The 144,179-nt window shown below is 50.4% G+C and overlaps 2 protein-coding genes across 2 annotated transcripts; one reads left to right on the top strand and one right to left on the bottom strand.

Annotated features, from left to right (window-relative positions):
• Positions 1 to 50,232: 50,232 nt before the first annotated feature.
• LOC141242580 (olfactory receptor 4B13-like) lies at positions 50,233 to 52,240 on the top strand. Its single transcript, XM_073668850.1, has 2 exons — positions 50,233 to 50,247; positions 51,299 to 52,240. Exons 1-2 carry the CDS (start codon positions 50,233 to 50,235, stop codon positions 52,238 to 52,240), a joined length of 957 nt encoding a protein of 318 aa, XP_073524951.1.
• Positions 52,241 to 71,706: 19,466 nt separating this feature from the next.
• Positions 71,707 to 112,328, bottom strand: PGM2L1 (phosphoglucomutase 2 like 1). Its single transcript, XM_073661071.1, has 14 exons — positions 112,083 to 112,328; positions 95,839 to 96,006; positions 94,469 to 94,575; positions 94,057 to 94,141; positions 93,881 to 93,964; positions 79,107 to 79,300; positions 78,840 to 79,029; positions 78,630 to 78,727; positions 78,347 to 78,524; positions 77,830 to 77,923; positions 76,584 to 76,713; positions 74,666 to 74,855; positions 74,443 to 74,576; positions 71,707 to 74,113 (listed from the first exon to the last, which is right to left on the bottom strand). Exons 1-14 carry the CDS (start codon positions 112,185 to 112,187, stop codon positions 74,011 to 74,013), a joined length of 1,860 nt encoding a protein of 619 aa, XP_073517172.1. The 5' UTR covers positions 112,188 to 112,328; the 3' UTR covers positions 71,707 to 74,010.
• Between the last annotated feature and the right edge of the window lie 31,851 nt (positions 112,329 to 144,179).

The raw sequence follows: 144,179 nt of genomic DNA, 5'->3' as shown, positions 1-144,179 counted from the left end.
CACGCAGTACCCGGTGGTTGCGGGCACGAGATCCTGCCGACTACGCCAAAAGTTGACGCGCCCCTGGGCCTGTGTCGCGCAGCGTTGCGCACGCGGGAGCTTACCCGGAGCCGGATCTGTTGAGGGTTGTAGTCTCGTGGCGGTGATCCGGTCCGTGCCCAGGGAGTCAGACTAAGTGGCGCTGTATCAGCAGTAGATGTTGGATGACTACGCCACCCGTTGAATGCAGCTTTGGAGCTGCCGCTGCAGAGCAGACCGCTGAGGCCGGTGGAAGGATGGTGCAGCGGGGATGGTATAACGCCCAACGGGAGGGGTATGGCCTCAGGGCAGCCGACGTGGATGATGGGGGTAGCAGGAACCACTCGGAGACGGTACGGTCTAGTTCAGGGTCTTTACTGGTGACAAAGATAGACCCTCCCGGAGTACTGGCTAGCGATTGGGGCCTGGTCAGTCCTTGAGCAGATGGGATCTCCCCTGGCCAGGTGGAGTTGTAGGCCTCCCAAACTAACTGTACTCTTCTGGCTACCTTGCTAGAGGCGGGTATAAGTAGCCCACGTCCCTGAGTGTACCGTGTGGTGCTCACCCGTATGGCCGGTGACTCGGGGCCTTCTAGTAGCTTCCGCTCCACGACGGCGGTGCTGGTCCCATGCGTGTGACCGTGCCTTCGGGTTTCTTGGCCAGAGGACCTGAAATCCCCTGCCTGACGGATTCTGCTGCTGGGTAGGAGTTAATCCCCACAGCCTCGGACTCCGGGTCCGGTAAGAAATCTTCTCAGTCAGGGCGAGCTCTGCAGCTGCCAGCCCCTGACTCCTTGTAACACTGCTCCCACAGAGCTCCTGTTGTTTCTTCCCATAGCTGCTTCTCTTCTCTGTCTCTACTTCTGGCATGGCCCAGGAGCTGGGCCCAGCCGGAGCCACAGCTCCCTGTCAGCCCTCCTGGCTGAACTCTCCCTCTGAACTCTCTAACCCTGCCTCAGCCCCAGCTTTATATAGGGGAAGTTCTTCCCCTCCCAGGACTGGGCAGGAGGTGTGGCATGCATAGGATTCCTGACCAAGAGACCTCCCACCTGCTCTCAGACATAACATTGCATTACTGTGGAAACCAGACCCCTGGGGTGCCACAGTAACAGCTGTGGTAAACTGCCAGCATCCAACTGCTGCGATGGGAGTTTGCATGAGTTGCAGCAATTTAACTCCCTAAGTGCCACAGTCAAGCGTGATGGCAGCATCTAGGGGGTTTGACTGTAATGAGATCATGGGATCTCATGGGATGCCGATGGTGTTACAGCACCCGAGGACCAAGTGTTTGCCATGTTACTACCTTCATGAAGCTGACACAGTAGATAAACTGCTGCAAACCAAGTGGAGGGCAGAGATAGGCGGAAAATGGAGCTGAAAGCCGAAAAAGTCGAAGTTTTGCATCCCGCCCAGAGCACTTCCAGCCTCATTTGCATATCACTTGTAAAGTGGATTTCTCTGCAGTAGAGCAGCACTTCTGGTTAACCGGTTCAGGACCGCCCACTGTACATAAACGTCGGCGCTGCCCGGGCTCTGTGCAGCGCCGACGTTTAAAAACGGTGGGTGGTCCCGCAGCGCTCAGGACCCCCAGGGTCCTGCTAGCGCTGCGGTACCGGTTCAGAGCGATAGCTCTGACATGTGGCATCATGGGGACCTGAATGGATCAGGTCCCCATGATGTTAACCTGTTCCTATCTTCTAGATGCCGCGATCCATAGCGATCGCGGCATTTAAAAGATAGCAACAGCTGGTGGTCGGCGATCGGGACCCCCCACATACCTCAGGAGCGGCGGGGATCCCGGTGCTGTGACCTCTGACATCATTGAGACCTGATTGGCTCAGGTCTCGATGATGTCAGCGTCACACCAGCCAATCAGAGAGATCACCAGGGAAGTTTGTTTTAGCAACAAACTTTCCCGGGCGATCTGCCTGATAAATACACTGTTTCTCCTCCGATCTCAGTGAGAGAGCAGAGGAGAAACAGTGTGACAAGAGCTGTGTCAGCCTTGCCACTGTGAAAGTAAAAAAAATAAAATAAAAAAGAAAGTAAGAGTTAGGGTTAGTGAGTCTGTCAGATCAGTCAGTCCTGTCAGATCAGTCCAGTCAGATCTGTCAGTCAGTCAGTCCTGTCAGATCAGTCAGTCAGTCCTGTCAGATCAGTTAGTCAGTCCTGTCAGATCAGTCAGTCAGTCCTGTCAGATCTATCAGTCAGTCAGTCCTGTCAGATCAGTCAGTCAGTCCTGTCAGATCAGTCAGTCCTGTCAGATCTGTCAGTCAGTCAGTCCTGTCAGATCTGTCAGTCAGTCAGTCCTGTCAGATCTGTCAGTCAGATCTGTCAGTCAGTCAGTCCTGTCAGATCTGTCAGTCAGTCAGTCCTGTCAGTCAGTCCTGTCAGATCTGTCAGTCAGTCAGTCCTGTCAGATCAGTCAGTCAGTCCTGTCAGATCAGTCAGTCCTGTCAGGTCAGTCAGTCCTGTCAGATCAGTCAGTCAGTCCTGTCAGATCAGTCAGTCAGTCCTGTCAGGTCAGTCAGTCCTGTCAGATCAGTCCCGTCCTTTCAGTCCGGTCCGTTCAGTCCAGTCAAAAAATCTAAAAATAAAATGGCCCGTCAGACTTATACCGCAGAGGAGGTGTATGCCCTGCTGTGTTCTGACACTGATGACAGCGCAATCTCAGATGGAGATATGGATTTTGAGGGCTTTAGTAGCGGTGACACTGAGAGCTCAGAAATGAGCAGTGATTCTGGTCCATCCTCAAGCCCAAGGACCAGTACAGCAATAGGGGCAAATAGCGCTACTGGAGAAACGTCTCCAAATCAGGGAACACTGCCCAGTACAAGCGCTGTCCCTGCTACTAGTGAATTGGCGCACGCCAGTGTACAAGGGGCGTTGCCACATGATCTAGCATTTCCCAGATGGGAGGCTTCAGATTCGGCTGCTCCATTCAGCCCTGATTTCAACGCCATTCCTGGTATAAATGTGGAGGTGGAAGATTTTGGACCAATTCATTTTTTTAATTTGTTTTTTACAGACAGCTTGCTAGAGCATATTGTCGTGCAAACAAATTTATATGCATCCCAATTCATAAGCCAGAATCCCCGATCTTACTATGCTAGGGCAAATTTATGGACACCAACTAATGTCCCGGAAATAAAAAAATTTTTAGGACTTACATTTGCCATGGGGCTTGTTAAAAAACCGAGCATTCGATCCTACTGGTCCAACCACCCTGTTCAAGCCACCCCTATGTTCTCAGTCATTCTGCCTAGGACCAGTTATGAAATGCTCATGCGGTTTTGGCATTTTAACGACAATAGTCAATGCCTGCCCAGAAATGCCCCAGAACATGACAGGTTATATAAAATTAGACCCATCATTGAAAATTTGTCAGAAAAATTCTTAAGGCTCTACACCCCAACACAAAATATTTCTATAGATGAGTCCCTTGTAAAATTCAAAGGAAGACGGCACCTCAAGCAATTTATCCCATCTAAAAGGGCAAGGTTTGGAATAAAGCTCTATAAAATGTGCGAAAGTTCAACCGGATACACATCCGCTTTCCGCATATATGAGGGGAAAGATAGCCAACTAAACCCACCAGGATGCCCTACTTATCTGGGGACATCTGCAAAAATTGTTTGGGAGCTGATAAGTCCATTTTTTCAAAAAGGCTACAATCTGTATGTGGACAATTATTACACCAGCATGCCCCTATTTAAAAGTCTGGTTGAACACAACATCGGGGCTTGTGGGACCATCCGTAAAAACCGTCAGGGGTTTCCACAACCATTGGTCAACCAAAAGTTCCAAAAGGGGCAGTCAGGGGCTGTACGCAACGGAGAGCTGCTTGCCCTGAAATATAGGGATAAGAGGGATATTTTTGTCCTCAGCTCGATCCACACAGATGCCACAAGGGCCACTGTAGAACTAGAATCCACCACTCCGAAGCAAAAACCTGTGTCAGTCATTGACTACAACAAACACATGGGGGGTGTGGACCTTGCAGACCAGGTTCTACAGCCATACCAGGTATCAAGAAAGTCCTATACCTGGTATAAAAAGTTGGTTATTTATTTGTTTCAGGTGGCCACATACAATTCTTTTGAGTTGTACAAAAAAGCAGGAAATTCAGATCCTTTTCTTGATTATCAAGAAAAGGTCATTGAAAATCTTGTCTTTCAAAGTGTTAGCCCCGCTCATCCATTAGAATCTGAGGATGTGAAAAGACTCACTGAGAGACATTTTATTGCACTTATTCCAGCAACGGAAACAAGAAGGAACCCCCAGAAAAGATGTCGTGTATGTACTAAGAGAGGAATGAGGCGTGATACCCGCTACTATTGCCCACAATGCCCATCATTGCCAGCCTTATGCGTCACTGACTGCTTTAAAATCTTCCACACAGAACCACGTTTTTAAACTGTAAAAATGTATCCCAATTTGTCATTCAAACATTTGGTTCATTTAGTGAATGACACATTCGAGTAGAGCTCACTTAATTTCCAGGGGGGGTTCTCCAGAATCTAAACCTTCCATTACGTGCTTGTTCCTGGAAATCATCCATCGAGTTAAAATGGTCACTAAACCCATAGATGAATTCCCAGAGGGGTGTCATTTCCAAAATGGGGTCACTTCAGGGGGGATTCTTTAGCTCTGGTACTCTGAAAAGTGCCAGAACAGCATAATCCCCCCTGAAGTGACCCCATTATGGAAATGACACCTCTGTGGGAATTCATCTATGGGTTTAGTGACCATTTACCTACTTATTTTCCCACCACTAGATTAATTTATACAGAGGAGTAGATTGTAAAATTCGGTCACTTGTTGTGGGTTTCCTCTGTTTAGGCACCTCAGGGGCTCTCCAAATGCAACATGGCGTCCGCTGTCCATTCCAGTCAAATTTCCATTCCAAAAGTCAAATGGCGCTCCTTACCTTCCAAGCCATGCCGTGCGCCCAAACAGTGGCTTTGCACCACATATGGGGTATCAGCGTGCTCAGGAGAAATTGCACAACACATTTTGGGGTCCATTTTTTCTGGCTGCCCTTGTGAAAATTAAAAATTTGAGGCTAAAGTAGCATTTTTGTGAAAAAAAGTTAAATGTTCATTGTTTTCTTCCACATTCCAAAAATTCCTGTGAAGCACCTGAAGGGTTAATAAACTTCTTGAATGTGGTTTTGAGCACCTTGAGGGGTGCAGTTTTTAGAATGGTATCACTTTTGGGTATTTTCTGTCATAAAGGCTCCTCAAAGTGACTTCAAATGTGATGTGGTCCCTAAAAAAATGTTTTTGTAAATTTTGTTGTAAAAATTAGAAATCGCTGGTCAACTTTTAACCCTTATAGCTCCCTAACAAAAAAAAATTTTGGTTCCAAAATTGTGCTGATGTGAAGTAGACATGTGGGAAATGTTATTTATTAACTATTTTGTGTGATATATCTCTCTGATTAAAGGGCATGAAAATTCAAACGCATGTGATATCAAAGAAATTTTACCACTATCATGAAGTACAATATGTCACATAAAAACAATCTCAGAATCAGGGGGATCCGTTGAAGCGTTCCAGAGTAATTACCTCATAAAGTGACAGTGGTCAGAATTGAAAAAATTGGCCCGGTCACGAAGGCAAAACCAGGCTCTGGTGCGAAGTGGTTAATAAAGTCCAGAACCTCATACTACACCTCAGCTGCTGCGGAACCTCATAATACACCTCAGTCTCTGCACAACCTCATACTACACCTCAGCTGCTGCAGAACCTCATACTACACCTCAGTCTCTGCACAACCTCATACTACACCTCAGCCGCTGCAGAACCTCATACTACACCTCAGCTGCTGCGGAACCTCATACTACACCTCAGTCTCTGCACAACCTCATACTACACCTCAGCCGCTGCAGAACCTCATACTACACCTCAGCTGCTGCGGAACCTCATACTACACCTCAGCCGCTGCAGAACCTCATACTACACCTCAGCTGCTGCAGAACCTCATACTACACCTCAGCTGCTGCAGAACCTCATAATACACCTCAGCTGCTCCAGAACTTCAAACTACACCTCAGCTGCTGCGGAACCTCATAATACACCTCAGCTGCTGCAGAACCTCATAACACACCTCAGCTACTGCAGAACCTCATAATACACTTCAGCCGCTGCAGAACCTCATACTACACCTCAGCTGCTGCGGAACCTCATAATACACCTCAGCCGCTGCAGAACCTCATACTACACCTCAGCTGCTGCAGAACCTCATAATACACCTCAGCTGCTCCAGAACTTCATACTACACCTCAGCTGCTCCAGAACTTCAAACTACACCTCAGCTGCTGCGGAACCTCATAATACACCTCAGCTGCTGCAGAACCTCATAACACACCTCAGCTACTGCAGAACCTCATAATAAACTTCAGCCGCTGCAGAACCTCATACTACACCTCAGCTGCTGCGGAACCTCATAATACACCTCAGCTGCTGCAGAACCTCATAATACACCCCAGCTGCTGCAGAGCCTTATAATACACCTCAGTTGGTTCAGAACCTCATACTACACCTGAGCTGCTGCAGAACCTCACAATTCACCTCAGTTGGTGCAGAACCTCATGCTACACCTCAGTTGCTGCAGAACCTCATACTACACCTCAGCTGCTGCAGAACCTCATACTACACCTCAGCTGCTGCACAAAATCATAATACACTTCAGCCGCTGCAGAACCTCATACTACACCTCAGCCGCTGCAGAACCTCATACTACACCTCAGCTGCTGCAGAACCTCATACTACACCTCAGCTGCTGCACAACCTCATAATACACCTCAGCTGCTGAAGAACCTCATACTACACCTGAGCTGCTGCAGAACCGCATACTGCACCTCAGCCGCTGCGGAACCTCATAATATACCTCAGCTGCTGCAGAACCTCATAATACACCTCAGCTGCTGCAGAACCTCATAATACACTTCAGACGCTGCAGAACCTCATGCTACACCTCAGCTGCTGCAGAACCTCATAATACACTTCAGACGCTGCAGAACCTCATGCTACACCTCAGCTACTGCAGAACCTCATAATACACTTCAGCAGCTGCAGAACCTCATAATACACCTCAGCTGCTGCAGAACCTCATACTACACCTCAGCTGCTGCAGAACCTCATAATACACTTCAGACGCTGCAGAACCTCATGCTACACCTCAGCTGCTGCAGAACCTCATAACACACCACAGCTGCTGCTGAACCTCATACTACACCTCAGCTGCTGCAGAACCTCACAATACACTTCAGCCGCTGCAGAACCTCATACTACACCTCAGCTGCTGCACAACCTCATAATACACCTCAGCTGCTGCAGAACCTCATACTACAGCTCAGCCGCTGCAGAACCTCATAATACACCTCAGCTGCTGCAGAACCTCATAATATACCTCAGCTGCTGCAGAACTTCATAACACACCTCAGCTACTGCAGAACCTCATAATACACTTCAGCCGCTGCAGAACCTCATACTATACCTCAGCTGCTGCAGTACCTCACAATACACTTCAGCCGCTGCAGAACCTCATACTACACCTCAGCTGCTGCACAACCTCATAATACACCTCAGTTGCTGCAGAACCTCATACTACAGCTCAGCCGCTGCAGAACCTCATAATACACCTCAGCTGCTGCAGAACCTCATAATACACCTCAGCTGCTGCGCAACCTCATAATGCACCTCAGCTGCTGCAGAACCTCATAATACACCTCAGCTGCTGCAGAACCTCATACTACACCTCAGCTGCTGCAGAACCTCATACTACACCTCAGCTGCTGCAGAACCTCACAATACACTTCAGCAGCAGCAGAACCTCATACTACACCTCAGCTGCTGCAGAACCTCATACTACACTTCAGCTGCTGCACAACCTCATAATACACCTCAGCTGCTGCAGAACCTCATACTACACCTCAGCTGCTGCGGAACCGCAAAATGCACCTCAGCCGCTGCGGAACCTCATAATACACCTCAGCTGCTGCAGAACCTCATACTACACCTGAGCTGCTGCAGAACCGCATAATGCACCTCAGCTGCTGCGGAACCTCATAATATACCTCAGCCGCTGCACAACCTCATAATACACCTCAGCTGCTACAGAACCTCATACTACACCTGAGCTGCTGCAGAACCTCATACTACACCTCAGCCGCTGCACAACCTCATACTACACCTCAGCTGCTGCAGAACCTCATAATACACCTCAGCCACTACAGAACCTCATACTACACCTCAGCCGCTGCAGAACCTCATACTACACCTCAGCCGCTGCAGAACCTCATACTACACCTCAGCCGCTGCAGAATCTCATACACCTCAGCTTCTGCAGAACCTCATACAACACCTCAGCTGCTGCAGAACCTCATAATACACCTCAGCTGCTGCAGAACCTCATACTACATCTCAGCTGCTGCAGAACCTCATAATACACCTCAGCTGCTGCAGAACCTCATAATACACCTCAGCTGCTGCAGAACCTCATATTACACCTCAGTCACTGCAGAACTTCATAATACACCTCAGCTGCTGCAGAACCTCATAATATACCTCAGCTGGTGCACAACCTCATAATACACCTCAGCTGCTGCAGAACCGCAAAATGCACCTCAACCCCTGCGGAACCTCATAATACACCTCAGCTAGTGCAGAACCTCATAATACACCTCAGCTGCTGCAGAACCTCATAATATACCTCAGCTGGTGCACAACCTCATAATACACCTCAGCTGCTGCAGAACCTCATAATACACCTCAGCCACTGCAGAACCTCATAATACACCTCAGCTGCTGTAGTACCGCATAATGCACCTCAGCCGCTGCGGAACCTCATAATATACCTCAGCCGCTGCACAACCTCATAATACACCTCAGCTGCTGCAGAACCTCATACTACACCTGAGCTGCTGCAGAACCGCATAATGCACCTCAGCCCCTGCGGAGCCTCATAATATACCTCAGCCGCTGCACAACCTCATAATACACCTCAGCTGCTGCAGAACTTCATAATACAACTCAGCTGCTGTAGAACCGAATAATACACCTGAGCTGCTGCAGAACCTCATAACACCCCTCAGCTGCTGCAGAACCTCATAATACACCTCAGCTGCTGCAGAGCCTCATAATACACCTCAGCTGCTGCAGAACCTCATACTACACCTCAGCTGCTGCAGAACCTCATAACACACCTCAGCTGCTGCAGAACCTCATACTACAACTCAGCTGCAGCAGAACCTCATACTACACCTCAGCTGCTGCAGAACCTTATAATACACTTCAGCCACTGCAGAACCTCATACTACACCTCAGCTGCTGCAGAACCTCATAATACACCTCAGCTGCTGCAGAGCCTCATAATACACCTCAGCTGCTACAGAACCTCATAATACACCTCAGTTACTGCAGAACCTCATACTACACCTGAGCTGCTGCAGAACCTCATACTACACCTCAGCTGCTGCAGAACCTCATAATACACCTCAGCTGCTGCAGAGCCTCATAATACACCTCAGCTGCTGCAGAACCTCATAATAAACCTCAGCTGCTGCAGAACCTCATAATACACCTTAGCTGCTGCAGAACCTCATAATACACCTCAGCTGCTGCAGAACCTCATACTACACCTCAGCTGCTGCAGAACCTCATACTACACCTCAGCCGCGGCAGAACCTCATACTAAACCGCAGCCGCGGCAGAACCTCATACTACACCTCAGCTGCTGCAGAACCTCATAATACACCTCAGCTGCTGCAGAACCTCATAATACACCTCAGCTGCTGCAGAATCTCATACTACACCTCAGCTGCTGCAGAACCTCATAATACACCTCAGCCGCTGCAGAACCTCATACTACACCTGAGCTGCTGCAGAACCGCATAATGCACCTCAGCCGCTGCGGAACCTCATAATATACTTCAGCTGCTGCAGAACCTCATAATACACCTCAGCTGCTGCAGAACCTCATAATACACCTCAGCTGCTGCAGAACCTCATAATACACCTCAGCTGCTGCAGAACCTCATAATACACTTCAGCTGCTGCAGAACCTCATAATACACTTCAGCCGCTACAGAACCTCATAGTACACCTCAGCCGCTGCAGAACCTCATAATACACCTCAGCTGCTGCAGAACCTCATAATACACTTCAGCCGCTACAGAACCTCATAGTACACCTCAGCCGCTGCAGAACCTCATAATACACTTCAGCTGCTGCAGAACCTCATAATACACTTCAGCCGCTACAGAACCTCATACTACACCTCAGCCGCTGCAGAACCTCATAATACACCTCAGCTGCTGCAGAACCTCATACTACACCTCAGCCGCGGCAGAACCTCATACTACACCTCAGCCGCTGCAGAACCTCATAATACACCTCAGCTGCTGCAGAACCTCATACTACACCTCAGCCGCTGCAGAACCTCATAATACACCTCAGCTGCTGCAGAACCTCATAATACACCAGCTGCTGCAGAACCTCATAATACACTTCAGCCGCTGCAGAACCTCATAATACACCTCAGCTGCTGCAGAACCTCATAATACACTTCAGTCGCTGCAGAACCTCATACTACACCTCAGCTGCTGCGGAACCTCATAATACACCTCAGCTGCTGCAGAACCTCATAATACACCTCAGCTGCTGCAGAGCCTCATAATACACTTCAGTCGCTGCAGAACCTCATACTACACCTCAGCTGCTGCCGAACCTCATACTACACCTCAGCTGCTGCAGAACCTCATACTACACCTCAGCTGCTGCAGAGCCTCATACTACACACCTCAGCTGCAGCAGAACCTCATACTACACCTCAGCTGCTGCAGAACCTCATAATACACCTCAGCTGCTGCAGAACCTCATAATACACCTCAGCTGCTGCAGAACCTCATACTACACCTCAGCTGCTACAGAACCTCATAATACACCTCAGCTGCTGCAGAACCTCATAATACACTTCAGCCGCTGCAGAACCTCATAATACACCTCAGCTGCTGCGGACCCTCATAATACACCTCAGCTGCTGCAGAACCTCATAATACACCTCAGCTGCTGCAGAACCTCATAATACACTTCAGCCGCTGCAGAACCTCATACTACACCTCAGCTGCTGCGGAACCTCATAATACACCTCAGCTGCTGCAGAACCTCATAATACACCTCAGCTGCTGCAGAGCCTCAGAATACACCTCAGCTGCTGCAGAACCTCATAATACACCTCAGTTGCTGTAGAACCTCATACTACACCTCAGCTGCTGCAGAACCTCATAATACACCTCAGCTGCTGCAGAGCCTCATAATACACCTCAGCTGCTGCAGAACCTCATAATACACCTCAGTTGCTGCAGAACCTCATAATACACCTCAGCTGCTGCAGAGCCTCATAATACACCTCAGCTGCTGCAGAACCTCATAATACACCTCAGCTGCTGCAGAACCTCATAATACACCTCAGCTGCTGCAGAGCCTCATAACACACTTCAGCTGCTGCAGAACCTCATAATACACCTCAGCTGCTGCAGAACCTCATACTACTCCTCAGCCGCGGCAGAACCTCATACTACACCTCAGGCGCGGCAGAACCTCATACTACACCTCAGCTGCTGCACAACCTCATAATACACCTCAACTGCTGCAGAACCTCATACTACACCTCAGCTGCTGCGGAACCTCATAATACACCTCAGCTGCTGCAGAACCTCATAATACACCTCAGCTGCTGCAGAGCCTCATAATATACCTCAGCTGCTGCAGAACCTCATAATACACCTGAGTTCCTGAAGAACCTCATACTACACCTCAGCCGCGGCAGAACCTCATAATACACTTCCGCCGCTGCAGAACCTCATACTACACCTCAGCCGCTGCAGAACCTCATACTACACCTCAGCTGCTGCAGAACCTCATACTACACCTCAGCTGCTGCACAACCTCATAATACACCTCAGCTGCTGCAGAACCTCATAATACACCTCAGCTGCTGCAGAACCTCATACTACACCTCAGCTGCTGCGGAACCTCATAATACACCTCAGCTGCTGCAGAACCTCATACTACACCTCAGCTGCTGCACAACCTCATAATACACCTCAGCTGCTGCAGAACTTCATACTACACCTGAGCTGCTGCAGAACCGCATAATGCACCTCAGCCGCTGCGGAACCTCATAAAATACCTCAGCTGCTACAGAACCTCATAATACACCTCAGCTGCTGCAGAACCTCATACTACACCTCAGCTGCTGCAGAACCTCATAATACACTTCAGCCGCTGCAGAACCACATACTACACCTCAGCTGCTGCACAACCTCATAATACACCTCAGCTGCTGCAGAATCTCATAATACACCTCAGCTGCTGCAGAACCTCATACTACACCTCAGCTGCTGCAGAACCTCATACTACACCTCAGCTGCTGCAGAATCTCATAATACACCTCAGCTGCTGCAGAACCTCATACTACACCTCAGCTGCTGCAGAACCTCATAATACACTTCAGCCGCTGCAGAACCACATACTACACCTCAGCTGCTGCACAACCTCATAATACACCTCAGCTGCTGCAGAATCTCATAATACACCTCAGCTGCTGCAGAACCTCATACTACACCTCAGCTGCTGCAGAACCTCATACTACACCTCAGCTGCTGCAGAACCGCAAAATGCACCTCAGCCGCTGCGGAACCTCATAATACACCTCAGCTGCTGCTGAACCTCATACTACACCTCAGCTGGTGCAGAACCTCATAATACACCTGAGCTGCTGCAGAAACTCATACTACACCTGAGCTGTTGCAGAACCGCATAATGCACCTCAGCTGCTGCGGAACCTCATAATATACCTCAGCCGCTGCACAACCTCATAATACACCTCAGCTGCTGCAGAACCTCATACTACACCTGAGCTGCTACAGAACCTCATACTACACCTCAGCCGCTGCAGAACCTCATACTACACCTCAGCTGCTGCAGAACCTCATAATACACCTCAGCCGCTGCAGAACCTCATACTACACCTCAGCCGCTGCAGAACCTCATACTACACCTCAGCCGCTGCAGAACCTCATACAACACCTTAGCTGCTGCAGAATCTCACACAACACCTCAGCTGTTGCAGAACCTCATACTACACCTCAGCTGCTGCAGAACCTCATAATACACCTCAGCTGCTGCAGAACCTCATAATACACCTCAGCTGCTGCAAAACCTCATATTACACCTCAGTCACTGCAGAACCTCATACTACACGTCAGCTGCTGCAGAACCTCATAATACACCTCAGCTGCTGCACAACCTCATAATACACCTCAGCTGCTGCAGAACCTCATACTACATCTGAGCTGCTGCAGAACAGCAAAATGCACCTCAGCTGCTGTAGAACCGCATAATACACCTCAGCTGCTGCAGAACCTCATCATATACCTCAGCTGGTGCAGAACCTCATAATACACCTCAGCCACTGCACAACCTCATACTACACCTGAGCTGCTGCAGAACCGCATAATACACCTCAGCCGCTGCACAACCTCATAATACACCTCAGCTGCTGCAGAACCTCATAATACACCTCAGCCACTGCAGAACCTCATAATACACCTCAGCCACTGCAGAACCTCATAATACACCTCAGCTGCTGTAGAACCGCATAATACACCTGAGCTGCTGCAGAACCTCATAACACCCCTCAGCTGCTGCAGAACCTCATAATACACCTCAGCTGCTGCAGAACCTCATAATACACCTCAGCTGCTGCAGAACCTCATACTACACACCTCAGCTGCAGCAGAACCTTATACTACACCTCAGCCGCTGCAGAACCTCATACTACATCTCAGCTGCTGCTGAACCTCATAATGCACTGCAGCTGCTGCAGAACCTCATAATACACTTCAGCCGCTGCAGAACCTCATAATACACCTCAGCTGCTGCAGAACCTCATACTACACCTCAGCTGCTACAGAACCTCATAATACACCTCAGCTGCTGCAGAACCTCATAATACACCTCAGTTCCTGCAGAACCTCATACTACACCTCAGCTGCTGCAGAACCTCATAATACACCTCAGCTGCTGCAGAACCTCATACTACACCTCAGCTGCTGCGTAACCGCAAAATGCACCTCAGACGCTACGGAACCTCATAATACACCTCAGATGCTGCAGAACCTCATAATACATCTCAGCTGCTGCAGAACCTCATACTACACCTCAGCTGCTGCGTAACCGCAAAATGCACCTCAGCCGCTGCGGAACCTCATAATACACCTCAGCTGCTGCAGAAACTCATAGTACACCTCAGCTGCTGCAGAACCTCATACTACACCTCAGCTGCTGCAGAACCTCATACAACACCTCAGCTGCTGCTGCAGAACCTCATACTACACTTCAGCCGCTACAGAACCTCATACTACACCTCAGCTGCTGCAGAACCTCATACTACACCTGAGCTGCTGCAGAACCGCATAATGCACCTCAGCCTCTGCGGAACCTCATAAAATACCTCAGCTGCTGCAGAACCTCATAATACACCTCAGCTGCTGCAGAACCTCATACTACACCTCAGCTGCTGCAGAACCTCATAATACACCTCAGCTGCTGCAGAACCTCATACTACACCTCAGCTGCTGCAGAATCTCATAATACACCTCAGCTGCTGCAGAACCTCATACTACACCTCAGCTGCTGCACAACCTCATAATACACCTCAGCTACTTCAGAACCTCATAATACACTTCAGCAGCTGCAGAACCTCATACTACACCTCAGCTGCTGCGCAACCTCATAATGCACCTCAGCTGCTGCAGAACCTCATACTACACCTCAGCTGCTGCAGAGCCTCACAATACACTTCAGCCGTGGCAGAACCTCATACTACACCTCAGCTGCTGCAGAACCTCTTACTACACCTCAGCTGCTGCACAACCTCATAATACACCTCAGCTGCTGCAGAACCTCATAATACACCTGAGCTGCTGCAGAACCTCATACTACACCTCAGCTGCTGCACAACCTCATAATACACCTCAGCTGCTGCAGAACCTCATAATACACCTCAGCTGCTGCAGAACCTCATAATACACTTCAGCCGCTGCAGAACCTCATACTACACCTCAGCTGCTGCAGAACCTCATAATACACCTCAGCTGCTGCAGAACCTCATACTACACCTCAGCTGCTGCAGAACCTCATACTACACCTCAGCTGCTGCAGAGCCTCAAAATACACTTCAGCCGCGGCAGAACCTCATACTACACCTCAGCTGCTGCAGAACCTCTTACTACACCTCAGCTGCTGCACAACCTCATAATACACCTCAGCTGCTGCACAGCCTCATAATACACCTCAGTTGCTGCAGAACCTCACACTACACCTGAGCTGCTGCAGAACCTCATAATGCACCTCAGCCGCTGCGGAACCTCATAATATACCTCAGCCGCTGCACAACCTCATAATACACCTCAGCTGCTGCAGAACCTCATACTACACCTGAGCTGCTGCAGAACCGCATAATGCACCTCAGCCGCTGCGGAACTGCATAATACACTTCAGCCGCTACAGAACCTCATACTACACCTCAGCCGCTGCAGAACCTCATACTACACCTCAGCTGCTGCAGAACCTCATAATACACCTCAGCCGCTACAGAACCTCATACTATACCTCAGCTGCTGCAGAACCTCATACTACACCTCAGCCGCTGCAGAACCTCATAAAACACCTCAGCTGCTGCAGAACCTCATACAACACCTCAGCTGCTGCAGAACCTCATACTACACCTCAGCCGCTGCAGAACCTCATAAAACACCTCAGCTGCTGCAGAACCTCATACAACACCTCAGCTGCTGCAGAACCTCATACTACACCTCAGCCGCTGCAGAACCTCATACTACACCTCAGCTGCTGCAGAACCTCATAATACACCTCAGCTGCTGCAGAACCTCATAATACACCTCAGCTGCTGCAGAACCTCTTATTACACCTCAGTCACTGCAGAACTTCATAATACACCTCAGCTGCTGCAGAACCTCATACTACACCTGAGCTGCTGCAGAACCGCAAAATGCACCTCAGCCGCTGCGGAACCTCATAATATACCTCAGCTGGTGCAGAACCTCATAATACACCTCAGCTGCTGCAGAAACTCATACTACACCTGAGCTGCTGCAGAACCGCATAATGCACCTCAGCTGCTGCGGAACCTCATAATATACCTCAGCCGCTGCACAACCTCATAATACACCTCAGCCGCTGCAGAACCTCATACTACACCTCAGCTGCTGCAGAACCTCATAATACACCTCAGCCGCTGCAGAACCTCATACTACACCTCAGCCGCTGCAGAACCTCATACTACACCTCAGCCGCTGCAGAACCTCATACAACACCTCAGCTGCTGCAGAATCTCACACAACACCTCAGCTGCTGCAGAACCTCATACTACACCTCAGCTGCTGCAGAATCTCATAATACACCTCAGCTGCTGCAGAACCTCATAATACACCTCAGCTGCTGCAGAACCTCATACTACACCTCAGCTGCTGCACAACCTCATAATACACCTCAGCTGCTGCAGAACCTCATACTACATCTGAGCTGCTGCAGAACCGCAAAATGCACCTCAGCTGCTGTAGAACCGCATAATACACCTGAGCTGCTGCAGAACCTCATCATATACCTCAGCTGGTGCAGAACCTCATAATACACCTCAGCTGCTGCAGAAACTCATACTACATCTGAGCTGCTGCAGAACCGCATAATACACCTCAGCCGCTGCACAACCTCATAATACACCTCAGCTGCTGCAGAACCTCATAACACCCCTCAGCTGCTGCAGAACCTCATAATACACCTCAGCTGCTGCAGAACCTCATAATACACCTCAGCTGCTGCAGAACCTCATACTACACACCTCAGCTGCAGCAGAACCTTATACTACACCTCAGCTGCTGCAGAACCTCATAATGCACTGCAGCTGCTGCAGAACCTCATAATACACTTCAGCCGCTGCAGAACCTCATAATACACCTCAGCTGCTGCAGAACCTCATACTACACCTCAGCTGCTACAGAACCTCATAATACACCTCAGCTGCTGCAGAACCTCATACTACACCTCAGCTGTTGCAGAGTATCATACTACACCTCAGCTGCTGCAGAATCTCATAATACACTTCAGCCGCTGCAGCACCTCATTATACATCTCAGCTGCTGCAGAACCTCATACTACACCTCAGCTGCTACAGAACCTCATAATACACCTCAGCTGCTGCAGAGCATCATAATACACCTCAGCTGCTGCAGAACCTCATACTACACCTCAGCTGCTGCAGAATCTCATAATACACTTCAGCCGCTGCAGAACCTAATAATACACCTCAGCTGCTGCAGAACCTCATAATACACTTCAGCCGCTGCAGAACCTCATACTACATCTCAGCTGCTGCGGATCCTCATAATACACCTCAGCTGCTGCAGAACCTCATAATACTCCTCAGCTGCTGCAGAGCCTCATAATACACCTTAGCTGCTGCAGAACCTCATAATACACCTCAGTTGCTGCAGAACCTCATACTACACCTCAGCTGCTCCAGAACCTCATAATACACCTAACTTGCTGCAGAACCTCATACTACACCTCAGCTGCTGCAGAACCTCATACTACACCTCAGCTGCTGCACAACCTCATAATACACCTCAGCTGCTGCAGAACCTCATACTACACCTGAGCTGCTGCAGAACCGCATACTGCACCTCAGCCGCTGCGGAACCTCATAATATACCTCAGCTGCTGCAGAACCTCATAATACACCTCAGCTGCTGCAGAACCTCATACTACACCTCAGCTGCTGCAGAACCTCATAATACACTTCAGCCGCTGCAGAACCACATACTACACCTCAGCTGCTGCAGAACCTCATACTACACCTCAGCTGCTGCAGAACCTCATACTACACCTCAGCTGCTGCAGAATCTCTTAATACACTTCAGCTGCTGAAGAACCTCATAATACACCTCAGCTGCTGCAGAACCTCATAACACACCTCAGCTACTGCAGAACCTCATAATACACTTCAGCCGCTGCAGAACCTCATAATGCACCTCAGCTGCTGCAGAACCTCATACTACACCTCAGCTGCTGCAGAACCTCATAATGCACCTCAGCTGCTGCGCAACCTCATATTGCACCTCAGCTGCTGCAGAACCTCATATTACACCTCAGCTGCTGCAGAACCTCATAATACACCTCAGCTGCTGCGCAACCTCATAATGCACCTCAGCTGCTGCAGAACCTCATACTACACCTCAGCTGCTGCAGAACTTCATACTACACCTCAGCTGCTGCAGAGCCTCACAATAAACTTCAGCCGCGGCAGCACCTCATAATACACCTCAGCTGCTGCAGAACCTCTTACTACACCTCAGCTGCTGCAGAACCTCATAATACACCTCAGCTGCTGCACAACCTCATATTGCACCTCAGCTGCTGCAGAACCTCATACTACACCTCAGCTGCTGCAGAACCTCATAATACACCTCAGCTGCTGCACAACCTCATAATAAACCTCAGCTGCTGCACAACCTCATAATACACCCCAGCTGCTGCAGAACCTCATACTACACCTCAGCCACTGCGGAACTTCATAATATACCTCAGTCGCTGCAGAACCTCATACTACACCTCAGCTGCTGCGGAACCTCATAATACACCTCAGCTGCTGCAGAACCTCATAATACACCTCAGCTGCTGCAGAACCTCATACTACACCTGAGCTGCTGCAGAACCGCATAATGCACCTCAGCCGCTGCGGAACTGCATAATACACTTCAGCCGCTACAGAACCTCATGCTACACCTCAGCTGCTGCAGAACCTCATAATACACCTCAGCTGGTGCAGAACCTCATACTACACCTCAGCCGCTGCAGAACCTCATACTACACCTCAGCTGCTGCAGAACCTCATAATACACCTCAGCCGCTGCAGAACCTCATACTACACCTCAGCCGCTGCAGAACCTCATACTACACCTCAGCCGCTGCAGAACCTCATACTACACCTCAGCCGCTGCAGAACCTCATACTACACCTCAGCTGCTACAGAACCTCATACAACACCTCAGCTGCTGCAGAACCTCATACAACACCTCAGCTGCTGCAGAACCTCATACTACACCTCAGCCGCTGCAGAACCTCATACTACACCTCAGCTGCTGCAGAACCTCATAATACACCTCAGCTGCTGCAGAACCTCTTATTACACCTCAGTCACTGCAGAACTTCATAATACACCTCAGCTGCTGCAGAACCTCATACTACACTTGAGCTGCTGCAGAACCGCATAATGCACCTCAGCCGCTGCGGAACCTCATAATATACCTCAGCCGCTGCACAACCTCATAATACACCTCAGCTGCTGCAGAACCTCATACTACACCTCAGCTGCTGTGGAACCTCATAATACACCTCAACCGCGGCAGAACCTCATAATACACTTCAGCCGCTGCAGAACCTCATACTACACCTCAGCCGCTGCAGAACCTCATACTACACCTCAGCTGCTGCAGAACCTCATAATACACCTCAGCTGCTGCAGAACCTCTTATTACACCTCAGTCACTGCAGAACTCCATAATACACCTCAGCTGCTGCAGAACCTCATACTACACTTGAGCTGCTGCAGAACCTCATAATACACCTCAGCTGCTGCAGAACCTCATAATACACCTCAGCTGCTGCAGAACCTCATACTACACCTCAGCTGCTGCAGAACCTCATAATACACTTCAGCCGCTGCAGAACCACATACTACACCTCAGCTGCTGCAGAACCTCATACTACACCTCAGCTGCTGCAGAACCTCATACTACACCTCAGCTGCTGCAGAATCTCTTAATACACTTCAGCTGCTGAAGAACCTCATAATACACCTCAGCTGCTGCAGAACCTCATAACACACCTCAGCTACTGCAGAACCTCATAATACACTTCAGCCGCTGCAGAACCTCATAATGCACCTCAGCTGCTGCAGAACCTCATACTACACCTCAGCTGCTGCAGAACCTCATAATGCACCTCAGCTGCTGCGCAACCTCATATTGCACCTCAGCTGCTGCAGAACCTCATACTACACCTCAGCTGCTGCAGAACCTCATAATACACCTCAGCTGCTGCAGAACCTCATACTACACCTCAGCTGCTGCAGAACCTCATACTACACCTCAGCTGCTGCAGAACCTCATAATACACCTCAGCTGCTGCAGAACCTCATACCACACCTCAGCTGCTGCAGAACCTCATAATACACCTCAGCTGCTGCAGAACCTCATACTACACACCTCAGCTGCAGCAGAACCTTATACTACACCTCAGCCGCTGCAGAACCTCATACTACACCTCAGCTGCTGCTGAACCTTTTAATACACTTCAGCCGCTGCAGAACCTCATACTACACCTCAGCTGCTGCAGAACCTCATAATGCACTGCAGCTGCTGCAGAACCTCATAATACACTTCAGCCGCTGCAGAACCTCATAATACACCTCAGCTGCTGCAGAACCTCATACTACACCTCAGCTGCTACAGAACCTCATAATACACCTCAGCTGCTGCAGAACCTCATACTACACCTCAGCTGCTGCAGAGCATCATACTACACCTCAGCTGCAGCAGAATCTCATAATACACTTCAGCCGCTGCAGAACCTCATTATACATCTCAGCTGCTGCAGAACCTCATACTACACCTCAGCTGCTACAGAACCTCATAATACACCTCAGCTGCTGCAGAGCATCATAATACACCTCAGCTGCTGCAGAACCTCATACTACACCTCAGCTGCTGCAGAATCTCATAATACACTTCAGCCGCTGCAGAACCTAATAATACACCTCAGCTGCTGCAGAACCTCATAATACACTTCAGCCGCTGCAGAACCTCATACTACATCTCAGCTGCTGCGGAACCTCATAATACACCTCAGCTGCTGCAGAACCTCATAATACTCCTCAGCTGCTGCAGAGCCTCATAATACACCTCAGCTGCTGCAGAACCTCATAATACACCTCAGCTGCTGCAGAACCTCATAATACACCTGAGTTGCTGCAGAACCTCATACTACACCTCAGCTGCTGCAGAACCTCATACTACACCTCAGCTGCTGCGGAACCTCATAATACACCTCAACCGCGGCAGAACCTCATAATACACTTCAGCCGCTGCAGAACCTCATACTACACCTCAGCCGCTGCAGAACCTCATACTACACCTCAGCTGCTGCAGAACCTCATACTACACCTCAGCTGCTGCACAACCTCATAATACACCTCAGCTGCTGCAGAACCTCATACTACACCTGAGCTGCTGCAGAACCGCATAATGCACCTCAGCCGCTGCGGAACCTCATAATACACCTCAGCTGCTGCAGAACCTCATAATACACCTCAGCTGCTGCAGAACCTCATAATACACTTCAGCCGCTGCAGAACCACATAATACACCTCAGCTGCTGCAGAACCTCATACTACACCTCAGCTGCTGCAGAACCTCATACTACACCTCAGCTGCTGCAGAATCTCTTAATACACTTCAGCTGCTGAAGAACCTCATAATACACCTCAGCTGCTGCAGAACCTCATAATACAATTCAGCCGCTGCAGAACCTCATAATGCACCTCAGCTGCTGCAGAACCTCATACTACACCTCAGCTGCTGCAGAACCTCATAATGCACCTCAGCTGCTGCGAAACCTCATATTGCACCTCAGCTGCTGCAGAACCTCATAATACACCTCAGCTGCTGCGCAACCTCATAATGCACGTCAGCTGCTGCAGAACCTCATACTACACCTCAGCTGCTGCAGAACTTCATACTACACCTCAGCTGCTGCAGAGCCTCACAATAAACTTCAGCCGCGGCAGCAACTCATAATACACCTCAGCTGCTGCAGAACCTCTTACTACACCTCAGCTGCTGCACAACCTCATAATACACCTCAGCTGCTGCACAACCTCATAATACACCTCAGCCACTGCGGAACCTCATAATACACCTCAGCTGCTGCAGAACCTCATAATACACCTCAGCTGCTGCAGAACCTCATACTACACCTGAGCTGCTGCAGAACCGCATAATTCACCTCAGCCGCTGCGGAACTGCATAATATACCTCAGTCGCTGCAGAACCTCACACTACACCTCAGCTGCTGCGGAACCTCATAATACACCTCAGCTGCTGCAGAACCTCATAATACACCTCAGCTGCTGCAGAACCTCATACTACACCTGAGCTGCTGCAGAACCTCATACTACACCTCAGCTGGTGCAGAACCTCATACTACACCTCAGCTGGTGCAGAACCTCATACTACACCTCAGCTGCTGCAGTACCTCATAATACACCTCAGCCGCTGCAGAACCTCATACTACACCTCAGCCGCTGCAGAACCTCATACTACACCTCAGCTGCTGCAGTACCTCATAATACACCTCAGCCGCTGCAGAACCTCATACTACACCTCAGCCGCTGCAGAACCTCATACTACACCTCAGCCGCTGCAGAACCTCATACTACACCTCAGCCGCTGCAGAACCTCATACTACACCTCAGCTGCTGCAGAACCTCATACAACACCTCAGCTGCTGCAGAACCTCATACAACACCTCAGCTGCTGCAGAACCTCATACTACACCTCAGCCGCTGTAGAACCTCATACTACACCTCAGCTGCTGCAGAACCTCATAATACACCTCAGCTGCTGCAGAACCTCATAATACACCTCAGCTGCTGCAGAACCTCTTATTACACCTCAGTCACTGCAGAACTTCATAATACACCTCAGCTGCTGCAGAACCTCATACTACACTTGAGCTGCTGCAGAACCGCATAATTCACCTCAGCCGCTGCGGAACCTCATAATATACCTCAGCCGCTGCACAAACTCATAATACACCTCAGCTGCTGCAGAACCTCATACTACACCTCAGCTGCTGCGGAACCTCATAATACACCTCAACCGCGGCAGAACCTCATACTACACCTCAGCTGCTGCAGAACCTCATACTACACCTCAGCTGCTGCACAACCTCATAATACACCTCAGCTGCTGCAGAACCTCATACTACACCTGAGCTGCTGCAGAACCGCATAATGCACCTCAGCCGCTGCGGAACCTCATAATATACCTCAGCTGCTGCAGAACCTCATAATACACCTCAGCTGCTGCAGAACCTCATACTACACCTCAGCTGCTGCAGAACCTCATAATACACTTCAGCCGCTGCAGAACCACATACTACACCTCAGCTGCTGCAGTACCTCATACTACACCTCAGCTGCTGCAGAACCTCATAATACACCTCAGCTGCTGCAGAATCTCTTAATACACTTCAGCTGCTGAAGAACCTCATAATACACCTCAGCTGCTGCAGAACCTCATAATGCACCTCAGCTGCTGCAGAACCTCATACTACACCTCAGCTGCTGCAGAACCTCATAATGCACCTCAGCTGCTGCGCAACCTCATATTGCACCTCAGCTGCTGCAGAACCTCATACTACACCTCAGCTGCTGCAGAACCTCATAATACACCTCAGCTGCTGCAGAACCTCATACTACACCTCAGCTGCTGCAGAACCTCATACTACACCTCAGCTGCTGCAGAACCTCATAATACACCTCAGCTGCTGCAGAACCTCATACCACACCTCAGCTGCTGCAGAACCTCATAATACACCTCAGCTGCTGCAGAACCTCATACTACACACCTCAGCTGCAGCAGAACCTTATACTACACCTCAGCCGCTGCAGAACCTCATACTACACCTCAGCTGCTGCTGAACCTTTTAATACACTTCAGCCGCTGCAGAGCCTCATACTACACCTCAGCTGCTGCAGAACCTCATAATGCACTGCAGCTGCTGCAGAACCTCATAATACACTTTAGCCGCTGCAGAACCTCATAATACACCTCAGCTGCTGCAGAACCTCATACTACACCTCAGCTGCTACAGAACCTCATAATACACCTCAGCTGCTGCAGAACCTCATACTACACCTCAGCTGCTGCAGAGCATCATACTACACCTCAGCTGCTGCAGAATCTCATAATACACTTCAGCCGCTGCAGAACCTCATTATACATCTCAGCTGCTGCAGAACCTCATACTACACCTCAGCTGCTACAGAACCTCATAATACACCTCAGCTGCTGCAGAGCATCATAATACACCTCAGCTGCTGCAGAACCTCATACTACACCTCAGCTGCTGCAGAATCTCATAATACACTTCAGCCGCTGCAGAACCTAATAATACACCTCAGCTGCTGCAGAACCTCATAATACACTTCAGCCGCTGCAGAACCTCATACTACATCTCAGCTGCTGCGGAACCTCATAATACACCTCAGCTGCTGCAGAACCTCATAATACTCCTCAGCTGCTGCAGAGCCTCATAATACACCTCAGCTGCTGCAGAACCTCATAATACACCTCAGCTGCTGCAGAACCTCATAATACACCTGAGTTGCTGCAGAACCTCATACTACACCTCAGCTGCTGCAGAACCTCATACTACACCTCAGCTGCTGCGGAACCTCATAATACACCTCAACCGCGGCAGAACCTCATAATACACTTCAGCCGCTGCAGAACCTCATACTACACCTCAGCCGCTGCAGAACCTCATACTACACCTCAGCTGCTGCAGAACCTCATACTACACCTCAGCTGCTGCACAACCTCATAATACACCTCAGCTGCTGCAGAACCTCATACTACACTTGAGCTGCTGCAGAACCGCATAAGGCACCTCAGCCGCTGCGGAACCTCATAATATACCTCAGCTGCTGCAGAACCTCATAATACACCTCAGCTGCTGCAGAACCTCATAATACACCTCAGCTGCTGCAGAACCTCATAATACACTTCAGCCGCTGCAGAACCACATAATACACCTCAGCTGCTGCAGAACCTCATACTACACCTCAGCTGCTGCAGAACCTCATACTACACCTCAGCTGCTGCAGAATCTCTTAATACACTTCAGCTGCTGAAGAACCTCATAATACACCTCAGCTGCTGCAGAACCTCATAATACACTTCAGCCGCTGCAGAACCTCATAATGCACCTCAGCTGCTGCAGAACCTCATACTACACCTCAGCTGCTGCAGAACCTCATAATGCACCTCAGCTGCTGCGCAACCTCATATTGCACCTCAGCTGCTGCAGAACCTCATACTACACCTCAGCTGCTGCAGAACCTCATAATACACCTCAGCTGCTGCGCAACCTCATAATGCACGTCAGCTGCTGCAGAACCTCATACTACACCTCAGCTGCTGCAGAACTTCATACTACACCTCAGCTGCTGCAGAGCCTCACAATAAACTTCAGCCGCGGCAGCAACTCATAATACACCTCAGCTGCTGCAGAACCTCTTACTACACCTCAGCTGCTGCACAACCTCATAATACACCTCAGCTGCTGCACAACCTCATAATACACCCCAGCTGCTGCAGAACCTCATACTACACCTCAGCCACTGCGGAACCTCATAATACACCTCAGCTGCTGCAGAACCTCATAATACACCTCAGCTGCTGCAGAACCTCATACTACACCTGAGCTGCTGCAGAACCGCATAATTCACCTCAGCCGCTGCGGAACTGCATAATATACCTCAGTCGCTGCAGAACCTCACACTACACCTCAGCTGCTGCGGAACCTCATAATACACCTCAGCTGCTGCAGAACCTCATAATACACCTCAGCTGCTGCAGAACCTCATACTACACCTGAGCTGCTGCAGAACCGCATAATTCACCTCAGCCGCTGCGGAACTGCATAATACACTTCAGCCGCTACAGAACCTCATGCTACACCTCAGCTGCTGCAGAACCTCATACTACACCTCAGCTGGTGCAGAACCTCATACTACACCTCAGCCGCTGCAGAACCTCATACTACACCTCAGCTGCTGCAGTACCTCATAATACACCTCAGCCGCTGCAGAACCTCATACTACACCTCAGCCGCTGCAGAACCTCATACTACACCTCAGCCGCTGCAGAACCTCATACTACACCTCAGCCGCTGCAGAACCTCATACTACACCTCAGCTGCTGCAGAACCTCATACAACACCTCAGCTGCTGCAGAACCTCATACAACACCTCAGCTGCTGCAGAACCTCATACTACACCTCAGCCGCTGCAGAACCTCATACTACACCTCAGCTGCTGCAGAACCTCATAATACACCTCAGCTGCTGCAGAACCTCATAATACACCTCAGCTGCTGCAGAACCTCTTATTACACCTCAGTCACTGCAGAACTTCATAATACACCTCAGCTGCTGCAGAACCTCATACTACACTTGAGCTGCTGCAGAACCGCATAATTCACCTCAGCCGCTGCGGAACCTCATAATATACCTCAGCCGCTGCACAAACTCATAATACACCTCAGCTGCTGCAGAACCTCATACTACACCTCAGCTGCTGCGGAACCTCATAATACACCTCAACCGCGGCAGAACCTCATACTACACCTCAGCCGCTGCAGAACCTCATACTACACCTCAGCTGCTGCAGAACCTCATACTACACCTCAGCTGCTGCACAACCTCATAATACACCTCAGCTGCTGCAGAACCTCATACTACACCTGAGCTGCTGCAGAACCGCATAATGCACCTCAGCCGCTGCGGAACCTCATAATATACCTCAGCTGCTGCAGAACCTCATAATACACCTCAGCTGCTGCAGAACCTCATACTACACCTCAGCTGCTGCAGAACCTCATAATACACTTCAGCCGCTGCAGAACCACATACTACACCTCAGCTGCTGCAGTACCTCATACTACACCTCAGCTGCTGCAGAACCTCATACTACACCTCAGCTGCTGCAGAATCTCTTAATACACTTCAGCTGCTGAAGAACCTCATAATACACCTCAGCTGCTGCAGAACCTCATAATGCACCTCAGCTGCTGCAGAACCTCATACTACACCTCAGCTGCTGCAGAACCTCATAATGCACCTCAGCTGCTGCGCAACCTCATATTGCACCTCAGCTGCTGCAGAACCTCATACTACACCTCAGCTGCTGCAGAACCTCATAATACACCTCAGCTGCTGCGCAACCTCATAATGCACCTCAGCTGCTGCAGAACCTCATACTACACCTCAGCTGCTGCAGAACTTCATACTACACCTCAGCTGCTGCAGAGCCTCACAATAAACTTCAGCCGCGGCAGCACCTCATAATACACCTCAGCTGCTGCAGAACCTCTTACTACACCTCAGCTGCTGCACAACCTCATAATACACCTCAGCTGCTGCACAACCTCATAATACACCCCAGCTGCTGCAGAACCTCATACTACACCTCAGCCACTGCGGAACTTCATAATATACCTCAGTCGCTGCAGAACCTCATACTACACCTCAGCTGCTGCGGAACCTCATAATACACCTCAGCTGCTGCAGAACCTCATAATACACCTCAGCTGCTGCAGAACCTCATACTACACCTGAGCTGCTGCAGAACCGCATAATACACCTCAGCCGCTGCAGAACCTCATACTACACATTAGCCGCTGCAGAACCTCATACTACACCTCAGCCGCTGCAGAACCTCATACTACACCTCAGCCGCTGCAGAACCTCATACTACACCTCAGCTGCTGCAGAACCTCATACAACACCTCAGCTGCTGCAGAACCTCATACAACACCTCAGCTGCTGCAGAACCTCATACTACACCTCAGCCGCTGCAGAACCTCATACTACACCTCAGCTGCTGCAGAACCTCATAATACACCTCAGCTGCTGCAGAACCTCATAATACACCTCAGCTGCTGCAGAACCTCTTATTACACCTCAGTCACTGCAGAACTTCATAATACACCTCAGCTGCTGCAGAACCTCATACTACACTTGAGCTGCTGCAGAACCGCATAATGCACCTCAGCCGCTGCGGAACCTCATAATATACCTCAGCCGCTGCACAACCTCATAATACACCTCAGCTGCTGCAGAACCTCATACTACACCTGAGCTGCTGCAGAACCGCATAATGCACCTCAGCCGCTGCGATACTGCATAATACACTTCAGCCGCTACAGAACCTCATAATACACCTCAGCTGCTGCAGAACCTCATAATACACCTCAGCTGCTGCAGAACCTCATAATATACCTCAGCCGCTGCGGAACTGCATAATACACTTCAGCCGCTACAGAACCTCATACTACACCTCAGCCGCTGCAGAACCTCATACTACACCTCAGCTGCTGCAGAACCTCATAATACACCTCAGCCGCTGCAGAACCTCATACTACACCTCAGCTGCTGCAGAACCTCATAATACACCTCAGCTGCTGCAGAACCTCATAATACACCTCAGCCGCTGCAGAACCTCATACTACACCTCAGCCGGTGCAGAACCTCATACTACACCTCAGCCGCTGCAGAACCTCATACAACACCTCAGCTGCTGCAGAACCTCATACAACACCTCAGCTGCTGCAGAACCTCATACTACACCTCAGCCGCGGCAGAACCTCATACTACACCTCAGCTGCTGCGGAACCTCATAATACACCTCAGCCGCTTCAGAACCTCATACTACACCTCAGCCGCTGCAGAACCTTATGCTACACCTCAGCCGCTGCAGAACCTCATACAGCACCTCAGCTGCTGTAGAACCTCATACTACACCTCAGCTGCTGCAGAACCTCATATTACACCTCAGCTGCTGCAGAACCTCATACTACACCTCAGCTGCTGCAGAACCTCATAATACACCTCAGCTGCTGCAGAACCTCATAATACACCTTAGCTGCTTCAGAACCTCATATTACACCTCAGTCACTGCAGAACTTCATAATACACCTCAGCTGCTGCAGAACCTCATACAACACCTCAGCTGCTGCAGAACCGCATAATGCACCTCAGCCGCTGCGGAACCTAATAATATACCTCAGCCGCTGCACAACCTCATAATATACCTCAGCTGCTGCAGAACCTCATACTACACCTGAGCTGCTGCAGAACCGCATAATGTACCTCAGCCGCTGCGGAACTGCATAATACACTTCAGCCGCTACAGAACCTCATACTACACCTCAGCCGGTGCAGAACCTCATACTACACCTCAGCTGCTGCAGAACCTCATAATACACCTCAGCCGCTGCAGAACCTCATACTACACCTCAGCCGCTGCAGAACCTCATACTACACCTCAGCCGCTGCAGAACCTCTTACAACACCTCAGCTGCTGCAGAACCTCATACAACACCTCAGCTGCTACAGAACCTCATATTACACCTCAGCCGCTGCAGAACCTCATACTACACCTCAGCCGCTGCAGAACCTCATACTACACCTCAGCTGCTGCAGAACCTCATACTACACCTCAGCCGCTGCAGAACCTCATACTACACCTCAGCCGCTGCAGAACCTCATACTACACCTCAGCTGCTGCAGAACCTCATACTACACCTCAGCCGCTGCAGAACCTCATACAACACCTCAGCTGCTGCAGAACCTCATACTACACCTCAGCCGCTGCAGAACCTCATACTACACCTCAGTCGCTGCAGAACCTCATACTACACCTCAGCCGCTGCAGAACCTCTTACAACACCTCAGCCACAGCAGAACCTCATACTACACCTCAGCTGCTGCAGAACCTCATAATACACCTCAGCTGCTGCGGAACCTCATATTACACCTCAGCCACTGAAGAACTTCATAATACACCTCAGCTGCTGCAGAACCTCATAATACACCTCAGCTGCTGCAGAACCTCATACTACACCTGAGCTGCTGAAGAACCTCATCATACACAGCTTAGCTGCTGCAGAACCTCACATTAAATTACTAGCATGGCCCTAATATACACATCAAACCCTTACTCGGTTATTCAATCTGAATATGAAAGCGATGCAAACACTGTACAGTACTGCTCCAGGCCGTCCTGCTATTTTAGAGGCCACAGATTTCTTTTCTTATATATTCATTGGATTTGGAGATTTATCCTTCTAGTCTTGTACAATGTGCCTCATATGATGATCTTGCTGGGATTCTCCTAGATTACAATGTGCCTCATATGATGCTCTTGCTGGGATTCTCCTAGTCTACAATGTGCCTCATATGATGCTCTTGCTGGGATTCTCCTAGTCTACAATGTGCCTCATATGATGCTCCTGCTGGGATTCTCCTAGTCTACAATGTGCCTCATATGATGCTCTTGCTGGGATTCTCCTAGTCTACAATGTGTCTCATATGATGCTCCTGCTGGGATTCTCCTAGTCTACAATGTGCCTCATATGATGCTCTTGATGGGATTCTCCTTGTCTACAATGTGCCTCATATGATGCTCTTGCTGGGATTCTACTAGCCTACAATGCGCCTCATATGATGCTCTTGCTGCTATTCTCCTAGTCTACAATGTGCCTCATATGATTCTCTTGCTGGGATTCTCCTAGTCTACAATGTTTCTCATATGATGATCTTGCTGGGATTCTCCTAGTCTACAATGTGCCTCATATGGTGATCTTGCTGGGATTCTCCTAGTCTACAATGTGCCTCATATGATGCTCTTGCTGGGATTCTCCTTGTCTACAATGTGCCTCATATGATGCTCTTGCTGGGATTCTACTAGTCTACAATGTGCCTCATATGATGCTCTTGCTGGGATTCTCCTAGTCTACAATGTGCCTCATATGATGCTCTTGCTGGGATTCTCCTTGTCTACAATGCGCCTCATATGATGCTCTTGCTGCTATTCTCCTAGTCTACAATGTGCCTCATATGATTCTCTTGCTGGGATTCTCCTAGTCTACAATGTTTCTCATATGATGATCTTGCTGGGATTCTCCTAGTCTACAATGTGCCTCATATGGTGATCTTGCTGGGATTCTCCTAGTCTACAATGTGCCTCATATGATGCTCTTGCTGGGATTCTCCTTGTCTACAATGTGCCTCATATGATGCTCTTGCTGGGATTCTACTAGTCTACAATGTGCCTCATATGATGCTCCTGCTGGGATTCTCCTAGTCTACAATGCACCTCATATGATGCTCCTGCTGGGATTCTCCTAGTCTACAATGCACCTCATATGATGCTCTTGCTGGGATTCTCCTAGTCTACAATGTGCCTCATATGATGCTCTTGCTGGGATTCTCCTAGTCTACAATGTGCCTCATATGATGCTCTTGCTGGGATTCTCCTAGTCTACAATGCGCCTCATATGATGCTCTTGCTGGGATTCTCCTTGTTAGAACCCTCCTGTTAGTCTTTTTTCTTTTTGGTCACATGACTTTCTGCCTATCCGAGGACTTAGGTGGGTCTGTTCACAAGGAACAGGTCCCCCGCTGCATCATAGGGAATCAGCTTAGTCCTATTGTAGGGACAGTTTTCCTATCTTTCCTTAGTGTTTGTAGCAGTTCATAACAGTAAGTCCAGCCCAAAAATAAAACACTCTAAGGAAAGAAATCCAGATATCAGCATGGTGTCTGTTCAGGAGTTGGCTCAACGCCTGCAGGGACTGTCTTTGGAGGTGGCCGAGCTCCAGCAACACGTGAGTAGCTGTCCTGGAGCGTATTTTGTGGAGCCGAAGGTAGGACTGCCAGATTTTTTTTATGGTAAACAGCAAGATTTTTTTTCCTTTAAAAACGCTTGTTTATTATATTTTCGTTTAAGACCCAGATCCTCTGGGAATGAATCACAGCGCATTGGGTTTATAATGTCACTTTTGCGCAAAGAACCTCAGGGATGGGCCTTTTCTCTCCAACCTAATGATCCGTGTTTTAGATCAGTGGAAGATTTTTTTTCTGCTATGGGGTTGTTGTATGATGATCCTGATCGAGTCTCATCTGCTGAAACTGAATTAAGACGTTTGAAGCAGGGATCAGGTTATGTGGAAAATTATTGTACATACTTCAGAAGATGGTCGGCTGAAGTGGAATGGAATGACTCAGCATTAAAATGTCAGTTTCTTGCTGGTCTAGGTGAAAGGGTTAAGGATCTGCTTATTGCCTTCCCTACACCTGGAACCTTGCAGGAGGCAATGCAATTAGCTATACATGTGGACAGGAGACTGCGTGCTAGGATTAAGGAAGAGAAATCTACTGCAATGGCAGCTCCTAGTTTTCAGAAGGTCTGCTCGGAAGGTGGAGAACCGATGGAGATTGTGGCGATGTCACCCCACTCTCAGGAAAAAGACCGCAGGTTTGCTAAGGGATTATGTTTTTATTGCGGTAAATCTGGTCACTTTATTAAGAACTGTGTGCTTCGTTTGAGCAAAGAAAAAAAAAAGGTCAGTTACGCCCGTATAGCTTGTTTAAATTCAAAGGGAGTATTTCTTTCTGGGAGCACCTCATTCCAGGAGGAGTTGATTGAATTTCGGGTATTTGTGGATTGTGGTTCTACACTCAATGTGATTGATAAGGGATTTTTGGAAAAATTAAAATTAGAATCCAAACTTTTGTCATCTCCTATTTCTGTGGTTGCTGTTGATGGCTCTCCCTTGAAATGTATTACTCACAAGGTTTTTGAATTTCCCCTCACCATTAATGGTATTCACCAAGAGAATTTGGATTTGGCGGTATTAAATAGTTTGCCTGCTCCAGTGGTTTTGGGGTTACCTTGGTTAAAACTGCACAATCCTGTACTGGACTGGTCTACCAATGAAATTAAGTCTTGGAGTCCTACGTGTTATGATAAATGCTGTAACGGTCGCATTGCTGCTGTGGGAAAAGGAGAATTACCTGTACCTATTCAGGATTTTTGGAAGGTTTTTTCTGAGGAGGAGTCGCAAGTTTTGCCCCCTCATAGGGACTATGATTGTACTATTGAGTTTGTCCCTGGAGCTACTCTTCCCAAGAGTCGCTTATTTAATCTGACTATCCCTGAGAGAAAGGCCTTGGAGGAATACATACAGACTAGCTTGGCCGCCGGTCACATTAGACCTTCTAAGTCACCTGTGGCTGTTGGATTTTTTTTTGTAAAAAAATAGTACGGGGGTTTACGTCCATGTCTGGACTTTCGCAAAATTAATAAAATTACCGTACGCAATTCCTACCCATTGCCATTAATTCCTGACTTGTTCAACCAGTTAGTGGGGGCCAAGTGGTTCTCTAAGATTGATCTCCGGGGGGCATACAATTTGTTACAAATGAAGTAGGGTGATGAATGGAAAACTGCTTTTAACACTCCGGTGGGTCATTTTGAGAATCTGGTTATGCCTTTTGGTTTTACCAATGCACCAGCGTTTTTTCAGAACCTTATTAATGACATCCTAAGGCCGCTGATCGGTAAGAATGTGGTGGTATATTTGGATGACATTTTGATTTATTCGCCGGATCTGAAGTCTCATTGGCAGAGCGTACGTGAAGTGTTGCAGTTGTTAAGTGACAATTCACTTTTTGCTAAGCTGGAGAAATGTGAGTTCGCTGTGCAGAAAATTCGTTTTTTGGGCTACATTATCTCCAGCGAGGGCTTTGAGATGGACCCGGTGAAGGTTCAGGCTGTGCAGGAATGGCCTAGGCCTATTGGTTTGAAATCGATACAGTGATTTTTGGGTTTCGCCAATTATTACAGAAAATTCATTAAGAATTTTTCTATAATTGTTAAGCCGCTGACTGATCTCACCAGGAAAGGTGCGAATACGGTTCAGTGGACTAGTCTACTAGTCTACAATGTGCCTCATATGATGCTCCTGCTGGGATTCTCCTAGTCTACAATGTGCCTCATATGATGATCTTGCTGGGATTATCCTAGTCTACAATGTGCCTCATATGATGATCTTGCTGGGATTCTCCTAGTCTACAATGTGCCTCATATGATGCTCTTGCTGGGATTCTCCTAGTCTACAATGTGCCTCATATGATGCTCTTGCTGGGATTCTCCTAGTCTACAATGTGCCTCATATGATGCTCTTGCTGGGATTCTCCTAATCTACAATGTGCCTCATATAATGCTCTTGCTGGGATTCTCTTAGTCTACAATGTGCCTCATATGATGCTCTTGCTGGGATTCTCCTAGTCTACAATGTGCCTCATATGATGCTCTTGCTGGGATTCTCCTAGTTTACAATGTGCCTCATATGATGCTCTTGCTGGGATTCTCCTAGTCTACAATGTGCCTCATATGATGATCTTGCTGGGATTCTCCTAGTCTACAATGTGCCTCATATGATGCTCTTGCTGGGATTCTCCTAGTCTACAATGTGCCTCATATGATGATCTTGCTGGGATTCTCCTAGTCTACAATGTGCCTCATATGATGATCTTGCTGGGATTCTCCTAGTCTACAATGTGCCTCATATGGTGCTCTTGCTGGGATTCTCCTAGTCTACAATGTGCCTCATATGATGCTCTTGCTGGGATTCTCCTAGTCTACAATGTGCCTCATATGATGCTCTTGCTGGGATTCTCCTAGTCTACAATGTGCCTCATATGATGCTCCTGCTGGGATTCTCCTAGTCTACAATGTGCCTCATATCATGCTCTTGCTGGGATTCTCCTAGTCTACAATGTGCCTCATATGATGCTCCTGCTGGGATTCTCCTACTCTATAATGTGCCTCATATGATGATCTTGCTGTGATTCTCCTAGTCTACAATGTGCCTCATATGATGCTCTTGCTGGGATTCTCCTAGTCTACAATGTGCCTCATATGATGATCTTGCTGGGATTCTCCTAGTCTACAATGTGCCTCATATGATGCTCTTGCTGGGATTCTCCTAGTCTACAATGTGCCTCATATGGTGATCTTGCTGGGATTCTCCTAGTCTACAATGTGCCTCATATGATGATCTTGCTGGGATTCTCCTAGTCTACAATGTGCCTCATATGGTGCTCTTGCTGGGATTCTCCTAGTCTACAATGTGCCTCATATGATGCTCTTGCTGGGATTCTAATAGTCTATAATGTGCCTCATATGATGCTCTTGCTGGGATTCTCCTAGTCTACAATGTGCCTCATATGATGCTCTTGCTGGGATTCTCCTAGTCTACAATGTGCCTCATATCATGCTCCTGCTGGGATTCTCCTAGTCTACAATGTGCCTCATATCATGCTCTTGCTGGGATTCTCCTAGTCTACAATGTGCCTCATATGATGCTCCTGCTGGGATTCTCCTAGTCTACAATGTGCCTCATATGATGCTCTTGCTGGGATTCTCCTAGTCTACAATGTGCCTCATATGATGCTCTTGCTGGGATTCTCCTAGTCTACAATGTGCCTCATATGATGCTCTTGCTGGCATTCTACTAGTCTACAATGTGCCTTATATGATGCTCTTGCTGGGATTCTCCTAGTCTACAATGTGCCTCACATGATGCTCTTGCTGGGATTCTCCTACTCTACAATGTGCCTCATATCATGCTCTTGCTGGGATTCTCCTAGTCTACAATGTGCCTCACATGATGCTCTTGCTGGGATTCTCCTAGTCTACAATGTGCCTCACATGATGCTCTTGCTGGGATTCTCCTACTCTACAATGTGCCTCATATCATGCTCTTGCTGGGATTCTCCTAGTCTACAATGTGCCTCACATGATGCTCTTGCTGGGATTCTCCTAGTCTACAATGTGCCTCACATGATGCTCTTGCTGGGATTCTCCTAGTCTACAATGTGCCTCATATGATGCTCTTGCTGGGATTCTCCTAGTCTACAATGTGCCTCATATGATGCTCTTGCTGGGATTCTCCTAGTCTACAATGTGCCTCACATGATGCTCTTGCTGGGATTCTCCTACTCTACAATGTGCCTCATATCATGCTCTTGCTGGGATTATCCTAGTCTATAATGTGCCTCATATGGTGATCTAAAATGGGATTCTCCTAGTCTACAATGTGCAGCTGGAGAACACTTCCTGACAGGGAGATGACGTCAGCATCAGATTAGATGGGAGGTGACGACTTCAGGGCTCCGGAGGGAAGGGAGGTCATGCGCAGTAGGAACAGAGACCTCTAGTGTCTGAATCGCGACTAACACATGCACAGTGGAGATAAGAGATTAAGGATATAAATTGACTACAAACGGGACTTTCAGACATGCGCAGTAGACATTGGGAACCTCTAGTGTCTGAATCACCACTAGAGCATGCGTAGTAGAGAGAGGAGACAGAGGAGTACAATGATTATGAATGAGGCTCTGTCTCTGGATTGTGGAAGTGGATTCAATCAGATTTCACGTGGTGAACACATATAAGGAAGGGGATAGAGTGGTACAATGTAGCTCTCTGCAGGATTATCTTCTCCTGATGAACCACTAAACAACGGGGAACGCGTCGAGGAGTTTGGAGGAATGATGGGGGCAACCTAAATACATATTTCAGATAAGTCCTATTTTTGATCATGTTATTGTCATGAAAAAATATTTGGAATGGAGTATCAGATTATCATATAAACTCAAACTGTAAGTGGGATTAGCACTGTTAACCTTGGGAATATCATACTGTAATACAGTCATATGAAAAAGTTTGGGCACCCCTATTAATCTTAAGCTTAATGTTTTATAAAAATTGGTGTTTTTGCAGCAGCTATTTCAGTTTGATATATGTAATAACTGTTGGACACAGTAATGTTTCTGCCTTGAAATTAGGTTTATTGTACTAACAGAAAATGTGCAATCTGCATTCAAACAAAATTTGACAGGTGCATAAGTATGGGCACCTCACCAGAAAAGTGACATTAATATTTAGTAGATCCTCCTTTTGCAAAAATAACAGCCTCTAGTCGCTTCCTGTAGCTTTTAATGAGTTCCTGGATCCTGGATGAAGGTATTTTTGACCATTCCTCTTTACAAAACAATTCCAGTTCAGTTAAGTTTGCTGGTCTCCGAGCATGGACAGCCCTCTTCAAATGATCCCACAGATGTTCAATGATTTTCAGGTCTGGGGACTGGGATGGCCATTCCAGAACATTGTAATTGTTCCTCTGCATGAATGCCTGAGTAGATTTGGAGCGGTGTTTTGGATCATTGTCTTGCTGAAAGATCCATCCCCTGCGTAACTTCAACTTTGTCACTGATTCTTGAACATTATTGTCAAGAATCTGCTGATACTGAGTGGAAACCATGCATCCCTCAACTTTAACAAGATTCCCGGTGCTGGCATTGGCCACACAGCCCAAAAGCATGATGGAACCTCCACCAAATTTTACTGTGGGTAGCAAGTGTTTTTCTTGGAATGTTGTGTTTTTTTGCCGCCATGCATAATGCCTTTTTGTATGACCAAACAACTCAATCTTGGTTTCATCAGTCCACAGGACCTTCTTCCAAATAGAAATTGGCTTCTCCAAATGTGCTTTTGCATACCTCAGTCGACTCTGTTTGTGGCGTGCTTGCAGAAACGGCTTCTTTCGCATCACTCTCCCATACAGCTTCTCCTTGTGCAAAGTGTGTTGTATAGTTGACCGATGCACAGTGACACCATCTGCAGCAAGTTGATACTGCAGCTCTCTGGAGGTGGTCTGAGGATTGTCCTTGACTGATCTCACCATTCTTCTTCTCTACCTTTCTGATGTTTTTCTTGGCCTGACACTTCTGGCCTTAACAAGAACTGTCCCTGTGTTCTTCCATTTCCTTACTATGTTCCTCACAGTGGAAACTGACAGGTTAAATCTCTGAGACAACTTTTTGTATCCTTCCCCTGAACAACTATGTTGAATAATCTTTGTTTTCAGATCATTTGACAGTTGTTTTGAGGAGCCCATGATGCCACTCTTCAGAGGAGATTCAAACAGGAGAACAACTTGCAAGTGGCCACTTTAAGTAGTTTTTCTCATGATTGCATACACCTGGCTATGAAGTTCAAAGCTCAATGAGGTTACAAAACCCAAAAAAGGGCTTTAGTAAGTCAGTAAAAAGTAGGTAGGAGTATTTAAAACAAGAAAATGATAAGGGTGCCCATACTTATGCACCTGTCAAATTTTGTTTGAATGCAGATTGCACATTTTCTGTTAGTACAATAAACCTCATTTCAAGGCAGAAACATTACTGTGTCCAACAGTTATTACATATATCAAACTGAAAAAGCTGTTGCAAAAACACCAATTTTTATAAAACATTAAGCTTAAGATTAATAGGGGTGCCCAAACTTTTTCATATAACTGTATGTGTAAAGCATCTGATTAAGGACTCCATATATAGGGTTGAGCCCTTGACATGTATGTGGTATATTGATGCAGCTTGGGAAATAATAGATATGTATTCATAAGTCCCACCTACAATAACCTTCTCCTGCTGTTTTTAAGATCAGTGACCTATTATGTATAGGCTGTTTTTGTTCAAGTTCACACCTATATATTATATATCAAGTAGTGAAAGATTATCGTCTTCAGTAAGAAGGTGTGAAAATAGGAAAAATTAATCATGATGAATGTATATTTCTGCCTGCACTAGGTCACTTTTTATGGGGACTTTACGGGCACTTTATGTATGTTATATTTGTCAAATATGACTATTAAAGATTATCTTTCATAATAAATAGATAAAAGCGTTTTTTGTGTTAGTTGGTAATAGTCTACAAAGTGCCTCATATGATGCTCTTGCTGGGATTCTCCTAGTCTACAATGTGCCTCATATGATGCTCTTGCTGGGATTCTCCTAGTCTACGATGTGCCTCATATGATGCTCTTGCTGGGATTCTCCTAGTCTACGATGTGCCTCATATGATGCTCTTGCTGGGATTCTCCTAGTCTACAATGTGCCTCATATGATGCTCTTGCTGGGATTCTCCTAGTCTACAATATGCCTCATATGATGATCCTGCTGGGATTCTCCTAGTCTACAATGTGCCTCATATGATGCTCTTGCTGGGATTCTCCTAGTCTACAATGTGCCTCATATGATGCTCTTGCTGGGATTCTCCTAGTCTACAATGTGCCTCATATGAGGCTCTTGCTGGGATACTCCTAGTCTACAATGTGCCTCATATGATGCTCTTGCTGGGATTCTCCTAGTCTACAATGTGCCTCATATGATGCTCTTGCTGGGATTCTCCTAGTCTACAATGTGCCTCATATGATGCTCTTGCTGGGATTCTCCTAGTCTACAATGTGCCTCATATGATGCTCTTGCTGGGATTCTCCTAGTCTACAATGTGCCTCATATGATGCTCTTGCTGGGATTCTCTTAGTCTACAATGTGCCTCATATGATGCTCTTGCTGGGATTCTCCTAGTCTACAATGTGCCTCTTATGATGCTCCTGCTGGGATTCTCCTACTCTACAATGTGTCTCATATGATGCTCCTGCTGGGATTCTCCTAGTCTACAATGTGCCTCATATGATGCTCTTGCTGGGATTCTCCTAGTCTACAATGTGCCTCATATGATGCTCCTGCTGGGATTCTCCTAGTCTACAATGTGCCTCATATCATGCTCCTGCTGGGATTCTTCTAGTCTATATTGTGCCTCATATGATGCTCTTGCTGGGATTCTCCTAGTCTACAATGTGCCTCATATGATGATCTTGCTGGGATTCTCCTAGTCTATAATGTGCCTCATGTGATGCTCTTGCTGGGATTCTCCTAGTCTATAATGTGCCTCATATGATGCTCCTGCTGGGATTCTCCTAGTCTACAATGTGCCTCATATGATGCTCCTGCTGGGATTCTCCTAGTAAACAATGTGCCTCATATGATGATCTTGCTGGGATTCTCCTAGTCTTCAATGTGCCTCATATGATGCTCCTGCTGGGATTCTCCTAGTCTACAATGTGCCTCATATGATGCTCTTGCTGGGATTCTCCTAGTCTACAATGTGCCTCATATGATGCTCCTGCTGGGATTCTCCTAGTCTATAATGTGCCTCATATGATGCTCTTGATGGGATTCTCCTAGTCTACAATGTGCCTCATATGATGATCTTGCTGGGATTCTCCTAGTCTATAATGTGCCTCAAGTGATGCTCTTGCTGGGATTCTCCTAGTCTATAATGTGCTTCATATGATGCTCCTGCTGGGATTCTCCTAGTCTACAATGTGCCTCATATGATGCTCTTGCTGGGATTCTCCTAGTCTACAATGTGCCTCATATGATTCTCTTGCTGGGATTCTCCTAGTCTACAATGCGCCTCATATGGTGATCTTGCTGGGATTCTCCTAGTCTACAATGCGCCTCATATGATGCTCTTGCTGGGATTCTCCTAGTCTACAATGCGCCTCATATGATGCTCTTGCTGGGATTCTCCTAGTCTACAATGCGCCTCATATGATGCTGTTGCTGGCATTCTCCTAGTCTACAATGCGCCTCACATGATGCTCTTGCTGGGATTCTCCTAGTCTACAATGTGCCTCATATGATGCTCTAGCTGGAATTCTCCTAGTCTACAATGTGCCTCATATGATGCTCTTGCTGGGATTCTCCTAGTCTACAATGTGCCTCATATGATGCTCTTACTGGGATTCTACTAGTCTACAATGTGCCTTATATGATGCTCTTGCTGGGATTCTCCTAGTCTACAATGTGCCTCATATGATGCTCTTGCTGGGATTCTCCTAGTCTACAATGTGCCTCATATGATGCTCTTGCTGGGATTCTCTTAGTCTACAATGCGCCTCATATGATGCTCTTACTGGGAATCTCCTAGTCTACAATGCGCCTCATATGATGCTCTTGCTGGGATTCTCCTAGTCTACAATGTGCCTCATATGATGATCTTGCTGGTATTCTCCTAGTCTACAATGTGCCTCATATGATGCTCTTGCTGGTATTCTCCTAGTCTACAATGTGCCTCATATGATGCTCTTGCTGGGATTCTCCTAGTCTACAATGTGCCTCATATGATGCTCTTGCTGGGATTCTCCTAGTCTACAATGTGCCTCATATGATGCTCTTACTGGGATTCTCCTAGTCTACAATGTGCCTTATATGATGCTCTTGCTGGGATTCTCCTAGTCTACAATGTGCCTCATATGATGCTCTTGCTGGGATTCTCCTAGTCTACAATGTGCATCATATGATGCTCTTGCTGGGATTCTCTTAGTCTACAATGCGCCTCATATGATGCTCTTACTGGGATCCTCCTAGTCTACAATGCGCCTCATATGATGCTCTTGCTGGGATTCTCCTAGTCTACAATGTGCCTCATATGATGATCTTGCTGGTATTCTCCTAGTCTACAATGTGCCTCATATGATGCTCTTGCTGGTATTCTCCTAGTCTACAATGTGCCTCATATGATGCTCTTGCTGGGATTCTCCTAGTCTACAATGTGCATCATATGATGATCTTGCTGGGATTCTCCTAGTCTACAATGTGCCTCATATGATGCTCTTGCTGGGATTCTCCTAGTCTACAATGTGCCTCATATGATGCTCTTGCTGGGATTCTCCTAGTCTACAATGTGCCTCATATGATGCTCTTGCTGGGATTCTCCTAGTCTACAATGTGCCTCATATGATGCTCTTGCTGGGATTCTCCTAGTCTACAATATGCCTCATATGATGATCCTGCTGGGATTCTCCTAGTCTACAATGTGCCTCATATGATGCTCTTGCTGGGATTCTCCTAGTCTACAATGTGCCTCATATGATGCTCTTGCTGGGATTCTCCTAGTCTACAATGTGCCTCATATGAGGCTCTTGCTGGGATACTCCTAGTCTACAATGTGCCTCATATGATGCTCTTGCTGGGATTCTCCTAGTCTACAATGTGCCTCATATGATGCTCTTGCTGGGATTCTCCTAGTCTACAATGTGCCTCATATGATGCTCTTGCTGGGATTCTCCTAGTCTACAATGTGCCTCATATGATGCTCTTGCTGGGATTCTCCTAGTCTACAATGTGCCTCATATGATGCTCTTGCTGGGATTCTCTTAGTCTACAATGTGCCTCATATGATGCTCTTGCTGGGATTCTCCTAGTCTACAATGTGCCTCTTATGATGCTCCTGCTGGGATTCTCCTACTCTACAATGTGTCTCATATGATGCTCCTGCTGGGATTCTCCTAGTCTACAATGTGCCTCATATGATGCTCTTGCTGGGATTCTCCTAGTCTACCATGTGCCTCATATGATGCTCCTGCTGGGATTCTCCTAGTCTACAATGTGCCTCATATCATGCTCCTGCTGGGATTCTTCTAGTCTATATTGTGCCTCATATGATGCTCTTGCTGGGATTCTCCTAGTCTACAATGTGCCTCATATGATGATCTTGCTGGGATTCTCCTAGTCTATAATGTGCCTCATGTGATGCTCTTGCTGGGATTCTCCTAGTCTATAATGTGCCTCATATGATGCTCCTGCTGGGATTCTCCTAGTCTACAATGTGCCTCATATGATGCTCCTGCTGGGATTCTCCTAGTAAACAATGTGCCTCATATGATGATCTTGCTGGGATTCTCCTAGTCTTCAATGTGCCTCATATGATGCTCCTGCTGGGATTCTCCTAGTCTACAATGTGCCTCATATGATGCTCTTGCTGGGATTCTCCTAGTCTACAATGTGCCTCATATGATGCTCCTGCTGGGATTCTCCTAGTCTATAATGTGCCTCATATGATGCTCTTGATGGGATTCTCCTAGTCTACAATGTGCCTCATATGATGATCTTGCTGGGATTCTCCTAGTCTATAATGTGCCTCAAGTGATGCTCTTGCTGGGATTCTCCTAGTCTATAATGTGCTTCATATGATGCTCCTGCTGGGATTCTCCTAGTCTACAATGTGCCTCATATGATGCTCTTGCTGGGATTCTCCTAGTCTACAATGTGCCTCATATGATTCTCTTGCTGGGATTCTCCTAGTCTACAATGCGCCTCATATGGTGATCTTGCTGGGATTCTCCTAGTCTACAATGCGCCTCATATGATGCTCTTGCTGGGATTCTCCTAGTCTACAATGCGCCTCATATGATGCTCTTGCTGGGATTCTCCTAGTCTACAATGCGCCTCATATGATGCTGTTGCTGGCATTCTCCTAGTCTACAATGCGCCTCACATGATGCTCTTGCTGGGATTCTCCTAGTCTACAATGTGCCTCATATGATGCTCTAGCTGGAATTCTCCTAGTCTACAATGTGCCTCATATGATGCTCTTGCTGGGATTCTCCTAGTCTACAATGTGCCTCATATGATGCTCTTACTGGGATTCTACTAGTCTACAATGTGCCTTATATGATGCTCTTGCTGGGATTCTCCTAGTCTACAATGTGCCTCATATGATGCTCTTGCTGGGATTCTCCTAGTCTACAATGTGCCTCATATGATGCTCTTGCTGGGATTCTCTTAGTCTACAATGCGCCTCATATGATGCTCTTACTGGGAATCTCCTAGTCTACAATGCGCCTCATATGATGCTCTTGCTGGGATTCTCCTAGTCTACAATGTGCCTCATATGATGATCTTGCTGGTATTCTCCTAGTCTACAATGTGCCTCATATGATGCTCTTGCTGGTATTCTCCTAGTCTACAATGTGCCTCATATGATGCTCTTGCTGGGATTCTCCTAGTCTACAATGTGCCTCATATGATGCTCTTGCTGGGATTCTCCTAGTCTACAATGTGCCTCATATGATGCTCTTACTGGGATTCTCCTAGTCTACAATGTGCCTTATATGATGCTCTTGCTGGGATTCTCCTAGTCTACAATGTGCCTCATATGATGCTCTTGCTGGGATTCTCCTAGTCTACAATGTGCATCATATGATGCTCTTGCTGGGATTCTCTTAGTCTACAATGCGCCTCATATGATGCTCTTACTGGGATCCTCCTAGTCTACAATGCGCCTCATATGATGCTCTTGCTGGGATTCTCCTAGTCTACAATGTGCCTCATATGATGATCTTGCTGGTATTCTCCTAGTCTACAATGTGCCTCATATGATGCTCTTGCTGGTATTCTCCTAGTCTACAATGTGCCTCATATGATGCTCTTGCTGGGATTCTCCTAGTCTACAATGTGCATCATATGATGATCTTGCTGGGATTCTCCTAGTCTACAATGTGCCTCATATGATGCTCTTGCTGGGATTCTCCTAGTCTACAATGTGCCTCATATGATGCTCTTGCTGGGATTCTCCTAGTCTACAATGTGCCTCATATGATGCTCTTACTGGGATTCTCCTAGTCTACAATGTGCCTTATATGATGCTCTTGCTGGGATTCTCCTAGTCTACAATGTGCCTCATATGATGCTCTTGCTGGGATTCTCCTAGTCTACAATGTGCCTCATATGATGCTCTTGCTGGGATTCTCCTAGTCTACAATGTGCATCATATGATGATCTTGCTGGGATTCTCCTAGTCTACAATGTGCCTCATATGATGCTCTAGCTGGGATTCTCCTAGTCTACAATGTGCCTCATATGATGCTCTTGCTGGGATTCTCCTAGTCTACAATGTGCCTCATATGATGCTCTTACTGGGATTCTCCTAGTCTACAATGTGCATCATATGATGCTCTTGCTGGGATTCTCCTAGTCTACAATGTGCCTCATATGATGCTCTTGCTGGGATTCTCCTAGTCTACAATGTGCCTCATATGATTCTCTTGCTGGGATTCTCCTAGTCTACAATGCGCCTCATATGGTGATCTTGCTGGGATTCTCCTAGTCTACAATGCGCCTCATATGATGCTCTTGCTGGGATTCTCCTAGTCTACAATGCGCCTCATATGATGCTCTTGCTGGGATTCTCCTAGTCTACAATGCGCCTCATATGATGCTGTTGCTGGCATTCTCCTAGTCTACAATGCGCCTCACATGATGCTCTTGCTGGGATTCTCCTAGTCTACAATGTGCCTCATATGATGCTCTAGCTGGAATTCTCCTAGTCTACAATGTGCCTCATATGATGCTCTTGCTGGGATTCTCCTAGTCTACAATGTGCCTCATATGATGCTCTTACTGGGATTCTACTAGTCTACAATGTGCCTTATATGATGCTCTTGCTGGGATTCTCCTAGTCTACAATGTGCCTCATATGATGCTCTTGCTGGGATTCTCCTAGTCTACAATGTGCCTCATATGATGCTCTTGCTGGGATTCTCTTAGTCTACAATGCGCCTCATATGATGCTCTTACTGGGAATCTCCTAGTCTACAATGCGCCTCATATGATGCTCTTGCTGGGATTCTCCTAGTCTACAATGTGCCTCATATGATGATCTTGCTGGTATTCTCCTAGTCTACAATGTGCCTCATATGATGCTCTTGCTGGTATTCTCCTAGTCTACAATGTGCCTCATATGATGCTCTTGCTGGGATTCTCCTAGTCTACAATGTGCCTCATATGATGCTCTTGCTGGGATTCTCCTAGTCTACAATGTGCCTCATATGATGCTCTTACTGGGATTCTCCTAGTCTACAATGTGCCTTATATGATGCTCTTGCTGGGATTCTCCTAGTCTACAATGTGCCTCATATGATGCTCTTGCTGGGATTCTCCTAGTCTACAATGTGCATCATATGATGCTCTTGCTGGGATTCTCTTAGTCTACAATGCGCCTCATATGATGCTCTTACTGGGATCCTCCTAGTCTACAATGCGCCTCATATGATGCTCTTGCTGGGATTCTCCTAGTCTACAATGTGCCTCATATGATGATCTTGCTGGTATTCTCCTAGTCTACAATGTGCCTCATATGATGCTCTTGCTGGTATTCTCCTAGTCTACAATGTGCCTCATATGATGCTCTTGCTGGGATTCTCCTAGTCTACAATGTGCATCATATGATGATCTTGCTGGGATTCTCCTAGTCTACAATGTGCCTCATATGATGCTCTTGCTGGGATTCTCCTAGTCTACAATGTGCCTCATATGATGCTCTTGCTGGGATTCTCCTAGTCTACAATGTGCCTCATATGATGCTCTTACTGGGATTCTCCTAGTCTACAATGTGCCTTATATGATGCTCTTGCTGGGATTCTCCTAGTCTACAATGTGCCTCATATGATGCTCTTGCTGGGATTCTCCTAGTCTACAATGTGCCTCATATGATGCTCTTGCTGGGATTCTCCTAGTCAACAATGTGCATCATATGATGATCTTGCTGGGATTCTCCTAGTCTACAATGTGCCTCATATGATGCTCTAGCTGGGATTCTCCTAGTCTACAATGTGCCTCATATGATGCTCTTGCTGGGATTCTCCTAGTCTACAATGTGCCTCATATGATGCTCTTACTGGGATTCTCCTAGTCTACAATGTGCATCATATGATGCTCTTGCTGGGATTCTCCTAGTCTACAATGTGCCTCATATGATGCTCTTGCTGGGATTCTCCTAGTCTACAATGTGCCTCATATGATGCTCTTACTGGGATTCTCCTAGTCTACAATGTGCCTCATATGATGCTCTTGCTGGGATTCTCCTAGTCTACAATGTGCCTCATATGATGCTCTTGCTGGGATTCTCCTACTCTACAATGTGCATCATATGATGATCTTGCTGGGATTCTCCTAGTCTACAATGTGCATCATATGATGATCTTGCTGGGATTCTCCTAGTCTACAATGTGCCTCATATGATGCTCTTGCTGGGATTCTCCTAGTCTACAATGTGCCTCATATGATGCTCTTGCTGGGATTCTCCTAGTCTACAATGTGCCTCATATGATGCTCTTACTGGGATTCTCCTAGTCTACAATGCGCCTCATATGATGCTCTTGCTGGTATTCTCCTAGTCTACAATGTGCCTCATATGATGCTCTTGCTGGTATTCTCCTAGTCTACAATGTGCCTCATATGATGCTCTTGCTGGTATTCTCCTAGTCTACAATGTGCCTCATATGATGCTCTTGCTGGGATTCTCCTAGTCTACAATGTGCCTCATATGATGCTCTTGCTGGTATTCTCCTAGTCTACAATGTGCCTCATATGATGCTGTTGCTGGTATTCTCCTAGTCTACAATGTGCCTCATATGATGGTCTTGCTGGTATTCTCCTAGTCTACAATGCGCCTCATATGATGCTCTTGCTGGGATTCTCCTAGTCTACAATGTGCCTCATATGATGGTCTTGCTGGTATTCTCCTAGTCTACAATGCGCCTCATATGATGCTCTTGCTGGGATTCTCCTAGTCTACAATGTGCCTCATATGATGGTCTTGCTGGTATTCTCCTAGTCTACAATGTGCCTCATATGATGCTCTTGCTGGTATTCTCCTAGTCTACAATGTGCCTCATATGATGGTCTTGCTGGTATTCTCCTAGTCTACAATGTGCCTCATATGATGCTCTAGCTGGGATTCTCCTAGTCTACAATGTGCCTCATATGATGCTCTTGCTGGTATTCTCCTAGTCTACAATGTGCCTCATATGATGCTCTTACTGGGATTCTCCTAGTCTACAATGCGCCTCATATGATGATCTTGCTGGGATTCTCCTAGTCTACAATGCGCCTCATATGATGCTCTTGCTGGGATTCTCCTAGTCTACAATGTTTCTCATATGATGCTCTTGCTGGGATTCTTCTAGTCTACAATGCGCCTCATATGATGCTCTTGCTGGGATTCTCCTAGTCTACAATGTGCCTCATATGATGCTCTTGCTGGGATTCTCCTAGTCTACAATGTGCCTCATATGATGCTCTTGCTGGTATTCTCCTAGTCTACAATGTGCCTCATATGATGTTGTTGCTGGGATTCTCCTAGTCTACAATGTGCCTGGTATAATAATCCTGATATTATTCCCAAGTGCTCAAAAGCAATAACCTAATATAGTTCATTCCCACAGCTTTAAATTCCGTGGATTTCGTTCCTGGGGATTCTGTTCACTTAGAATTTGTATCCAGAAAGTCTGGTACTATATAATTTCTGGTGGTCTTGTATGTCCAGCAGAGAATACACAGCGGAGACATCTTCTTGTTTTTCCAGAAACCAGTACCAGGCACTACTTTATTGACATTCCCACAGCCTCCTCCACCTGAGATTTGTCGGTAATGAAGCTTTATACATAAAACAGACACATCTTATCTACAGATGAGGTGCAGATCTGCCATGTGCCAATTTTCTGGCTGTTCATCAATTATCACCTTCTGCATTTCATGAAAACCACGCGTTTCGTCATTTAAGAAAACCCAAGTTTTACATCACCTGACGGTGTGATTCTGATACTTTGCTGCATGATTCAGCGACAGGACATGAGATGCAAAAAAAAATGTATTTCTGTATATGAAAAAAACAAGCAAAAAAGTATCTTATCAGCATATAGGATAAAAAAGAAAAATAATCATCAGAGACGTTCATGAAAGCAGCGAGACCTCATCTGTCTGCCATACAAATTGCTCATTTCCTAATTCTGATGAACTTGATCCTTTGGGATTTTCTAACTCATGAAACTCGAGGGAAAGGTATGGAGATATAAATATATGGAAGCGTGCGATGAAGCTGCGAGAGTTACACAGGAGAGGACATAACAGGACGGGTTTCCGTAGATATAATATGGCTGCTGGCCCGTGCCTGTCCTACAGCATTGGTAAGCTATGGAGGAGGGTGGTTACCGGGACTTGTATTTTGGCCACTTGTTGGAAATATAGATGTAAGGTTGAAAAGTCACAAAGATGAAGGTTCCTAATGTTTAACTTTTTGATATTTTCTTCTTGATTCTTTAAATCGGGGTCGGTCAATCACAAAATACTCATGAGCAGCCGCTTGCAATGATCGTCTAAAGAGTCAAATTGGTTCAAGGTGCATTGAATTTACTTGGAATTTTACAAATAAATCAACATAGATTAAGTTCAAATTTTTTGGGGGAGTTTCACATCGGATGAATTCAGCAAAATGGTGAAAGCCATATTTTTTTTGGATGTAGAGAGCCAAGAAATGGATTAATAAAAAATACCTTACCGCTCACCAGTCCCACACCACTGCTGCACCACCACATCTGGTCCTCTATGGAGCTCTCTCCGGCCTGGTCATTCCTTCTTCACACCGTGTCTCTGTGACGAGGCTTCCAATGGAGAGTAGGCCTCTAACGCCGCAATGTGCATTACCCAAAGCTAGGTCATGACTAGGAAAAAAGCTGGAGGAAACTGAGCGGAGGACCATGTGAGGGGCTGAATTGGCGGGACGGGTGAGTGGCAAGGTCTGGGGTCAGGAGAGACGCCAATGCATAAAAGGAACATTCGATTCGCATGAAATAAATTGAATTTCCTGTCCAATTTCGAGTGATGTGTCAAAATAAAATTTGGGCAAATTTGCTCTTCAGGATGATTGTCTAAATGGGATTATTTGCCTATCAAGCAGCCATGAGATGGGTGTGTGTCACCCTACCTGGATGCCACAAGTGTAATAAAGCTGTGTCTGAGAGCAAGGGGGAGGTTCTCTGGTCAGGGGAACATTAGCATGCAATGCCTCCTGTCTCAGGCCAGTAGGGGGAGCAGGCTGCCCCTATAAAAGCTGGTACTGGGGACAGGGTTAGAGAGAACTGGGCGACCTGTCTGAGGATTCAGGTCCCAGAGCAGAGAGGGACAGTTGCATTGTAACCTAAGAGGAAGTGTGGCAGGAGAAGAGCCACAAGCCAGAGACAAGAGGCGCAGTGAGCCTGTCTTGGCAGAGAAAAGACTTACTTAACCAGACTTTGGTGTCTGAGGCTGGAAGGATTCCACATCCCCCAGCAGAGAACCAGCCCGCAAGGGACTGTACATTCCTTGGCCTAAGAAGCCTGGAGGCCCTGCCACAACCGAAGGGACCAGTAAAGCCGTACAAGGCTGGGAGCAGAAAGGAACCCACGTCGCAGGCCATACAGGCGAGAATACACGGAAAGCTCGGAAACGTGGGCTGTTACCCTATCAGGAGGAGATAGCCAGTAGGAGCGCAGAAAGCACGGTAGGCCTACACCCTCACCCTGACCAGGGCCAATTTCCCCGTTGCTCTCAGACATCCAGGTCCCCTCCTAGCCGGGACTGTTTGTGGGTCAGTTTACCTGTTCAAGTAAAGACCCTGGACTGCAACCTGTTGTCTGTGTGCTCCTTGCTCCTCCAGCACTATCATCACTGGGACTCTCACTACCATCACTCCCACCATCCACTATACTGCCCTGGGGCCGCACTCTTCCCGCGGGGAGTCACACTACCCTAGCTGCACACCTCATCAGCCTCAGCGGTCTGCAAGCAGCGGCGGTTCCTAATAACCGCAATCCACGGGTGGCGTAGTCGGACATTATCAGCAGAACATAGCAGACTACCATTGGCCTGACCACCCTGAGCCACGGAACCGGGTCGCCACTACTACCCCCATCGTTCCCCCTATGGCCCGGATCCGAGTGCCCCACGGCCCAGGGGGCGAGTCAGGTGTCTGCTCGCTCCTGTCCTAACTACTGCAGGAATATCAATATTGTGATTGCTCGGGGGTTGTCCTTGTGGCATCTTCAGAAGCCCAGATTTTCCTGTCTTTGACTTCCTTTTTTATTCCTTCTTATGAATGGACGTCATGGAACAGTAAATGCAGAGAAGTGTTACCTATTGATATATGGGACAGGGCTTTTTCTTTTTAGGAGTGAAGTAAGATGCTACAGCAACTGGTCGGCATCCCATGATCGCAGGGGCAACAGCGGAAGGGTCCTCTACGCGTGTAGATCCTGAAGCAGCTATTGATAACAGTGTCCAATGGGTTAAATGGCCAGGATTAAAGTTATCTTGGTGGCTGAAGCAGGAGCTGGGGACCTGCGGTGATTGCATGAGAACTGCTACTGTGCAATCACAGTGATGTATTTGTATGGTATTTTGAGCCAAGGAGTTAAAAGGAGGAAACTTATAATAGACCATTGGGGAATTTATGGTGGTATTCTGTAGCCACTTGCACAATGGTGCAAATAAAGTGACTTTTCAACACAAGGTAATTGCCCTGGACTATGTTGTAGCAGTAGTTGTACATCGAAATGTCTACAATGACCCCTTTAAGAGCAGAGGGGGTTTTTTTTGTCTCCATACCTTCTAAGTTATCAGGTTCTTCCAGGGATGATGTCAGAGCTGTCCTGTGTGGTCTGACCCAATCACAGGTTTCTACACTGCAGCTCCTCCTCCCCTCTCACAGCCTGCAGTCTCGGGTGCACTGAGAGATACTCCAGCTGCATCTCCCTCCTATGATATTACTGCAGGTTTGTGAACATTTATAGAGTCTGCAGGTGGATGAGGAGGAAATCACTATCCCCTAATAAGATATATACCAGTGTTATAAATTCACATCTACTATCAAGAAGAAAATGACAAAAATGTATGATGCAAAGCCTTACTTAGTGAATGTAAAGGGCTCTCATGATGTAATTCTTCTCTAAATGTCATCCTTATCAGATCAAGTCAAGCTAATTTGCAAAGATGGAAAACAGATCTTCAATCATGACCAGCTTTGAGCTCTTGGGTCTCGTGGAGATGGAAGATCATAGGTTCCTCTACTGTGTCTTTTCTCTCATTGTGTACTTCACCACCATGGGCTTGAGTGCTTTCATTGTGCATATGGTCTTGACGGAGGAAAGTCTCCATAAACCTATGTACATCCTCATATGTAATCTCATCTGCAATGGGATCTTCGGGAGCTGCTCATTCTTCCCAAAGTTTATCATAGATCTGTTGACATCTTCTAAGACCATCTCCTACAATGGTTGTCTTGTCCAATCTCTGAGTGTGTCAATTTTTGCCTACTATGAAATATTGACCTTTACCATTATGGCCTACGACCAGTATCTGGCTGTGTATCATCCATTACAGTACATCACCCTGATGACCAACAAGAAAGCCACTCATCTTCTAGCCTGGTCTCTAGTGTCCTCCTTCATAGTGATCCTGGTGGCCTTGCTCCTGACCATGAGGGTTCCTCTATGTGGGACACAAATCAAAAATATTTTTTGTGACAACATGTCTATATTTATTTTGGCTTGCATTGACACTTTTATTAATAACATATATGGGACAATTATGACTGTTGCCTTGTTCCTGTTCTCCACCATCTTCATCATTTTCTCATACCTTCGGATCTATCTTGTATGTCGTAAGTTATCACGAGAGTCCAGTCGGAAGGCCATGCACACGCTCGTCACCCACCTAATCAACTTCTCCATCTTTCTGGTGGGATTCATATTCGTCTTCATTCGATACAGAGTGGGTAGTGCCAATCTCCCCATTAGCGGTCACATCCTTCTGTCTACACCCTCCTTGGTGTTACCCCCGCTTCTCAACCCTTTGCTGTTTGGGGTAAGGACGAAAGCTCTACAGGTAAAAATGATTCATCGACTCAAAGGGATAAAGTGGAGATTTTTATAAAGGAAAAACTTCTAAAAAAAAAAAAGTATCTGATCTGATGATGCAACAAGTTGGACTTTTCAGTGGTCTCATGAGCCTTCAAGAGGAGTTTCTCAACTTTCTCATGCCAATTATCCCTCTCAAGGTATATGCACATTGTTTTTTTTGTTGTTGTTTTTTGGGGGGAGGTCTAATGAAAAACACTACAGGACACAGTCTTTCTTTGGAAAGTTTTTATAATTTCCTGAAGAAATTTTGAAAGTGAAATTCTAGATGTTTTTCCGAAGACTCAACAAAGAAAAATTCCTGTGTGCTACACCATTACACATGGCAGGACCCTCAAGTCAACGTAGCACAGGTTGTGAACCTAGGTTGTAGGGATCACAAAGAAACAATTAGAGGGGTCTCAGAAAGGATTTCAGGTTCTAAATAAAAAAATATGTAATTAAAGGCGATGGCCACAGATCAATCCTGTTTTTTGTCCATTCGCTTCCGAAATTCATAATTGACAATTTGTAGATAGTATTTGTTGTTACTTGGTTCGCTCTGTGACCAGGTTTTGTGACTCTTTAGTTCATGCCTCAATTATCATTTCTCGTCTATTGTTATATATTCTATTGCTCATTTATGTCACTGGCATTTATGTTTTACATAGTTTGCACGGCTTTTTATATATTTGTACATTATCTCTATTTGAAAATTATAAAGTAAACTTTTTTTCCTAAAAAAAAAAAAGTTACCTTTCTATTAAAGTAAGAACCCCACCACCACCACCACCACCGGTCACTGAAATAACCTGTAACTGACAAAAGTAATTTTTAATGTAAATTTACTGAATATCAATAATGAGAATCAGATTTTTCTTTTTTGATTTTGAATTTTGGTTCAATAGAAAAACGTAAAACAAATGTAATAAAAAAAATCTAAATGAAAATGTCCTTAAAATGTTGTTGCACGACCTTTGAGGCGATCGCTGCACACAGATCGATTTCTGCCCAGTCCACAGGGATTTTGGCGGCTCCTCATGAGTAGAGAGATGAGCGAAGCCGGGAATTGGACCTGACCGTTAGCGTCCGGTGCTAAATGCCGAACACGGAATTCTCCCGGAAGTCCGTTGCAATGTTCGAAGAGAATTTTCCAGCTCAAACTGTCGGGTCCCCATTGTTATCAATGGGATCCGGGTTCTGGTTCAAGTGTGGGTAAAGTTCAGGTACCTGTACCGAACTTTTTAATACAGTTCGGGGTCGGGTACCAGAACCCAAACTTCCACGGTTCTGCTAATCCCTACTCGTGAGCCCACGGCTCCTTGCGTCTCAGGCTTGGAGACGTCTTCTCCAGACTGCAGGCCTCAGCTCCGTCCTCAGATGTTCTGTAAGGGTGTAGATCAGGGTCATAGAAGCCTTTTCAGAAGAGTCCGATACTTTGCTTTCAGCCGTTCTTGGATGTTTTTGCCGTTTTGAGTCATTATCATGTCGTAGGAGCCGTGACCTGCGGCTCAGACCAAGCTTTTGGACACTCGGAAGCACATTTGGTTCCAGAATGTCTTGATAGTTTTTAGCTTTCATTGTACCCTGCATAGATTCAGGGCCCCCTGTACCAGATAGAGGAGAGCCTCCCCAGAATATCCCCGACCTCCTCCATGTGTCACAGCAGGTACAATGTTCTGTCCTTTGTTTCTGCATCTGTGAACACAGGGCTGATGTGACGCCAAAAAGCTCCAGTCTAGTCTTTATCTGTCCAGATGGCGTTCTCCCAGAAGCTCGTCAATATGCATATTGGCAAATTCCAGTCCATTTTGGCCAAGACTGCGCCGGATGATGCGATCTGACATTGATGGACCTTGACCTTGGAGTTCACTTCTAATCTTTCTGGAAGTTTCCATTCATATTATCCGTCATCATTATGTGTCATCAGTTTTCCTCTTGCAGCCGCGTCCAGGTTGGTCCTGCTACAGTCCCATAGACCTTACATGTCTGATGTAGTTACAGGAACAACTGGCTGTAGGAGACATCTTATAGCCTTTACCTGTAACATCTTTGCAAATAATTTGCTCTTTAATCGCCTGAGACAACTCTCTCCTTGACTTTCTTTGCTCCATGTGATAACAAACAGCACAGTGGCTACTTTTCACCTTTCAAATAGACACTGATTAATTACAATCTTATAGACACCCGTGATGCTAATTACAGGACGCACCTTAGTGTAACACGTTCCTATGGTCAAATTATTTTCAATCTTTTCTAGGGGAGCCATCATATTTGGCCAGGCCATTTCCATTAGTATCTTTATTCTGCAGGTCATTACAATTACAGTGATATCAGACTTAGATAGTTCTTCATATTTCACTTCTGCTGCAGAAGAAAAACTTCATAAAACAAGCTATTTTATTTCACTATTCTTCAACAGCTATAACTTTTATTTTCAATAAAGCCGTGTGAGGGACTTGTTATTGCGAGATGAATTAAGGTTTTCATCGGAACAACCTTGGAGTACAGATGACTTTTTTTGATTGCTTTTTAGTCTTTTAGATGGGAGAAATAAGACAAAAAACAGCAATTCTGACACTTTTTTTTTGTCATTCTCCAAGCATTATAAACAATGTTGTAACTTCTTTCCGTGGACCTTGATTACATTGATACCACATTTACTTTGTTGTTTTCATTGTGTTTTACTAATTTTGCTCATTAAAAATACTTGGAAGAAATGTCAGTTTCCACATCCAATGACCCCTCACATTATTTTTTTTTCCATCGGAGCCTTGCGTGATTCTTTGTGGATTAAGCTTTTAGATGTGACATTGTGGAGAACATTCTGTAGGAATTTTTTTGTCACTTTTTATTCCATTTATTTTTCACAATTCAGACATCGTTTTCTTTTTCTTTATTTTTTTTCTTTGCCAGTGATACTTAAGTAGGTACAGATGCATTGTTAAGGATTGTCATACCAATGATGTAGTGGGGTTTTTTTTTTTGTATATTTTAGCTAAAAACATTTTAATTGGCGAATTATTGAGGATTTTTTTTTTTTTAATCGTTTTACACATTTTATCTTTTTCATTTTTTTTTTCTATTTCTACTTGGGGTCCTGAACTTCTGTGGGCTGGATGGCTTGTTTTATTATTAACGGTCTTCAGATCGTTCTCGAGCTATGGCGACTTGATGGATGAACTAGCTGTAGGAAGATGGATCTTGTGCATGCCTAGATAGGTCCACCAGGGTCTTCTCCACTGTTATTTTGATTGCATCAAGTCATCGGGTTGCTAGTTTTCCTCTTCGACTTGTTCCTTCTATTCTTCCGACCATGATGTCCTTCTCCAGTGATTGCTCTCTTCATATGATGTCTCCAAAGTAGGCAAGTGGTAGTGACTCGCCCCCTGGGCCGTGGGGTACTCGAGACCGGGTCTCTGGGTTGCGCGGTGCTGATGGGGGTAGTAGTGGCAACCCGGTCCCGTGCTCAGGGTGTCAGGCTAAAATGGTGGCAGTCTCTTTATATATATATATATATATATATATATATATATATATATACATATGTGAAAGTCCGACTACGCCACCCGTGGATTGCGGTCAGGGATAACCGCCGCTGCAGGGCAGACCACTGGGGCTGGTGTTGGTGAGCAGCACAGGAATGGTATAACTCCCCACGGGAGGAGTGTAGCCCCAGGGCAGTGTAGGTGGATGTTGGGGGTGATAGTTCCGGCCGCGATAGTAAGAATGCAGAGTCCGCTTAAACAGTTCAGGGTCTTTATTGTAACAGATGGTAATGACCCAACAACAGTACCGGCTAGAAGGGGGCCTGGATGTCTGAGAACACTCGGGAAGCCCCTCTGGTCAGGGTGAGTGTGTACGCCTACCATGCTCTCTATGCTCTTTCTGACTACTCCCCTCTTTGTGGTATAATAGCCCACGTCCCTGAGCGTGCCGTGTATTCTCGCCCGTATGGCTTGAAACTTGGGCTCCTTTTACCTCTGGCCTCTCTTGGCTTTGCTGGTCCCTTCTGTTGTGGCGGAGCCTCCGGGCTTCTTAGGCCAAGGGACATGAAATCCCTCACGGATTGGTTCTTTGCTGCTGGACTTAGAGTCTTTACAGCCTCGGACCCCAATGTCCGGTTAGATGGTTCTCCCTCTCTGCCAGGACAGGCTCTCGGCGCCGTACGTCCCTGGCTAGCAGTTCCTCCACTGCCTCATGACCTCCTCAGCTTGCTGCTGACCCTTACTCTCTGGGACTAGACTCAGTCACGGTCTCAGGTCTCCCAGGTCTCTCTAACCCTGCCCCCAGTTCCAGATTTTATAGGGCAGCCTACTCCCCCTACTGGCCTGGGACAGGAGGTGCTGCATGCTAATTGTCCCTAACCAGGGAACCTCCCTCCTGCTCTCAGACACAGCCTTTATTATTTGTGGCATCCAGGCCTGGGGTGACACATTCCCCCCTAGTAAAAGTTTAGTACCCCGGGACTAAGCCCTTTAGGCCAAAAACAAACAGGGTAAATACACCCGACCATAAAACATCAGCAAATACCAGCACAATTTGAGTTCTTAAGGTCACAGTGTGGTCTGTGACCGGGTGTCCATATCACCAACAAAAGGGAGCTTAAACCGGGTGGGGGTCTGTCCTAGCCCCGAGTCCTTGACAGTCTTTGGTGGACAGTCTTTATTCATTCCTCGGTTAAGCTCCAAACAAACCTTACAAAGAGTCCCGGTTATTTAATGTCCATAACCTGTTAGTCCGTTTGGTTAACTGAAAGAAACTGAAAAACATAATCACTGGTCATGCAATTAACTTTTCAAACATTTCAACATTTGACAATTATTTATAAGGGTTATTTACAGTTTTTAGCACACCCTATATTTTCCAGCAAGCGGGTATCTGCCCCCTAGTGCTCCGGGTTGACCTACGTAACCCACTGTCTGGAGGTGGTCTAACCTGGCTTTCCCCACTATCATTGAGGGTACAGTTACTAGCTGGGTTTACAGGCAGTGCAGGCAGCTGTCTGCGGGTCCTTTGGCTTACCGCAGGCATGGCAGGCTCACTGTCAGCTGAGTGTTGACTCTCCTGGGCTGCTGGCATGGGTTCTTCTGCCTCCGGGGCTGCTTGTTCTTCTGATTCTTCCTGCTCTCCTGTAGGTTCTTGCTGGGTTGGTTGAAGGTAGTGTAGGACGGGTACCACTATTGCGTCATTTATCCGAGTCCAGGATCGGGAGAACTCTCCGAGAACTGTGCTGACCATTTCTTCCTTGTCCACTGCAGGCTCAAGGTCATCTTGATCTTCACTTGCACTCTGTAGTTGCTCGGGGCACCGTTTTAGGTGGTCTCTGGAGACAGTGTTTGTGGTCTCTCCTCCATCCTTGCTTATTACACATACCTTCGAGTTGTCATGGTTGGACGGCAGTACTGTGTACGGGTCTCTCTCCCACTGGTCATCTAGCTTGTGAAGCCTTCTCTTCCGCTTCAGGACCTGCTCGCCAGGTTCCAGGGGACCAGCAGGGGCGTGTTGGCTGAAGAGCCTCTCTTGCTTTTCTCTTGCTTGAGCCAGGCTCCTCTCCTTACTCTCCTGTACCTTTTTGTACTGTAGCCGCCGTTCTGTATCCCAGTCCGCATCTGGGGAGGTGTCCTCGGGTGTCAGGACTCCCATCTCCAGGTCCATAGGCAGCTTACCTGGTCTTGCTCGCATCAGGTAAGCCGTGGTGCAGTTGGTAGCATTCACCGGGATATGATTGTATAAGTCTATCAGGTCCGGCAGTTTTTCTGGCCACAGGCTGCGTTCTTCCAGGGGCAACGTCTTGAGGAGATCAATGACTATCTGATTCATTTTCTCACACATCCCATTGGTTTGTGGGTGGTAAGGCGTCGTCCGAATCTTCTTACAGCCATAGAGGTTGCAGAACTCTTGGAAGACTTCAGCCTCGAACGCTGGACCTTGGTCTGTCAGTACCTGTTCCGGATACCCATGTGGGCGGCAGAAGTGTTGCTGGAAGGCTCTGGCCACCGTTTGGGCTGTCAAGTCTTTAACCGGGACCACCACCAGGAACCGGGAATAGTGATCCACTATTGTCAGGGCATAGATGTAGCCCGACCGGCTTGGAGCCAATTTCACATGATCCAGAGCTACCAGCTCAAGAGGCTGCCTGGTGACAATGGGCCTCAAGGGTGTCTTCTGGCTGGTACGGTCCTTCCTTCTTAGGTTACATGGGCCACAGTCCCTGCACCACTTCTCTATGGCCCCTCTCATACCTATCCAGAAGAACCGTTCTCTCAGTAGGAACTCTACTTTCTTCCAACCGAAGTGTCCCGCTCTGTCATGGTAGGCCTCCAGAACCATAGCCGCATCTCGTCTTGGGACCACTACTTGCCAGGTCAGCTCGTGTGTCCGGTGGTTGACAAGCCTTCTGCACAGCTTACCTTCGTAGAGGAATAATCTGCTCTTCTCCTTCCACAGCTGCTTAGCTTCCTCTGGAGCATCCGGATCAGGGCGAGCGTCTGCCTGGGTCAGCATCTCTTTCACCAGGCGGACTGCAGGGTCACTATCCTGCGTTTCAGCCCAGCCGTGATGAGGTAAGGGGTTGAACATGACGGTGGTTACGTTCTTGTCTCTTACGCTGTGGGAATATTGGGTGGCCCCATACCGGTGAAAAGCAGGGAGCTCCACCTCCTCCAGCTCTTCTGGATCTTCTTCCCCGTCGGGTAAGTGAGGCATTCTTGATAGTGTGTCTGCGTTGGCATTGGTTCGGCCCGCTCGGTATTTGATCGTGAAGTCATAATTTGACAGCCGGGCCATCCACCGCTGCTCTAGGGCACCAAGTCTAGCATTGTCCAGATGTGTCAACGGGTTGTTGTCCGTGTACACAGTGAACTTTGCAGAGGCCAGGTAATGTTTAAACCGTTCTGTTACGGCCCACACCACTGCCAATAACTCTAGCTTGAAGGAGCTGTATTTCTCCGGGTTTCTTTCGGTGGGCCTCAGCTTCCGGCTGGCATACGCTATCACTCGTTCCCTGCCCTGTTGATTTTGGGACAGTACGGCTCCTAGCCCCACATTACTGGCGTCGGTGTGGAGGATAAAAGGCTGGCCATAATCAGGGTAGGCCAGAATTTCATCCCCCATGAGGGCCATCTTCAGATGGCGGAAGGAATCCTCTTCCAACTTATCCCACTTGAAGGGTGGTTTGTTACTTCTAGTTTTGGACTGACCTATTAGGAGGTCCTGCATAGGAGCTGCCATCTTAGTGAACCCAGGGATGAACCTTCGGTAGTAGCCTACCAACCCGAGGAATTGCCTCACTTCTTTGATGTTAGAGGGGCTTGGCCAGCTCTTGATTGCTGTAACCTTGTCGGGGTTGGGGGCTACTCCCTCTGCACTCACCACGTGTCCTAGGTACTGTACCTTCGGTTTCAACAGGTGACACTTTGAGGGCTTCACCTTCAGGCCAAAGCCTGCCAGGGCTTCGAACACCTCTGCCAGGTGTTTCAGATGGTCCTCGTAGGTCTTTGAATATACAATCACGTCGTCCAGGTAAAGTAGGACCGTCTCAAAGTTTCGGTGCCCTAGACATCATTCCATCAGCCTCTGGAAGGTCCCGGGTGCGTTGCAGAGCCCGAATGGCATACAGTTGAACTCGCTCAGTCCCATCGGGGTGGTGAATGCGGTCTTCTCCTTGTCAGCCTCTGCCACAGGAACCTGCCAGTACCCGCTAGTAAGGTCCAAAGTAGAGAAGAAATTAGCTGATTTTAGTGCGGCCAAAGACTCCTCTATTCTAGGCAACGGGTAGGCGTCTTTGTGGGTGATACGGTTGATTTGTCTATAGTCGACTCACATTCTCATGGTACCGTCTTTCTTTTTTACCAGAACCAAGGGGGCTGCCCAGGGGCTACAGCTGTCTCTAATGACCCCAGCTTCTTTCATTTCTCTCAGCATGCCCTTTGCGTTCTGATAATGTGCAGGGGGTACAGGTCTGTGCTTCTCTTTTATTGGTGGGTGGCTCCCCGTGGGGATGTGGTGTTCTACCCCCTTTACTTGGCCGAAGTCCAATGGGTGCTTGCTAAAAACTCTTTCATATTGCTGCACCACCCGGTAGACTCCTTGTTTTTGGTGCAGGGGAGTGGAGTCAGCACCCACATGGAGTTTCTGGCACCAGTCCTCCTTTTGTTTCTGGGAGCCATTACCCTCCGCCTGAGGAGATGGAGGCAAGGGTTCCACAGCCCTGACAGCTTTATGTTCAACAGTAAACAGTTTGGCGAGTGTAGCGTACCTGGGTAAGTGTACCTCCCTCTCCCCAATGTTGAGGATGCGGACGGGCACCCTCCCATGACGGACATCAACCACCCCCCGGGCTGTCAAAATGGTGGGCCTGCTGTCTGAGTACACGGGTTCTACCATGGCTTGGTAGTCTCTTCCTCTCAACCCGATTGCAGTCCGACACCAGATCATCATTTCACTTTCGGGAGGCATGGAAATGGGGAACGGGTCACTCAGTCTTACGCTACCGATCTCACCACCAGACAATTCTACCTGTTGCCGTCTCATCAGAGCCCTTATCTCTTTCTGGAGGACTCTCTGTTGGCTGGAACTAGCATTCATCGCCACCTGCTGCAAAATTACAATTATTTCTGAAAGACAATTTTCAATCAAGTTAGTACCCAAGGTTATTTTAGGGTGACTTTCACGACGATCAATGTCCACAATAATCACTCCCTGTGCCGGCAATTCAACTTTACCAATCTTAATGGTCATCTGTCTGAACCCCACCTGCGGCACGGGCTGGCCATTGCTGGCGATGATGCTCAAGTCATTGTCTGGATAGCGTGTTATATCAGCGTCACTCCAATACTGATTAAAAAGTACATAAGGGATAGTGGTTACTTGCGACCCGGTATCCAGCAAGGCGCTCATGGGGATACCGTCCAGCACCACGGGTAAAACCGGGCGCCCCCCAACGTACTTATTATGCCAATTGTAAGGGCCTGGTGACCTTATGCCTGGGGGTTGGCCCTCTGCCCCAGGTTGGACCCGCTTAAATTACAGTACCTGGAAATGTGTCCGGGCTGGTTGCATCGACGGCAAATGGGCTGTCCATCCTCTGCGTAGCGGTCTGTGGGCCTCCCTCTGAACGACGGGGTCCTCCTCTGTCGACGGACGGACATCCTCTGGACTGGAAGCCAGCTCGATGGGTCCTGACGGGTCCACCTGTAACGACTGGACGGTCCTGGTCAACGCCGCAACACTCTTTGTCAGCTCCTGGACTTGATGGTGCAGATCTTTAGAACGGGGCTTGGTTCTGGGCCTGTGCATCAGCCCCCACAGAGTCCGTAGAGGAGGGCGCCGCCTCCTGGTGGTAAGTGAGAGCAGGGAGCCGGGGGGTTACAGCGCCACTTGGTGCAGGTTCACGGAGCACCCTGATGGCCCTATCTTTAAACTGGGCAAAGGTCAGGCCAGGGTTCGGAAAGGCCATGAGGCGCAGCTGGGTTCTGTGGGCGCTGGACAGCAGACCTTCTATGAACTGTTCAGTTAATAGTTTATCTGTATCCTGCACGCTGCCAGGGTCAGCTTGTTGATGGCTCTCAAGGCTTCCTGTAAATTTAGGGCATAATCTCTGATGCTGTCCTGTGTCCGCTGCTTACATCCGTAGAACCGCATTTTAATTTCAGCTGAGGTGCGGGTGTCAAAGGTACCCCGCAGCCGGGCCAGAATGTCCTTTACAGTCCTTTTCTCCTCAGCTGACCATGATTTTACCTCCCGTTGGGCCGCACCGGTTAACTGCCCTGTCAGTATGCTGATTTTTTGTTCTTCTGTTAAGGGATAGACTTTAAATAAACTGTGCAGTCTTTCCTTAAAGTCACTTAATGTATGGGATTCCCCTGAGTACTGGGGCAGCCACCGCTGCTGCAGCCACGCTGGTGGTAGTGGGCCCCTCCGCTTCCAACATCTTCGTCCCCCCTAGTTAACCGTGGCCTACCTTCCATTGATCCTCTTCTGTAGGCCGCGGCTCCGCTTGAGCTGCTCCGGACGAGGACCTTGCGTCGCGTCCTGGTGACGTCAGCGTCGCGCTCTCTCCTTCCAGGACCTTGCGCAGCGTCGGTGCGTAGGGCGGGGCTTCAGGTCTCGCGCGGTTTTGACGTCCACGCCCCTCTTCTTCCCGCGCGGCGTCCCGAAGATGGCGCCCGATGGCGGGAAAATGGCTGAAGATGGCGGGAAACGGCTCCGGATGGTGGGAAATCTCTTTTTAAGGTACGTATACAGTCTTTTCAGGCACACAATACCAATACCCGTTTGTGGCGGGTTGGTCACAATCCTGCCGACTACGCCAGAAAGCTGACTCGCCCCCTGGGCCGTGGGGTACTCGAGACCGGGTCTCTGGGTTGCGCGGTGCTGATGGGGCTAGTAGTGGCAACCCGGTCCCGTGCTCAGGCTAAAATGGTGGCAGTCTCTTTATATAATATATATATATATATATATATATATATATACATACATACATATATATACACAAATACATGTGAAAGTCCGACTACGCCACCCGTGGATTGCAGTAAGGGATAACCGCTGCTGCAGGGCAGACCGCTGGGGCTGGTGTTGGTGAGCAGCACAGGAATGGTATGACTCCCCACGGGAGGAGTGTAGCCCCAGGGTAGTGTAGGTGGATGTTGGGGGTGATAGTTCCGGCCGCGATAGTCAGAATGCAGAGTCCGCTTAAACAGTTCAGGGTCTTTATTGTAACAGATAGTAATGACCCAACAACAGTACCGGCTAGAAGGGGGCCTGGATGTCTGAGAACACTCAGGAAGCCCCTCTGGTCAGGGTGAGGGTGTAGGCCTACCGTGCTCTCTATGCTCTTTCTGACTATTCCCCTCTTCGTGGTATAATAGCCCACGTCCCTGAGCGTGCCGTGTATCCTCGCCCGTATGGCTTGCAACTTGGGCTCCTTTTACCTCTAGCCTCTCTTGGCTTTGCTGGTCCCTTCTGTTGTGGCGGAGCCTCCGGGCTTCTTAGGCCAAGGGACATGAAATCCCTCGCGGATTGGTTCTTTGCTGCTGGATTTAGAGTCTTTACAGCCTCAGACTCCAATGTCCGGTTAGATGGTTCTCCCTCTCTGCCAGGACAGGCTCTCAGCGCCGTACGTCCCTGGCTAGCAGTTCCTCCACTGCCTCACGACCTCCTCAGCTTGCTGCTGACCCTTACTCTCTGGGACTAGACTCAGTCACGGTCTCAGGTCTCTCTAACCCTGCCCCCAGTTCCAGCTTTTATAGGGGCAGCCAGCTCCCCCTACTGGCCTGGGACAGGAGGTGCTGCATGCTAATTGTCCCTAACCAGGGAACCTCCCTCCTGCTCTCAGACACAGCCTTTATTATTTGTGGCATCCAGGCCTGGGCTGAAACAGTAGCTTGGTGATTGGCGTGTAAGCAAAAGCATCTTACACAAGAACTTAGAGCAACATCTATAGCAACTGATGTGCATTTTATCCATCACTAGTGTATAACGTATGGAAATCCGAGAACCCCTTGATGACTTTTCTGGATTTCAGATCAGTTTGCGAGGAGTGAACTTTTGAGATAACTCAACTAAAGTCAAGGCCATCTTCATCTGAGGACACATTACAAATCATACTGCTCCACGTACTGGTAATACTGAAGGGAAGGAGCATTTACAGTTGTCTTCCCCCAGACAGTTTGTTACCTCTTCTGATCCTCTGCCCACTAGAGTCCTATATCCTGGGGTCAAGTACACTATATGAAAAAAAAAGTATGTGCCCCCATCCACATCCAACCTCCAGGAGATTTTCTGGCCTCCCATCGTACATCCACAGACATTAGTATGGAGTCGGCCCCTCTGCAGATATAACGGCTCTCGCTCTTCTGGGAAGACTTTGTACAAGATTTTGGAGGAGTCTATGGGACAGTCCGCCTTTTCATTCAGAAGAGCATTTGTGGGGTCAGACCCTGATGTTGGGGGGGAGGTCAGGCTCACAATCTCCGTTCTGGTTCAACCCAAAGGTGTTGGATGTTGTTGAGGTCCCGGCTCTGGGCAGCCGCTCATGCTCTACACCCCCCACCTCATGTCTATATGACAGTCATGGGTAACAGAAAAGGGTTGTTCCCACAAAGCTGAAGATACAGTTGTCCCCAACGTCTTGTGCTGAAAATTAAGATTTCCCATCACTGGAGCTGGGGGTCCCCGGCCGCCCCCTGATAACAGCCCATAGCATTATCCTCCTCCACCACCTGTAGAGAGGGCACAATGCAGTCAGGGGGTAACGTCCTCCTGGAATCACCAAACCCAGACTCTTCCATCAGACGCAGATAGAGGAGTGTGATCCAGAACACGTCTCCTCCAGAGTCCAGTGGAGGCGGCTTTACACCACTCCATCCGACGCTCGACATTGTGCTTGGTGATGTACTTGGGGGAACTAAATGCAGATGAGTAAGGAATTGGCTAAATGCCAGGAAACAAAGGGTCGTAATAAATGGTACATTCTCTAAATGGGATATAGCAGTGGGGAATGCAGGGATCTGTGCCGGGGGGCAGTGGGGACCGCGGGGACCTGTGCCGGGGGGCAGTGGGGACCGCGGGGACCTGTGCCGGGGGGCAGTGGGGAATGCAGGGATCTGTGCCGGGGGGCAGTGGGGAATGCAGGGATCTGTGCCGGGGGGCAGTGGGGAATGCAGGGATCTGTGCCGGGGGGCAGTGGGGACCGCAGGGACCTGTGCCGGGGGCAGTGGGGAATGCAGGGACCTGTGCCGGGGGGCAGTGGGGACCGCAGGGACCTGTGCCGGGGGGCAGTGGGGAATGCAGGGATCTGTGCCGGGGGGCAGTGGGGAATGCAGGGATTTGTGCCGGGGGAAAGTGGGGAATGCAGGGATCTGTGCCGGGGGCAGTGGGGACCGCAGGGACCTGTGCTAGGACCGATTCTTTTTAACCTCTTTATTAATGACCTTGGGGATGGGATTGTGAGTAAAGTTTCAGTTTTTGCTGACGACCCCAAACTATGCAGAATATTAAAATCTGATCTTGACGTTACGATATTGCAGAACGATCTGGATAAGAGACTGAATGGACAAACACTTGGCAGATGAGATTAATGTAGATAAATGTATAATAATGGGACGGAGTAATCCTATCGCTGCATACACATTAGATGGGAGAATACTCGGAACTACAGAAAAGGAGACGGACGGGGTATTCTGGTTACAAATAAGCTGAGCTGCAGTACTCAATGTCAGGCAGCAGCTGCAAAAGCAAACATTTTAGGATGTATAAAAATAGAAATAAAATCCCACGATCCCAAGGTATTGTTACCCCTTTATAAATCACTGGTGAGGCCACATCTGGAATATGGGATCCAGTTTTGGCTCCACATTTTAAAAAGGATATTAAGAAGCTAGAGTCAGTTCAAAGGCGGCAACTAGATTATTACAAGGGACGGAGGCCTCTCCTATATTACACGGGACGGAGGCCTCTCCTCTATGATGGAGGCTGCTCCTCTATTATATATGATTGAGGCTGCTCCTCTATTATATATGATGGAGGCCTCTCCTACATTACACGGGACGGAGGCCTCTCCTCTATGATGGAGGCTACTCCTCTATTATATATGATGGAGGCTGCTCCTCTATTATATATGATGGAGGCCTCTCCTATATTACACGGGATGGAGGCCTCTCCTCTATGATGGAGGCTGCTCCTCTATTATATATGATGGAGGCCTCTCCTATATTACACGGGATGGAGGCCTCTCCTCTATGATGGAGGCTGCTCCTCTATTATATATGATGGAGGCTGCTCCTCTATTATATATGATGGAGGCTGCTCCTATATTACACGGGATGGAGGTCTCTCCTCTATGATGGAGGCTGCTCCTCTATTGCACGGGACGGAGGCCTGTCCTACATTGCACGGGACGGAGGCCTGTCCTACATTGCACGGGACGGAGGCCTGTCCTACATTGCACGGGACGGAGGCCTGTCCTACATTGCACGGGACGGAGGCCTGTCCTACATTGCACGGGACGGAGGCCTGTCCTACATTGCACGGGACGGAGGCCTGTCCTACATTGCACGGGACGGAGGCCTGTCCTACATTGCACGGGACGGAGGCCTGTCCTACATTGCACGGGACGGAGGCCTGTCCTACATTGCACGGGACGGAGGCCTGTCCTACATTGCACGGGACGGAGGCCTGTCCTACATTGCACGGGACGGAGGCCTGTCCTACAATGCACGGGACGGAGGCCTGTCCTACACTGCACGGGACGGAGGCCTGTCCTACACTGCACGGGACGGAGGCCTGTCCTACACTGCACGGGACGGAGGCCTGTCCTACACTGCACGGGACGGAGGCCTGTCCTACACTGCACGGGACGGAGGCCTGTCCTACACTGCACGGGACGGAGGCCTGTCCTACACTGCACGGGACGGAGGCCTGTCCTACACTGCACGGGACGGAGGCCTGTCCTACACTGCACGGGACGGAGGCCTGTCCTACACTGCACGGGACGGAGGCCTGTCCTACACTGCACGGGACGGAGGCCTGTCCTACACTGCACGGGACGGAGGCCTGTCCTACACTGCACGGGACGGAGGCCTGTCCTACACTGCACGGGACGGAGGCCTGTCCTACACTGCACGGGACGGAGGCCTGTCCTACACTGCACGGGACGGAGGCCTGTCCTACATTGCACGGGACGGAGGCCTGTCCTACACTGCACGGGACGGAGGCCTGTCCTACATTGCACGGGACGGAGGCCTGTCCTACATTGCACGGGACGGAGGCCTGTCCTACATTGCACGGGACGGAGGCCTCTCCTCTATTAGACGGGACGGAGGCCTCTCCTCTATTAGACGGGACGGAGGCCTCTCCTCTATCAGACGGGACGGAGGCCTCTCCTCTATCAGACGGGACGGAGGCCTCTCCTCTATCAGACGGGACGGAGGCCTCTCCTCTATCAGACGGGACGGAGGCCTCTCCTCTATCAGACGGGACGGAGGCCTCTCCTCTATCAGACGGGACGGAGGCCTCTCCTCTATCAGACGGGACGGAGGCCTCTCCTCTATCAGACGGGACGGAGGCCTCTCCTCTATCAGACGGGACGGAGGCCTCTCCTCTATCAGACGGGACGGAGGCCTCTCCTCTATCACACGGGACGGAGGCCTCTCCTCTATCACACGGGACGGAGGCCTCTCCTCTATCACACGGGACGGAGGCCTCTCCTCTATCACACGGGACGGAGGCCTCTCCTCTATCAGACGGGACGGAGGCCTCTCCTCTATCAGACGGGACGGAGGCCTCTCCTCTATCAGACGGGACGGAGGCCTCTCCTATATTAGACGGGACGGAGGCCTCTCCTATATTAGACGGGACGGAGGCCTCTCCTATATTAGACGGGACGGAGGCCTCTCCTATATTACACAGGACAGAGGCCTCTCCTACATTACACAGGATGGAGGCCTCTCCTACATTACACAGGATGGAGGCCTCTCCTACATTACACAGGATGGAGGCCTCTCCTACATTACACAGGATGGAGGCCTCTCCTACATTACACAGGATGGAGGCCTCTCCTACATTACACAGGATGGAGGCCTCTCCTACATTACACAGGATGGAGGCCTCTCCTACATTACACAGGATGGAGGCCTCTCCTACAGTACAGACCAAAAGTTTGGACACACCTTCTCATTTAAAGATTTTTCTGTAATAACATGACTATGAGAATTGTACATTCACACTGAAGGCATCAAAACTATGAATTACCACATGTGGAATTATATACTTAACAGAAAAGTGTGAAACAACTGAAAATATGTCTTATATTCTAGGTTCTTCAAAGTAGCCACCTTTTGCTTTGATTACTGCTTTGCACACTCTTGGCATTCTCTTGATGAGCTTCAAGAGGTAGTCACCGACCATGAAGCCCCCCGGCGGAGGCGCAGTGTTTGTGCTGATACCAGAGGAGGTCTGGACTCTGCAGTTATGGGGTCAGCAGAGCGGTGGGGACTTTTCCACCCTCTGCTCCTCGGCTTCCCCCTTTCCTTCTTCATGAAAGATTGTATAAGTGAATTGCAAAAAGTAAATCACATCCAAACACAAATATAATAACCAGAGTTTATTTGAACACCAGTTACACAATAAATCACATTAAAAAAAATACGATATACCTGCAACAAGTCTGTAGAAAAATCAATAAAACATCAACATAACGAGGTAACCATGAAAAACGAACAAGTCTATACAGCCGTAGCTTCCTTATATGAGGAGGATATGGAGGGGAGTCCAGAATTAGAAAAAAACATGGCTGCTTTCTTCAAAAACATCACCAAACCGGTCCATGGGTCAAACTGTAATACCACACACAACCTGTGGACAGCAGTGGCGCCAATTCTGGAAGGAAGCGGCCAAGTTTCTCTAGTTTTGACACCCTCTTAAAAGGTCATCAGCAGTGTAACCCTGTGTAGTGATTCACCGGCTTTACCCCCACAATCAGCTCAGTTAGACCATACAGTGATTTGTCCAATGGATGGGGTGGTCTTCTTGTTTAAGGATATAGGCATGGATTTGGGTGGATTAGAAGCTATACTAACTACATGTATGGACACAGTCTCGGACAATTTTCCCATCTCTTCAAAAATGGATTTTCAGTTCACGAAGTTACATGGTCAATGAATGCTGCTTAGAAGAACCACCACTAGTACAAGTGTCCTCAACCCAACCGTAGCTGGTTATCTGATGTTTTCAGAAAATGTGGAATAAATAGAGGAACCAGAAGATCGCAAGAGCTTCAACTCATAGGCCGGTTGGTGACTGAACTCTTCGGCAAGAACGTTGACGAAGTTTTAAAGATTTGGGGAAAATGGGAAGAGAGACCGTTGCGGGGGCAGACGCTCAGTACGGAGCAGGTTTCGCGAGCAGTGAAAGGTTCTCATCTCAGTCTGTGACACGTGGATGAATGATATTAAATTACAGAAACAAAAGCAAAAACCAAAATCACAAGCAACCATTGAACGATTCTCAACCTCATTCTCCGAAGAACCTTGAAAATGGAGGACTTTACTACAGTCCCGCCAATACAAGCAATAACCGTAGGGTCTATGTACATGTAGGCCCTGCTAGTGCAATATACAAACAGCTGTCCCGTCTTCGCCTCGCAACCCAAAACAGGACATTAATAGACTCGTCCATCCAACTAATTGCAGGGTTGTAGCAATTAGTGGGAAAAAACCTGTCAACTGAGTCAAGAATAACATACCGCCAACTATTGGTAAAGCCAACTGGGATTAAAGGAACCCTGGACCAGAACTGGTCGTTTGAGGAATTGGTGGACATTGATTGAAGAACCACATGATGGGCAACTATTGTGAATGTGTGGAATAGAGCAAGTAGGCTTCCCAGTACTCATGGTCCTCCTCAAAAACATTAAGAGCCTTCAAAAAGAAGCATGTCTTGAGTGGCCAACGAGGTTCGCGGGAAGTAGAGAAGCAATTCTTTGGTTTTTCAACTGGGTGACACCTTCCCCAATAAATGATACCTGGTCTCAGAACACCAGGTGGGAGCCGCCAAGAACTCAGGTTGGTCATCTTCATGTGGACACAATAGACCTTATTTCTGTAGTTGAATGGTAAGGTATGGTGGTTTTATTCTGATTGTCAACAATTTAAAAGGTGTTGTCCTCTACTCAGATAATAATGGGTCTATCCTTAGGATAGGTCATTGATATGAGATCGGTTTGTCACACACCTGAGACCACCCAATGATCACAGGTCAGAAGCTCTGGCAGTGGCCGGATGTACTCAGTACAGAATACCCCCAGCTCCGTACATCATGGGGTGGCGATTCTGCAGCTCAGCTCCTATTGAAGTTAATGATCAGAGCTGCCATTCCTTGAACGGCAACTACAAAGGTGTACGGGACCGAGATGTTCTATTTCTACACTGTGGACATCAGGTCAATGCCAGAGCCACTGACAGCCGATCGGTGGGGGGACACCCAGTAATCAGATACTGACCTAGCCAGTGGAGAGGTCACCCACATCCAAGCCCTGGACAACTTGAATCCTGAATGGTCAAGTCCCAAACAGCTGCTAATTGATACATGACCGAACTGTTCATTCGTCTGACTGGTACGAGAAGTGACATCCTCCAAAAAAAGAGGTCATCAACATGGGGTAAAGCAAAGAGGACAAGAAGGGATGTGGGCACTTTGGTAGCACATATAGTATTGCACTGGGAGGGGCGCTGCTTCTCGGAGGTCTGACCGAGGCACACAGTCACATCCCCTCCTCCACAGCAGCTGAAATCTCAATCTGGCTATAACCTAGGCACATTGCAGCGCCCCCTAGAGGAGGTTGCATCTATATATATAGTGTTTCATCGTAGGACAGACCGGAGCAGTGCAATATGACATAGTGCAAAAAGGGTAACCCTGGAGCGAGCATGAAACCAGAGCCGCGGGGGAAGACATCACCAACCGCAGTGCAATAAGCTTCAGTACAGACATGTGGAGGCCGCTCACGGCACAGCGCAGATCGCCGGACGCCCAGCGGCACAGCGCAGATCGCCGGACGCCCAGCGGCACTGCGCAGATCGCCAGACGCCCAGCGGCACTGCGCAGATCGCCAGACGCCCAGCGGCACTGCGCAGATCGCCGGACGCCCAGCGGCACTGCGCAGATCGCCGGACGCCCAGCGGCACTGCGCAGATCGCCGGACGCCCAGCGGCACTGCGCAGATCGCCGGACGCCCAGCGGCACTGCGCAGATCGCCGGACGCCCAGCGGCACTGCGCAGATCGCCGGACGCCCAGCGGCACTGCGCAGATCGCCGGACGCCCAGCGGCACTGCGCAGATCGCCGGACGCCCAGCGGCACTGCGCAGATCGCCGGACGCCCAGCGGCACTGCGCAGATCGCCGGACGCCCAGCGGCACTGCGCAGATCGCCGGACGCCCAGCGGCACTGCGCAGATCGCCGGACGCCCAGCGGCACTGCGCAGATCGCCGGACGCCCAGCGGCACTGCGCAGATCGCCGGACGCCCAGCGGCACTGCGCAGATCGCCGGACGCCCAGCGGCACTGCGCAGATCGCCGGACGCCCAGCGGTACAGCGCAGATCGCCGGACGCCCAGCGGCACTGCGCAGATCGCCGGACGCCCAGCGGCACTGCGCAGATCGCCGGACGCCCAGCGGCACTGCGCAGATCGCCGGACGCCCAGCGGCACTGCGCAGATCGCCGGACGCCCAGCGGCACTGCGCAGATCGCCGGACGCCCAGCGGCACTGCGCAGATCGCCGGACGCCCAGCGGCACTGCGCAGATCGCCGGACGCCCAGCGGCACTGCGCAGATCGCCGGACGCCCAGCGGCACTGCGCAGATCGCCGGACGCCCAGCGGCACTGCGCAGATCGCCGGACGCCCAGCGGCACTGCGCAGATCGCCGGACGCCCAGCGGCACTGCGCAGATCGCCGGACGCCCAGCGGCACTGCGCAGATCGCCGGACGCCCAGCGGTACAGCGCAGATCGCCGGACGCCCAGCGGTACAGCGCAGATAGCCGGACGCCCAGCGGTACAGCGCAGATAGCCGGACACCCAGCGGTACAGCGCAGATCGACGGACACCCAGCGGTACAGCGCAGATCGACGGACACCCAGCGGTACAGCGACCCTCACGACACCTGCGCAGAGCTCTGACGAGCAGGACCTCCATGGGGGGTAAGAAGTCGTCGCCAACCGGGCTATCACCAGGTGAAATCTACATCTAATGGGTCGACCACGAGCCAAGTGCTCCGGTTACACCCAGAGCTGCAGAAAATATCATTTATGGCTGCCAGTAGGAATATGCTGGCACTGTGCTGCTCCCACAAAATAATGCAGCACAACATATCAGTAATCCTCTGGGAGCTGGCAGGAGGGCAGTGTGAAGAGCTTGGACACCATTGTGAGCGCAGCTCTGGAGGGGGAATCGCAGCCCGGGGAAGGGGAGGACGCTTGGATTTTGGGTCAAAGAAATCAAGTGTTTTGGTATTTTGCTGACAAACCCAAACCAAATATTGCATCTGTTCTCCCACAATGCACTACAGCTTAACCCATGGACAGTGAATGGTGCAAAAACTAGATCTCCCACAATGCAAAGCAGCAAAATGTCATCTATAAGCTTCTCTAAACCTGCAGCAGGGGGTAAAGAGAAATGAGAATAGGAAAGCAGCACAAGAGTAGCTGCAGCTCTGGATGTGACAGGAGTATAAGGCTCCTGGACACTGACTGTACGCATCACCGGGCTCCGCAGGACGGACAGATGCAGCAGCTTTATACGTATGATATGGAGGACAGTGGTTCTGTCTCCAGCCGCCGGCACACATGGCGGCAGCCGCAGGCGAGGGGAGAAAGGTGCTGGAGATAAAGTGCAGAGAAATCAGCAAAGTTCTACCTATCTGATAGATGGAAGAGACGGCAAAGACTGCGGGGGCGAAGGGAACGGCAGAGACGGACCCTGACAGTGCAACTCCCCAATATACTGCTACACTCAGCACTCAGGATCTCTGCTTGTGTCAGTCTGAAGAATGGTCCTGACTACAGCTGAGCAAAACTATCGGCAGGACCCCAATGCAGCGACAGTCGGTGGTCTCCGGTACCGGAGCCCCCGCGATCCTCCTCCTGCCCTCCGGTACCGGAGCCCCCGCGATCCTCCTCCTGCCCTCCGGTACCGGAGCCCCCGCGATCCTCCTCCTGCCCTCCGGTACCGGAGCCCCCGCGATCCTCCTCCTGCCCTCCGGTACCGGAGCCCCCGCGATCCTCCTCTGATTAGTAGGTCCTGGCGAGAAGTGGCGGAGCAACGTGCCGTCCCCCATGAACTAAACCATGGCCACCACCGGCCGGGTGTCAGTCATGGCTTACAGTCAGTGAATGGAAGACACACTTCTCGCAGCTGAGGATGCGTTAGAATGTATGGACCTGCAATCCAGACTGATACATCGTAACAAACTATGGACCAGGTAAGGACGGGTGATCCAGACACTCAGTATGAGTAGAGATGTCCCATTCACTGACAGGAAGCAGAGCTATTGAAAAAGGTGCGGAATCGATAGGCAAAGTCTATTAGAAAGTCGCCAAGATCCCGCGAGTCTACAGCGCAGATATCCAACAGGTGGCGAAACTGCAGCTCCCGGCACGTGGGGGCCGCTGGAGACCACTGGTTTAGACTCATTACCAGCCCGGCGCTTTCTCAACGCAAAGCTTGAAAGTGAGAAAATCTCTACAACTGTGCGCGAATCTCGAGAGCAGCAGAACAGAAAAAATGTAACATAATACTCTATGGCGAGAATCCCGGGCGTCCGGCCGCGGCGACGCTGATCGTGGTGGCGCCGCCGCTGATCGTGGTGCTTCCGCCAGAAAAAAAACAAAAAACTAATAACTTAACACAGAACAAAACAACATAAAAGTAACTCAAGTTTCTCCATCTTCTTTCAGTGGTCAAGTCGTCTACGCACCATGACCTTAAGCGATTCTTGGCCCTCGTGGCGATAGAACAGTCATTCCCGTGACCGTACCCCTTTAAGAACCTCAGCAAAGGTCAGAGCCGACCTCGTCTTAAAGACATTAGAATAAAAAACAAAAAAAGTGATTTGGTCGAAAGCAGACAAAACCGAACACAAAACCTTAAACTGAAGGGGGAGGGGGACTCTGGACTATCCCTTTAAGACGCGTGACCACCCACAATGCTTTGCATGGGATCACACACAGGTAAGTGCATTGAATAGGTCATCTCTCCACCATTCCAGCCGACGATGTGCAACACCGGGGCCTGGGGTGACGGGCGCGATCACAGGGACCTCCAGATCAGACCGTTCTTACTGGGCTCCAGAAACTCGTCCACCAGAGCCCGAATCACCTTCTTCAGCTCCTCCTCCAGGAAAGGCCGGTCCCTGCAAGACACAGAAGAGTCAGCGAGGGGGCAACGACTCTGCTGAGGCAACCAAAGACCCCCGCGAGAGTAAGGGAGAGGCAACAGCAACTATACAGCCCCAGTGAGGGTCCGAGAGACGCACCTAAAGACCCACAAGGGTCCAGGGGGCGGCACCTACAGACCCCAAGGGGGTCCGGGAGAGGCAACTACAGCCCCCGCGAGGGTCCGAGAGAGGCCCATAAAGACCTAAGAGGGTCCAGGAGGCAGCAAAGGACTCTACAGTGACCCAGTGGTATACTAAGGATAATAAGGATGTAAAAGTGGCCAGGAGCCCGGTGGAAACCTTACCCCTGCCCGGGGGGTCCGCACATCTCGGCGTAGTACTTGATCTTTGGCTCGGTGCCGCTGGTTCTCATGGTGGCCACGCAGCCGTTCTGGAAGGTGAAGGTGATCATCTGACTGTTCTTACTGACGGGCAGCAGCTGCAAGAGACGTCCGGTCAGTGGCGCCCCAAGGATCTCACCATGTACAGAACAGCAGGACATTACGGGACTTGTGGTGAGTCTCTTACACATTTCTTGTTCTGCTGACTGCTGTCGTATCCCATCGTCACGTCCCGCACATGGAGGACGCCGTACGCCCCACACGCCTGTGGGTACTGCTTGGGCCCACTGTAATTCCGCAGCCGCTCGAATATCCTCTTGATGGTGGACGGATCGTAGCACAAGAAATACGACGTCTTAGAAATGTGATAACCGTACCTGGGAAAGGGCGAGAAGGAGACCGATGAGAAAACATGGCCGACGGCAGATCTGTAACAAGGGCAGGGGTGCGCTCCACGTCATTCCCCAGCCGACCAATGGGCATCAACATCAGGGGGTGACAGGTAAACATGGCAGCCAGGAGCCCGAAAAGGAAAACAAATGCTGCCGGCGCAAGCACAAGACCCGTGGCGGGTCCGCGGGGACAGCACAAGACCCGTGGCGGGTCCGCGGGGACAGCACAAGACCCGTGGCGGGTCCGCGGGGACAGCACAAGACCCGTGGCGGGTCCGCGGGGACAGCACAAGACCCGTGGCGGGTCCGCGGGGACAGCACAAGACCCGTGGCGGGTCCGCGGGGACAGCACAAGACCCGTGGCGGGTCCGCGGGGACAGCACAAGACCCGTGGCGGGTCCGCGGGGACAGCACAAGACCCGTGGCGGGTCCGCGGGGACAGCACAAGACCCGTGGCGGGTCCGCGGGGACAGCACAAGACCCGTGGCGGGTCCGCGGGGACAGCACAAGACCCGTGGCGGGTCCGCGGGGACAGCACAAGACCCGTGGCGGGTCCGCGGGGACAGCACAAGACCCGTGGCGGGTCCGCGGGGACAGCACAAGACCCGTGGCGGGTCCGCGGGGACAGCACAAGACCCGTGGCGGGTCCGCGGGGACAGCACAAGACCCGTGGCGGGTCCGCGGGGACAGCACAAGACCCGTGGCGGGTCCGCGGGGACAGCACAAGACCCGTGGCGGGTCCGCGGGGACAGCACAAGACCCGTGGCGGGTCCGCGGGGACAGCACAAGACCCGTGGCGGGTCCGCGGGGACAGCACAAGACCCGTGGCGGGTCCGCGGGGAAAAAAATTAATCACAGGAGCAAAATGTAGCAAAGTCAGAAAAACAAAAAGTAAAAACACAAAATGAAGAATCAAAGTAACGGCAGGATTACTATTTTTTGCAGGAAAGGGGTATTCCCATCTCCAAGATCCTATCCCAAAATGTAGTAGGTGTAATAATAATATTAGCAAATACCTCCAATTAGAAATGTAGTCTAGTTCTTCAGATTCGCTAGGTCTCTTTCCTCATGTGCAGGCATTGCAGGACCTTAGGTATCCATAGTTACATCCACTGATATAGTGACAGTTAGCTAGTTGCTAGTGGCTGTAACCATGGATACCTAAGATCCTGCAACTCCTACACATGAGAAAAGACATAGCAAATCAGTAAAACTATAATACATTCCCAATTGGAGATATTTCCTAATATTATTATTATTACACCTACTACATATTGGGATATGATTTTGGAGATGGGAATATCCCTTTAACTTCATCTTAAAAAAAAAAAAACACTAAGTTGTGTGCAATTCTGTCTTGTGACCACCAGGTGTCACTGATTGTCCAGACCTCAGTACACCATCCAAAATGTCTGTTTGAGGTTGAAGTAACTGTTTATTCACTGACTACAGAGGCTGACAGAGGGGCCCCGACCCGACGAGAGGGGCCCCGGCCCGACGAGAGGAGAAAGACATTTGTGCTGTGCAATAAACACAAATGTAACAAACCCTCAGCTGCAAAAATGAATTGGGTCATGATGGGTTTTCAGCCCCAGGAAAAAAATAAAGAATCTTCCCATTCACTGACAGCAATTAGAGATCCTAAAAATGGTAAAGAATGAAAACAGCTTAGAAACCTGCAGAGCGTCCCACTGCACGGCTCTGCCTGCTTACATCTCGTATATGTGGATCAGCTGCCGCTCCAGGGTCAGATCGACGCTGTCCAGATACGTCGCCATCTCTGCAACAACCGCGGCCGCGCTCACCCCGTCCTTATCCAGCACGGCGGTGCCACACATGAAGCCTTGAAGGAAATTGGAGAATTAGGAAGAAATGGTCTGCAGCATAAAAGAAGGAACGATCTGCAGCAGTTTCCTGCACGTCCTAGGGCTCTGCCCCTTTATACAGAGGAAAGGAAAAAGGCGAGAAGAGGAAAGGAAAGGCGAGAAGAGGAAAGGAAAAAGGCGAGAAGAGGAAAGGAAAGGCGAGAAGAGGAAAGGAAAAAGGCGAGAAGAGGAAAGGCGAGAAAAGGAAAGGAAAAAGGCGAGAAGAGGAAAGGCGAGAAAAGGAAAGGAAAAAGGCGAGAAGAGGAAAGGCGAGAAAAGGAAAGGAAAAAGGCGAGAAGAGGAAAGGCGAGAAAAGGAAAGGAAAAAGGCGAGAAGAGGAAAGGCGAGAAAAGGAAAGGAAAAAGGCGAGAAGAGGAAAGGCGAGAAGAGGAAAGGCGAGAAGAGGAAAGGCGAGAAGAGGAAAGGCGAGAAGAGGAAAGGCGAGAAGAGGAAAGGCGAGAAGAGGAAAGGCGAGAAGAGGAAAGGCGAGAAGAGGAAAGGCGAGAAGAGGAAAGGCGAGAAGAGGAAAGGCGAGAAGAGGAAAGGCGAGAAGAGGAAAGGCGAGAAGAGGAAAGGCGAGAAGAGGAAAGGAAAAAGGCGAGAAGAGGAAAGGAAAAAGGCGAGAAGAGGAAAGGAAAAAGGCGAGAAGAGGAAAGGAAAAAGGCGAGAAGAGGAAAGGAAAAAGGCGAGAAGAGGAAAGGAAAAAGGCGAGAAGAGGAAAGGAAAAAGGCGAGAAGAGGAAAGGAAAAAGGCGAGAAGAGGAAAGGAAAAAGGCGAGAAGAGGAAAGGAAAAAGGCGAGAAGAGGAAAGGAAAAGGCTAGAAGAGGAAAGGAGAGAAAAGTAAAGAAAGGAGGCCCTTCCATCAAACACCTTAGATGCTGCAATCAATATTGGCTTCAGCATCTTAGGGGGTTTTACTTTACAGGTCCCCGATCTGTGCCCAGATGCTGAAAGCTGTTCACATCACCCAGGACTGGCTAGTGCAAGGCCCAGCTATCTGCGCCAGACGTCCTTTAGGGGATAATTCCCTTACAGGGTACATGGAGGGGGGTTTCTAATCACGACAACCCCCACATATAGGGTCAATCGCTGACCTATAGATTCCTCGAAGGCGAACAGGACGGTCTTGTTCTGCTCCAGGAGGGTCTTCACTCGGTTCCCGATCCATTTAAATCCGGGCAGCGTCTCCTGTAAGAGAAGAGGCCATGCTGCAGGAACCGGCACCAAAACTACAGGGGTACCAACAAACCTACAGGGGTACCAACAAACACACCGACAACATCTCATCACTTTCCAAGAGCTCTGCTTGCAGTCAATGAATGAAGACCCTGTATAATCCTCCCCACACAGCTGAGGGTTTGTTACAACTGTATCCAGTTTAGACAAAAACACATCAGCAGCGCAAGTGTCTCCCCTGGAGTCCGGGGTCAACTGTAACAAACCCTCATCTGCGAGAAGCATCTGAGCAAGTGGAGAGATCATGAAAACGGCGAGGAGAAAAAAAAAGCAAAGACAAGTGTCAATTAGAAAGTTGCAGAAGTTTTCAGAAAACCCCCAACACAACCTGACGCCTTCCTGCTGACGGACTCCTCAATTCATACCAGGACGCACCTGATACTGGAATCCCTCTTTGGCGGCCACGGCCCGCAGGATGGTGGAGGAGACGGCGGTGGCCAGCATGTAAACCTCCTGCACTTTGGACGTCGAACCGGACTTGTCCCAGCAGAAGAACGTCCACCACCCGAGGAGCGCGGCCAGCTCATTACCGGAGAACACCCTCCAGCGGCCCCTGAGGAGACGTGCCAGGCAGTCAATGGTTAACACCGCCCGTCCTCCTAGCTGATCTACCAGAATCAGGGGGTCACTTATTTTTTATTAAATGTAGGCTGCTTACGAGTCTTGACATTCGGCCACGGCCAAGCGGTCGGCATCGGGGTCCGTGGCCAGCACCACCCGGGCGCCCTCCTTCTCAGCCAACCTGAGAGACAGCTCCTAGGACGAGCAGAGCGCGCGGCATTACATGGTTATGGGGCGGCTCCGTGCCTGTACTGCGGGTGCGGCACTGATCACAGGGGGGAGGCACTGATCACAGGGGGGTATTTACCAGCACGCACTCGCCTTCCTCAGGGTTGGGACATCTCACGGTTGTAAAGTTGGGGTCTGGGTCCTTCTGCTCAGGGACGGGAATCGGAGGGTTAAAGCCAAAGACGCCGAAGGCCGACTGGACGTAATCGTGGCCGACGCCGTGGAAGGACGTGTGGACGAACCTCAGCCGCGTCGTCTGGTTCAGCTCCCTGCGGATCACACAGGGGTCAGTGCTAAGGACCCCACCTCATTTAAAGGGGACGAGAGTCACCTGACCAGCGGGTACCTGTGGAAGCAGAGGGTCCGGAGGTCCGCCATGTAGCTTTCGGTGATCGCCTGCAGGGGGTCCCTCATGAGCGGGCTGGTGTCGGCCAGGTTCACGCTCCAGGAGTCGGCCCAGGGCTCCGGGTGCTGCTCCACGCACTTCAGGATCTCCTTGTCATGTGGCGCGGTGATCTGAGCGCCATTCTCCCAGTACACCTGAGGGCACAGGTTACATTACACCTTGTACTCCAATCACAGACAAAGCTGCATCCACACAAGTGCCGAGCTCACGGGACACAGCGTCGTGCGTTGCATCGTGTGCAGCTATAGATAACGGGCTGTTATTAGGGAGCTTTCCCATGGATTTCAGCAGAACTATGTATGCAGCTCCGGCTGTGATTGCAGAGTCAGAGATCAGAGCTGGGTCTGATCGCGTCAGAGAAATAGTGGAGGAGGCGACAGCCAGAATATCAACTTCTAGATCATTAGGCTCTGAACCAGCAGGGGGCAGCAGTGAGATGTGAGGTGCTGTAAGTGCAGCTCTGGATGTGAATGGAGTAGAAGATACAACTGTGAGCATGGTAGTGTGTGTGACTGGAGTAGAAGACATGACTGTGAATGCAGCTGTGGATGTGAATGGAGTAGACGATGCAGTGGGGGAAATAAGTATTTGATCCCTCGCTGTTTTTGTAAGTTTGCCCACTGACAAAGACATGAACAGTCTATAATTTTAAGGGTCAGTTAATTTTAACATTGAGAGATAGAATATCCAAAAAATAAATCAAGAAAATCACATTGTATAAATGAGATAGTTTTTTTTTGCATTTTGCAGTGAGAAATAAGTATTTGATCCCCTACAAACCATTATGAGTTCTGGCTCCTACAGACCGGTTAGACGCTCCTAATCAACTCGTTACCTGCGTTAAAGACGGCTGTCTTACATAGTCACCTGTATAAAAGACTCCTGTCCACAGACTTAATCAGTCAGACTCTGACCTCGACAACATGGGCAAGACCAAAGAGCTCTCTAAGGATGTCAGGGACAAGATCATAGACCTAGAATGGGCTACAAAACCATAAGTAAGACGCTGGGTGAGAAGGAGACAACTATTGGTGCAATAGTAAGAAAATGGAAGAAATACAAAATGACTGTCAATCAACATAGATCTGGGGCACCATGCAAAATCTCACCTCGTGGGGTATCCTTAATCATGAGGAAGGTGAGAGATCAGCCTAAAACTACACGGGGGGAACTTGTTAATGATCTCAAGGCAGCTGGGACCACAGTCACCAAGAAAACCATTGGTAACACATTACGCCTTAAAGGTTTAACCGGTTCCCGACCGCCCACTGTAGATAAACGTCGGGGCTTGCTGGGCTCTGTGCAGCGCCGACGTTTAATAACGGTGGGTGGTCTCGCAGCGCTCAGGACCCCCAGGGTCCTGCAAGCGCTGCGATTCCGGTGCAGAGCGTTAGCTTTGACAGGGGACATCATCGGGACCTGATTGGATCAGGTCCCAGTGATGTTAACCCTTTGCTATGTTCTATATGCCGCAATCTATAGTGATCGCGGCATATAGAAGATAGAAGGAGGAGAGGGGGTCGTCTTACTTACCTATAAAAATTAATGTCCCATACAGGGACTAAGTAAAAATGTAAAAAAAAGTAAAAAAAAAGTTTTAAACTGTTAAAAAAAAAAAACACAAAATAAATAAAAACAAATAAAATATTAAACCAATAAATCCGTATATTTTTACAAAACCAAAAAAAGTACACATATTTGGTATCGCCGCGTCCGAAACAACCCGAGCTATAAAACGGTCACACTAATTAACTCCTTCTGTGCACACCGTAATAAAAATAAATAAAAAACGGAGCAAAAAAATATGCTTTTTCATCATATCGCCAAACAAAAAGTGGAAAAAAATGCGATCAAAAAAGAAAATATAAATAAAAATGGTACCACTGAAAACGTCATCTTGTTCCGCAAAAAAAAAGCCGCCATACAGCTCCATCAGCCGAAAAATAAAAAAGTTATAGCGCTCAGAATAAAGCAATGCAAAAAAAATATTTTTTTCTATAAAATTGTTTTATTGTGTAAAAGCGCCAAAACATAAAAAAATATACAGTACGTGTAGTATCGCTGTAAACGTACTGACCCGAAGAATAACGCTGTCTGATCACTTTTACCACACGCAGAAAGGCATAAAAAAAAACCTCAAAAAACAATTCCTGAATTGTTGGTTTTTGTTAATTTTACCTCCCAAAAAACGGAATAGAAACCGATCAAAAAATGTCAAGTACCCAAAAATGGCACCAATAAAAATGTCAACTCGTCCCGCAAAAAACAAGCCGTCACATGACTGTCGGCCGAAATATGGAAAAATTATAGCTCTCAAAATATGGCGATGCAAAAACTAGATTTTGCAAAAAAAGCGTCTTTTAGTGTGTGACAGTTGTCAATCATAAAAACCCGATATGAATCTGGTATCGCTGTAATCACACCGACCCGAAGAATAAAGTAATCTAATCAGTTATATCACACGAGGAACGGCGTAAAAAATAAATAAAACCAATTCTTCATCGCTACTGATTTGTTTATTATGTCTCCCAATGTGCTCAGCACACATCTAGATAAGTTCCCTAAGGGGTCTAGTTTCCAAAATGGGGTCACTTGAGGGGGGTTTCCACTGTTTAGGCACATCAGGGGCTCCCCAAATGCGACATGGCGTCCGCTAATTATTCAAACAAATTTTCCATTCAAAAAGTCAAATGGCGCTCCTTCTCTTTCAAACCCTGCCGTGCGCCCAAACAGTGGTTTGCCTCCACATATGGGGTATCTGCTTACTCAGGAGAAATTGCACAACAAATTTCATGGTGCAATTTATCCTGTTACCCTTATGATAATGCAAAATTAAGGGATGAAAAGCGTTTTTGTGGGAAAAATGTGAAAATTTTATTTTTACAGCTCCATATTATAAACTTCTATGAAGCACCTTGGGGTTCAAGGTGCTCACCACACAGCTAGATATGTTCCCTCAGGGGTCTAGTTTCCAAAATGGTGTCACTTGTGGGGGGTTTCCACTGTTTAGTCACATCAGGAGCTCTCCAAACGCAACATGGCGTCCGCTAATTATTCAGACAAATTTTACATTTAAAAAGTCAAATGGCGCTCCTTCCCTTCCGAACCCTGCCGTGCGCCCAAACAGTGGTCTTCCCTCACATATGGGGTATCAGCACGCTCAAGAGAAATTGCACAAAAAAATTTGGGGTCCATTTTTTCCTGTTACCCCTGTGAAAATAAAAAAAAAAAATGGGTCTAAAGTAACATTTTTGTGAAAAAAATTAAATGTTAATTTTTTTCTTCCACATTCCAAAAATTCCTGTGAAGCACCTGAAGGGTTAATAAAGTTCTTGAATGTGGTTTTGAGCACCTTGAGGGGTGCAGTTTTTAGAATGGTGTCACTTTTGGGTATTTTCTGTCATATAGACCCCTCAAAGTGACTTCAAATGTGATGTGGTCCCTAAAAAAATGGTTTTGTAAATTTTGTTGGAAAAATGAGAAATCGCTGGTCAACTTTTAACCCTTATAGCTCCCTAACAAAAAAAAATTTTGGTTCCAAAATTGTGCTGATGTAAAGTAGACATGTGGGAAATGTTATTTATTAACTATTTTGTGTGACATATCTCTCTGATTAAAGGGCATGAAAATTCAAAGTTTGAAAATTGCAAAATTTTCGCCAAATTTCCGATTTTTTCATAAATAAACACAAGTGATATCGAAGAAATTTTACCACAATCATGAAGTACAATATGTCACGAAAAAACAATCTCAGAATCAGGGGAATACGTTGAAGCGTTCCAGAGTAATTACCTCATAAAGGGACAGTGGTCAGAATTGAAAAAATTGGCCCGGTCACGAAGGCAAAAACAGGCTCTGGTGCGAAGTGGTTAAAATCCTGCAGTGCCCGCAAGGTCCTCCTGCTCAAGAAGGCACATGTGCAGGTCCGTCTGAAGATTGCCAATGAACACCTGGATGATTCTGTGAGTTATTGGCAGAAGATGCTGTGGTCAGATGAGACAAAAATTGAGCTCTTTGGCATTAACTCAACTCACCGTGTTTCGAGGAAGAAGAAAGATGAGTACAACCCTAAGAACATCGTCCCAACCGTGAAGCATGGTGGGGGAAGCATTATACTTTGGGGATGCTTTTCTGCAAAGGGGACATGACGACTGAACCGTACTCAAGGGAAGATGGATGGGGTCATGTATCGAGAGATTTTGGCCAACAACCTCCTTCCTTCAGTAAGAGCATTGAAGATGGGTCATGGCTGGGTCTTCCAGCAAGACAATGACCCAAAACATACAGCCAAGGCAACAAAGGAGTGGCTCAAAAAGAAGCACATTAAGGAGTGGCCTAGCCGGTCTCCAGACCTTAATCCCATAGAAAACTTATGGAGGGATTTGAAGCTCCGAGTTGCCAAGCGACAGCCTCAAAATCTTAATGATTTAGAGATGATCTGCAAAGAGGAGTGGACCAAAACTCCTCCTGACATGTGCGCAACCCTCATCATCAACTACAAACAACGTCTGACTGCTGTGCTTGCCAACAAGTATTAAGTGTTTGCCAGAGGGATCAAATACTTATTTCTAACTGCAAAATGAAAATACATTTATATAAATTTATACAATGTGATTTTCTTGATTTTTTTTGGATATTCTATATCTCAATGTTAAAATGAACCTACCCTTAAAATTATAGACTGTTCATGTCTTTGTCAGTGGGCAAACTTACAAAAACAGCAAGGGATCAAATAATTATTTCCTTCACTGTACGCCTGTGAATGCAGCTGTGGATGCGACTAGAGTAGATGACACGACTGTGAATGCAGCTGTGGATGTGACTGGAGTAGATGACACGACTGAATGCAGCTGTGGATGTGAGTGGAGTAGATGACATGACAATGCAGCTGTGGATGTGAGTGGAGTAATGACATGACAATGCAGCTGTGGATGTGAGTGGAGTAGATGACATGACAATGCAGCTGTGGATGTGAGTGGAGTAGATGACATGACAATGCAGCTGTGGATGTGAGTGGAGTAGATGACATGACTGAATGAAGCTGTGGGTGTGACTGGAGTATAAGACATGACTGAATGCAGCTGTGGATGTGACTGGAGTAGATGACATGACTGAATGCAGCTGTGGATGTGACTGGAGTAGATGACACAACTGTGAATGCAGCTGTGGATATGACTGGAGTAGATGACAACTGTGAATGCAGCTGTGGATGTGAGTGGAATAGATGACATGACTAAATGCACCTGTGGATGGGACTGGAGTAGATGACATGACTGAATGCAGCTGTGGATGTGAGTGGAGTAGAGGACATGACTGTGAATGCAGCTGTGGATGTGAGTGGAGTAGATGACATGACTGAATGCAGCTGTGGATGGGACTGGAGTAGATGACATGACTGAATGCAGCTGTGGATGTGACTGGAGTAGATGACATGACTGAATGCAGCTGTGGATGTGACTGGAGAAGATGACATGACTGTGAATGCAGCTGTGGATGTGACTGGAGTAGATGACATGACTGTGAATGCAGCTCCGGATGTGACTGGAGTATAAGACATGACTGAATGCAGCTGTGGATGTGACTGGAGTATAAGACATGACTGAATGCAGCTGTGGATGTGAGTGGAGTATAAGACATGACTGAATGCAGCTGTGGATGTGACTGGAGTATAAGACATGACTGTGAATGCAGCTGTGGATGTGACTGGAGTAGATGACATGACTGTGAATGCAGCTGTGAATGTGACTGGAGTAGATGACATGACTGGAGTAGATGACATGACTGGAGTAGATGACATGACTGGAGTAGATGACATGACTGGAGTAGATGACATGACTGGAGTAGATGACATGACTGGAGTAGATGACATGACTGTGAATGCAGCTGTGGATGTGAGTGGAGTAGATGACATGACTGTGAATGCAGCTGTGGATGTGAGTGGAGTATAAGACATGACTGAATGCAGCTGTGGATGTGACTGGAGTAGATGACATGACTGTGAATGCAGCTGTGGATGGGACTGGAGTAGATGACATGACTGTGAATGCAGCTCCGGATGTGACTGGAGTAGATGACATGACTGTGAATGCAGCTCCGGATGTGACTGGAGTAGATGACATGACTGTGAATGCAGCTCCGGATGTGACTGGAGTAGATGACATGACTGAATGCAGCTGTAGATGTGACTGGAGTAGATGACATGACTGTGAATGCAGCTGTGGATGGGACTGGAGTAGATGACATGACTGTGAATGCAGCTCCGGATGTGACTGGAGTAGATGACATGACTGTGAATGCAGCTGTAGATGTGACTGGAGTAGATGACATGACTGTGAATGCAGCTGTGGATGTGACTGGAGTAGATGACATGACTGTGAATGCAGCTGTGAATGTGACTGGAGTAGATGACATGACTGTGAATGCAGCTCTGGATGTGAGTGGAGTAGATGACACGACTGAATGCAGCTGTGGATGTGAGTGGAGTATAAGACATGACAATGCAGTTGTGGATGTGACTGGAGTATAAGACATGACTGAATGCAGCTGTGGATGTGACTGGAGTATAAGACATGACTGAATGCAGCTGTGGATGTGACTGGAGTATAAGACATGACTGTGAATGCAGCTGTGGATGTGACTGGAGTATATGACATGACTGAATGCAGCTGTGGATGTGACTGGAGTAGATGACATGACTGAATGCAGCTGTGGATGGGACTGGAGTAGATGACATGACTGTGAATGCAGCTGTGGATGGGACTGGAGTAGATGACATGACTGAATGCAGCTGTAGATGTGACTGGAGTAGATGACATGACTGTGAATGCAGCTGTGGATGTGACTGGAGTAGATGACATGACTGAATGCAGCTGTGGATGGGACTGGAGTAGATGACATGACTGAATGCAGCTGTGGATGTGACTGGAGTAGATGACATGACTGAATGCAGCTGTGGATGTGACTGGAGTAGATGACATGACTGTGAATGCAGCTGTGGATGTGACTGGAGTAGATGACATGACTGAATGCAGCTGTGGATGTGACTGGAGTAGATGACATGACTGTGAATGCAGCTGTGGATGTGAGTGGAGTAGAGGACATGACTGTGAATGCAGCTGTGGATGTGAGTGGAGTAGATGACATGACTGAATGCAGCTGTGGATGGGACTGGAGTAGATGACATGACTGTGAATGCAGCTGTGGATGTGAGTGGAGTATAAGACATGACTGAATGCAGCTGTGGATGTGACTGGAGAAGATGACATGACTGTGAATGCAGCTGTGGATGTGACTGGAGTAGATGACATGACTGTGAATGCAGCTCCGGATGTGACTGGAGTATAAGACATGACTGAATGCAGCTGTGGATGTGACTGGAGTATAAGACATGACTGAATGCAGCTGTGGATGTGAGTGGAGTATAAGACATGACTGAATGCAGCTGTGGATGTGACTGGAGTATAAGACATGACTGTGAATGCAGCTGTGGATGTGACTGGAGTAGATGACATGACTGTGAATGCAGCTGTGAATGTGACTGGAGTAGATGACATGACTGGAGTAGATGACATGACTGGAGTAGATGACATGACTGGAGTAGATGACATGACTGGAGTAGATGACATGACTGGAGTAGATGACATGACTGTGAATGCAGCTGTGGATGTGAGTGGAGTAGATGACATGACTGTGAATGCAGCTGTGGATGTGAGTGGAGTATAAGACATGACTGAATGCAGCTGTGGATGTGACTGGAGTAGATGACATGACTGTGAATGCAGCTGTGGATGGGACTGGAGTAGATGACATGACTGTGAATGCAGCTCCGGATGTGACTGGAGTAGATGACATGACTGTGAATGCAGCTCCGGATGTGACTGGAGTAGATGACATGACTGTGAATGCAGCTCCGGATGTGACTGGAGTAGATGACATGACTGAATGCAGCTGTAGATGTGACTGGAGTAGATGACATGACTGTGAATGCAGCTGTGGATGGGACTGGAGTAGATGACATGACTGTGAATGCAGCTCCGGATGTGACTGGAGTAGATGACATGACTGTGAATGCAGCTGTAGATGTGACTGGAGTAGATGACATGACTGTGAATGCAGCTGTGGATGTGACTGGAGTAGATGACATGACTGTGAATGCAGCTGTGAATGTGACTGGAGTAGATGACATGACTGTGAATGCAGCTCTGGATGTGAGTGGAGTAGATGACACGACTGAATGCAGCTGTGGATGTGAGTGGAGTATAAGACATGACAATGCAGTTGTGGATGTGAGTGGAGTATAAGACATGACTGAATGCAGCTGTGGATGTGACTGGAGTATAAGACATGACTGAATGCAGCTGTGGATGTGACTGGAGTATAAGACATGACTGTGAATGCAGCTGTGGATGTGACTGGAGTATATGACATGACTGAATGCAGCTGTGGATGTGACTGGAGTAGATGACATGACTGAATGCAGCTGTGGATGTGACTGGAGTAGATGACATGACTGTGAATGCAGCTGTGGATGGGACTGGAGTAGATGACATGACTGAATGCAGCTGTGGATGGGACTGGAGTAGATGACATGACTGAATGCAGCTGTGGATGGGACTGGAGTAGATGACATGACTGTGAATGCAGCTGTGGATGGGACTGGAGTAGATGACATGACTGTGAATGCAGCTGTGGATGGGACTGGAGTAGATGACATGACTGAATGCAGCTGTGGATGTGACTGGAGTAGATGACATGACTGTGAATGCAGCTGTGGATGTGACTGGAGTAGATGACATGACTGAATGCAGCTGTGGATGGGACTGGAGTAGATGACATGACTGAATGCAGCTGTGGATGTGACTGGAGTAGATGACATGACTGAATGCAGCTGTGGATGTGACTGGAGTAGATGACATGACTGTGAATGCAGCTGTGGATGTGACTGGAGTAGATGACATGACTGAATGCAGCTGTGGATGTGACTGGAGTAGATGACATGACTGTGAATGCAGCTGTGGATGTGACTGGAGTAGATGACATGACTGTGAATGACAGGTGCTGATGCTCTGCTGTGTACAGCACAAGTGATCGGACAATCACAAATTCAAGTCCCCTAAAGGGACTAAAATACAACAAAAATGTGGAAAAAAAAGAAAATAAATAAAAATCTAAGTTGAAATCACCGCCCTTTTCCCCCCGATTAAAAATTAATACAAATTTAAAAACAAAAAAAAACAAACATATTTGGCATCGCTGCGTTTGCAAAAGTTTGATCAAAATATAAAATAAATAAATCAGATTAGTAAAAAGCTTAATAAGAAAAAAGAATCAAAACACCAAAATTACGTTTTTTCGGACGCCGCAACAATACAAAAAAAAATGTAATAAGAGGCGATGAAAGAGGCGGATCTACCCCGAGGTGGCATCGATAAAAACACCAAATAGGGAGCAAAAAAAATAAGCCCCCACCCGACCCAAAGACGGAAAACGCCGACAAGATATTTTTACAAATTTGGGAATTTTTTTTCACCACTTAAATAAAATAAAACCTATAAATGTCTGGTATCTGCGGACTCGCACGGAGAGGCTATAGGGCACAGGTCACACTCTGGGGGGAGGATATCAGGGCCGGGTCACCCACCAGTATCGCATCCTGGACGCCCATAGAGTTCAACGCAATGATGGAGAAAGGAGCAACAGCCGACACCGCAGCTCCCATCACCGCCCCCGGGTCTGACACTACAACGGGCCGCTGTACCGACACCGCAGCTCCCATCACCGCCCCCGGGTCTGACACTACAACGGGCCGCTGTACCGACACCGCAGCTCCCATCACCGCCCCCGGGTCTGACACTACAACGGGCCGCTGTACCGACACCGCAGCTCCCATCACCGCCCCCGGGTCTGACACTACAACGGGCCGCTGTACCGACACCGCAGCTCCCATCACCGCCCCCGGGTCTGACACTACAACGGGCCGCTGTACCGACACCGCAGCTCCCATCACCGCCCCCGGGTCTGACACTACAACGGGCCGCTGTACCGACACCGCAGCTCCCATCACCGCCCCCGGGTCTGACACTACAACGGGCCGCTGTACCGAGGTGTGAGGAGGATCAGAGGACACAACTGAGACCGGAGCACAGAAAGGGCAAACGCCATTATACTGTATGGAGGACTATGTGGGGCCCATTATACTGTATGGAGGACTATGTGGGGCCCATTATACTGTATGGAGGACTATGTGGGGCCCATTATACTGTATGGAGGACTATGTGGGGCCATTATACTGTATGGAGGACTATGTGGGGCCATTATACTGTATGGAGGACTATGTGGGGCCCATTATACTGTATGGAGGACTATGTGGGGCCCATTATACTGTATGGAGGACTATGTGGGGCCCATTATACTGTATGGAGGACTATGTGGGGCCCATTATACTGTATGGAGGACTATGTGGGGCCCATTATACTGTATGGAGGACTATGTGGGGCCATTATACTGTATGGAGGACTATGTGGGGCCATTATACTGTATGGAGGACTATGTGGGGCCCATTATACTGTATGGAGGACTATGTGAGGCCATTATACTGTATGGAGGAGTATGTGGAGCCATTATACTGTATGGAGGACTATGTGGGCCCATTATACTGTATGGAGCACTATGTGGGCCCATTATACTGTATGGAGCACTATGTGGAGCCCATTATACTGTATGGAGGAGTATGTGGAGCCATTATACTGTATGGAGGACTATGTGGGGCCCATTATACTGTATAGAGGACTACGTGGGGGCCCATTATACTGTATGGAGGACTACGTGGGGCCATAATACTGTATGGAGGACTACGTGGGGCCATTATACCGTATGGAGCACTATGTGGGCCCATTATACTGTATGGAGCACTATGTGGAGCCCATTATACTGTATGGAGGAGTATGTGGGGCCCATTATACTGTATAGAGGACTATGTGGGGGCCCATTATACTGTATGGAGGACTATGTGGGGCCATTATACCGTATGGAGGACTATGTGGGGCCATTATACCGTATGGAGGACTATGTGGGCCCATTATACCGTATGGAGGACTATGTGGGGCCCATTATACCGTATGGAGGACTATGTGGGGCCCATTATACCGTATGGAGGACTATGTGGGGCCCATTATACCGTATGGAGGACTATGTGGGGCCCATTATACTGTATGGAGGACTATGTGGGGCCCATTATACTGTATGGAGGACTATGTGGGGCCCATTATACTGTATGGAGGACTATGTGGGGCCCATTATACTGTATGGAGGACTATGTGGGGCCCATTATACTGTATGGAGGACTATGTGGGGCCCATTATACTGTATGGAGGACTATGTGGGGCCCATTATACTGTATGGAGGACTATGTGGGGCCCATTATACTGTATGGAGGACTATGTGGGGCCATTATACTGTATGGAGGACTATGTGGGGCCATTATACTGTATGGAGGACTATGTGGGGCCCATTATACTGTATGGAGGACTATGTGAGGCCATTATACTGTATGGAGGAGTATGTGGAGCCATTATACTGTATGGAGGAGTATGTGGAGCCATTATACTGTATGGAGGACTATGTGGGCCCATTATACTGTATGGAGCACTATGTGGGCCCATTATACTGTATGGAGCACTATGTGGAGCCCATTATACTGTATGGAGGAGTATGTGGAGCCATTATACTGTATGGAGGACTATGTGGGGCCCATTATACTGTATAGAGGACTATGTGGGGGCCCATTATACTGTATGGAGGACTACGTGGGGCCATTATACTGTATGGAGGACTACGTGGGGCCATTATACCGTATGGAGCACTATGTGGGCCCATTATACTGTATGGAGGAGTATGTGGAGCCATTATACTGTATGGAGGACTATGTGGGGCCCATTATACTGTATAGAGGACTATGTGGGGGCCCATTATACTGTATGGAGGACTATGTGGGGCCATTATACCGTATGGAGGACTACGTGGGGCCATTATACCGTATGGAGGACTACGTGGGCCCATTATACCGTATGGAGGACTATATGGGGCCATTATACCGTATGGAGGGCTATGTGGGGCCATTATACTGTATGGAGGCCTATGTGGGGCCATTATACTGTATGGAGGCCTATGTGGGGCCATTATACTGTATGGAGGACTATGTGGGGCCCATTATACTGTATGGAGGACTATGTGGGGGCCATTATACTGTATGGAGGACTATGTGGCGATTATAGTTGGAGAATCATACTGTGATGGGGTCACCCTTTGTCGGGGAGATTGAGGGAGAGGGGGTACAGTAGGGTTAACATACCGTGCGTGTGGAGGAATTCACTGTGGGGGTAGCATACTATTTATGGGGGCACTTTTGTTTGCATCATACTTTATTATCTGTATTATTCACGGTTTTTTATCCTTTGTTATTACATATAGAAATTAGGCCATTGCGCGTTGTGCTTTTTACTGCGCTTACATAATACATCTTATAATAAGATATTGGAATAATATGTAAGTAACATGTACTTTGTTCGTGGCACAACCCCTTTAAGTTTGTTTCCATATGAAAAGTTTTCATAATTATATTTAATGACAAGGGAAAACTTGCTCAGTTGTAGACATATTTCTAATAAATATGAAGGTTGGCCTGTGACTTTGGAGTCTGCGGTCCCTGCGGCGGTGCGGTCAGTATTTTGTGTTGCCTCCGCCTCGATCCCGGCCGTGCTGCGTCCTGCCCGAGCTTCCGTGATCTGGCTGCTTCATTCCGCTGCCTCCGGGCGATGACAACTTTTTTTTTTTTTTTAGTAATAATCAGTTTAAGACTTTTCGGGAGTTTGAAGAAGAGCTGCGTCGCCCAGATAATAAAAAAAAAAGTTTCACAATGGAGGCGCGCCTGTACATGCTGCACTCGGTCAGGACAGAGGGACGACACGGGGGGGGATGAACTCGGCCCATGATAACCGCTGGAACAGGCTCCGACACAGGAGGTGTGAGGACCCCACTACCATCAGCCCCCAAAGTGTCAATGAGTGGGGTGCCAAGACTTTCCCAATATTCTAGTGAACACCCCTTACACTACATAAAATGCTCCTCGAGCTATAGATGTGCAGCCCCGGACTAAGACATATTTGCAAAAAAAAAAAAAAGTGCAATTTCACAATTGTTTTTTGGGTTATCTTATTTACCTCGTTCACTATAGGGTAAAACTGACCCGACAATAAGATTCTCCGGATCAGTACGAGGACGCAGACACCAAACATGTATAGTTTGTCTTTTATTAAAGTGGTGAAAAAAAAAAAAAAAATTTCGTAAAAAATAAATGAATATTTAGTGTCGTCATTTTCCAAGTGTTTTCATTTTTCGGGGTCCGGGGGTCGGGTGAGGGCTTCATTTTTGCACCCTGAGCTGACGCTTTTATTTTAATCATTTTCAGTAGATAAGATATTTTCATTGCAATGTTGCGGCGGCCAAAAAACCTAATTCTGGCGTTTCAATTTTATTTTTCGCTACGCCATTTACCGATCGGATTAATTCAGTTTATATTTTGATAGATCGGACAAATGTGTGTATTCTTTATTTTTTGGGGGTTTTATTTTTAATGGGGCAAAAGGGGGCGATTTGAACTTGTGTTTGTTCATATTTTTAAAAACGTTTTTTTTTTTCCCCCACTTATTTCAGTTATTAATAGTCCTCTTAGGGGTCTTCACGATATGATCATCCGATCGCTCATGCTGTATATAGCGGGGCTTCAGCACAGCTGTGTATAGAGAAAATCACCATCTGTTCACAGGAGGACTGTAGTGACCGGCACAGGGGTCTTCAGCAGACCCCCCAGCTGTCAGAGCCACCTATTGGTGATCACATCACGGGCGCACCGATGGGAGTGTGGACAGACGCGGCTCCCTATGCAATGCCGCTGTCTGCGGGGGGCCGAGGTCAGAGGATCCCTCCCTACAATCGTGTTCTGCAGGTTCTCAGCTTCAGTTGCGATCGGGTACAGAATCGAATCCATCCGGACAGACTCCAGGCCTCAGGGACTGAGTGACTGGCGTAATAGACGCAACTAGGTCTGGATGTGACTGTAGTAGGAAACAACTGTGAATGCAGCTCTGGACGGGACTGGAGTATAAGACATGACTGTGAATGCAGCTCCGGATGGGACTGGAGTATAAGACATGACTGTGAATGCAGCTCTGGATGGGATTGGAGTATAAGACATGACTGTGAATGCAGCTCCGGATGGGACTGGAGTAAGAGACACAAGCTCTGGGTGTGACTGGAGGAGAAGACATGACTGTGAATGCAGCTCTGGATGGGACTGGAGTATAAGACATGACTGTGAATGCAGCTCTGGATGGGATTGGAGTATAAGACATGACTGTGAATGCAGCTCTGGATGGGACTGGAGTATAAGACATGACTGTGAATGCAGCTCTGGATGGGACTGGAGTAATAGATGCAACTAGCTCTGGATGTGACTGTAGTAGGAAACAACAGTAAATGCAGCTCTGGATGTGACTGGAGTAGGAGACATGACTGAATGCAGCTCTGGATGTAAGAGACAACTATAAATGCAGCTCTGAGTATGATTGGAGTAGGAGACCTAACTGACTGCACCCTTCAGCAGACGCTCCTGTGATCTCTGTGCAGTAGTTGCACATGTTGGGGGTTGTACTCCTCACCTTGTACCCGTTGTCCTCCTTGCGGTTGTGAGACGCTGTGACCATCACTCCGGCCACGGCTCGCAGCTTCTGGACGGCGTACGGCTGTGGGGGGAGAGGGCGGCCATTACTCACAATGAAGCTGCACAATCGCGGGGGTCGGGCTGAGCGCCATCCAGATCAGGGGCAGCACTTACCACAAACGGCGTGGGGACGTATCTGGAGAAGAGGTAGACCTGCACCCCCCGGCTGAGGAGCGCCGCCGCCGCCAGCTTGGCCAGTCTGAAACAGAGGAGGTCACGGCAAACGTCAGTCCTCGCATACACAGTACATGCACCTGAATGGAGACTGCAGTCAGAGAAGTGACGCAGTGTAAAGCATGGGGGATGGACAGAGCAGCAGCTTAATGAGACCGGAGATGGATTGCAGACTAGCAAATGCTTATTTTCTCTTACCAGCTACTGATCCAGAGCTGCACTCGGCTAACAGAACAGTGATTGCAGATCTGGTGGTGACTGGAGTATGAGACAAGTAATGCAGTGCTGCAATGTGGTATATGGGGGGGTACAGGCGATGCTTGCCATGATACGATCACCCCGGCCCCCTCACCTCTGGCTGCTGCAGTTGCTGCTGGTCTGTCCCCGCGTGTCGTAGCCGATGACGAGACCGCGACGCTTCAGGTCCGGGAAGCTTCTCTCTAGATAGTGGAACATTCCCTGTGAGAACAGAGACTAATCAGCACCGAGACCTGCCGGCCCCCACGCCCTCCTGCCTCAAGACCTGCCGGCCCCCCACGCCCTCCTGCCTCAAGACCTGCCAGCCCCCCACGCCCTCCCGCCTCAAGACCTGCCAGTCCCCACGCCCTCCTGGCCCCCACGCCCTCCTGGCCCCCATGCCCCTAGACCTGCCGGCCCACACGCCCTCCCGCCCCGAGACCTGCCGGCTCCCACGCCCTCCCGGAGACCTGTCAGCCCCCACGCCCTCCCGCCCCGAGACCTGTCGGCCCCCACGCCCTCCCGCCCCGAGACCTGTCGGCCCCCACGCCCTCCCGCCCCGAGACCTGTCGGACCACACCCATCCTCCATCCCCCCCAACCCTCCCCCCCACAAGACCTGCCGTCCAGCCCGCATGACCCCCCCACCCAAGACCTGCCGGCCCACATGCCCTACCGACCCAGACCTGTCAGCCCACACCCACCCTCTATCTCCCCCACCCCCATCCCTCAAGACCTGTCGGCCGGCCCGCACGTCCGCCTGCCCACCCCAGACCTGCCAGCCGGCCCGCATGCCCGCCCGCTCAAGACCTGCCGGTCCACATAGCATTGGGCCCTGGGTGTGGACATGTGACAGGATGGTGCACAGAAAAGCTGCAACCCCGTCGTCATTACTGGGTTTCTGCAGCGCCCTCTAGAGGCAAAGCAAACATTTGTGAGGTTCTCCGGGGTTATAGTGTAACCGAGAGGAGAAGACGGCAGAGATTCTCCAGGTTGGTGCAGACGAACCAGAAACGGATCCAGCAGGAAGGAACGACTGATCGCCTGCTCCTTCCCTGCATGGATCAGTGACTTCAGCCCTGTACACACAGTGCCCCCCGCTCGCCCCCCACAGCTTCTCTCGGAAGGTCAAATGCTAAATATAAGCCGGCTGTTATCAGCGCCGGGCGCGGAGCGGGGACAGAGCGGCCCCGGACCAGGCACAGATCCTGATCTCCACATTGTGTAATCTCGTGCACAAGACGGGCGGCACGTGCGGAGCGAGAAACACCGGCGTGGACGCGTGACCTCTCACTACAGCAAACGCGCCTGGTACTACTACCCTCAATGTCAGCACCAACTGACTTCTCCAGCTGCTGCAAAACTACCACTCTCATCATGCTCAGAAAACAAAGGAGGAGACCGACCAAGACCGGGCGGGGAAGTGCCGGACAATGAAACCTGCAGATCTCTGCTTGCTGCCAGTGAATAGGACTCGCGCACGCACCTGTGTGGTCTGGATGATGGTCAGGTCGTTGATCCTGGAGAATCCGGCCCCCATGGCGGAGCGCAACCCGGCCGTGCCGAACGACATACGGGAGCACAGCCGCTCCCGCAGCTCCTTGTTCTTCCCATCCTGGAGCAGCGTCTCAATCTGTCCTTTAGTTTTGGGGTTCTGTCAAGAGAAGAAACTAAGGGGGGTCACTGCCAGAGGGCACCCGAAAATGCCAGAGAGATACCCTGCTACCTGATGTGAGATAAGGAGCCCACAAACAGCCGCCAAACTAGCCGAGGGACGCACTGAGGGTGCATCTATACCCCCGGAGGAGCAGAGGTAACGAGCACACACTGTAACGGAGCTTACCTAGGCAGCTGTGGCGGTACTATACGCAGCGGACAATAAATTGCATGATCCCGGTAGATTGCGTCCACGATATGTAACGAGCTGCGCTGTAATCCATCATTCCTCTTCCTGGACTGCACCTCCTCCCCTCTCACAGCACAAGACCGTAATCCTGCAGAGCATCCCCCTCCTCCCGCTCACATTACATGGATTTTCACTAAAAAGGGCTAGGAATATTTTCAGAGGTCTGCAGGGAGGCGCACTGGATAATGTAAGAATCACACTTACCCCCCATATAAGAGGAAACAGTCAGCACCGTGGGCGATAAGGACAGCAGAAGTGGCATGGGGGGAGGAGAGGCTCTAAACATTTTGTGGTTTAATGAAGCAACTGAAAAAGAAGTCACTTTGGAACATAAACCTTGTTTTCCTGAGCATAACTGTGAAGAGCTGCCCACTTACTAAAGACTAAGAGACTTTTCCAGCACGGAGCACCGGTTCCGTCGATATTACTATTGTGTTTTATTAGAGAATTGCTGGCTGTGTTTTATTAATGCTCGGCTTGCTCATCAGTTTATGCACACTAATTTGACTTGTAAATTGTTCAGCATTCCAGTAATCTCATCAGTATCTCAAGAGCCTTAAATCATTGTCCAAACAGCGACAAGGCCCATTGTGTGAGTGTTGATTGTAGACACCCTGGAGCCATCACCACAGGGGGTCTTACATGCAGTCTCAGGTGAAGGCTCCTGGAATATTCTTCATTGCTTCAGCTAACAGTAAATGCTTAAGGGGGAGGGTGTCATCACATCTGACCTTTGAGGGGGCTGAGCCCAGAGAGGTAGAAGCGGCATGTTTTAGTGAGGAGTGGGTGGAAGGACGCCGAAGGGAGAGGATCTATGGCTGTGGAGCTGATGGATGGATGGCTTACAGAGTGTTAGAGATCAGTTACCAACTAAGCTGGAAAAAAGCGCTACACTTGTGGATATGTTGTTTGGATTTAAACTTTCTTGAAGGACTGCTGCTGCTGGATACCTAAGCTTCTAATCATTTTATCTGTCATCTGGAGGAGGGTGGACTGTGGCTACAGACTACTGGCCGGAGATACGAAATCTGTGGTCCAACCAAAGGTTGGGAGACATTGAATATCGCCTGATACAAAGCCAGTGACCCCAGGTTGGGAACTTAAGGACTGAGAGAACTGTATTTTGGCCATTTACCAGGAATTGCTGCATTACCATGGATGTGATTAACAAAATATTGTTGCATCATTAACCGGCAACCCACAACCTCAGATCTTTACAATAACCATAGCAAGAACATATAAAACCTCCATTCTTTATACTATATTAAAAAGGAGCTAGAAAATGGTACAAAATAGAAAAAAAATAAATAAAAATAAATGACCCTTTATACGGAGAGAAAATGACTTTATGGACCGCAGACAGCCATAATATTGTAAAATTCCATGTCTCCGAATAGATGGTCATAAAAAATAAGAGTCGCCTGGAAATGGGAAAGTGTACTCCGTGCAGGAGAAAATCTGCAGGGGGCACTATGGGGGCGGAGTAACTACCGTGGGGGGCTCTATGGGCAAAGTAAAATAATATGGGGGCTATAGAGGAACATTAAAATGATTCACCGCTAAATATAACCTGAGCACAACCTCTATACAGGAGTATTATAAGCCTCCTCCCCCGAGCACAACCTCTATACAGGAGTATTATAAGCCTCCTCCCCCGAGCACAACCTCTATACAGGAGTATTATAAGCCTCCTCCCCCGAGCACAACCTCTATACAGGAGTATTATAAGCCTCCTCCCCCGAGCACAACCTCTATACAGGAGTATTATAAGCCTCCTCCCCCGAGCACAACCTCTATACAGGAGTATTATAAGCCTCCTCCCCCGAGCACAACCTCTATACAGGAGTATTATAAGCCTCCTCCCCCGAGCACAACCTCTATACAGGAGTATTATAAGCCTCCTCCCCCGAGCACAACCTCGATACAGGAGTATTATAAGCCTCCTCCCCCGAGCACAACCTCTATACAGGAGTATAAGACGCTCTACCTTCTATTATAGTGAGACTCTAACCTTAAGCAAAACCCAATACACAACCCAAAACAGCCTCCACTTAGATGGACAAAAAAAAAATCCCACCCCAATGTATAACGAGATCCACCATGCCCGAGTAGTCTCCCACAGGGAGCATAGAAAAAGACTCCCCCCTCCACTGAGTACAGCCTACAGACACGTCTATATTAGACCACCACACCCCCCTCAGAGTACAGCCTCCATACACAGATACAGTATAACAAGACCCCCACCCCTGAGTGCAGCCTCCACACATGGGTATGAGACCCCAACCCCCGAGTGCAGCCTCCACGCATGGGTATGAGACCCCAACCCCCGAGTACAGCCTCCACGCATGGGTATGAGACCCCAACCCCCGAGTACAGCTTCCACGCATGGGTATGAGACCCCAACCCCCGAGTACAGCTTCCACGCATGGGTATGAGACCCCAACCCCCGAGTACAGCCTCCACGCATGGGTATGAGACCCCAACCCCCGAGTACAGCCTCCATACACAGATACAGTATAACAAGACCCCCACCCCTGAGTGCAGCCTCCACACATGGGTATGAGACCCCAACCCCCGAGTGCAGCCTCCACGCATGGGTATGAGACCCCAACCCCCGAGTACAGCCTCCACGCATGGGTATGAGACCCCAACCCCCGAGCACAGCCTCCACGCATGGGTATGAGACCCCAACCCCCGAGCACAGCCTCCACGCATGGGTATGAGACCCCAACCCCCGAGTACAGCCTCCACGCATGGGTATGAGACCCCAACCCCCGAGTACAGCCTCCACGCATGGGTATGAGACCCCAACCCCCGAGTACAGCCTCCATACACAGATACAGTATAACAAGACCCCCACCCCTGAGTGCAGCCTCCACACATGGGTATGAGACCCCAACCCCCGAGTGCAGCCTCCACGCATGGGTATGAGACCCCAACCCCCGAGTACAGCCTCCACGCATGGGTATGAGACCCCAACCCCCGAGCACAGCCTCCACGCATGGGTATGAGACCCCAACCCCCGAGCACAGCCTCCACGCATGGGTATGAGACCCCAACCCCCGAGTACAGCCTCCATACACAGATACAGTATAACAAGACCCCCACCCCTGAGTGCAGCCTCCACACATGGGCATGAGACCCCAACCCCCGAGTGCAGCCTCCACACATGGGTATGAGACCCCAACCCCCGAGTGCAGCCTCCACACATGGGTATGAGACCCCAACCCCCGAGTGCAGCCTCCACGCATGGGTACGAGACCCCAACCCCCGAGTACAGCCTCCACGCATGGGTACGAGACCCCAACCCCCGAGCACAGCCTCCACGCATGGGTATGAGACCCCAACCCCCGAGCACAGCCTCCACGCATAGGTATGAGACCCCAACCCCCGAGCACAGCCTCCACGCATGGGTACGAGACCCCAACCCCCGAGTACAGCCTCCACGCATGGGTACGAGACCCCAACCCCCGAGCACAGCCTCCATACACAGATACAGTATAACAAGACCCCCACCCCCGAGTGCAGCCTCCACACATGGGTATGAGACCCCAACCCCCGAGTGCAGCCTCCACACATGGGTATGAGACCCCAACCCCCGAGTGCATCCTCCACGCATGGGTACGAGACCCCAACCCCCGAGTGCAGCCTCCACGCATGGGTATGAGACCCCAACCCCCGAGCGCAGCCTCCACGCATGGGTATGAGACCCCAACCCCCGAGTACAGCCTCCATACACAGATACAGTATAACAAGACCCCCACCCCTGAGTGCAGCCTCCACACATGGGTATGAGACCCCAACCCCCGAGTGCAGCCTCCACACATGGGTATGAGATCCCAACCCCCGAGTGCAGCCTCCACGCATGGGTAGGAGACCCCAACCCCCGAGTACAGCCTCCATACACAGATACAGTATAACAAGACCCCCACCCCTGAGTGCAGCCTCCACACATGGGTATGAGACCCCAACCCCCGAGTGCAGCCTCCACACATGGGTATGAGACCCCAACCCCCGAGTGCAGCCTCCACGCATGGGTACGAGACCCCAACCCCCGAGTACAGCCTCCACGCATGGGTACGAGACCCCAACCCCCGAGCACAGCCTCCACGCATGGGTATGAGACCCCAACCCCCGAGCACAGCCTCCACGCATGGGTATGAGACCCCAACCCCCGAGCACAGCCTCCATACACAGATACAGTATAACAAGACCCCCACCCCTGAGTGCAGCCTCCACACATGGGTATGAGACCCCAACCCCCGAGTGCAGCCTCCACACATGGGTATGAGACCCCAACCCCCGAGTGCAGCCTCCACGCATGGGTACGAGACCCCAACCCCCGAGTACAGCCTCCACGCATGGGTACGAGACCCCAACCCCCGAGCACAGCCTCCACGCATGGGTATGAGACCCCAACCCCCGAGCACAGCCTCCACGCATGGGTACGAGACCCCAACCCCCGAGCACAGCCTCCACACATGGGTACGAGACCCCAACCCCCGAGTACAGCCTCCACGCATGGGTACGAGACCCCAACCCCCGAGCACAGCCTCCATACACAGATACAGTATAACAAGACCCCAACCCCCGAGTGCAGCCTCCACACATGGGTATGAGACCCCAACCCCCGAGTGCAGCCTCCACACATGGGTATGAGACCCCAACCCCCGAGTGCAGCCTCCACGCATGGGTACGAGACCCCAACCCCCGAGTACAGCCTCCACGCATGGGTATGAGACCCCAACCCCCGAGCACAGCCTCCACGCATGGGTATGAGACCCCAACCCCCGAGCACAGCCTCCATACACAGATACAGTATAACAAGACCCCCACCCCTGAGTGCAGCCTCCACACATGGGTATGAGACCCCAACCCCCGAGTGCAGCCTCCACACATGGGTATGAGACCCCAACCCCCGAGTGCAGCCTCCACACATGGGTACGAGACCCCAACCCCCGAGTACAGCCTCCACGCATGGGTACGAGACCCCAACCCCCGAGCACAGCCTCCACGCATGGGTATGAGACCCCAACCCCCGAGCACAGCCTCCACGCATGGGTACGAGACCCCAACCCCCGAGTACAGCCTCCACGCATGGGTACGAGACCCCAACCCCCGAGCACAGCCTCCATACACAGATACAGTATAACAAGACCCCCACCCCTGAGTGCAGCCTCCACACATGGGTATGAGACCCCAACCCCCGAGTGCAGCCTCCACACATGGGTATGAGACCCCAAGCCCCGAGTGCAGCCTCCACGCATGGGTATGAGACCCCAACCCCCGAGTACAGCCTCCATACACAGATACAGTATAACAAGACCCCCACCCCTGAGTGCAGCCTCCACACATGAGTATGAGACCCCAACCCCCGAGTGCAGCCTCCACACATGGGTATGAGACCCCAACCCCCGAGTGCAGCCTCCACGCATGGGTACGAGACCCCAACCCCCGAGTACAGCCTCCACGCATGGGTACGAGACCCCAACCCCCGAGCACAGCCTCCACGCATGGGTATGAGACCCCAACCCCCGAGCACAGCCTCCACGCATGGGTATGAGACCCCAACCCCCGAGCACAGCCTCCACGCATGGGTATGAGACCCCAACCCCCGAGCACAGCCTCCATACACAGATACAGTATAACAAGAACCCCACCCCTGAGTGCAGCCTCCACACATGGGTATGAGACCCCAACCCCCGAGTGCAGCCTCCACGCATGGGTATGAGACCCCAACCCCCGAGTGCAGCCTCCACGCATGGGTATGAGACCCCAACCCCCGAGTACAGCCTCCATACACAGATACAGTATAACAAGACCCCCACCCCTGAGTGCAGCCTCCACACATGGGTATGAGACCCCAACCCCCGAGTGCAGCCTCCACACATTAGTACGAGACCCCAACCCCCGAGTGCAGCCTCCACGCATGGGTACGAGACCCCAACCCCCGAGTACAGCCTCCACGCATGGGTACGAGACCCCAACCCCCGAGCACAGCCTCCACGCATGGGTATGAGACCCCAACCCCCGAGCACAGCCTCCACGCATGGGTATGAGACCCCAACCCCCGAGCACAGCCTCCATACACAGATACAGTATAACAAGACCCCCACCCCTGAGTGCAGCCTCCACACATGGGTATGAGACCCCAACCCCCGAGTGCAGCCTCCACACATGGGTATGAGACCCCAACCCCCGAGCACAGCCTCCATACACAGATACAGTATAACAAGACCCCCACCCCTGAGTGCAGCCTCCACACATGGGTATGAGACCCCAACCCCCGAGTGCAGCCTCCACGCATGGGTATGAGACCCCAACCCCCGAGTGCAGCCTCCACGCATGGGTATGAGACCCCAACCCCCGAGTACAGCCTCCATACACAGATACAGTATAACAAGACCCCCACCCCTGAGTGCAGCCTCCACACATGGGTATGAGACCCCAACCCCCGAGTGCAGCCTCCACACATTAGTACGAGACCCCAACCCCCGAGTGCAGCCTCCACGCATGGGTATGAGACCCCAACCCCCGAGCACAGCCTCCACGCATGGGTATGAGACCCCAACCCCCGAGCACAGCCTCCATACACAGATACAGTATAACAAGACCCCCACCCCTGAGTGCAGCCTCCACACATGGGTATGAGACCCCAACCCCCGAGCGCAGCCTCCACACATGGGTATGAGACCCCAACCCCCGAGCACAGCCTCCATACACAGATACAGTATAACAAGACCCCCACCCCTGAGTGCAGCCTCCACACATGGGTATGAGACCCCAACCCCCGAGTGCAGCCTCCACACATGGGTATGAGACCCCAACCCCCGAGTGCAGCCTCCACACATGGGTATGAGACCCCAACCCCCGAGTGCAGCCTCCACACATGGGTATGAGACCCCAACCCCCGAGTGCAGCCTCCACGCATGGGTACGAGACCCCAACCCCCGAGCACAGCCTCCACGCATGGGTATGAGACCCCAACCCCCGAGCACAGCCTCCATACACAGATACAGTATAACAAGACCCCCACCCCTGAGTGCAGCCTCCACACATGGGTATGAGACCCCAACCCCCGAGCGCAGCCTCCACACATGGGTATGAGACCCCAACCCCCGAGCACAGCCTCCATACACAGATACAGTATAACAAGACCCCCACCCCTGAGTGCAGCCTCCACACATGGGTATGAGACCCCAACCCCCGAGTGCAGCCTCCACACATGGGTATGAGACCCCAACCCCCGAGTGCAGCCTCCACACATGGGTATGAGACCCCAACCCCCGAGTGCAGCCTCCACACATAGGTATGAGACCCCAACCCCCGAGTGCAGCCTCCACGCATGGGTACGAGACCCCAACCCCCGAGCACAGCCTCCACGCATGGGTATGAGACCCCAACCCCCGAGCACAGCCTCCATACACAGATACAGTATAACAAGACCCCCACCCCTGAGTGCAGCCTCCACACATGGGTATGAGACCCCAACCCCCGAGTGCAGCCTCCACGCATGGGTATGAGACCCCAACCCCCGAGTGCAGCCTCCACGCATGGGTATGAGACCCCAACCCCCGAGTACAGCCTCCATACACAGATACAGTATAACAAGACCCCCACCCCTGAGTGCAGCCTCCACACATGGGTATGAGACCCCAACCCCCGAGTGCAGCCTCCACACATTAGTACGAGACCCCAACCCCCGAGTGCAGCCTCCACGCATGGGTATGAGACCCCAACCCCCGAGCACAGCCTCCACGCATGGGTATGAGACCCCAACCCCCGAGCACAGCCTCCATACACAGATACAGTATAACAAGACCCCCACCCCTGAGTGCAGCCTCCACACATGGGTATGAGACCCCAACCCCCGAGCGCAGCCTCCACACATGGGTATGAGACCCCAACCCCCGAGCACAGCCTCCATACACAGATACAGTATAACAAGACCCCCACCCCCGAGTGCAGCCTCCACACATGGGTATGAGACCCCAACCCCCGAGTGCAGCCTCCACACATGGGTATGAGACCCCAACCCCCGAGTGCAGCCTCCACACATGGGTACGAGACCCCAACCCCCGAGTGCAGCCTCCACACATGGGTACGAGACCCCAACCCCCGAGCGCAGCCTCCACGCATGGGTACGAGACCCCAACCCCCGAGCGCAGCCTCCACGCATGGGTACGAGACCCCAACCCCCGAGCACAGCCTCCATACACAGATACAGTATAACAAGACCCCCACCCCTGAGTGCAGCCTCCACACATGGGTATGAGACCCCAACCCCCGAGCGCAGCCTCCACACATGGGTATGAGACCCCAACCCCCGAGCACAGCCTCCATACACAGATACAGTATAACAAGACCCCCACCCCTGAGTGCAGCCTCCACACATGGGTATGAGACCCCAACCCCCGAGTGCAGCCTCCACACATGGGTATGAGACCCCAACCCCCGAGTGCAGCCTCCACACATGGGTATGAGACCCCAACCCCCGAGTGCAGCCTCCACACATGGGTATGAGACCCCAACCCCCGAGTGCAGCCTCCACGCATGGGTATGAGACCCCAACCCCCGAGTGCAGCCTCCACGCATGGGTACGAGACCCCAACCCCCGAGCGCAGCCTCCATACACAGATACAGTATAACAAAACCCCCACCCCCGAGTGCAGCCTCCACGCATGGGTATGAGACCCCAACCCCCGAGCGCAGCCTCCACACATGGGTATGAGACCCCAACCCCCGAGCGCAGCCTCCACACATGGGTACGAGACCCCAACCCCCGAGCGCAGCCTCCACGCATGGGTACGAGACCCCAACCCCCGAGCGCAGCCTCCACGCATGGGTACGAGACCCCAACCCCCGAGCACAGCCTCCATACACAGATACAGTATAACAAGACCCCCACCCCTGAGTGCAGCCTCCACACATGGGTATGAGACCCCAACCCCCGAGCACAGCCTCCATACACAGATACAGTATAACAAGACCCCAACCCCCGAGCACAGCCTCCATACACAGATACAGTATAACAAGACCCCCACCCCCGAGCGCAGCCTCCACGCATGGGTACGAGACCCCCACCCCCGAGCGCAGCCTCCACGCATGGGTACGAGACCCCAACCCCCGAGCGCAGCCTCCACGCATGGGTACGAGACCCCCACCCCCGAGCGCAGCCTCCACGCATGGGTACGAGACCCCAACCCCCGAGCGCAGCCTCCACGCATGGGTACGAGACCCCAACCCCCGAGCGCAGCCTCCACGCATGGGTACGAGACCCCAACCCCCGAGCGCAGCCTCCACGCATGGGTACGAGACCCCAACCCCCGAGCGCAGCCTCCACGCATGGGTACGAGACCCCAACCCCCGAGCGCAGCCTCCACGCATGGGTACGAGACCCCCGAGCGCAGCCTCCACGCATGGGTACGAGACCCCCGAGCGCAGCCTCCACGCATGGGTACGAGACCCCCGAGCGCAGCCTCCACGCATGGGTACGAGACCCCCGAGCGCAGCCTCCACGCATGGGTACGAGACCCCCGAGCGCAGCCTCCACGCATGGGTACGAGACCCCCGAGCGCAGCCTCCACGCATGGGTACGAGACCCCCGAGCGCAGCCTCCACGCATGGGTACGAGACCCCCGAGCGCAGCCTCCACGCATGGGTACGAGACCCCCGAGCGCAGCCTCCACGCATGGGTACGAGACCCCCGAGCGCAGCCTCCACGCATGGGTACGAGACCCCCGAGCGCAGCCTCCACGCATGGGTACGAGACCCCCGAGCGCAGCCTCCACGCATGGGTACGAGACCCCCGAGCGCAGCCTCCACGCATGGGTACGAGACCCCCGAGCGCAGCCTCCACGCATGGGTACGAGACCCCCGAGCGCAGCCTCCACGCATGGGTACGAGACCCCCGAGCGCAGCCTCCACGCATGGGTACGAGACCCCCGAGCGCAGCCTCCACGCATGGGTACGAGACCCCCGAGCGCAGCCTCCACGCATGGGTACGAGACCCCCGAGCGCAGCCTCCACGCATGGGTACGAGACCCCCGAGCGCAGCCTCCACGCATGGGTACGAGACCCCCGAGCGCAGCCTCCACGCATGGGTACGAGACCCCCGAGCGCAGCCTCCACGCATGGGTACGAGACCCCCGAGCGCAGCCTCCACGCATGGGTACGAGACCCCCGAGCGCAGCCTCCACGCATGGGTACGAGACCCCCGAGCGCAGCCTCCACGCATGGGTACGAGACCCCCGAGCGCAGCCTCCACGCATGGGTACGAGACCCCCGAGCGCAGCCTCCACGCATGGGTACGAGACCCCCGAGCGCAGCCTCCACGCATGGGTACGAGACCCCCGAGCGCAGCCTCCACGCATGGGTACGAGACCCCCGAGCGCAGCCTCCACGCATGGGTACGAGACCCCCGAGCGCAGCCTCCACGCATGGGTACGAGACCCCCGAGCGCAGCCTCCACGCATGGGTACGAGACCCCCGAGCGCAGCCTCCACGCATGGGTACGAGACCCCCGAGCGCAGCCTCCACGCATGGGTACGAGACCCCCGAGCGCAGCCTCCACGCATGGGTACGAGACCCCCGAGCGCAGCCTCCACGCATGGGTACGAGACCCCCGAGCGCAGCCTCCACGCATGGGTACGAGACCCCCGAGCGCAGCCTCCACGCATGGGTACGAGACCCCCGAGCGCAGCCTCCACGCATGGGTACGAGACCCCCGAGCGCAGCCTCCACGCATGGGTACGAGACCCCCGAGCGCAGCCTCCACGCATGGGTACGAGACCCCCGAGCGCAGCCTCCACGCATGGGTACGAGACCCCCGAGCGCAGCCTCCACGCATGGGTACGAGACCCCCGAGCGCAGCCTCCACGCATGGGTACGAGACCCCCGAGCGCAGCCTCCACGCATGGGTACGAGACCCCCGAGCGCAGCCTCCACGCATGGGTACGAGACCCCCGAGCGCAGCCTCCACGCATGGGTACGAGACCCCCGAGCGCAGCCTCCACGCATGGGTACGAGACCCCCGAGCGCAGCCTCCACGCATGGGTACGAGACCCCCGAGCGCAGCCTCCACGCATGGGTACGAGACCCCCGAGCGCAGCCTCCACGCATGGGTACGAGACCCCCGAGCGCAGCCTCCACGCATGGGTACGAGACCCCCGAGCGCAGCCTCCACGCATGGGTACGAGACCCCCGAGCGCAGCCTCCACGCATGGGTACGAGACCCCCGAGCGCAGCCTCCACGCATGGGTACGAGACCCCCGAGCGCAGCCTCCACGCATGGGTACGAGACCCCCGAGCGCAGCCTCCACGCATGGGTACGAGACCCCCGAGCGCAGCCTCCACGCATGGGTACGAGACCCCCGAGCGCAGCCTCCACGCATGGGTACGAGACCCCCGAGCGCAGCCTCCACGCATGGGTACGAGACCCCCGAGTGCAGCCTCCACGCATGGGTACGAGACCCCCGAGTGCAGCCTCCACGCATGGGTACGAGACCCCCGAGTACAGCCTCCACGCATGGGTACGAGACCCCCGAGTACAGCCTCCACGCATGGGTATGAGACCCCAACCCCCGAGTACAGCCTCCACGCATGGGTATGAGACCCCAACCCCCGAGTACAGCCTCCACGCATGGGTATGAGACCCCAACCCCCGAGTACAGCCTCCACGCATGGGTATGAGACCCCAACCCCCGAGTACAGCCTCCACGCATGGGTATGAGACCCCAACCCCCGAGTACAGCCTCCACGCATGGGTATGAGACCCCAACCCCCGAGTACAGCCTCCACGCATGGGTATGAGACCCCAACCCCCGAGTACAGCCTCCACGCATGGGTATGAGACCCCAACCCCCGAGTACAGCCTCCACGCATGGGTATGAGACCCCAACCCCCGAGTACAGCCTCCACGCATGGGTATGAGACCCCAACCCCCGAGTACAGCCTCCACGCATGGGTATGAGACCCCAACCCCCGAGTACAGCCTCCACGCATGGGTATGAGACCCCAACCCCCGAGTACAGCCTCCACGCATGGGTATGAGACCCCAACCCCCGAGTACAGCCTCCACGCATGGGTATGAGACCCCAACCCCCGAGTACAGCCTCCACGCATGGGTATGAGACCCCAACCCCCGAGTACAGCCTCCACGCATGGGTATGAGACCCCAACCCCCGAGTACAGCCTCCACGCATGGGTATGAGACCCCAACCCCCGAGTACAGCCTCCACGCATGGGTATGAGACCCCAACCCCCGAGTACAGCCTCCACGCATGGGTATGAGACCCCAACCCCCGAGTACAGCCTCCACGCATGGGTATGAGACCCCAACCCCCGAGTACAGCCTCCACGCATGGGTATGAGACCCCAACCCCCGAGTACAGCCTCCACGCATGGGTATGAGACCCCAACCCCCGAGTACAGCCTCCACGCATGGGTATGAGACCCCAACCCCCGAGTACAGCCTCCACGCATGGGTATGAGACCCCAACCCCCGAGTACAGCCTCCACGCATGGGTATGAGACCCCAACCCCCGAGTACAGCCTCCACGCATGGGTATGAGACCCCAACCCCCGAGTACAGCCTCCACGCATGGGTATGAGACCCCAACCCCCGAGTACAGCCTCCACGCATGGGTATGAGACCCCAACCCCCGAGTACAGCCTCCACGCATGGGTATGAGACCCCAACCCCCGAGTACAGCCTCCACGCATGGGTATGAGACCCCAACCCCCGAGTACAGCCTCCACGCATGGGTATGAGACCCCAACCCCCGAGTACAGCCTCCACGCATGGGTATGAGACCCCAACCCCCGAGTACAGCCTCCACGCATGGGTATGAGACCCCAACCCCCGAGTACAGCCTCCACGCATGGGTATGAGACCCCAACCCCCGAGTACAGCCTCCACGCATGGGTATGAGACCCCAACCCCCGAGTACAGCCTCCACGCATGGGTATGAGACCCCAACCCCCGAGTACAGCCTCCACGCATGGGTATGAGACCCCAACCCCCGAGTACAGCCTCCACGCATGGGTATGAGACCCCAACCCCCGAGTACAGCCTCCACGCATGGGTATGAGACCCCAACCCCCGAGTACAGCCTCCACGCATGGGTATGAGACCCCAACCCCCGAGTACAGCCTCCACGCATGGGTATGAGACCCCAACCCCCGAGTACAGCCTCCACGCATGGGTATGAGACCCCAACCCCCGAGTACAGCCTCCACGCATGGGTATGAGACCCCAACCCCCGAGTACAGCCTCCACGCATGGGTATGAGACCCCAACCCCCGAGTACAGCCTCCACGCATGGGTATGAGACCCCAACCCCCGAGTACAGCCTCCACGCATGGGTATGAGACCCCAACCCCCGAGTACAGCCTCCACGCATGGGTATGAGACCCCAACCCCCGAGTACAGCCTCCACGCATGGGTATGAGACCCCAACCCCCGAGTACAGCCTCCACGCATGGGTATGAGACCCCAACCCCCGAGTGCAGCCTCCACGCATGGGTGTGAGACCCCACCCCCGAGTGCAGCCTCTACACATGGGTATGAGACCCCACCCCCGAGTGCAGCCTCTACACATGGGTATGAAACCCTACCACTATATTATACTTCAGCCCCATATACCATAATATGCACATCACCATATAGACAGTATACATGCACTCTATATACATACACACATTACTCATACATCTATATACAGACACATCCAATATATGACATTACTAATATAATAGTACTATATCACACTATACTAGACTATAGGTCATCACCGTATAGGTGTCCTCTCTCAATAAACATTATATACAGTCTATATCCACATCCTTAATATAATATATATACAGTACAGACCAAAAGTTTGGACACACCTTCTGATTTAAAGATTTTTCTGTATTTTCATGACTTTGAAAATTGTACATTCACACTGAAGGCATCAAAACTATGAATTACCACATGTGGAATTATATACTTAACAAAAAAGTGTGAAACAACTGAAAATATGTCTTATATTCTAGGTTCTTCACAGTAGCCACCTTTTGCTTTGATGACTGCTTTGCACACTCTTGGCATTCTCTTGATGAGCTTCAAGAGGTAGTCACCGGAAATGGTCTTCCAACAATCTTGAAGGAGTTCCCAGAGATGCTTAGCACTTGTTGGCCCTTTTGCCTTCACTCTGCGGTCCAGCTCACCCCAAACCATCTCGATTGGGTTCAGGTCTGGTGACTGTGGAGGCCAGGTCATCTGGCGTAGCCCCCCATCACTCTCCTTCTTGGTCAAATAGCCCTTACACAGCCTGGAGGTGTTTGGGGTCATTGTCCTGTTGAAAAATAAATGATGGTCAAACTAAACACAAACCGGATGGAATAGCATGCCGCTGCAAGATGCTGTGGTAGCCATGCTGGTTCAGTATGCCTTCAATTTTGAATAAATCCCCAACAGTGTCACCAGCAAAGCCCCCCCCACACCATCACACCTCCTCATCCATGCTTCACGGTGGGAACCAGGCATGTAGAGTCCATCCGTTCACCTTTTCTGCGTCGCACAAAGACACGGTGGTTGGAACCAAAGATCTCAAATGTGGACTCATCAGACCAAAGCACAGATTTCCACTGGTCTAATGTCCATTCCTTGTGTTCTTTAGCCCAAACAAGTCTCTTCTGCTTGTTGCCTGTCCTTAGCAGTGGTTTCCTAGCAGCTATTTTACCATGAAGGCCTGCTGCACAAAGTCTCCTCTTAGCAGTTGTTGTAGAGATGTGTCTGCTGCTAGAACTCTGTGAGGCATTGACCTGGTCTCTAATCTGAGCTGCTGTTAACCTGCAATTTTTGAGGCTGGTGACTCGGATAAACTTATCCTCAGAAGCAGAGGTGACTCTTGGTCTTCCTTTCCTGGGGCGGTCCTCATGTGAGCCAGTTTCTTTCTAGCGCTTGATGATTTTTTTCAACTGCACTTGGGGACACTTTCAAAGTTTTCCCAATTTTTCGGACTGACTGACCTTCATTTCTTAAAGTAATGATGGCCACTCGTTTTTCTTTACTTAGCTGCTTTTTTCTTGCCATAATACAAATTCTAACAGTCTATTCAGTAGGACTATCAGCTGTGTATCCACCTGACTTCTGCACAACACAACTGATGGTCCCAACCCCATTTATAAGGCAAGAAATCCCACTTATTAAACCTGACAGGGCACACCTGTGAAGTGAACACCATTTCCGGTGACTACCTCTTGAAGCTCATCAAGAGAATGCCAAGAGTGTGCAAAGCAGTCATCAAAGCAAAAGGTGGCTACTGTGAAGAACCTAGAATATAAGACATATTTTCAGATGTTTCACACTTTTTTGTTAAGTATATAATTCCACATGTGTTAATTCATAGTTTTGATGCCTTCAGTGTGAATGTACAATTTTCATAGTCATGAAAATACAGAAAAATCTTTAAATGAGAAGGTGTGTCCAAACTTTTGGTCTGTACTGTATATTACATCGTACACATACATTATATATTACATTGTAAACAGACATTACACACACATTATACACATACATTATATATATTATATACAGCTATATACACACATTCCCCGTGTTCTCTGACATATACATTACATCGTACACATACATTATATATTCACAGATCATCTCATCTCCAGGGATCTACCACATGAGTCTCCTCAGCACCTGTACAACTACAACTCCCAGCATGTCCTCACCCTCACGCTGCCGGCGTGCTGGGAGTTGTAGTCCCCCGGCGCCCCCTGCAGCCCCCGCACACAGCGCCCATCACTTATGTAACCCCATCTGTCACCTTGTCCCACTGCAGCCAGCGCCACACTGCGGCGTCCAGCTCGGCGTCCCCGGTGGAGCTGGGGATGAGCAGGTTGCAGTTGACGTCTCCGCTCGGCTCCTCCATCCTCTGCCGGTCCCGCTGCTCCCGCTTATCCCAGAGCCGGCAGCGGACTGCGCCACAGGAGAAGAGCAACCCCGCGCGTGCGCACAACCCGGCTGCCTCACTCACGCTGGCACAAACCTCTACTGAGCATGCGCCCCAGCTCGATTCCCACACTGTACCAAACACACTAAGTACGCATGCGCGAGTGAACATCTGCTCTGGCAACAGCGGTGCACGAGCTGATCACGCTTCCTAAGCATACTGTGCGCGTGCGCAGTATGAGAGCTCACGCTTTTGACGCATGCGCGGAACTAGTAGTCAGGGAAGCTGATCCTACATTTCCCTTGTTACCAAGATGAAGCCGTTGCCAGGCAACGAGAAGCTTCTCCCTGTGTCTTTTCCATGGAGGGCTTGTTAGGTCTGAGCTGTTGTCTCCTGGTGCAACATGAAACCTTCCTATAAGATCATTCTTATTATTAACCCCTTCGGGTCCGGGCCATTTTCTGATCCCCGGAGCTTCCCCTGTGCGAGGACTTGCGATGCAATTGTGACTTTTTGTTCCATTTTTTGGGCATTTTTTTGTCTGTTTTTTATTTTATGGACAATTTTCTTTATGGGTTAATTTTCTATTTTGATTGATCGGATTTTTGTGGATGCGGCGACACCAAATGGGATTTTTTTATTATTATTATTTCTCTATTTTAAATGGGGGAAAAGGGGTTGAATAAAAATAATAGACTTTTAATATTTTTAAAAAACATTTTTTTTTATTTTCTCCTTTTTTTTTAAGTCCCCATAGGGGACTTGAACCTACGATCGGCGATTAACAGCAGCATCTAAACGGTTAAACAGCCATGATCTGAGTCAGTCCCCAGCGCTGCTGTTAGAGGCAGACGCCGGCTGTATAGCACAGCCGCCACCTGCCCTGTATGGAGCAGATTCGGCTCCAGACTCGCGGACCCTGGTGCTGACAGTATAACGTTACCCAATGTGCTGTCCTCTGTAGTATAAATTAATGGAATAAATGTAGATGGAAAAATGGTCAATCAAATAATACAAGCATAAAGTATCCATATAATACAGTCTGCATATCACAGCGCCATATACAGTGAGGGCCAGAAATATTTGGACAAATTTTGGCATTTTAGCTGTTTACAAAAACATATTCAAGATACAGTGTTATAATCAATCTGTGCTCTCAGCTTTAATCTGAGGGGAGTCACATCTTAATTGGGGGAAGGGTTTAGAAATTACAGCTCTTTAATATGGAGCTGCCACTTTTTCTAGAAACCAAAAGTAATTGTAAAATTATCTCAGATGCTCTTTAATGGGCTACGTGGGCTATTCCCTCGTTAATCCATCATCAGTTAAGCAGGTAAAAGGTCTAGAGCTGATTCCAGGTGTGGCATTTGCATTTGGAAGCTGTTGCTGTGAACCCACAACAGGCGGACAAAGGAGCTCTCAATGGAAGAGAAACAGACCATCATTAGGCTGAAGAAAAAAAGAAGAAATCCATCAGAGAGACAACAGAAATGTTAGGAGTGGCCAAATAAACTGTTCAGTACGGGTTAAAAAAAAAAAGAGTGCACTGGTGAGCTCGGAAACTCAGAAAGGCCTGGACGTCCACGGAAGACAATAATGATGGATGATCGCAGAATCCTTTCCATCGTGAAGAAAAACACAACATCTATCTGTAGCATCTGCATCTCTGCCTCCTGCCGGGCAGAGACGCCGTTCCCCTCACCGCCGCGGTCCAGGTCCAGCATCCTCCTGCTTCCCAGCTGCTGTGGCGCGCTCTTCACGCAGCTTCCCGGGCTCTGTGCTTAGGGCGCGCGCGCGCTCCCTCCATCTTAAAGGGGCCGCACGTGCCGTCCTATAGAGTCCCCGGCCAATGGCCGGAGGACTGCCCCTATATAAGGCACCAGCTCCAAAATGGAGGTGCCTGTGCAAGGTTGTTGTTCTGTGTGCTAACACTAGCTTCAGCCCTCAGGTCCCGCTGCCTGTCAGTCCTGCCCGCCAGTCTGCCTGTCAGTCCTGCACGCCAGTCTGCCTGCCAGTTACCTGCCGTGCTCACCAGCCTGCCTACCTGGAAGCACCTGCCAGTTACCTGCCGTGCCTGCTAGCCTGCCTACCTGGAGCACCTGCCTGTTACCTGTCGCGCCCGCTAGCTTGCCTACCCGGAGCACTTGTCTGGCTACCTGCCGAACCAGCCTGCTTATCCACCCGGACCACCCGTCAGCCTTCCAGCTGTGCTCATCTGCTGTACCGGTCAGTTCCTGCCATCTGACCCGTGGGAGTCACCTGCTCACACTCAAGGTCAGTCCCAGAGTGGCACCTGGTCCCCTTGCTCGGTCCCTCCCTGGTTAATAGAGTCGATTGAGCTGCCGTGCGACCTTGGTCAGGCCAAGTAGGCACTTAGTCACGCCCCTCTGATCCCTCCTTACACCGAAGCACAGAGGTTCCACCACCCGGACCCGTAACAGTTTGCACAGGCCATGGAACCCGGTGGCCCCCAGGCTCTTTCGCTCTCTGACCTGTACCAGGAGGTCTCACGCCAGAGATCCCAACAGGAGACTATCCTGTCCTATCTGCGGACTGTCAACTCCCGCCTGGACACGCTGTTCACCCCGCCTGTGTCCGTCTCTAGCCGAGTGGCACCCGCTCCAGCGGCACCTCAACCTACTGGCGCTATGGCACCTGGCTCTGGACCCCGGCTCTCTGCGCCTCCACGTTTTGGTGACCCCGTCTAATGTCTGGGCTTCTTAAATCAGTGCACGCTGCACTTTGAACTCCTGGCACATCAGTTCCCCTCCGACCGGGTCAAGGTGGCGTTCATCATGTCTCACCTCACCGGGGAGGCATTGGCATGGCTAAACCCTCTTTGGGAGAGAGGGGATCCCCTGGTGTCCGATCTTCTGCCTTCCGGAGGGTCTTTGATGAGCCCGGATGAAAATCTTCTACTGCCTCCTCACTTCTCTGTCTCCGCCAAGGGAGTCTCTCCGTGGGCCAGCATGCCATACATTTCTGAACCCTCGCATCTGAGCTTGCCTGGAACAACGAGGCCCTAGTGTCCACCTTCTGGGAGGGTCTTTCTGGTCGGACCAAGGATGAGCTTGCCGGTCGTGACATCCCTTCCACCCTGGACAACCTGGTGTCATTAGCTACCCGGATTGACATCCGTTTTCTGGAACGTGCTAAGGAGACTACCCGGGAAAGAAGATTTCTGCGTCTCGCTCCTGTATTCCAGAAGCCTGCCTCTCAACCAGCAATTCCCCGGGCATACTCGCCTGAGCCCATCCAAATTGACCAAACCAAGATGGTCAAGTCTTGCCAGGAGATGCGCCGAGCCGAGGGGAGTTGCTTCTATTGTGGCAGTAAAGAGCATCTGATCCGTTCCTGCCCAGAGAAGCCAGGAAACTTCAGTGTCTAGGACCGCTCGGAGAGGTCGTCCTAGGCAAGAGTAAATCCTCTCCGTCCTTGACTCTGTCTGTTTCTATTTCCAGTGGTGAGACTAGCTTCTTCGAGATTGCCCATCTGGATTCCGGAGCCGCTGGGAATCTCATTCAACAGGCTGTTGTGGAGCGTTACCAGATTCCTACCGTACGTCTGGCTGAACTGTTGGCGGTTGCCTCCGTGGAGGGGAGGCTTCTACCTGAAACCATCTTGCTTGTCACAGAGCCTGTAACCTTTCAGGTGGGAATGCTGCACTCGGAGAAGATCTCCTTTCATGTGCTGTCCGGTCTCTCTCACCCCCTCTTGCTTGGTCTACCCTGGTTGCAAAAACATGAGCCCATCCTGAATTGGAGATCTGGTGAAGTGCTCCATTGGGGTCAGGAATGCCATGAGTCCTGTCTGGTTCCGGTTCGTCCTGCTCGACCCCCGTCTACCCCGGCTAATCTACCTGGTCTGCCGGCACCCTACTGGTCCTATGCGGACGTCTTCGACAAGAAGGAAGCAGAGACACTACCACCTCATAGGCCATATGATTGCCCCATCGACCTGGTACCTGGTGCTTCTCCTCCCCGCGGGCGTATCTACCCCTTGTCGCTGGCTGAGACCCGAGCCATGTCTGAGTATATTGAGGAGAATCTTGCTAGGGGATTTAGCCAGAAATCCACCTCTCCGGCTGAAGCAGGATTCTTCTTCGTCAAGAAAAAAGACGGCTCTCTACGTCCTTGTATCGATTACAGGGGTCTTAACCAGATTACCATCAAAAATAAGTACCCCCTGCCTCTCATCTCGGAGCTGTTCGACCGCGAAGATCTTCACCAAGCTCGATCTTCGTGGGGCGTACAATTTTGTCCGGATCCGCCAGGGAGACGAGTGGAAGATGGCATTCAACACCCGGGAGGGTCACTACAAATACCACATAATGCCCTTTGGTCTCTGTAATGCTCCAGCCGTCTTCCAGGAGCTGGTTAACGACATCTACCGTGATCTCCTGTATTCTTGCGTGGTGGTGTACCTGGACGATATCCTGGTCTTCTCTCTGGATCTACCCTCACACCGGAGGGATGTTCGTCAGGTTCTGCTAAGGCTCTGGCAGAATCACCTATACGCTAAATTTGAGAAATGCCTCTTTGAGCAGACCTCTCTACCGTTCCTGGGCTATATTATCTCCGAGACTGGTCTGCGGATGGATCCCGAGAAGGTCTCTGCCGTCTTAAAGTGGTCCCGACCGGAGGGGTTGAAGGCGATTCAGCGTTTTCTGGGCTTCGCAAATTGTTACCACCTCTTCATTCCTCATTTCTCTTCCCGGACTGCTCCCATCTCCGCGCTCACCCGTAAGGGAGCAAATCCCAGGGAATGGACTTCTTAAGCGGAGGAGGCCTTCGTCTCCCTAAAACAAGCCTTCTCCTCCACTCCTGTGCTACACCGTCCGGATTGCAACAGGCAGTTCTTCCTGGAAGTTGATGCATCCTCCTCCGGAGCCAGAGCTCTCCCAGAAATCCTCGTCCGGGAGAATGGTAACCTGCGGCTTCTTCTCCAAGCTCTTCTCCTCATCCAAGCGCAATTACTCCACAGGAGATCGTGAGCTGCTGGCCATCATCTACAGTGACCACTAAAACATGGCTTATTTGCAGAACGCCCAAAGATTAAATCCGCCTCAGGCCAGGTGGTCTCTATTCTTTGCCCGATTTAGCTTCACTCTGCATTATAGTCCGGCGGACAAGAACATTAAAGCTGACGCTCTATCCCGCTGATTCCTGTCTTCCGACCAAGAGGAGGAGCCTCTACATATCATCGACCCCTCCAAAGTAATGACTGTGGCTGCGTTTGACCTGTCTCTTCTTCCACCCGGTAAGACCTCTGTAGCGGTTCCGGATCGTAAGAAGGTTCTACTCTGGGGCCATTCATCCAAACTAGCCGGTCATGCTGGCCAGAGGAAGACCTTTCTGCTCATCACCCGACATTACTGGTGGCCTTCCCTACGCAAGGATGTTGCGGACTTTGTCGCGGCTTGTTCATCCTGTGCCCGTAACAAGGTTCCCAGGCACCTCCTATCCGGCCGTCTTCTTCCTCTTTCCGTGCCTTCCGCTCCGTGGTAACACATTGCAATGGACTTCATTACGGATCTCCCTGTCTCTGCCGGTTGCACTGTCATTTGGGTGGTCGCTGACCGCTTTTCTAAAATGGCCCACTTCATCCCTCTGCCTGGTCTCCCGTCTGCATCAGTGCTGGCTAAGGACTTCATCCATCACATTTTTCGTCTCCACGGCCTACCCCTCCACATTGTGTCTGATCGCGGGGTTCAGTTCACTTCGCGCTTCTGGATAGCTACGTGTAAGCTGCTGGATGTCTCCTTGGATTTCTCCTCTGCATATCATCCTCAGTCCAATGGTCAAGTGGAACGTATCAACCAGGTCCTTACCAGCTTTCTTCGGCACTTTGTTAACGCTCACCATAACGATTGGGTTGAGCTCCTGCACTGGGCCGATTTCTCCTATAATAACCATGAGAGCGAGTCTTCTTCTAAATCCCTGTTCTTTGTGGTCTACGGTCAACACTCCCGGATTCCGTTTCCCGTCTCCTCTTCTGTGGACAATCCTGCCGCGGAGTCTGGTCCGCAAATTTTCAGCTATTTGGGAAGATACTAGATCTGCACTTCTTCAGTCCTCCGAGCGGATGAAGAAACATGCTGATAAGAGACGTCTGGATCCACCTCAATTCCGTCCGGGAGACAAGGTCTGGCTTTCCTCCAAATATGTTCGTCTCAAGATATAAGTTGGGTCCGCGGTTCATCGGTCTGTTCGAGGTTCTTAACCAAATCAATCCTGTGGCTTACAAGCTGAAACTCCCGGTCACCTTATGGATTCCCAACTCCTTTCATGTATCCCTCCTCAAACCTGTTGTCCTTAATTCTTTCTCTGATGATCCAGGTATCGCTCCAGCTCCAGTCTCTGCTGAGGACGTCTTTGAGGTAGAGAACATTTTGGCCACCAAGAGGGTAAGAGGAAAGACTTTCTTTCTTGTGGATTGGAAGGGGTTTGGCCTTGAGGAGAGGTCATGGGAGCCCAGGGAGAACATTCATGCCCCTCATCTTCTTAAAAAATTTCTTGCGGGCCTTAAGAAGAGGGGGCATAAAGGGGGGGTACTGTAGCAGAGACGCAGTTCACCTCACCGCCGCGGTCCGGCGTCCTCCCGCTCCCCTGCTGCTGTGGCCTGCCTCCCTCTTAAAGGGGCCGCTCGCGCCGTCCTATAGAGTCCCCGGCCAATGGCCAGAGGACTGCCCCAATATAAGGCACCTCCTCCAAAATGGAGGTGTCTGTGCAAGGTTGTTGTTCCGTGCTAACACTTGCTTTAGCCCTCAGGTCCCGCTGCCTGTCAGTCCTGCCCGCCAGTCTGCCTGTCAGTCCTGCTCGCCAGTAAGCCTGCCAGTTACCTGCAGTGCTCACCAGCCTGCCTACCTGGAAGCACCTGCCAGTTACCTGCCATGCCCTCTTGCCTGCCTACTTGGAGCACCTGCCTGTTACCTGTCGTGCCCACTAGCTTGCCTACCCGGAGCACCTGTCTGGCTACCTGCCGAACCAGGCTGTTTATCCACCCGGACCCCCCGTCAGTCTTCCAGCTGTGCTCATCCGCTGTACCGGTCAGTTCCTGCCATCTGACCCATGGGAGTCACCTGCTCTCACTCAAGGTCAGTCCCAGAGTGGCACCTGGTCCCCTTGCTTGGTCCCTCCCTGGTTCTCGGAGTCGATTGAGACGCCGTGCGACCTTGGTCAGGCCGAGTAGGCACTTAGTTTCGCCCCTCTGATCCCTCCTTGCATCGAAGCACAGAAGTTCCACCACCCGGACCCGTAACACTACGAAGGGAAGAGCACTCTCCAGGAAATTGGTGTCTCAGTATCTAAGTCTACCATAAAGAGAAGACATCATACAGCAAATAGAGAGGGGTCATCACAAGGTGCAAACCATTACTCAGCCTTAAAAATAGAAAGGCCAGATTAGACTTTGCCAAAAAACATCTAAAGAAGTCACCCAGTTCTGTACAAGCAAAACTAAGATCAACCTGTAGCAGAATGATGGGAAGAAGAAGGTCTGGAGTGGTTCTTGATCCTCGGCACATCCTGTGTAACACATGGTGGAGGCGGTGTGATGGCGCGGGTATGCATGGCTTCCCATGGCACCGGATCACTAGTGGTTATTAATGATGTTACTGAAGACAGAAGCAGCCAGACAGTGACGTACAAAGAAATCATGGAGCCCAATAGCAGAAGTTCTAATTGCCCCCCCTCTCCCAAAAAAATAAAAATGAAAAAATTAATATTCGGCAAGTTCACAGAAGTATCTTGTAACTTTACAACTCGTACAACGTTATTTTCCTCCTACTGAATCCCTAGATTCCCCTTTCATTGCCCCCATAAAGTATGATGCCAAAAAAGTGCACCCCAAATAGTGTATGATACCCCCACAGTGAATTCCTCCACTTACCACACGCACAGTATGATGACTCTACTTTACCCCACCTCAAGTCCCCTGTCAAAGATCCCCCAACTGTGACCCCATACACAGCCCCCCAATCAGTTTAAAAAACCTACATACAGTATAATGGCTCCCACACCTCTCCACACTGTATAATGGCCCCACACCGCCCTCCACACAGCATGGTGGACACCACACAAACCTTCACACTGTATAATTGCTTGCATACAGTATAATGGCTCCCAAATAGCCCTCGATAAAGTATAAAGGCTCCAACATAGCCCTCCCAATATCATAATGGCCCCCCACATAGCACTTCAAATATTATAATAGTCCTCCACATAGTATAATTGGTCTCACATTGTCTTCCACACAGTATAATATACCCCATATTCCTCCATATAGCATAATGGGTCATGTATAGTCCTTCCAAGAGTATAATGTACCCCCTATAGTCCTCCATATGGTATAATACACCCCATAGTCCTCCATATAGTATAATACACTCACCATGGTCCTCCATATAGTATAATACACCCCCAATAGTCCTCCATATAGTATAATGTGTAGCGCCGGTGTCTCTGCCTCCTGCCCGACAGAGACGCCGACCCCCTTACCGCCGCGGCTCTGCTCCAGCGGCGTCCTCCGCTCCCCTGGCTGTGTATGCCCGGGGTGCGCGCACCACGCAGATCCCCAGGCATTGTGCTTAGGGCGCGCGCTCCCTGCTTCTTACAGGGGCCTTGCGCGCCATCCTAATATGTCCCTGGCCAATTGCCAGAGAACAGCTGATATTTTAGGCACCTTCTCCAAAATGTAGGTGCCTGAGCAATGTTGTAGTTTGTGTGCTAACACTCTCTCCAGCCCTCAAGTCCCAGTGCTGTCCACCAGCCTGTCTTTCAGCCGTGCTCGCCAGCCTGTTTAGCAGTCATGCCCGCCAGCCTGCCTAGCAGCCGTGCCCGCCAGCCTGCCTAGCAGCCGTGCCCGGCAGCCTGCCTGACTATCTGCCGTGCCCGCTAGCCGGCCTATCTGCCGTGCCCACCAGCCTGCCTACCTGCCGTGCCCACCAATCAGCCTGCCAGCCAAGCCTGTCCGTCAGTCAGCTCCGTCCGCGTGCCTACCAGCCGTGCACATCTGTCTGCCCATCTGTTGTGCCAGTCCGCTTGGGCTATCAGCCCCGTGGGAGTCGCCTGCTCTCACACGAGGTCGGTCCCAGAGTGGCACCTGGTTCACCTTCCCAGTCCCTCCTTGGTTCACAGAGTCGACTAAGCCACCATGTAGCCAGGGTTGGTCCGGGTAGGCACTTAGTTACGCCCCTCTGGTCCCTCCTTGTACCACGGCACAGTGGTTTCACCATCCGGACCTGTAACAGTTTGCACAGGCCATGGAATCAGGTGGCTCCCAGGCTCCCTCGCTTTCAAGAGGACTCCCGCCAGAGATCTCAACAGGATGCTATCCTGCCCTACCTGGAGATTGTAAACTCCCATCTGGATGCACTGTCCACCCCGGCTGCGTATGCCTCTAACCAAGCGGCATCCGCACCGGCGGCACCTCTTCCCAGCAGCGTTGGACCCCAACTATCTGCTCCTCCACGTTTTGGCAGTGATTCCGCTCTATGTCGGGGCTTCATCAACCAGTGCACGCTGCACTTTGAGCTCCTGGCTCATCAGTTCGCTTCTGACCGGGCTAAAGTGGCATTCATTATGTCTCATCTCACCGGAGAGGCGTTGGCGTGGCTTAACCCCCTGTGGGAGAGAGGGGATCCTCTGGTGTCCGATCTCCAGGCCTTCCTTGCGGCTTTCCGGAGGGTATTCGATGAACCCGAACGCACATCTTCGACTGCCTCCTCCATCCTTCAACTCCGCCAAAGGAATCTCAATGTAGGCCAGTCCGCTGTGTATTTCCGCACCCTCGCGTCAGAACTTGCCTGGAACAATGAGGTTCTGGTGTCTACCTTTTGGGAGGGCCTCTCTGGATGGATCAAGGATGAGTAGCCGGTCGTGACATACCCACCTCTCTGGATGACCTGGTGTCGTTGGCCACATGGATTGACATCCATTTCCAGGAGTGTTCAAAGGAGGTGATCGGTTGTACTGTCATTTGGTTGGTCGCTGACCGCTTCTCCAAGATGGTTCACTTCATTCCCTTGCCAAGTCTTTCTTCTGCGCCATTGCTAGCCAAAGACTTCATCCTTCACATCTTCCATCTCCATGGCCTACCTCTCCATATTGTCTTGGATAGAAGAGTTCAGTTTACTTCACGCTTCTGGAGAGCCACATATAAGCTACTGAATGTCGCTTTGGACTTCTCTTCGACCTATCATCCTCAGTCCAATGGTCAGGTTGAGTGTATCAATCAGATCCTCACTAGTTTCCTTCGGCATTTCGTCAACGCTCACCATAGTTACTGGGTGGAGCTCCTACCTTGGGCCGAATTTTCCTACAATAACCATGTGAGTGAATCCTCAGGCAAATCTCCATTCTTTGTGGTGTACGGTGAGCATCCCAATATTCCGTTTCCTGTTTCAACTTCGGTGGACAATCCTGCTGCGGAGCCTCTCGTCAGAAACTTTTCGGTGATTTGGGAGGACACTAAAACGGCATTGCTACAATCCTCTGAGCGGATGAAGAGACATGCTGACAAGAGACATCTGGACCCGCCTCTATTCCGTCCAGGGGACAAGGTGTGGCTTTCCTCTAAGTATGTACAGTACAGACCAAAAGTTTGGACACACCTTCTCATTTAAAGATTTTTCTGTATTTTCATGACTATGAAAATTGTACATTCACACTGAAGGCATCAAAACTATGAATTAACACATGTGGAATTATATACTTAACAAAAAAGTGTGAAACAACTGAAAATATGTCTTATATTCTAGGTTCTTCAAAGTAGCCACCCTTTGCTTTGATGACTTCTTTGCACACTCTTGGCATTCTCTTAATAAGCTTCAAGAGGTAGTCACCGGAAATGGTGTTCACTTCACAGGTGTGCCCTGTCAGGTTTAATAAGTGGGATTTCTTGCCTTATAAATGGGGTTGAGACCATCAGTTGTGTTGTGCAGACGTCTGGTGGATACACAGCTGATAGTCCTACTGAATAGACTGTTAGAATTTGTATTATGGCAAGAAAAAAGCAGCTAAGTAAAGAAAAATGAGTGGCCATCATTACTTTAAGAAATGAAGGTCAGTCAGTCCGAAAAATTGGGAAGACTTTGAAAGTGTCCCCAAGTGCAGTTGCAAAAACCATCAAGCGCTACAAAGAAACTGGCTCACATGAGGACCGCCCCAGGAAAGGAAGACCAAGAGTCACCTCTGCTTCTGAGGATAAGTTTATCCGAGTCACTAGCCTCAGAAATCGCAGGTTAACAGCAGCTCAGATTAGAGACCAGGTCAATGCCACACAGAGTTCTAGCAGCAGACACATCTCTACAACAACTGCTAAGAGGAGACTTTGTGCAGCAGGCCTTCATGGTAAAATAGCTGCTAGGAAACCACTGCTAAGGACAGGCAACAAGCAGAAGAGACTTGTTTGGGCTAAAGAACACAAGGAATGGACATTAGACCAGTGGAAATCTGTGCTTTGGTCTGATGAGTCCAAATTTGAGATCTTTGGTTCCAACCACCGTGTCTTTGTGCGACGCAGAAAAGGTGAACGGATGGACGCTACATGCCTGGTTCCCACCGTGAAGCATGGAGGAGGAGGTGTGATGGTGTGGGGGTGCTTTGCTGGTGACACTGTTGGGGATTTATTCAAAATTGAAGGCATACTGAACCAGCATGGCTACCACAGCATCTTGCAGCGGCATGCTATTCCATCCGGTTTGCGTTTAGTTGGACCATCATTTATTTTTCAACAGGACAATGACCACAAACACACCTCCAGGCTGTGTAAGGGCTATTTGACCAAGAGGCAGAGTGATGGGGTGCTACGCCAGATGACCTGGCCTCCACAGTCACCAGACCTGAACCCAATCGAGATGGTTTGGGGTGAGCTGGACCACAGAGTGAAGGCAAAAGGGCCAACAAGTGCTAAGCATCTCTGGGAACTCCTTCAAGATTGTTGGAAGACCATTTCCGGTGACGACCTCTTGAAGCTCATCAAGAGAATGCCAAGAGTGTGCAAAGCAGTCATCAAAGCAAAAGGTGGCTACTTTGAAGACCCTAGAATATAAGACATATTTTCAGTTGTTTCACACTTTTTTGTTAAGTATATAATTCCACATGTGGTAATTCATAGTTTTGATGCCTTCAGTGTGAATGTACAATTTTCATAGTCAAGAAAATACAGAAAATCTTTAAATGAGAAGGTGTGTCCAAACTTTTGGTCTGTACTGTACGTCTCCAGATGCCTTCTTACTAGTTGGGTCCACGATTCATTGGTCCGTTCGAGATTCTGAGCCAAATTAATCCAGTTGCATGCAAGTTGAAACTCCCTGCCTCGTTACGGATCCCCAATTCCTTCTGTGGCACCCCTGAGGGTTCGACCGCCACAGGGATGCTGCACTTCTCTAGTGGAGTATGGTATTCCTCCTCTGAGGTAAGGACAGTGTGATAGTCGGGACCTAACCTTTTGCATCCAACACCACATTTCTCCACTAGAGGGAGCAAGTAGGCACTAGGTGCTGCTCCCCTGGTTACAGGGAGACTGGGGAACACAAAGTGGTAGGAACCAGTTAGTGGGTGAGGGTGGAGGACTTACAAGTTAGTTACACTTTAGATTTCATATTTAATTCAAATCCATCTTTGATCTTGGTTCTTGGTTGGTCGGTCTCTCTTTTAGTGGTCGTACTGTGCTGTCAGACTACTGTGTGTAATGTGACCTCTCTCCGGGACCGCAGATCCTGTGTGGGCCTGCACCGGCAAGGGACACAGCCCTCGTACCCTGGCCTTGGGATGAGAGGTAGGTTGCAGACAAGGAATGTCTCAACCCGGCCAAGGACCAGGATCAAGAAGGCCCGGAGCTTAAGAGTGTGGCTCCGTAGCAAATGGATCCCAGGGAGGATGCAGACGGAGCGGTGTACGCCACCTGTCCTCGCCATGCTGATATATTCAGAGGGACTCCGGCTGCAAGAGGGGTACCGGCCCCCGACACCCGACCTTGCTACTCTACGTCCTGGACGGGAAAGCCCGGTTAGGCCCAGAGGATCCCACCGGGTATCGGAACGGAGCGGAGCTGCCACCCGTGCCCTTGTTCTGAGAGGAGCTCAGAGGGAGACCCGGCCTATTTGCACACACATGGACAGGAAGGGAATTGGTCTGTAGTTCAGGAACACTCTGGTGTAAGGTCCCGACTGAATGCTGGACTTACTCGGAGGTTGTCGGACCCCCGGCCCTGGTGACCGCAAGATTCCGCGGGGAGCAGGGAGTCGCCTTCCTTTGCCATCGAAGTGAGTAAAGCCTTGGAAGTTCACCCCTATGGCCTCCGGACTGTTATTCCTGCGCCACACCGCACGACGCGGCCTCCGTTCTTCCTCTACTACTACTTCCCCCCATCCTCCTGTCCCTCTGCCCTGAGGCCCTGCTCCGCCTGTGGGGAGCAGTAAGAACTTTGGCCGCCATGACACCGGGCCTCGGCGGACTGCAGCGGCGCTGGTGACCCTTCACCAGGCACCACAGGTGGCGTAGTCGTTAATCAGCCACTCAACCCGGATAAGCCCACACCATCTCTTTCTAATGTGACGGCCCTGAGCACGGGTTGGGCCCGGGCCACGGCTGCATCCCACCTCTCCATCACAGGGCCCGACACCGAGTCCCCCTAACACCCAGGGTAAAAAACTACTTTACGAGTAGAGGCGTCACACTTCCATGTGTCTCTCCTTAAGCCTGTTGTCCTCAATTCTTTCTCTGATGATCCAGGTACCGTTCCAGCTCCAGTCAGCGCTGAGGACGTTTTTGAGGTAGAGAACATTTTGGCCTCCAAGAGGGAAAGAGGAAAAACTTTCTTTCTTGTGGATTGGAAGGGGTTTGGTCCTGAGGAGAGGTCATGGGAGCCCAGGGAGAACATTTATGCTCCTCTTCTTCTGGAAAGATTTTTTGCAGGCTTGAAGAAGAGGGGGCGTAAAGGGGGGGGTACTGTAGCGCCGGCGTGTCTGCCTCCTGCCCAGCAGAGACACTGACCCCCTTACCGCCACGGCTCTGCTCCGGTGTCCTCCGCTCCCCTGGCTGTGTGTGCCCGTGTGTGTCCGCGCACAGATCCCCGGGCACTGTGCTTAGGCCAATGGCCAGAGGACAGCTGATATTTTAGGCACCTCCTCCAAAGGAGGTGCCTGTGCAATGTTGTAATTTGTGTGCTAACACTCTCTCCAGCCCTCAGGTTCCAGTGCTGTTCACCAGCCTGCTTATCAGCTGTGCCCGCCAGCCTGTCTTTCAGCTGTGCCCGCCAGCCCACCTATCTGCCGTGCCCGCCTATCTTCCGTGCCCGCCAGCCCGCCTATCTGCCGTGCTCGCCAGCCCACCTATCTGCCGTGCCTGCCAGCCCACCTATCAGCCGTGCCCGCCAGCCCGCCTATCAGCCGTGCCCGCCAGCCAGCCTATCTGCCGTGCCCACCAGCCTGCCTATCAACCGTGCCCACCAGCCTGCCTATCTGCCGTGCCGCCAGCCTGCCTATCTGCCGTGCCCGCCAGCATGTCTATCAGCCGTGCCTGCCAATCAGCCTGCCAGCCGAGCCTGTCTGTCAGTCAGCTCCGTCCACCTGCCTACCAGCTGTGCACATCTGTCTGCACATCTGTTGTGCCAGTCCGCTTCGGCTATCAACCCCGTGGGAGTCGCCTCACACAAGGTCAGTCCCAGAGTGGCACCTGGTTCACCTTGCTGGTCCCTCCTTGGTTCACAGAGTCAACTAAGCCGCCGTGTAGCCAGGGTCGGTCCGGGTAGGCACTTAGTTACGCCCCTCTGTACCCCGGCACAGTGGTTCCACCATCCGGACCCATAACATAATGCACCCCACAGTCCTCCATATGGTATAATGCACTCCCCATAGTAATCCTTATAATAAAATACACTCTCCATAGTCCTCCATACAGTATAATGCACTCCCCATAGTCCTCCATATAGTATAATACACTTCCCATAGTTCTGCATATAGTATAATGCACCCCATAGTCCTCCATATTGTATAATACACCCCATAATCCTCTATATAATTAAATGCACTTCCACGGTCCTCCATATAATATAATGTACTCCCCATAGTCCTCCATATAGTATAATACACCCCGTAGTCCTCCATATAGTATAATGCACACTCCATAGTCCTCCATATAGTATAATGCACTCCCATAGTCCTCCATATAGTATAATGCACTCCCCATAGTCCTCCATACACTATAATGTACTCCCTATAGTCCTCCATATAGCATAATATACTCTTCATAGGCCTCCATATAGTATAATGCACACCCCATAGTCCTCCATATAGTATAATGCACACGCCATAGTCCTCCATACAGTATAATGCACTCCCCATAGTCCGCCATACAGTATAATGCACTCCTCATAGTTCTCCATATACTATAATACACCCCATAGTCCTCCATACATTATAATGCACTGCTCATAGTCCTCCATACAGTATAATGCACTCCCCATAGTCCTCCATATAGTATAATGCACACCCCATAGTCCTCCATACAGTATAATGCACTCTCCATAGTCCTCCATACAGTATAATGCACTCCTCATTGTTCTCCATATACTATAATGCACTATAATGCAGTCCTCCATACAGTATAATGTACTCCCCATAGTCCTCCATACAGTATAATGTACTCCCCATAGTCCTCCATGTTACTGATCCGGGTGGTGGAACCTCTGTGTTGCGGTGCAAGGAGGGACCAGAGGGGCATGACTAAGTATCTACTCGGCCTGACCAAGGTCGCACGGCGGCTCAGTCGACTCCGTGAACCAGGGAGGGACCGAGCAGAGGGACCAGGTACCACTCAGAAACCGACCTTGTATGAGAGCAGGTGACTCCCACGGGTCAGATGGCAGGAACTGACCGGTACTGTGGATGAGCATGGCAGGCAGGCTGACGGGTGGTCCGGGTAGACAAGCAGGTTGATTCGGCTGGTAGTCAGACAGGTGCTCCGGGTAGGCAAGCTGGCGGGCACAACGGGAAATTGGCAGGTGCATCCCTGGTAAGCAGGCAAGCGGGCACGGCTGGTAACAGGCAGGTGCTTCCAGGTAAGCAGGCTGACGGGCACGGCAGGTAACAGGCAGGTGCTTCCAGGTAAGCAGGCTGGCGGGCACGGCAGGTAACAGGCAGGTGCTTCCAGGTAAGCAGGCGGGCAGAGCCTATAGACAGACTGTCGGGCTGGATAGTAGTCAGACTGGCGGACTGGACTGAAGAACAGACTGGCGGACAGGACTGACTAGCAGAGGACCTGAGGGCTGAAGCAAAGTAAGTATAACAGAGCAACAACCTTGCACGGGCACTTCCATATTGGAGGAGGCGCCTTTTATAGAGAAAGTCCTCTGGCCATTGGTCGGGGACTTTTTAGGATGGCCTGCGCGGCCCCTGTAAGAGGGAGCGCGCGCGCGCCCTGAGCACAGTGCCGGGGAAGCTGCGTGCACCAGCAGCAGCAGCAGGGAGGCCGGAAGACGCCGGAGCAGGACCGCGGTGGTAGGGGGGACGGCATCTCTGCCTGGCAGGGGGGCAGAGACGCCGGTGCTACAGTACCCCCCCCCCTTTACGCCCCCTCTTTTTTTCTTTTTTAGGCCAGCAAGAAATTCTTTAAGAAGAAGAGGGGCATGGATGTTCTCCCTGGGTTCCCAAGACCTCTTCTCCAGGCCAAACCCCTTCCAATCCACCATTTTGGCCACCTCTTACCCTTTTGGTGGCCAAAATGTTCTCTACCTCATAGACGTCCTCAGAGTAGACTGGAGCTGGAGTGGTACCTGGATCATCAGAAAAAGAATTAAGAACTGGTTTGAGGAGAGATATGTGGAAGGAGTTGGGAATCCGTAAGGTGGCCGGGAGTTTTAGCTTGTAAGCCACGGGATTAATTTGCTTGAGAACCTCAAACGGGCCGATGAACCGCGGAGCCAACCTATACGATGGTATTTTGAGCCGAACATGTTTGGAGGAGAGCCAGACCCTGTCTCCCGGACGAAATTGAGGCGGACCCAGACGTCTCTTATCGGCACTTTTCTTCATCCGCTCAGAGGACAGAAGAAGTGTGGATCTAGTGTTTTCCCAAATAGTAGAAAATTCGCTGACCAGAGACTCCGCGGCAGGATTGTCCACAGAAGCGGAGACGGGAAATGGGATCCGGGGGTGTTGACCGTAGACCACAAAGAACGGGGATTTGGAAGAAGACTCATTCTCATGATTGTTATAGGAGAACTCGGTCCAGGGCAGGAGCTCAACCCAATCGTTATGGTGATCATTGACGAAATTCCGGAGAAAGCTGGTAAGGAACTGGTTGATACGTTCCACTTGACCATTGGACTGGGGATGATAAGCAGATGATAAATCCAGGGTGACATCCAGCAGCTTACACGTAGCTCTCCAGAAGCGCGAAGTGAACTGAACCCTGCGATGAGACACAATGTGGAGGGGGAGGCTGTGGAGACGAAAGATGTGATGGATGAAGTCCTTAGCCAGCAATGATGCGGACGGGAGACCAGGCAGAGGGATGAAGTGGGCCATTTTAGAAAAGCGGTCAGTGACCACCCAAATGACAGTACAATCGGCAGAAACAGGGAGATCTGTAATAAAGTCCATAGCTATGTGTTGCCACGGGGTGGAAGGTACGGGTAGAGGCAAGAGACGGCCGGTGGGAAGATGCCTGGGAACTTTGTTACTGGCACAGGAAGAACAAGCCGTGACGAAATCCGCAACATCCTTGCATAGAGAGGGCCACCAGTAATGCCGGGCGATGAGCAGGAAGGTCTTCCTCTGGCCAGCATGGCCGGATAGTTTGGACGAATGACCCCAGAGAAGAACCTTCTTGCGATCCGGAACAGCTACAAAAGTTTTACCGGGTGGAAGACGAGATAGGTCAAACGGAGAAACAGTCATTACTCTGTAGGGGTCGATGATATGCAGAGGCTCCTCCTCTTGGTCGGAGGACAAGAATGAGCGGGATAGAGCGTTGGCTTTAATGTTCTTGTCCACAGGGCGGTAATGTAGAGTAAAGCAGAATCGGGCAAAGAACAGAGACCACCGGGCCTGACGTGGATTGAGTCTCTGGGCGTTTTGTAAATAGGCCAGGTTTTTGTAGTCTGTGTAGATGATTACCTGGGGGCAAAGCCCCTTCCAGCAGGTAGCGCCACTCCTCGAGCACCAATTTGATGGCAAGCAGCTCACGATCTCCTATGGAGTAGTTGCGCTCAGATGAGGAGAAGAGCTTGGAGAAGAAACCGCAGGTTACCATTCTTCCGGACGGGGATTTCTGGGTGAGCACCGCTCCGGCTCCGGAGGAGGAAGCATCAACCTACAGGAAGAACTGCTTGTTGCAATCCGGACGGTGCAGCACAGGGGCGGAGGAGAAGGCTTGTTTTAGGGAGACGAAGGCCTCCTCCACTTCGGAAGTCCATTCCTTGGGATTTGCTCCCTTACGGGTGAGCGCGGAGATTGGAGCGGTCTGGGAGGAGAAATGAGGGGTGCAGAGGCGGTAATAATTTGCGAAGCCCAGGAATCGCTGAATCGCCTTCAACCCCTCCGGTCGGGGCCATTTTTAGATGGCAGAAACCTTCTCGGGGTCCATCCGAAGACCAGTCTCGGAGATAATATATCCCAGGAACGGAAAGGAAGTCTGCTCGAAGAGACGTTTCTCAAATTTTGCGTAGAGACGATTCTGCCGGAGCCTTAGCAGAACCTGATGAACATTCCTCCGGTGTGTGGGCAGATCCGGAAAGAAGACCAAGATATCATCCAGGTACACCACTGCGCAAGAATACAAGAGATCTCGGAAGATGTCGTTAACCAGCTCCTGAAAGACAGCTGGAGCATTACAGAGACCAAAGGGCATCACGCGGTATTCATAGTGACCGTCCCGGGTGTTGAATGCCGTCTTCCACTCGTCTCCCTGGCGGACCCGGACCAAATTGTACGCCCCCCGAAGATCAAGCTTGGTGAAGATCCTTGCGCCTTTAAGGCGGTCGAACAGCTCTGAGATGAGAGGCAGGGGGTACTTATTCTTGATGGTAATTTGGTTAAGGCCCCTGTAGTCGATACACGGCCGTAGAGAGACGTCTTTCTTTTTAACGAAGAAGAATCCTGCTCTGGCCGGGGAAGTAGATTTCTGAATTAATCCCCTAGTAAGATTCTCCTCAATGTACTCAGACATGGCCCGGGTCTCAGCCAGCGACAAGGGGTAGATACGCCCGCGGGGAGGGGATGCACCGGGTACCAGGTCGATTGGGCAATCATACGGCCTATGGGGTGGTAGAGTCTCAGCCTCCTTCTTATCAAAGACGTTCGCATAGGACCAGTAGGGTGCCGGCAGACCAGGTAGATTAGCCGGAGAAGACGGAGGACGAGCCGGACGAACCGGAACCAGGCAGGTCTCATGGCAATCCTGCCCCAAACGGAGCACCTCACCAGATGGCCAATTCAGGACGGGTTCATGTCTCTGTAGCCAGGGTAGTCCTAGCATTAGGGAGTGAGAGAGTCCAGATAGCACATGAAAGGAGATCCTCTCCGAGTATAGCATTCCCACCTGAAGGGTAACTGGTTCTGTGACGAGCAAGATGGTCTCCGGAAGGAGTCTCCCATCCACGGAAGCGACTGCCAATGGTTCAGCCAGACGTTTGGTAGGAATCTCCACAAGGGCCTGAGAAATGAGATTCCCAGCGGCTCCGGAATCCAGGTGGGCGGTTTCAAAGAACGGGTCTCACCACTGAAAATAGAAACGGATAGAATCAAGGACGGAGAGGATTTACTCTTGCCTAGGACGACCTCTCCGAGCAGTCCCAGACACTGGAGTTTCCCGGCTTCACTGGACAGGAATGGATCAGATGCTCCTTACTGCCACAGTAGAAGCAGCTCCCCTCGGCTTGGCGCGTCTCTTGGCGAGACTTGACCATCTTGGTCTGGTCAATTTGCATGGGTTCGGGCGAGCGTGCCCGGGGAATTGCTGGTTGAGAGGCAGGTTTCTGGAATACAGGAGCGAGACGAGGAAATCTTCTCTCCCGTGTAGTCTCCTTAACTCGTTCCAACAAACAGATGTCAATCCGGGTAGCTAGTGACACCAGGTCGTCCAGGGTGGAAGGGATGTCACGACCGGCTAGCTCATCCTTGATCCATCCGGAAAGACCCTCCCAGAAGGTGAACACCAGGGCCTCGTTGTTCCAGGCAAGCTCAGATGCGAGGGTACGGAATTGTATGGCATACTGGCCCACTGTGAGACTCCCTTAGCGGAGAAGAGAGGAGGCAGTCTTTTGTCCGGGCTCATCAAAGACCTTCCGGAAGGCATTGAGGAAAGCCGGAAGATCGGACACCAGGGGATCCCCTCTCTCCCAAAGAAGGGTTTAGCCAATGCTTCCCCGGTGAGGTGAGACATGATGAACGCCACCTTGACCCGGTCGGAGGGAAACTTATGTGCCAGGAGTTCAAAGTGCAGCGTGCACTGGTTTAGAAAACCCAGACATAAGACAGGGTCACCACCAAAACGTGGAGGAGCAGAGAGCCGGGGACCAGGGCCGGATGCCATGACACTAGTAGGCTGAGGCGCCGCTGGAGCTGGTGCCACTCGGCTCGAGACGGACCCAGGTGGGATGGACAGCGTGTCCAGGTGGGAATTGACAGACTGCAGGTAGGTCAGGATAGTTTCCTGTTGGGATCTCTGAGGAGAAACCTCCTGGTACATGTCAGAAAGCGAAGGAGCCTGGGAGCCACCGGGTTCCACGGCCCGTGCAAACTGTTACGGATCCGGGTAGTGGAACCTCTGTACTGCGGTGCAAGGAGGGACCAGAGGGGCATGACTAAGTATCTACTCGGCCTGACCAAGGTCGCACGGCGGCTCAGTCGACTCCGTGAACCAGGGAGGGACCGAGCAGAGGGACCAGGTACCACTCTGGAACCGACCTTGTATGAGAGCAGGTGACTTCCACGGGTCAGATGGCAGGAACTGACCGGTACTGTGGATGAGCACACCAGGCAGGCTGATGGGTGGTCCGGGTAGACAAGCAGGCTGATTCGGCAGGTAGTCAGATGAGTGGTACGGTTCGGCAAGCTGGTGGGCACAAAGGGAAACTGGCAGGTGCTTCCAGGCAAGCGGGCACGGCTGGTAACAGGCAGGTGCTTCCAGGTAAGCAGGCTGGCGGGCACAGAAATTAACAGGCAGGTGCTTCCAGGTAAGCAGGCTGGCGGGCACGGCAGGTAACAGGCAGGTGCTTCCAGGTAAGCAGGCGGGCAGAGCCCATAGACAGACTGGCGGACTGGACTGTAGACAGACTGTCGGGCTGGATACTAGTCAGACTGGCGGACTGGACTGAAGAACAGACTGGCGGACAGGACTGACTAGCAGAGGACCTGAGGGCTGAAGCAAAGTAAGTATAACAGAGCAACAACCTTGCACTGGCACCTCCATATTGAAGGAGATGCCTTTTATAGAGAAAGTCCTCCGACCATTGGTCGGGGACTTTTTAGGACGGCGCGTGAGGCCCCTTTAAGGAGGAGCGCGCGCACGCCCTAAGCACAGTGCCAGGGAAGCTGCGTGCACCAGCAGCAGCAGGGAGGCTGGAAGACGCCGGAGCAGAACCGCGGCGGTAGGGGGGACGGCGTCTCTGCCTGGCAGGGGGCAGAGACGCCGATGCTACACTCCATATAGTATAATGCACCCCATAGTCCTCCATACAGAAAATAATTAAATACTCACCTTCCTCCTTGTTCCCCCGCTGCTCCGGTCTCTGCAACGAGTGTTATGAAGCTTTGTCTTCACTGCTTGGCACAGCGGTGCGATGAAGTGATGGTTTGGCGCCTGCTGCACTGAGACTTCAGATCTCAGACAGACAGGGAGAATAACGGAAGAGGGAGCAGACCGCTCCTTCTTTCATCATTGCTTTCAACTATATTGACATCCCGGATGCCAATACAGTTGAACGTGCGTTGCCAGGCAGGGAGGAGAGGAGGCGCTCCCCCCTCAACTCATGAGCCCAATAGTGGCCATGTGGTCTGCGGCCAATGACGGTACTCCACTGCAACTGGATAAATCCTGCGTGTACATGGCTATACTTTCTGCTCAGATTCAACCAAATGCAGCAAGGTTGATTGGACGACGTTTCACAGCACAGATGGACAATGACTCAAAACATCCTGCGAAAGCAAAGAAGTGGAATATTCTGCAATGGCCGAGTCATCACCAGATCTCAACCCATCGAGCCGCATTTCACAGGCCGAAGGCAAAACTGGAGGTAGAAAGAGCCACAAACAACCGAGAACTGAAGCCACTGCAGTAAAGGAGGCAAAGCCTCACACCGGAGGACACCAGTGATGGTGACGTCCATGGCCTTCAGACTTCAAGGCATCATTGCTGCAAAGCCTCACACAGAAGGAAACCAGCGATGGTGACGTCCATGGCCTCTAGACTTCAGGCCATCATTGCTGCAAAGCTTCACACTGGAGAAGACCAGCAATGATGACGGCCATGGCCTCCAGACTTCAGGCCATCGTTCCTGCAAAGCCTCACACTGGAGAAGACCAGCGATGGTGACGTTCATGGCCTTCATGGCCTGCGGAGCAGTCCTCTGAGGCAGATGTTAGGGCAGCTTATGATGGAACGGCTCCCTACAGGTGGAGCGGGCCTCCGGGCAGCGTGAGGTAATGGACGGTGGTACAGGGGAGAGACGGCCAGGACGGTTCAGGAAGAAATGACGGACACTCACACAGGGGTTCGCTTCGGTACCTTTACTGGTGTAGATGCAGGTATGGTCCAGGGTACTCGGTAGGCAGGGTGCACTTCTGGACTCTCCCCAGTGAGCGGGTATAGGGCCTCCTGGTCCGTTGCTTTCACTTGCTAAGCTTCTGACCTGCCTGGAGCTAGGCCTGGCTTAATTACTGTCTCTCTGTCTCTTGCACCGGCTGACCTGGTGGTAGGGCCTTCTCTTGGAGATCATTCTCCCTGGTCGCTGGGGCCTCCGTGACTCCTATCCCTGGTACAGTAGTCAGCGTTGGTCGGCCTGGGACTTGTAGTCCTCCAGGTATCCTGTGGTCCCTACTGGGTATAAAGGGTCCCTGTAGGCACGGACCCGGTGTCCGGTTTATATTTCGGGGTGAGCCTGGTACGCTCCTCTGCCCCCTCAACTCCTCTCTCCTTTCCTCCTTGCCGTCGGCCGCACTCAGGGCCCTCACTACGGCAGCAGCAGACGAGCTGCGTCTTCGCTGCTCTCAGCGTCAGCACGCTCTCTGAACTAACTTCTCACTGAACTGAGCTGCCTGGCTCCACCCTCCCTATTTATATCCCTATCAGGGCTCCCTCTGGTGGTCTGAGGTGGTAGGGTGGAGGTGTGTGAATGTAATGAGGGCCTCTTGTGGAGAAGTCCATCCATGCACCCTGCTGGGTTCTGTGGTACCTGTGCGTAGCAGGGCGCCACAGTATGACACAGGATAGGATTAGATACATGGTTCAGCAGATGGTATTGTACACAAGAGGATTAGATACATGGCTCAGCAGACAATATCACACAGGAGAGGATTAGGTACACGGCTCAGCAGACAGTATCACACAGGAGAGGATTAGATACACGGCTCAACAGACAGTATCACACCGGATAGGATTAGATACACGGCTCAGCAGACAGTACTACACAGGAGAGGATTAGATACAGCTCAGAAGACAGTATCACACCGGATAGGATTAGATACACAGCTCAGCAGACAGTATCACACAGGAGAGGATTAGATACAGCTCAGAAGACAGTATCACACCGGATAGGATTAGATACATGGCTCAGCAGATGGTATCGCACACAAGAGGATTAGATACATGGCTCAGCAGACAGTATCACACAGGAGAGGATTAGATACACGGCTCAGCAGACAGTATCACACAGGAGAGGATTAGATACACGGCTCAGCAGACAGTATCACACCGGATAGGATTAGATACACGTCTCAGCAGACAGTATCACACAGGATAGGATTAGACACACGGCTCAGCAGACAGTATCACACCAGATAGGATTAGATACACGGCTCAGCAGACAGTATCACACAGGATAGGATTAGATACACGGCTCAGCAGACAGTATCACACAGGATAGGATTAGATACACAGCTCAGCAGACGGTATCACACAGGAGAGGATTAGATACACAGCTCAGCAGACAGTATCACACAGGAGAGGATTAGATACACGGCTCAGCAGACAGTATCACACAGGAGAGGATTAGATACACAGCTCAGCAGACAGTATCACACAGGAGAGGATTAGATACACGGCTCAGCAGACGGTATCACACAGGAGAGGATTAGATACACGGCTCAGCAGACAGTATCACACAGGATAGGATTAGATACACGGCTCAGGAGACAGTATCACATAGGATAGGATTAGATACACGGCTCAGCAGACAGTACTACACAGGAGAGGATTAGATACAGCTCAGAAGACAGTATCACACCGGATAGGATTAGATACACGGCTCAGCAGACAGTACTACACAGGAGAGGATTAGATACAGCTCAGCAGACAGTATCACACAGGATAGGATTAGATACACGGCTCAGCAGACGGTATCACCCAGGAGAGGATTACAGTATCACACACTATGGTGGACCTATTACTGTGACTATAATTCCCGCAGTTACATAATAACTGCTGATCCTGGGAGCAGATTATTACAGTCAGATCTCAGCTCTGTATATAGCTCTGTATATAGCTCTGTATATAGTGTACACAATGTATCTGGACTCTGCAGCGGCAGTCAGTGTGGACGTTGTGTTATTCCTGTAGGAGCCGTCACGTCCAGGGCTCGTCCTCCTCACGAGTTATCTCTCCAGGTGAATCTCAGTGTGGAAATCTGCGATCACAGAGAACAAATCATTAGGGAGGGAGCGGCGATGCGAGGAGAACAGGTTCTGTGCAGATGTCTGCTCTCCGCCTGCCCGGCACATCACTCTCCATCACTCTCCAGCAGGAGAGTTTCATCATATAATACAACCTGTATGTTCCAAACTATTGCTGCCATATACAGTCCACACAATGCCATCCTTTAGTGCCATATTAATGTTGTCATACACTGTCCGCATAGTACCATATAGAGCCTAATAATACTGCCATTTAGTTTCAAATTCACTCTCATACACAGTCCAGCTCATCGTTATTGGCCCCATGAAGTGTAAGTACATAATGTGAAATATCTCCTGAAAAATATGAATCAAGTAAAACAGTTTTTTGTATAGAGACTCGTGTTAAATCCAAAAGAGCAAATGATAGACAATAATTTATAACAAAAAACAATGGGAGGGAAAAGTATAAAAACCTAAAGCTTTCTGTGTCACTGGTATTGGCACCCTTTATATTAATGTAGTATGGAAACACATTTTGACTCACCTGTGGTAAATCACAAAAGAGATTCACCTGTGATCAATTGTCAGTGCCCATGTGACATGAATTAGCCAATGAATGATGACTTCAGTGTTTTAAAAAGCCACATGGTAGGCCCTGTTCCTTTGTCCAATGGTGAAGACAAAGGAGCTGTCTGAGGACATCAGAACTGCTATTATTAGCAAACACAAGACTTCCAGAGGGTATAAGGCCATCTCCAAAGACCTTGGTATCCCAGTTTCAACAGTGCACAATATTATTAAAAGTTTGCCAAGCAAACTGTCAAAAACCTCCCTGGACGTGGGAGAAAGAGGAAAATTGACAAGAGATGTCTTCGAAGGTTGGTGGGAATGGTGGAAAAAACATCACGTCAAACATCCAAAGACCTGAAAGCCAACCTGGAACAGTCTGGGGTCATGGTTTCAACAAGTACCGTATGCCACACACTAAACCATGCGGAGCTTTATGGGCAAAAGCCAAGGAAGAAACAAAAATAGAGCTTTTTGGCAATGCAAACCAACAGTTTGTTTACAGATGGCAGAATGAAGCTTATAAGGAAAAGAATACCTTACCAACAGTTAAGCATGGTGGAGGATCCATAATGCTGTGGGGTTGCTTTGCTGCGTCTGTTATTGGAGATCTTGACTGTATCACAGGAATCATGAAATCAGAGAATTATCAAGAGATTTAAGAGCGAAATGTCCTACCCAGTGTAAGAAAACTTGGTTTGAGTTGAAGATCATGGGTCCTCCAACAGACAATGACCCAAAGCACACATCCAAAAGTACACAGGAATGGTTGAAAAAGAACAAATGGACTGTTTAAAATGGCCAGCAATGAGTCCTGACCTCAATCCCATTGAATCATTGTGGTGAGCTGAAATCTGCCATTGGGTAAAAGATCCCTGCAAACATTCAAGAGCTCGAACAAACTGCAAAGGAAGGGTGGGAGAAAACTCCAGCTGAGAAGAGCAAGAAGCTTATAGATGGCTACAAGAATCGTGTGGAGGCCGTCAGCAATGCCAAAGGGTGGGCAACCAAGTATTAATTAGGGGGGCCTTTATTGCTGCACATGCTTTTTATTCTGTTTCTTCTTTGAAATTGCAACATGGAAGTAGAAAAACAATGTTTTATTGTTGTATTACTTTGGACCACTAATTAAAAAATCCTGAGAATATAACTTTGGTACATTTTTTATTTATTTCTGAAGCTATTGTACAGTCTATGAAAAAAATGAAGGGCTGCCAATAATGGTGAACAGCACTGTATGATACTGTAAGAAACAGTCCACATAATACTGCGGTATAGAGCCAAATTACTGCTGCCATATACAGTCCATGAGACCACCATAGAGTGTCACGCTTTTTCAAGACCCCATCCATCCACCACATATAGTCTACATAAAACTATTACATACCATATACTGTCCCCATAATGCTGCAATACTGCCATATAGTGACAAATAATACAGCCATATTTAGTACAACAAAATACTGCAATATACTGCCAAATAATGTCAGTACATACAGTCCATAACACCACCAGGATGAGACGCTTTCTCAAGGCCACATCCATCCGGAAAATACAGTATATATAATAGCATCTTCTAGTGCCAAATTAATACTGCCTTATACAATGTACGGCCCGTGGCTACAAGCGGCCCTTTGGATATTCTGGTGCAGTCCATGGACAAGGAATAAGTGGTTAAAGGCAACATCCACAGTGGCCGAGAGACAGAAAATGTTTAAAATAAACACCCCTGTAGTTTAGAGTCAGGACATGTATAACTGTAACATCCCTGGTGGTCTGGAGTCAGGTGGCGTTTAAAGGTCGGGTCGTCCTGAGTCAGGAAAAGTTTTCTGGCATCATCTCTGGTCGTCTAGAGTTGGAAAATGTTGAATAGTAATTTCCCCGGAGGTCAAGAGTTGGGTAATGTATACTGGTAATTTCCCTGGTGGTCAAGAGTTGGGTAATGTATACTGGCAATTTCACTGGTGATCAAGAGTTGGGTAATGTATACTGGTAATGTCCCTGGTGATCAAGAGTTGGGTAATGTATACTGGTAATTTCCCTGGTGATCAAGAGTTGGGTAATGTATACTGGCAATTTCCCTAGTGGTCAAGAGTTGGGTAATGTATACTGGTAATTTCCCCGGAGGTCAAGAGTTGGGTAATGTATACTGGCAATTTTCCTGGTGGTCAAGAGTTGGGTAATGTACACTGGTAATTTCCCTGGTAGTCAAGAGTTGGGTAATGTATACTGGCAATTTCCATGGTGGTCAAGAGTTGGGTAATGTATACCGGTAATTTCCCTGGTGATCAAGAGTTGGGTAATGTATACTGGTAATTTCCCTGGTGGTCAAGAGTTGGGTAAGGTATACTGGTAATTTCCCAGGTGGTCAAGAGTTGGGTATTGTATACTGGTAATTTCCCTGGTGGTCAAGAGTTGGGTAATGTATACTGGTAATTTCCCTGGTGGTCAAGAGTTGGGTAATGTATACTGGTAATTTTCCAGGTGGTCAAGAGTTGGGTATTGTACACTGGTAATTTCCCTGGTGGTCAAGAGTTGGGTAATGTATACTGGTATTTTCCCTGGTGGTCAAGAGTTGGGTAATCTATACTGGTAATTTCCCAGGTGGTCAAGAGTTGGGTAATGTATACTGGTAATTTCCGCGGTGGTCAAGAGTTGGGTAATGTATACTGGTAATTGTAACGGGTCTGGGAGGCGGAACCTCTGAGCAACTATACAAGGGGGCGGTCCTTGTAAGGAAGCGGGTGGCTCCCAGGGAAGACGGGCAGGTAGTCACGGCAAGTGACAGGGACAGTCTCTGGGTAGAAGGGCAGGTAGTCACGGCAATTGACAGGGACAGTCTCTGAGTAGAAGGACGGGTACTCACGGCAAGTGACAGGGACAGTCTCTGGGTAGAAGGACAGCAGGCAGGTGGCTGGTGAGCGCTCCCAGGTGAGCGGGCGAGAGTCTTTGGACAGGCAGGTGGTCACGGCAAGTGACGGCAGAGCCTCCAGGTAGGCTAGCAGGCAGGTAGCAGGTGAGCGCTCCCAGGTGAGCGGGCAAGAGTCTCTGGACGGGCAGGTGGTCACGGCAAGTGATGGCAGAGCCTCCAGGTAGGCTAGCAGGCAGGTAGCAGGTGAGCGCTCCCAGGTGAGCAGGCAAGAGTCTCTGGACAGGCAGGTGGTCACGGCAAGTGACGGCAGAGCCTCCAGGTAGGCTAGCAGGCAGGTAGCAGGTGAGCGCTCCCAGGTGAGCAGGCAAGAGTCTCTGGACGGGCAGGTGGTCACGGCAAGTGACGGCAGAGCCTCCAGGTAGGCTAGCAGACAGGTAGCAGGTGAGCGCTCCCAGGTGAGCAGGCAAGAGTCTCTGGACAGGCAGGTGGTCACGGCAAGTGACGGCAGAGCCTCCAGGTAGGCTAGCAGGCAGGTGGCAGATGAGCGCTCCCAGGTGAGCGGGCAGGCTGGTCCATAGACAGACTGACAGGTGTCGGAAGGCAGACCGTCGGACCGCAGGCTTGCAAGCAGGTAAGCGGATATCAGGCAGGTATCAAGCAGGAATCTGGCAGGTGACTGGCAGGTAACAAGCAGGAATCTGGCAGGTGACTGGCAGGTAACAGGCAGGAATCTGGCAGGTGACTGGCAGGTAACTGGTAACGGGACCTGAGGGCTGAAGCAGAGTGAAGGCTTTGCAACAACATTGCTCGGGCACCTCCATTTTGGAGGAGGTGCTTTATATATGGTGAGGTCCTCCGGCCATTGGCCGGGGACTCCTTAGGACGGCGCGCGCGGCCCCTGTAAGAGAGGGGGAGCGCGCGCGCGCGCCCTAAGCACAGTGGCCGGGAAGCAGCGCGCGCTGCCAGCAGAGCGGGAGGAGGACACCGGGCACGGAGTGGAGAGGTGAGGGGAACAGCGTCCCTGCCTAGCAGGAGGCAGGGACGCCGACGCTACAGTACCCCCCCCTTTAGGCCCCCCCTTTTTTAGGCCAGACAGAAATTTATCAAGGATGAGAGGGGCATGGATGTTCTCCCGGGGCTCCCACGTTCTCTCCTCAGGACCAAACCCCTTCCAATCTACCAGAAAAAAGGTTTTTCCTCTTACCCTTTTGGTGGCCAGAATGTTCTCTACCTCAAACTCGTTTTCAGCGGAAACCGGAGCAGGAGGCGTACCTGTAGACTTGGAAAAAGAGTTAAGTACCACGGGTTTGAGGAGAGATACATGGAAGGAGTTAGGGATCCGCAAGTTGGCCAGGAGTTTCAATTTATAGGCCACCGGGTTGATTTGTTTGATAACTTCTAGTGGGCCGATGAACCGAGGCCCTAACTTGTAGGAAGGAATCTTGAGCCGGACATACTTGGACGAGAGCCAGACTTTATCTCCAGGACGGAATTGTGGAGGATCCAGGCGTTTTTTGTCAGCGTGTTTTTTCATCCGCTTGGACGACTGAAGGAGTGCGGATCGGGTACTCTCCCAAATGGAGGAAAATTTGCTAACGAGAGATTCCGCAGCCGGATTGTCCACCGAGGTGGAGACGGGAAATGGGATACGAGGATGCTGACCGAAGACTACAAAAAACGGGGATTTGGAGGAAGATTCGCTCTCGTGATTATTGTAAGAGAATTCGGCCCATGGCAGGAGATCCACCCAGTCTGAATGGTGGGCATTAACGAAGTGCTGGAGGTAACTGGTCAGGATCTGATTTATCCGCTCCACTTGACCATTGGACTGTGGGTGGTATGCGGAGGAGAAGTCCAGGGTGACGTCTAGCAGCTTACATGTGACTCTCCAGAAGTGTGAGGTGAACTGAACCCCACGATCCGACACGATGTGGAAGGGCAGGCCATGGAGACGTAAGATGTGGCAGATAAAGTCTTTAGCCAGCTCGGATGCAGACGGGAGGCCTGGCAGGGGAATGAAATGAGCCATTTTGGAAAAGCGGTCAGCGACCACCCAAATGACCGTACAACCGGCAGAGACAGGGAGATCTGTTATGAAGTCCATAGCTATATGCTGCCAGGGGGCAGCAGGTACTGGAAGAGGAAGGAGGTGACCGGCAGGCAGGTGTCTCGGAACCTTGTTGCGGGCGCAGGACACACAGGCAGAAACAAAGTCTATTACGTCCTTGTGCAGGGTAGGCCACCAGTAGTGCCGGGAGATAAGCTGGAGGGTCTTTTTCTGACCGGCATGGCCAGCAAGCTTAGACGAGTGACCCCAGTGTAGGATCTTCTCCCGATCAGGTACCGTTACAAACGTCTTACCGGGAGGGAGACGATTTAGACTCACGGGGGCCACCTGCATTACTCTGGCGGGATCGATGATGTGTTTAGGTTCCTCCTCAAGATCAGACACCAGGAAGGATCGGGACAAGGCGTCAGCTTTGATGTTTTTGTCAGCCGGGCGAAAATGAAGAACAAAATCAAAGCGAGCAAAAAACAAGGACCACCGAGCTTGGCGCGGGTTAAGTCTCTGGGCACTCTGGAGGTAAGCCAAGTTCTTGTGGTCCGTGTAAATTATTACCGGGTGAAGAGCCCCCTCGAGCAGGTAACGCCACTCGTCCAATGCCAGCTTAATGGTCAATAATTCTCGGTCTCCTATAGAATAGTTGCGCTCGGAAGAGGAGAAGAGTTTGGAGAAGAAGCCGCAAGTTACCATTCTCCCGGAAGACGATTTTTGGGTAATAACCGCTCCGGCTCCAGAGGAGGAGGCGTCAACTTCCAGGAAGAATTGCTTGTTGCCGTCCGGGCCATGCAGCACCGGGGCGGAAGAGAAAGCCTGTTTTAAGGAAAGAAAGGCTTCCTCAGCTTCGGGCGGCCATTCTCTGGGATTAGTACCCTTACGGGTGAGCGCAGAGATTGGGGCAGTCCGGGAAGAGAAGTGCGGTATGAAGAGGCGGTAGTAGTTGGTGAAGCCCAGGAACCGCTGAATAGCCTTCAACCCCTCTGGTCGAGGCCACTTCTCGATGGCAGACAGTTTCTCAGGATCCATTCGTAGGCCGGTCTGAGAAATTATGTAGCCCAAAAACGTAAGCGAGGTCTGCTCAAAGAGGCACTTCTCATATTTAGCGTAGAGGTGGTTCTGCCTGAGCCTGAGCAGAACCTGACGAACATCCCTCCGGTGTGTGGGGAGATCCGGAGAGAAGACCAAGATGTCGTCCAGGTACACCACTACGCAGGAGTAGAGAAGGTCCCGGAAGATGTCATTGACCAACTCTTGAAAGACGGCGGGAGCGTTACAGAGACCGAAGGGCATTACCAGGTATTCATAGTGGCCGTCCCGGGTGTTGAATGCCGTCTTCCATTCATCCCCCTGACGGATACGGACCAGGTTATATGCCCCACGGAGGTCAAGCTTGGTGAAGATTCTAGCCCTCCTCAGACGGTCAAATAATTCCGGAATGAGCGGAAGGGGGTATTTATTCTTCACCGTGATCTGGTTAAGGCCTCTATAGTCTATACGGGGACGGAGTGAGCCATCCTTCTTTTTGACGAAGAAGAAGCCTGCTCCCGCCGGGGAAGTAGATTTCCGGATGAATCCCCGGGCCAGATTCTCCTCAATATATTCTGACATGGATCGGGTCTCAGCAGCGGACAAAGG

Source organism: Phyllobates terribilis, unplaced genomic scaffold, assembly GCF_046119375.1.
Source record: "Phyllobates terribilis strain yellow unplaced genomic scaffold, ASM4611937v1 Scaffold_2__4_contigs__length_985480577, whole genome shotgun sequence".
In the NCBI taxonomy this organism is placed as follows: domain Eukaryota; kingdom Metazoa; phylum Chordata; class Amphibia; order Anura; family Dendrobatidae; genus Phyllobates; species Phyllobates terribilis.
This window is presented reverse-complemented; position numbering and strand designations above follow the sequence as displayed.

What these genes read in the sequence shown, in the direction of transcription:
- PGM2L1 (XM_073661071.1), bottom strand. Translation starts at nt 112,187, where the DNA reads ATGGAGGAGCCGAGCGGAGACGTCAACTGCAACCTGCTCATCCCCAGC. An exon ending in AGCAACTGCAGCAGCCAGAG is followed by an intron (nt 94,142 to 94,468) that starts GTGAGGGGGCCG and finishes CCTCTGTTTCAG; the next exon opens with ACTGGCCAAGCTGGCGGCGG. An exon ending in CGCCTTCGAGGAATCTATAG is followed by an intron (nt 76,714 to 77,829) that starts GTCAGCGATTGA and finishes ATTTCCTTCAAG; the next exon opens with GCTTCATGTGTGGCACCGCC.